Source organism: Nelumbo nucifera, chromosome 3 (genome assembly GCF_055504915.1).
Source record: "Nelumbo nucifera cultivar China Antique chromosome 3, China Antique-T2T, whole genome shotgun sequence".
Lineage (NCBI taxonomy): Eukaryota > Viridiplantae > Streptophyta > Magnoliopsida > Proteales > Nelumbonaceae > Nelumbo > Nelumbo nucifera.
This window is the reverse complement of record NC_142651.1, coordinates 3575816-3687440: the sequence shown is the minus strand read 5'-3', so window position 1 is coordinate 3687440 and position 111625 is coordinate 3575816. Positions and strand designations below refer to the sequence as shown.

Genomic DNA, 111625 nt, shown 5'->3' with positions numbered 1-111625 from the left:
TGTGGTGTCTCGTGGATAGGAGATCCAACATCTCTATCACCAGCCTCTTCTATTCATGTATCAAATTTATGAATCAGATTTCCCCAACTCTTTAATGCACAAGGTATCTGCCCACCCCTACCCACAAAACATTATAGCTGTGCATCAGGATTCAGGAAAATTTCTCTATGAATGACAACATACAAATACGGGAGATGCTTCTCATGCATGGCGGGAAGGTATTGTAGGTAGGAGTGGGTGGCTTCTTGTGGGTACAAGATCTGAGGGCATTATTTATAAGTTAATTAAAGCCCCTTGATGCAGTGGTGCGGTGGTCCGTGTAATCCTTTCGTTTTCTTTTTTTTTTTGGTATTTGGTGCTATACATCATTAGTAACTTCCTCCCGACCCTTTTTTTTTCAAAGTACTGATTACGGAATTTGAGCCTGTGTCAACATTAAACAAACCAGCTAACACATCAATGAGCCAGTCCTTGGTTGGAATGTAAGCTTTCAATTAAAATATTCAAACTCTAGATGACCCTATCACTCGCCTAAACCCTTATTAAACAATCTTAATTATCAACCTTTGATAATGAGTTGCATATAAGTTAATGGTTTCTATTTATTGGTTTGTTGTTTGTTTTTTTTTTTTTTTTTTTATAATTCTTCAAGGGGCTGGGTTGAGTTGGTGAGGAATTATGTCTTTTTGTATGGGTTTGGGGTAAGGCGGGCTACTCCCTCCCCTCTTTTTCTATATCTTCCTTTTGATAATAGTTAATTAAATTTAAGGTGGCCATCCTTTCACCTAGAGTAAACTTAGGGGTTTTAAAAGAAAAGAATAAGCATCAACCTGGCTTTCTTGACCAAATGGACCAACCTATGTAGGACTGAAACCTAGCATGGATGGGCTTGATAAGTCTTTGAAAAAATAAATCTTTAAAAAACTTGAAAAATACATTTACATATGTATATATAAAAATTATCATATCAAATATGTTAAAAAAACTTAATTTTTAACTAAAATATATTAAAAACTCTGGAGAGAGCAAAGTTTTTTCAAGTGTGAAGAAATTATATTTCATACATGGATGTTCCTGTCAAGTCCAATGGATGTTTTTAGCGTCGACCATGGTATAGATATTTTAGAGGTTAAAACTTTTTATTGGTTGGGGGAGGGGGGGGGGGGGGGTTGGTTAGTTTTAGGGGCTTAAGCCCCATCAGATGGTTTTAGGGGCAAAAGCTGGGGTCTAGGAACATGGACCAATGGGCCCTTTTAGGAGGTCTAAAGCTTTGATGCTTTCTTTCACTGAACTTGTTTGGAGACATGAGAAGCTACTGAAGGAAGCTTTTAACCGGAAAGCCATATCTTCAGTTATAAGGGAACGACGTTGGGCTTTCTAGGGTATTTACCAAATATAAACATGCTTATAGGCTGTTTGGGTGGGCCCATTTCATAGAGTCAAGAGCTGCTATATAAAATCCCTCTAAACAGGTATTATATATGGTGTTTTTATTCACCTTAATTCTATTTCTTCCATGTTTTGATGTTAAGAATCTTGAAGTTCATCTAGACAAGTTTCAAAATATTGACAAATGTCAGTGCATCTCATATCATAGGCATCGGTTTTTGATTACACCGATATGCTAAATACAACGAGTTTCAACAGATGACAGGCAACTTTTGAAGGATAATATCCTTTTAGAAATGTCCCCGCTCAATTCTTGGAACTTCCAAAAAAATAATCGTCTGATATACAATTTTTTGCACATCACATATATCCATACTTTGAAGCTTGCATCTAGGCAAAATAAATAAATAAATGAAAATTAAGACATAGAGAAAATAAATGGCTTTCTGAATTTTGGGTATTTAATTGGACAGTGAAAAAATTAAGACAGAGAGAAAATAAATGTTCAAACTAATCAGATGTTTTTTTTTTTTTTTTTGGATAAGTTATGTAACTAGGCTGGTTTTAGAATACCATTATTTTAGCTCGGAATACGGGTCCTTTCAATATATAATATCTGACCCAATATGTTTTAGGGCTGCAAATGGATCAGATCCAATTAGATATAGGCAATGTTTAAATTTGATTTGTTTATATTCTAATTGGAATCAGATCATATCCATCAGATATCTAATTGATTCAAATTAAGTTTGTATTATAGTCGAATCAGATATTAACTAGTATAAATAAATAGATTTAAAATAATCAAAATATTATATATTACTAATAAGATGAGCTAAAAATGATTCTAATATTATATTTTATAAGCAAAATGAATTGGAAATTATTTATATAAAACTTGAACCTATTGACAATTTAGTGAAAATATAACATTAAGACCAACTTCAATTATAAAAATAATATAATTTTTTAAATATATGTGAGTATATATATATATATATATATATTTAAATCTAATTGAATCAGCTAGATTATATCAAATCGGATAGAGATAGATGCATATTTGACCCAATTATAAATGGATCGACTTCGGATCACCATAATATGATTGAATTCGAATTCGGATAATCTGATACTATTTGCAGCCCTGATATTCCCTTGATTGAAATTCTAGCAAATCGAATACAAACTCACAACTTCTTCTCCTCCTCCCTGCCCCTCTCTTCTCCAACTACAAAATCCCCTATCCCCTTTAATCTCTTTCATATGTAGCAAAAGGTCAAAGGAATAAAATCTCTGAAGATTTTTCGGTAAAAAAGAATATCTAGATGTATACAGCTTTTAAATGTTCGCTATTCTATCTCATTTTCTGACATGTGATTGATTGGCATGACAAATGTGATCATCATAAACCAATCTGTCGGATTCCCGTAAGCAAGCGTTGATTTAGTGCCCACACCTCCTGTCGTTTTTGCTGTAGTTGATAATAACAATTCAAATAATACCAAACAAATGAAAGATAAAATAAAATGGTACACACAAATAAAAGATACAATGGCATTGTTCCTCTTGTAATACATCAACCACTACACTTCTAGGACATGACATGCCATCATCTCATATGGGTCCCACATGATATAAAACTTTTAAAAAATAAATTAAATTAAAATAACTATAATACAGGCATACATTATCGGTGTCCAAAGCAAGCAACATGTGGCATAAGTGGATTGGACACGTAGCAAACATTCCACCCATGCCATCATCTCATATTGTATTGTATTTGTATCTCAAATGTATTGGTTCATATGGATCGATACAATTCAACCTATAAATCTATAAATGAAAATGTAGCATTTTTTTTATGAGGGTTAAATCCTCCCGCATTTTGGAAACCTATGTTTTACTTAGGTGCTGTTTGGAATTAATGAAGTGTTTTTTTTTTTTTTTTGAGAAAATAGTGTTGCATTGACGTGCCTTTTTCTCAGAAAATATTTTTTTTAAGTATCATTGTTGTTTCTGCTATATAGGTGTTTTTTAATGCCATGTTTCTCAGACCACGCCTCTCTTCATTTCCAATGTGGTCTGAGAAAATGTTTTTCAGAAAAAGCACAACCAAACAACAGGCATCATCTGAAAAACTAATTAAAGATATGGTGCTGATGTGGCATGTTTTTCAAAGAATCGATATGAATTCCAAACACTGGCTCAAATGCTGCATTTTGAGTTCAGGACTCACAAAGAGATAACAAATTCTATTTTTTTCTTTATTTTATAATTGTGCATATCAAAATCAGTATGATCAAATGGTTTTTTAAACTATATAATTTGAATGTTAGTTTTAGAGCTTATTGTTGGCCAACTTAGCTTGGATGGTAGGACTCATATATTGGTTTTATCAACACAGTCAGGGGGAGTTCACGTAAAGCTTGAGCCCATTTGATTTTTTTGAAGTGTGGACAAGTTGCAAGTATATGTCACTGAAATTTAATTAACTATAGTGAAAATTGTAGATTAGCACCTTGTAATTTGGGCTTAGTCTCACATTGATCCTTGAATTTTAAAACATGCTAATCTAGTATCTAAACTTTCAAAACATACTAATTTAGTACCTGTTGTTAACCATCCGTTAAGTGGCATGTAAAAAGACATAAATACCCTTCGAATGCCATCTATTTTTTTTTATTAATCAATTCTTTGCATTGGTTCTAATATGTAGAAGATGACACCTGAAAAGGAAATATCACTAGAAAATTATCTGGAGAACATCATACTCAATTTATTTGTCAAAAACTGATTTGACAGAGAAAAGTAATTTGTTAAAAACCGATATGATAGATCAATATTGCTTTGGTTTAATATTGATTCTTGAGGAAGAAGATGATGAACAATGCCTTATTTCGAAAGATAATTTTAATATTTTCAAAAGTTTTAAGTCGCACATGTCATCATGTGATGGAGATAACTAATGGACTACTAACAACAATGACTAATTTGGCATGTTTTAAAGTTCAGGGACCCCAAAGTGAGACTAAACCCAAAGTATAAGGTACTAATATGTAATTTTCCCTTAATTATAATAGGAATGACAAAGATCAAACACTAGAATATTAGGTCAAACAACAGACACTGATACCATGTCAAAAAACCATTAAAAAGCTTAACCTGTTAGGTGAGGCCCCTGAATAAATTTTTATTCTTTAACATGTCCTCTGACACAAAAGCCCATTGGATATGAATTAAAAAACAAATCTAGGTTGGTTAATCTCAAACCATTTTACACTTTAATGGTTGATGTTAAGTGGGCTCTACCAGTTCCAATAGATAAGAATTGATATGAATCAAAAACAATGAAGCCTTGTTTGGTTCACAGGAAAAAGGGTTTAAAACCGGAATTAAAATTGGGATATTTTGATTCCAACTATTTGGTTGGGTGGAATCGAAATTTCATTCCCATTTTTTCTGGAATGGCATTCTCTCATTTAAGAGAATAGCCATTCCTTATCCTCCCTTAGAAATAAAATTTCATTTCTACTGATTTTAATTTTTATTCCCATTTCTATCTAAACCAAAGAGGCTATAAGGTAATGAATCATTCCAAATCTGATTCCAACCGCAAATCAAACGGACCCTGAAATTTTCATAATGTAATGTTGATGTAGGTAAAACGTATTATATTCTTTTTCGCCCAAAATATAAACTGCTATTTGCAACATTATTATAAGAAAATCATTTGCATTGATAAAAAAGAAACTACTAAATTACTTGTAAGGAAAGCAAGCAAAGAAGAACCATCGTTGAAAAAAATAAAAATAAAAAATACAATTGTCTGTGGTCGTTGCACACTTGCACTTCAAAAATACAATTGTTTATATAAAATAGTGAAAACATCAATTTTATAAGCCCTATCCCCTACAGTGTAGAGTAGGTGTAGGTTGCTAATGGTTGCAACTTGCAAATGCCTGTCTAAGCTTTTTTTTTTTTTTGTTCCCTTTCCGTTTCCGGTAAACTGTATTGGCATCAATGCCACCCGAGATAATGATTAATGAATATTCGGAATGTTCACTCCATCTGATATGAATTAACTATTTTTTTTTGGAAAATTACATTGTACCACAGAGCAGAATTTTGAATTCTACTGCAATCTTATATAATTCAAAATAATAAATATTTTACCTTAAAATACAAATACCCGCCTATGTGTTGGTATTAATTCTGAGCCGGCACCTATCTCAACTGTACTGTGGGGATAAAAATTCATAGGGTGTGCTGAATAGTCATTCTTCCTTTCTTTTGGTATATAACAGGGTAGATAGTACCTACTTAACTCTAAGCTTTCCCTAATAGCCTTTTTAAGCTCGAACAATTATTTTTAGGAGAATATATGATTGATCACCAATCCAATGGAATTCATCAAAATTTACGAGGTGTTTTGATTGGTCATAACTCTTTCGGTGACATATATTTCTGGTATCATAGATTATAAAAGGGTTCGACTATAATAGTAGAAAAACATGATATCAGTAAAACTTGCAACCAATCAACCAGTGCCTACGAGAGGTGACCAATCTGGTGGTAGGGGTGAACATTATTAAAATATACACTAATATATATACATACATGCATACATACATATATATATATAGTGTCGAAATTCGGTTTTAACTGAAAACCGAATTGAAAATTTCGGTTTTAGTTATTTTGGTTTTGGTTTTTCAATATTTCGGTTTTGGTTTCAGTTTTTCATTTAATGTTTCAGTTTATTCGATTCGGTGTTTAACCGAATAAGCCATTTGCTCACCCCTATCCATTAGTATTTATCAAAATTTACACGGGATGCTTTGATTGGTCAAAGCTCATTTGATACCATGTCTTTCCTTTTTTTTTGTATTGAACCACTCACCTTATGCCCCTATATCCGTAAATCAATTTTTCTTAGCATAGTACAACACTTTTTTCAGCAACTATTTAATAACCCTTCTTCAAATGGTGGTAGAAGCCAATAGCGGGGCTTGAAACCACATCTATTTTGGGCCTAATTTACATACCAACTGAGCCGCTACTTAATTGGTCATGTCTTTTCTTCGGTATAATAGATTTTTACTATTAATGCAACAAGAATTATGTGTGAAAGAAGAATGCAAACTCCTTTTGACCTCCAAACTGGCTTGCTACATTCAAGATTCTTAGATTCTTAAAATTCACTAATTCTTATTCATTAGCAAACCAATTCTTTTTATTGAGGGATTTTGACATTATATTTACAAAAAATTTGATCAAAATCCACCTAAATAAATTTGGGAGAATGACAGTTCAGCACAGGGTCAGAATTTTTAGGCCTAAAGTACAGTTAGGATAGCTATCAACTCAGAATTGATGCCAATTCATGGATGAGCATTGACGTATAGAATAGAGGTATTTGACATTTTGAATGTTTACAGGTCTGCAGTGGAATTCAAAAATCTGCATTAAGTCTGCCTGTACATTTCCCAAAAAATTTTTATTCAATCTAACCACTCACAACAATTCAAAATTTATAACATTTCCACCTAACACATCACATCCCTTCTTTAATTGGTATCAATACAATACCACAATTTCAATATTCTCAACAAGAAAGTAAAAATTTATGAGATAGGGTAGGGTAAATAAAGTTTTCCGTTATTTGATGTGATAGAATTAGGCAAATTAAGTCGTTTGGCTAGTTGTAATGAATACTTGGGATTGAACCCAGGTTGGGAGATGTTTATGGGCATGGCATTTTGTAAAAGGCATGTGCGCTCCAAAAGGACTGTTCTTATTATACTATACTATACTTAAAAATTACAACCACTGTATATATATGACCATTGTATTTGCCATTGTAAAAGGGTCACGGTCTCAAACTATATATGACCATACGATTAGAATCATCTGATCTATTAACGACCATAAATCAGATTACTATTGGGATTCATACTGACATTGAATCTCTGAATACACACCTCTGGCTCTGACAAGGGGGAAATTAACGAGGCGTTCTGTATATACATTGTTATGTTTGTGTTATAGCTGTTTGCAAAACACACCATCACGTACGTCTGAACATTCTTTTATTTATATTTAAGTCATTTTCACCAAAAAACCAGTAATCTATTGGTTTCAAAACTCAAAAATATCATACCTATATTTCTTGTATTTTCAACTGTAAGCTTTATTTAACAATCAATCCGGTAGATTTCACTCAAAAACCAAATACATCTTAAATCCCAACCTTTTGAAGTACAAGTCATCACAGTAGGGCTTTCGAAATACATAATAATGAACGCATATATGGTTTAGCTTATGTTGAGTTCGACTGGGCTCTAACTATCTGATGTCCTTAGCCCAACCAAAGTTGAGGCCAAATGTGCCAAACCCATGTTTTCATAGGGCAGGGCTGGAAATGGATCGTAACTGTATTGAATATACCTACATCTAAATTTGATATATTATATTTAGATTCAAAATATTGTGTACTGTCGACAATAAAATGAACTAAGAACTGACTTTGATAATAGCTTCTGTCAAAAATCAAAATGCATTGGCCAAGGTAATAACTTCTGGACAGACTCTTGTAAAGTCAATCGCACTGGAATCTGGTCAAGCATTTTCAATTGGGTAGTAGGTAACATGGTTGGAGAATTAACACCCTCTCTGACCCTTGGTAGCCTGGGGGTTGAAGTTTCCTCTGTCTTTTTACTCTTTGCGGGCGTTTGTTTTTTGGATTTTGAGAGGGGGAGTGTTGGTCAATAAGATTTTGGTTTTCACTGGCCTATAATCTCTTGTTTCTTTTTCAGATTTATGTGGGGATTAAGGAAAGTTTATTTTCCTGAGTATCCTTAGATGGATAAATATGGGGAAAGTTGCCAATACTTGAATAGAACAAGAATGCCTTTTTTAGTAATGGATTTTTATGACTAAAATGGTCATTGCCTTATAAACATGAGAAATAAAAGAACATGCGTAAATACACTTACCCGAGTAAGTGTTTCCCAGGAAAAACTTACCCAGATAACTATATTTATCCGGGTAAGTAACTTGCTGAAAAACAAATGAGACCTTTAGCTCATTCATCAGTTCAGACTGTCCAAATCTCAAGGTGGCCTACTTTATCAATCCATCCATAAATTCATGGGTTGACTGAATTCTTTGATGCTCAGTCATGCAGTAAAGTCGAATCCACTCCACTTCCTAATCAGTAATCACTCCCCTGAGATAGATGAATTTCTGGTTTGGACTAAGACCCTGCTTCAGCTTAATTACCTCACGCTCACTGCAGTCTGCAGAGTGCAGACAGCCAGACACCCCCTAGCTCTTCTTTGTCAAGCCAATTGGCTTGGCCATTGACTCTGACGTGGAAGAAGTTCATTGTTTCCTTTGGTGTTGTTTGTCTCACGCATTGCTTTTGCTACTGCCGAGGGAGCTAGCTCCACAAGCATTACTCCCATATTCATCCATCTTGCTGTCTCTGTGGTGCTGCTTCAGAGGACAGTGATCAATTTGCCTATTTTAATATCTGATTATGATCCAAATGATAAGATCCATTTTTTTAAAATTTGGATATAAATGATTCAAATTTGGATTTTGCATGATTCGATCCATTTGCAGTCCTAATTTGCAACAACTCTAAACTCTTGTCTTCTTTTTTTGTTTTCCTACCTGTCCCTTACTAAGTTGTAAAATGATCCCCAAAAGGAAATTAGATAAGTAACAGGTATGAGAGAAAAGTGGCGCGTAACAGAAGAGAAAAATATTTCCAAAAATCATTGATGAATCAGTCAGTCAGGTAAGCATGGAGAATTGTCGAAACCTCCTCCTCTGAAGTTTCTGACAGTTGGTGAAACCTTTCCTGCAACTTTCTGACACTGTTGCATCTACACCCCTTACATTAAAAAGGTAATAAAATACACTGATTTTATGTTCTTAACTTTTCTAAATGCCAAATTTGCCTTTATAAATGGTCCCAAGACCCTTGTGCACTAATGAAGTTTCACAGTGCTGGAACACTACTGTTCACACAGGAGTTTTTTTGGCAATTATTAATGGAATTGCAAGTATGAATCTAGAACATCACTGTTCATAGTCTTAACGTGGTTGGTTGGTTTATAGCAATCAAGTGCACCCCAACCCAGGTGGCAAAGGGTAATTTGTGTGTTGATGCAATGGTGACATCGATCAGGGATTCAAGATCCAAACATAAAATTGTAAACATCAAATCTTCTTTCCACTCTTTCCTATCAAAGTGAGCTACATTAAACTTCAAAAACCCCTGCTGCTATACCTAAACTACACCCATCACCCACTTGAAAGGGTCGTCACCCACCAACTATCGTATTGAACACTTCAAAAAGAAGAAGAAAGGACCATGAACCACACTTTCAGCACATCATAAGAGAGAATTTATTCATCATCAGAAGAAGAATATATAAAACCTGTAAATTCAAAGGATTCTATCAACCAAACAGAACTCTTACTAGTAACAGCACACTCACTACCCAAATTGTTCAAAATCTCATGGGAGGAACTACAAGTATAGATAGAGTTTTATTGATCAAAATACTTCACCGCACGTCCTATAATCCATAGTTGCAGCTTCAGACTTCAGGCTTCAAAATCAAATGTCTCTTACTCCATATATAACTAAGAAGATGTGAAGATCTTTAGACTTCAAAGATCAAACAATGCAATACCCCTTCCACTTGAATGGTCAAACCAATGACCCATCACCCATAGGCAAAAATGATTCAACCTTCAAATCGATTTTTTAAAATATTAAAAAAATAAACAAGCCTTGTGTCTAACTTGCGCTGGTGGCACTGGTAGTCTAGCTTTGTCATTGGTTTGAATTGGAACCCACCATTGTCATGGTCTTCATCCTCCATAAGCATGCTGCGTCGTATGGGAGTTTCATGTGGCCCCAAATCCAAACTTTATATGCTGAATCATTAATGCCACCAGCGTTGAGGGGCAAATTTGACATTTAAAAGTGTGAAGAACTTGACATCAGCGTTTCCTTGGCAGTCCCGATCAGGTAGGTACAAAGTTGTAAGCAACTTCAATGATCATTTAGAAAATTTTTTGACACTTGTCCTTTGAAATACCCCCAGGCCCCACTCTGCTTTTGAAAAAATTAAAAACCAATTATGACAGTTGTCAGATTATTTATCAAATTCTCATTAAATGTACTTACTATATTGTGCCTACTAAATTTGATCCCTTTCCTTTTCTAGAAGCGTAGATGCAGCAGTATCATGAACTTGGGGACTGCCATTAACAAATGGAAGGTTTCAGCAATTTACCCTGGTGATAGTATCCTAATATTTGTTCTGGCAATCACCTAATAGATCGTTGGGTTTCGTCTTATAAGGAGGATTGTAAGGTTAGTACTAAATAGGCAATCGCCTTATTGATCAACCTTAAAATATTTCAGATAGAAACAGCAATTGTGCCAAACATAACCCAAGGTATGTCTAAAATGAAATTTCTTTTCAATGACAGCACGCTTTAATTGGGATCTTTGTGGAGGAGAGCTTCACCTTGTGCAGATGCAACATGCAAGGTTTGATTTGCTGCAGGAGGCCTACCTTTGTCTTGTTACAGTTTGAGGAGTATGAAATGCTTTAGGGGATTATGCCTTAGGCAGGAAGTGGGAGTGTTACCAAAACTCAAGTAGCAAAACCCAATCAATCAAAGCATAACAGTACAAACATCAGGTCTTTTTATTGATCAAAGTGTCCCCAATGTACTCTCCCTTTGACGGCTACGAGTTCCAACCTTTGTTCATGGCTCTCCACGCAAACCCTTCCGGTAGCTTCTTGCCTTCTTTAAAGCAGTTGAACCAAGTTAAGCCCTACAAACATGCCACTTAAAAAGACTGTAAAAAGCGAGGAACAAAATCATCAGGGCAAAAAATAAAAAGGGGAGTAGCAACGAGTGAGGTGGGGTTCTGACTTCTGAGATCTTATCAAATCGCCATCTCTTCTTCACATTTTTAAAGTTCAAAACCTACCGCTAGTCGGTAGTTATATTCCATTATTCAAAAATAAATTTTCCAAACTTGTAAAGCTAACAATATTCAATTCTTCATCAATGGCAACAGTCAAGTGGGCCCAGTAACTAACCATCGGGTAAAATTCATTAAAAATGAGTCACAGATGCTCTTTCACCAATAAATGACCACGTTCCCCATTTTCATGGAAGACCACCCACATCGGTGTAAGCGGTGGTAAGCCCAAGCGTAATTGAGCAATTTCATATATAGTGTAGGGTAAAATACAAAAATCTCTCTGATAATCATAAAAGCCTCCCTTATAATCTCATTTTAACAAAAACTTTTCCTTTATTTTTGAAAAAATCAACAAATATCTCCGTTCCGTCAATGACCAACACGAAAAACGTTAAAGAGATGATTTTTTTTTTAAAATACCTATTTTACACTTTTACAGATTAATGTGCATTTATTTTTACTAAAATAGCATTGTCGCAGCTTAAACACTATTCATCTTCTTCCTTATGACACTTAGTGGCAGAATAGCGGTGCACTCCATAATCCGCTTGAGAAATCTATAGGTTCTCACAGAAAAGTAGCAGAAAAGGTCATCCCTTCCTCTTTAAAACCTTTGGAGACCCTTCTTGTCAAACCAGAGTTTCCTCCCTCCCTGTGTTTCTCTTTATCTCTTCTCTCTCTGTTTTGCTTTTCAGAGATGGCGATGATGAAGAGCTTCAGCGGATCTGCAGTCCTTGGTTCCCTGCTTGAACTTTCTCTTGTTCCAGCTCTAACAGTGCTTGGCTTTTATCTCTTCACCTGAACGTTCTCTTGTGCCGAATCCGTCGGCTGATAGAAGCCAAGACCCCACCTACTCGCTGTCAGTAAAGAGTGGGGTGGTAGGATTTTTGAAAGATCCGACAGGTGCCAAGCCTACAACAAAAGTTCTGCTAGAATTATGCCTGACAGAATGCAATGGCAACATGGTCGTGGAGGCAGGAGCGATTGCAGAGGTGGTGGAGACAGTGGCGGAGCTAGAAGGATCAGCGACAGAGATGGTAACGAGATCGGCATCAGAGGCGGGAGCAGTTGCAAAGGTGGTGGAGACAGTGGTGGAGCTAGAAGGATCGGCGGCAGAGGCGGGAGCGGTTGTAGAGCTGGTGGAGACAGTGGCAGAGCTAGAAGGATCGACGACAGAGGCGGGAGCAGTTGCAGAGGTGGTGAAGACAATGGTGGAGATAGAAGGATTGGCGACAGAGATGTAACGAGATCGGCACAGAGGCGAGAGTGGTTGTAGAGATAGTTACAAAGATGGCAGGAAGAGGGAAAGAGCATGGGAAGTGATTTTTAGAGGGGGTGGCTCGGCCGGAGGAGGTTGGTTGAGCAGTGGTGCTAGCACTTCAAGAGAATGGACGACTGGATTTGACGGAGGACGGGCACTGATGAATGTTGATGGACTTTTGCTTCTTTTGGCATAAGCAGACCACAGACGTAGAGTAGAGAGAGAGAGAGAGAGAGAGATAGAGAGAGAGAGGGAGTGGTCCAAGTGGAGAGAAGAAAAAGAAAAGAAAACCCCACATTTTTTTGGGTAAAATACAAAAATAGATGCACATTAATTCATAAAAGGGTAAAATAGGTATTTTGAAAAATGTTTATCTCTTTAACGTTTTCCGTTTTGGTTATTGACGGAAGGGAGGTATTTGTTGAATTTTTCAAAAACAAAGGGGAGGTTTTGGCTAAAATGAAACTATAGGGAAGATTTTTATGATTTTAAGAAACTTTAGGGGAGGTTTTTGTATTTTACCGTAAGTGTAAAGTGAAGGATGAAATTAGCTAATTGAGTAATTTCATATACAGTGTAAATCTTTATGAAATTAATAAATGATGGATACTTGTTTCAACCTGTCTCACTGTCGATTGAATAATTATTAATAAGCATCCAAACATCCGCGTCTCTAATCTGTATACACAAGGGCATAGTACAAACTACAAAATCACCAGTAACACCACTTTACACAGAACGGGGCATAGCACGCCCCACAAGTTTCAGCCTTACAGGGTACTCTTTAAGCTCAAACTTTATAGCAGTTCAATAGGAATACATCGCTGTTTTATTGATATGCGTGACTGCCAATATGCGAACTTGAACTACCCCATGTTGCATACATGCTTTTTTTCGTGCCATGTAGTGGATGCTGCCACACGCAATGGCATCGGCATGCCATTCTCCCAATAATCTCCCCTGAAAACAACAAAGAATACATGCAATTCTAATATTCTTAGTAGCAGAACAGCCAACAAGAGCACTTGGGGCGAGGGCCAACCAAATCTTGTTATTAACATTTTGAAGTTTCTATTAATATTATAACCAAGGCGGTTTAATAAAATCAAGAGCCTTCACTGGTTTTCCAGTCAAACAGGATGGTCAGCCAGTTTTAAATGGTTTTTCATGAATTACAGTTTTGAATGTATGACCAAACTGGTCAAAGGGCCATGTCACAGTTTAACCGGTTCGACCGGCTTGTCCGATCTGGTTTTCTAAACAATGGTTAATCTATTTGGGAGGGGGGAGGGGTGTGGCAAGGTTTGAGATTTGATCAGTTGGTTAGTCTGCAGCAATGAGACCTAAAGTCAATGAGTTTATAGGTTCAAATCCCATTATCCACTAAAAATAGGTGACTAATAATAACAGTCGCAATGCTAGAAATGAAAAATGAGTAAGCATCTGAATTAGGCAGTTCAGGTAGCTGAGTTCAAATACTTACCAGGAGTGGGTTCTAACATACAGTCTCTTGTGACACCCTGAAGTGAGCCTCCTTAACTTGTCTCATTCTTCTGAAAAGGGATAATAACCAAAAACAAAAACAGGGGAAAGAGTTAAATCTGTCTCCTGATCACCTGTAATTAATCATACAAAAACAGGGGAAAAGGGCAGCCCAGTGCACAAGGCTCCCACCAATTTGGGGTCTGGGGAGGGACAGATGTATGCAGTATTATCCTTGCACATACAGAGACTGCTTCTAAGATTTGAACCCTGGTCACCCAGGTCACAATGGAGCAACCCAACCATTGTGCCAAGGCCCACCCTCATTGGATTCTTGCAGCAAAGAATCCAATCCAGTTGGATATTTCATATCATTGAATCACTACGTTTGTTGTTATTGGACCATTTGGTATATTGTTTATGAGAAACCAAAATGATTTTGTACTAAGATGGTTATGATCACCATTCAGATTAATATTTGCCAGTAAAATATAAATAAGACTATTAAGTGGTGAGAACCAATTCTTCTGTATGTGGACCACATCTAGGGAATAAGTACTCTGTACTCTGAACAAGATTTCAAGATGCGTTTTCTAGGAAAATACATCATACCAAATGTCTATTATGCTTTGCATGGACCTATTATTGGGCTCAGCCTTTAAGAATGCACCAACCTTTGATTGCAGGATCTTTTGACTGTCACTGAAGTACTGGTTTGGATGGTTGATCCCAGCATCACAGGAGGAGCCATGGATAGCTTCAAATGTCAAGGTGCAAGCCAACTGCAAATATTTTGTTTTGTAATTAATGCATAAATAAAGATTTTTTTTGCAAGTATTAGAGGCTATAGAAATCTTAGAACCTGATAATGCCTGTTCCGGACTTTGTCCATCACTTCCTCTGCAGTACGACCACTTACTCCCATTTTCCCAAGAGCAGTCCTCAAGTTCTCCTCACTTTTAAATTAAGAAGTCCATAAAATAAACTAACAAGTTAGAAGTGCATAAATGTACCACTATGTTTATTAGACCACCAACTAACAATGGATTTACATCTTAATTGATTATCATCAGAATGCTACTACTCTTGAAAAATAGAATAGTAAGCTAGGTGCCTCAAATAAGTAAATCCCCATTACCACTCAAGACAGGACTCAGCAACCTGATAAATGTGCCGGATATCATTGCTTTCTAAAAGAAGCAAAGCTCCTTGGGTATTATCTATTTATCATTTTGCAGTCATATCACTGTGAATAGGTGTACAAAGAGATTTTTGACCTGAAGTGTCGATAGGGGCAGCCATGGTGATCCCCTACGCCTGGTGTTGATGAGATGATTTTTTGACAAGAATAAGGAGTGTAATCCTGCAACATTGACCAAGTTTAACCTTTTAAATATAATACCGGACGATTCAGTTAAAGGGGCGGGCGGCAGATAATGTCTTACTGTTCTCTTTCCTTCTTTCCCATAGTTGTGGCGTATGCTGTATGCATATTCCTTCTCAAATCTCTCAGCACCAACCTATAGTAGAGAAACGTTCATATCAAAGTTGGCTGCCATCTTGTTCTCATGCAGATGTACATGAGTGATGCATGTGTGCATGTGTGTTGGTCAAATGCACAACACACAGACTGCATGCATATTGATGCAGGTAACAAAAGTGTATGTTGGTCAAATGCACAGCAGTAGTTCCATGATAGAAAAGACCTAAGCCCTTTCCACCTTCCTAGATTTATGTTAGTCTAACCTAAGCCCATTACTACCTTCCTAGACCCACCGTCACAAGAAATAGATATTACAGTTGCTGAATCAATTTTTGTCCTACACAATGTTTTGAAAATCATATTTGTATTCTAAATCATAAGAGGGTTTGAATCAAATTGTATCATGAGTAGTATCATAAATCAAAAGATCATTTTTTCTGATTTTCTAAAAGTTGTTACAACTGTTAAGAAAATACTAGACTCCCAAAAATAGGAAAAATGACTTTACACCAACTTTCATCCTATAGGCATGATACGAGTAGGTAATAATGGCAACTATACCACTTGCATACAATAATTGATATTCAATATAAAGTATGGTCATATTTAACATTAATTATTTTAAGAACCATAATTGCTTAATTATTGAAAGCTAATACAGATTAGAGTCAAAGACAACCAAGACATGTACACAAAAACTGAATAATTCAAAATGCACAAAAGTACAGTACAGCCACAATTTTTTACAATTAAAAAAACTATATTCTAAACTGAGTTATCATGCATACATTTCAATTGTTTTAAATTTTAAGCAATGCAATTCATATAAAATGTGCATATTTTGCATACATTTCATGAAAAAGTTAAGTATAGAAAAACTTGATCAAAATGTACCTTCTGAGAAAACTCTGCTTTCCAGAAAGCAAGGGCATCATCCAATTTTAAGTCAACACCCTGGAAATACAAGGCACTAGAAAGCACTATGAATACATGCCCAACAAATAATACATGTGAATAAAGGATCTGTATGCAAAAGAAAATTGCCTTGAGGAAAAGACCCAATTGCATCCTTCCTCCGTGCTTTAAATGATGATCTTCTCTTAGCTGCATATGAATAGCAAGTTTTTTTAACTTACAAGATACAAAAATAGAAAGCAATATGACTTAAACCACAAATGCACTAGGAAAAGAAAAAGAAATAGAAAAGGAAAAAAGTAAAGGGCATATACAAACTAAACTCGCTATACCTTTGAATCCCAAGCTTCTTACCTTTTCAAACAGATGGCGCATACAAAGAGGAAAGGAACTATTAGCTATTTGATCAATATCCCTTATTGATATCTCTGCACATCCTTTTGGCTGCAAGGTAACATTAGTGATCAACAAACTTGAACTTCTTTGTCAGGGACCCCATAGTAACAAATGAACAGTGAACTAAAGTACCTGAGAATAGTCAGGACCTATGTAGCTTGTGCTTAGTGCTTCCACAATCTACAAGAGACAATATACTTGTCAAGCACTGTACTGAGTAAGTTAAATTCCTTTTTCATTTACAAGCTTCACAATATATGAGCTACAATGGAACTTAAATACATTTAATACTTACAGGAGCCAACCGATCCTTCTCCTGCTCTCTAATTGTAGATGTCCATTTTCTGCAAGAAAAGTTTTTAAATGTTAACCTCCTAAGGGATGTAAACTTCTATTTGTAATAAAATAGTAAGACAATGTCTACAAAGAAGTGATATTATTTGTTAGAATCATAAATGAGAATACTGCTGAGAATTGGACAAGGGGATGTACTAGTTCACGTGAGGTTTTGATTGGTTAAAGTATTTTAGGAACCATGTTAAATTGCCAAAGCTTTAAAAGACAGAACTTGGGAAAATGTTAAAATGGACTATAAGATTCTTTTTACATATTGAAACAAGAATATACTGGAACCAACAACTGGGCATCATGCCATTATGGTGGAAAACAAGGGGAATTTACAATGGCTGTACCAGGGATGATAGAAATTATCAAGATGGGTAGTCACTCACTGTATTTAGGGTAGCAGTCTTGTTGCTCTCTCATTCTTTCAACTTTTTTTGATAGATAACGCTTATTCTTTGAATGCCATCAATAAATACTTTGCATTTCATTAAATAAGATTCTTTAACAAACTAAAAGTTCTTGACTATACATTGTACTTCTATTTGATGGATATTAGTCATATAGGGGTCTAATAGCTTTCCCCATAATGAACATTCCAAGCAAATAACACAAGTTTGACTCCTTTGCCCATATCAATGGACCTATACATAGTTCCATAATACCCTTCAGACAGAAGCAGTTAACCATCTTTTAGATCTTCCAACTAAAAGATGGTGCAGTCACTGACTCTCAACCTTATCATGCATATGTCATTAGTTCACAACATTAATTAAATGTTCAAGCCCCAATAACATGAACTCGGGCCTGAGAATTAATGAAAATCACATGATCAGTGCAAAGCCAATTGAATTAATTATCTAAACAGCCAAGCATAAGCAAATAAACCATGGTAACAAATACAGGAAAACCAAAGCCTAATATTTGAGTTTGACGATAAAGGCCAATGGTGATTTTCAAATCAATTACTAACATAGAGAATAGAAGAGCAATCTGAAATACAATGGGATTTTTCATGATAATTTGAGCACTGTTATGCTTATCATTCAACAAAGGCATAGCATTTGTTACAAAAATGCCATTATGTGATAAAGGCATTTCCAATAAAATGGGGTTTGGTAATAAGAAAATTACATATGAAAGGGCAAAATGATCTTCCTACTACCTATCATATGGCAGCCAGAAATTTGGGGTTCAAAGCATTTGAAACCTGCAGACTGGGAAGCATAACTAGAAAGAATAGGAAGAACAAGGGATATGATAATGATAATAACCTGACTTAATAACTGACACTAGTTGCACTTTTATATTAGATATCATAAAACAAATTTCAAATCTGAAAAAAATGCAGCATCATAAATTTAAAACTTAACTAACAAACCATATGGCATCTTTGAGGAAATATTTTTCCACCAAATTATCAATTCTAATAATAGAAAATGGGAATACCAAGAGATGTAACAATAACCTGTTTGTCAGAACAAGAGCCTTTGATAAAAGACTACGGAATTGCGTGACAACAAGGGAAACCACCTACGAAGAACAAACATGTAAATATTATTGAGTAGATTTAGAGAGAAACTGAAGATACATGAATCTGCTAGTTGTAGGTAAAATCTAAAATGAAAGGACTAAACAAATAACAAAAATGAAGATTCACCTGATTCATAGCAACATATGCATAACCTTTAAGAATAAATACTCTTCGACCAGAAACAAGATCTGGGACCTCTTCAAATGGTACCTTCACATGTAACACTGACCAAAGATCAGTTAAATTGGATCAAGCAGTAACAAGATGGTGCATGCTTTTCCTAAGTACTGGAGGATGGGAGAGCTCACTCTCCCTGCCTCCGCACTATGTCCTCTTCACCAGAGAGATTTCCTACATTCATATCAACCACACCATAACCATCCAACTGAAGTACATTTTTTGGCCCTTTCTCACCCGGAATATTCTCCTTTTTATGGTTATCCAAGAATCCAAAAGAAAATAAAAGAATATGACACGTGATTGAGAAATCAAAAGAGCTTAATATAGAGTTAATTGCCACTTGCTTGGTCCTAAACCTGAAACCAAGGGAAAGACATTTGACTATTCCCCAAATTGTTGGCTTCTTTTCTAATCTTTTTTCCCTTAATTTGTTGTCTTGTTACTTGTGACTTGTAAGACATTTGACTATTCCCCATAGTTACCAGATGTGAAGTTGTGAACAAGCCAGTCTATTAGGTCAACTAATTTGGTTGATCTTTGACAAAGTAGATCTCCAAGGTAAAGACTAATCAAAAAGTGAAGTTAACCACCTTAAAAGCATGACACAATGTGGTGCAGGGAAGGGGATTGTTCTCCCCTAAAATAACCCAGTCATTTACAAAGATATCATTATAATTGCCATACTGCAGAATAGTTAAACAAAAGAAAACTAACCTTAAAGAATGTTGTATCAGCTGCAAAAGAAAAAAAATCATGTCAAATATTAGATATAATGATATATAGCAAAGCTCATAATCTTGCTTATACACAGTTTCATGAGCATGCTCCAACACGTCTCACACAAATAAAAGAGGGAAACTAAACAAAAAGTTCAAGAATTACTAATTCTTTGCCAATGACCTTGTTAAAATGCACCATATTTATAGCTTAACACAGAAGTAAAAAGGCCATCACCCAATGTTGGAACCAATTATCTGGGGTCTTGGTAGGGTTAAACTGGATGCGGTCCTAATCTTTGGCATTTTTTCACACAGAACTGCCTCAGACTCAAACCCGTGTTCTCACACTTGCCAGCCCAAGATTTTATCATTACACCAAGTAATGGCCCCTAACTTCCATAAAGGAGGCATGTGTAAAAATATCCATGAAACTAATAGAAAAAATAATAAATAATCTACGAAACCATAAAATAGGAAAGAAACAACTTCAAAATGAGACCTCTTGTAAGTGCATTGCATGATTACAAAGATGGCATATCATAAGGAGGAGAGAACAAATATGGTTGAGTTAATCATCTATCTAATAAATCTTACTAAATGTGAATGGCATGTAGAAAACTTATTAGACCATGACAGCAGGGAAAGAAGCTATGGAGAACTTCAGTTTTCTTTTGATTCCAACATGAATTCATTTATTCACAATTTTTGGATAAGTGAGGTATTGGTATTATTGAGTTTTCAAATTTACTTTCTACACTGTTGTCTTAGGATAGAATTAAAAGCAATTAGAAGTTGTTTTGGGTCAGTCTCTCCCTCCCTCCCCCTTCCCTCTTGTTTTGTAGGGGTGATCTTAGCCTAGCCCACAAAATTCTAAGATTGGGCCTAGGTTTTTAGGCCCCAAAGCCCGGCCCAAGCCCATGTAGGTCCAGGCCTAGGTTTACATTTGAGGTCTGGGGTGCAGACCAGGGCATGGGCTATGCCTCTTATAATAGGTGCTATGCCTGGCCTGACCCATGATCACCCCTACCTGTAAGGAAAGACTTGCAATCTTATGACTCTAAAAATGGAGATGTAATTGAAAAGAACTATGTTATTAAATATAACTTAGCTTAGTGAGTACTGGATGTAGGTAGGTATTCTCTCTCTCCCTAAATTAATTCTTCTTCTAAGCAATCTCTTTGCATTTTCTTCCAACAGCACAAGTTTTTTTCCTTCTTTTTAATCTCCCCTCATTCTTTGGTGGTTGATGACTTAATCTACTTCCTTCAGCTATACCATTCATCCTTGATCACCAAAGTCAGCTTTCTTCACCCTACAAAACACACCACCAGATATAAGAATTGTAGGACTTCTTACCTGTCCTACATAATGACCTATACAGTTTGATTTTAATAGATTTCTTAAGTCCAAAACTTCAACTTCATAGTTTACTAATTCACCATCTTTCATCAAGTTGATGATGAGGTTTGCCTCATTGTTTGGTGGTTCAGGATGCAAACTGCCCATAAATTTATTCATTGCCCAATTAATTGGAACTCAGCATTTTTTGGTAATATTTGGAACTCTAACTGAAACCAATCAAAGTACAGTTTCAAGTTTGCCAATTCACTTTTGGCACCAATTTTCTATGTCAAAACATGCACAAAGACCTTTATAGTGGTATGCTTGAAAGCTTTTGAAAGACAAGATAACACAGTTCAGATGTTATTTCAAAGAGTTGCAACCACAAAGAAAAGATGTAGAAGAATTCATTCCTAGTATTTCAGGAATAATATGATTCCTAGGAAACTATAAATTGGCTCTACAAGTTTTGTTTTTGTTTTTTTTTTTTTTTTATGTCAACTGTCACAGTTGTAATAGGTGAGAGATTTGGTGCATTTTAATTTTCAAATCCTACCCCTAATACAAGCATGATAGCAAGTGTCTTCATATCTAGAAGAGGAAATTATAGGGAATATGGTTTGCAATAGATGGCTATAAATTTGGAAAGAAGATTTTGGCTTTGGTTTTGATTTCTTGTGTTGCAAAACCCATAGAATAAAGAAGTGTGGTTCTTCTAGTTTCTTGTTAGTGCAAGTCCATGGGGGCTTTCAATCATAAAATTACAACTCCAATTCCTCTCCTCTTCTTCCTTCCTCTGTCTCTTGTTGGCAAGTAATGTTACATAATGGATTTATGGGACTTCTATGACCTACCCCTTTTTGTTATCTTCTAAAGAAGGCCATTACCCAATGCTGGTCTTGGATATCCGAAGTCTCAGGGGGGAAGACAACTTACATCACATACCTACTTCAGCATTTTCTTGCACTAGGTAGCTGCTCTCAGACTTGACTCTTGAGACTGTATTCTCATACTTGTCAATAAGAGATTTTACCATTGCACCAAGCAATTACCCTTCCATACTTTCTTGTTCTCTTATCAATTATCTATATTGCAGTTCTAATTTGTTGAATTCATATTTCAATCTAAATCAACAATCCATGGTAAGGTTCTGATTAAACTCATAAAAGATATCCTGACTTGAAGGTTATTATGCAACAGTGTAAGATTTTTGTGTAAAAGAAATAACCAAATGATGATTAAAGCCAAACATGATCTAATCAAACAGGCTGGATTTTTCCTTTTTCTGACAGGAATAAAATATTATTAAGAAAAACAAGAGAAAAAGGGGAAACTTGGCCCATGTACTTGTGTGTAGAGAGGAGACCAATCAAACAGATGAAATATTTCCAAAAAGATAAACAAGTAAGCTTCTCTCACCAGTGGGTAAAGGCTGACTGATGGAACGTGCAACTTGGCCCAATTTTTCCTTCACATTCTATACAGAATTGGAAAAAAGTTATTTAGAATTTAACACTCATCAACAGGCTTCAGAAAACTTATATATAGTATTCTTGACAGGACGAGTACTGATTTTATTCTAAAAAAAATAAATTAACTGATTTTGGGTGTCTTGGACTGGTCTTTGTGTAGTCTGAATACACGATTGTGTAGGTTTTATACTGCTGAAACTACCATCTATCCCTTCCAGCACCAATTGCTATCTCCAATATTTTCACTATCATACATAAGTTTTCAAGATCAAGCCAAATCGGTTGATAGAATTCTAATACCTCAAGTTCTGCATTGCTGACTGCTTTGTATGGAAGGTCAAATTCTCCCATGAGTGCCCTCTGCATGCTCAGACAGAAACACTTTAACTTTAATCCAAATAATTTGGATAACGATCCACTGTCATGTGGAAAGACAACATCATACCTGAGCATCTAGGCTTTCAAACCGAAATCGATAACGAAAAAGCATTGTCTCCATTGAAAGGAACCATTTTCTCAGCTCCTCCCTGTGTCCCAGATGGAGAAGGTAAGAGGGCGAAGGAAAAATTATAATAAGTTCAAAACAGAGAAAAAAAATCAGAGATCAATAAGCTTACGTTCTACAATACACGAGACGCAGTACAAAATGTGAGATTATATCCTTATTGATAACTTCTGATGCATTTTGGTGTCTCATGTTTGCCTTCCATAGATCTTTCACCTTGAACCACCAACAACGCCAAAATTCAATAACTAGGATACGCACCTAACAGGAAAAAGATTAAAGGGAAACCATATTGAGTCTAAAACAACAACTCACCAATTTCTCCATTTCCTCCGGTTTCTTTCCGCGCGATAAAGCATCGGAAATCCCCCTGAGAACTGTAGAAAACAATAAAAGTACTCAATTACCATAAGAAAACTTCAAGAACTTGAAATTACAAAAGAAATTGGATGTCTGAAGTCTAAACCCTAGGTCTTCATCCAAGAATTAGAATCTACTTAACTATAAAAGTAAGCTCCAAAATACCGCTACTAAATACCCCGAAAAAAGAAGTTAGTAAGGCTGATTTTGAACAGAAAACACGAACAAGATAGTAATGGACAGCGAACCGAGTATATACCTCGGAGACGGTCGATGGCAAAAAGCTCAAAATCTTCGAGCCTTACTTCGAGTGCAGGAGCGGATCGGTATAGAGGAAGAGTCGGAACGGCGTCCGCAGTGATTTTACTCTGCGATCGAACTATTTCCATTCTCTCTCTCTCTCTCTCTCTTCTCTCCCTCTCCTGTCCTACCTTAACATGCGGAGAAATCTATCTAATGAATATTGTGAATAAAAAACCAACACTAATGGCCGACTAAGGTACTTCATTCATAGTCTGCTCTGAAGCGGGAAAAAATGGCGGGAAACGCAGTCCTGCCGTCGGTTGATGGGTAGGACGGTTCGGGTTCGACCAGTGCCGAGTTGGCGATTTGGGAACGGTCTTGCTAAAGAATCGGCTTCAGTCAGTGCAAGGCCCGTTCGAACACCGTTAAACCCACTCCATTGTGGTTGCGGAACTCCTGCGGCTGCAAGAAAAAACTCTGCAGACACCCAATCCCAATCCAAGTATCTAAGCCGCACGCTGAGATCATTTCCCTAAAAATTTAACACGTGTACGGGAGATATTCGCGATGTGCGGTTGAATGCTGTGTACGCAGAGTTTTTGCTTTCAAAGGAGATCCCGTCGCGCAGGCGATCCGGGCTCGCCGAGTTTTGGAAATGAGAAAGCGGACTTGCTCCTAACTGACCGCGCCCGCCTCATACCACAAAGCGCGCCTCACACCAACTTTACAGTACATCACAGCCGTGCATTGGAAACATCCTCTCAAGAATGACAACATCAAGTATAGTAGATATTCTCAATGCACGGTTATAAATACTGTGAGGTTGGTGTGAGGCGCGCTCTGTAAAGAGCAAATTCGGATTCGGGAATGGATGCTATCGGGGAAACCACCTAATAGAAAGCGCTAATCTCAAGCAGATCAGACGGTAGAAAGCACTTGCGTGATTGACTTTCGTTTGTGCTCTTAGCAACATTGATCGAGTAGGGAAAAAAAACCCCGGCACGGAGAACCCTTCCCAGTTCCTCGGGCCAACGAGCTCCATCCGCTTCCTCTTCTCCGTAGTCGCCAGACAGCTCCATCCCCTTCTTTTTTCACTCTGCAAGTGTTTTAGCAATCGTACTTACTTTTAGGGTTTCATATTCCATTCCTGTTTGTGTAAAATATACAGTGAAGACCTGGGTTTTGGATTTTATTTTTCGCCATCCAACGACACAAGCAGGTTGCGTTTGAAAATGGACAGCGAGGAGTTGACCGAGCAGGAAACCGCATTGTACGATCGTCAGATACGTGTATGGGGGGTTGATGCGCAGAGGAGGTAACTAATTTCAAGTGCTTCCCTATGTTCCCAGCTTATTATAGTTTTTCTTTTTGAACATTGGCGACTTTACCCGGATTTCCTCTGCACGTTGTCACATTTAAGTTATGTTACTTGTCTTTCCACCTAAAATCTACTTTCCAAACGCGTTCCTTTCTTCATTCCATTTCAGTAGAATATCGATTCAGGTTGGGTTTGTAAATGTTATGACTGTTACCATTGTTCTTGTATAGGCTGAGCAAATCCCATATATTGGTCAGCGGAACCAAAGGAACAGTTATAGAGGTAATCTTCAGCTCAACCATTACACAATTTCGTCTCGTTGTTGTTGTTGGTAGAAATGCAACTCAAGTGACATATTGGCATGAAATAGTGTGCAGCTCATGGTTGTCAAATCTTATGGTTCAAAGAGTTTAAATCACATGATTTGACATTTTGATTCATGAATCTTACGATTTATACAACTCATGCAATTCACGTTCAGTTAAGATTTGATTCTTTACTTTGTCATTTCTTTCTTTATTTTAGTTCTTTCAAGACTCTTGTTTTAAAGTCCTTACCAGAAAATGGTCTGTTTTGGTTATTTAAGTTAAGACCATTTAGAAACCATAAAGTTTATTTTCCAGCATGTGTAGATTAAAGAGCCATTGTATGTGGATATTCACTTTCAAGTCAAACTTAATTTTTTCATTTTAGGCTTCTAGTATACAAGTTCTAAATTCTATTTTGTATATATATGGTAGAGATGAATTAAAGATAGGGTAAAATCACTTTATAGGTTTAATTTTTGTAGTAAAGATAGGGTAAATTCTATTTTTTAAGTACAACTTTCTTTATGATTTACAATACAATATGGTTCCTAATAAGAAAAGTCAGCTTTGTGGCCAAGTAATGGTCCCTAATAAGAAAGTCAGCCTTGTATCAAAATAAAATTTTCTTTTGATTAGACTTTTTGTTTGGGTCCATATGGTGATTTTGACTAATGAATAGCATTTCATATTTTCAGATTAACGTCTTGTTATGGGCCTTGATATTGAACCATTTCTATTTCAAAAGTTTTACATGGATTACTAGTTCTTTCTGCTAATTTCTCTCAGAACAGCATATATCATATGGTTATTGTGGCCTTTGTTTTTTGATGCAGTTCTGCAAGAACATTGTTCTAGCAGGGATTGGTAGTTTGACCTTGATGGATGATCGTCTGGTCACAGAAGAACTACTTTCTGCAAACTTCTTAATTCCTCCTGATGAAAATGCATTTAGTGGAAACTCTCTTGCTGAACTTTGTTGTGATTCTTTAAGAGATTTCAACCCAATGGTTCGTGTTTCTGTAGAAAAAGGTGAGTCTTTATTATACCTCATGTTATCTTTCAATTCAGTGGTTTACATATTCATGTTTTCTCCCAACTTTGTTTATATAATTTGTATCCCAAGAGTAATCTCCTAGTGGAAATCATTTGGACCTATTTCAGAGTTGTGCCTTTTGTCCTCTAAGTCTTTATTACACACATACCCCAGTGTTATGTTAACTGTTAACTATATAATGAGAGGTTTGCTTTTGTTTGCACTTGTATTTAAACCATCTTTATTATTTTCTTGCTGTCAGAACCTGTCTTTGGTGACTTGATCATATTTGGAGTGAATACATTTAAAAACCATGCTCTCCCACCTTCCCCTTGTATATACACATGTACCCGTCACCCCTGTTGCAAGAACAAGAATAAAAGAAAAGCTCTCTAGAAGAAATGGTACATAGAGCCTCTGAAGCTGGGTAATCTTGATTGCATTGATCTCCATTGCGTGCTCATCTGCAAATAAGCAATGGTCCAAAAAAAATCCTCTGAAGCTGTATGAGAAGTAGAAGAATGTCATGCTTACATATATAACCTGTTCGGGTTGAGATTTTAAAGGAATCACTCTGCAGAAGAAGTCACTTTGAAATGAACTCTGTATCTTGAATCTAAAATCTTTGATCTTGAAGGGGATAACTCTTTGTGATGCTTCACTTCTGATGCCTGTTCTGGGAGGGCAGATCATCTTCTTTTTCAATGGCAGCTCTGAAGGCAATTGTGGTCTTGCCTGGGGTTGGAACTTGGAAGGGAACTTCCAGATTTGGAAGGAAGATTTTTTCTGATACTTTGGTGGGCCTATTGCGGATGATGCCACTAAAGCTGAAGTTTGGGCCCTCTTAGTGGCTCAAGAATTGCTAAAAGAATAAGATGTCCTTCAATCTTAGTTCTTGGAGATTCAGCAAATGCCGTCAGATGGGCACGGAGAGCAGGATCCTGTCCTTGGAGACTTGCTTATTTTTTGAATGATATCAGAGATATCAGATATCTAGAACTCCTTTTTTGTTCTTTGAGATGGATCCTCAGGGAATAGAACACTATGCTGATAATTTATCTAGGAGGGAAGTGGGTAGGATTTGTCCTGTAATTTCTGTCCCTTCATTATTTTTGAGGATGAATATTTTACATTTTTTAATACTTTGTGTACTTCAAATCATGTACACCTTCTGTTATCCTTCAATAGATATGTTATTTTCTTAAAATAACATATATTATTTCAAAAGTTTGGACATTGTAAATTTGGTGCCTCACTGATTGAGTTCCATTCCATGAATTCTACTGTATAGTCTAGTCAATAAGATTGCTTTAGCCAGAAATGGCCATTTGGTAGTGTTGATGAGTACTCCTTGGATCAGTCTCTTTATGCTCAGTAAAACAGACTTGAAGTATATTATGTTTTCATAGCAAAGGCAACAAATAAATCTTAAATTTTCCAAGGAAGGTAATCTCTAATGTTCTGGTTACGTTTTTATGAGAAACTTTATCAGGCTCAACAGATTCAAATGCCTAGCTTAGAACTTAGCCAAAAAGACAAGGTTACTGATGCTGATCTGGTAGCTGTATTTTGCAATTCATTCTTTCTTTTATTTGTTTTTCATGTATGCACTTGATAGTTGATACACTAAAATTAGCTATGCTGCTGTTATATGTGGTTTTAACTCTAAAAATGATATAATTTTTATAAATTCAATTTCTTGCCATAGGTGATTTATCAAGCTTTGGTGGAGATTTTTATGACAAGTTTGATGTTGTAGTTGTCAGTTGTTGCTCTCTTTCAAAGAAGGTAAAACAACACTTTTTATTTGTTAAAAGTAGAAAATTTGTCCTGATATATGATGTCATAGAGGTTATTCCACCCTGTTCTTGTGAGCATCTTTGGAAACACTATTCATTTTCCTTTTATCCATCTGGATCTTCCTCAGAAGCTAATCAATGAAAAATGTCGAAAGAGTCCAAAGCGGATCGCATTTTATGCAGTTGACTGTAGGGATTCATGTGGTGAAATATTTGTTGATTTGCAGAACTACACATATGCACAGGTATCATCCTCTCTTATATCTGATTTGCATTGAACACTTCCTAATTGACTCCCAGAAATTATGTATGATGAAAAGAGCCCTGTACAGTTTTTTCTTTCTGAATCTGCCAACTGGACTTCATTTTTCTAGAAACTTGTCTGGTAGTTCGTTGGATTAGTTTCTGCATTTAGTTTCTCTTTGGATATCTCTACCATGAACTCAGTTATATATTGATTAAATTATAGAAATAATGAAGACTTCCTAGGATTTTGAGGTTCTTATTGCTATCGTGTGGCAATAGCATATGACAGTACATAAAATAATTAATGTCATTTGTTAGTTATTATTTTCTGTTTTATGTTAGAGTCGGCAGGGATGTTTTTTGTCTTTTTTCTTTAGTTGTTCTCTTTATTAATCAAGTAAGGGCATTTTGCAATTTTACAATTTAATATAATGTTAATAAAAGAGGGCAGCAGTAAGTTAGATCCTTAGAGGGCGACAGTTGAGTTCGACCTCCTCTGTTTTCAGCCTTAGTTCATTCTTCTTTTTATATCTTCTCTCCTTCCTCTCTTGATTCTAAATATTTTTTGTAGACTTTTCTGCTGTTTATTTCTACTTTTTTAGGTCTGTTTGCATCTTTTGATCTTCTTGTATATATAAAACAATTAATCTCATCAGATATTCTCTTGACAGAAAAAGCTTGATGATACTATTGAACGCACATTACAGTATCCAAGTTTTGAGGTATGTACTTATATAATTGGATTTCATTTTATAAGGCTTTGTTTTCTTGATCAGGTTATTTTTTCCTTGGCATTGTTTTAGATCTATGTTGGATGCATAATAATGTTGCCTGTTGCCAATCAGAACATAGAAAACTTCCTTGTTTTTGCATTGTTCACCGGGCATTCGCTGGAAAACCGGGGCAGGGGAGATGACTTCAGTCAGAGTTTCAAGTGACTGGTTTTCAAAGACCAAAGGTGTAGTTCAAAAACTAACAATGAGAAAGATATGGTAGGAAAAGCTTGATCAGGTGGAGAGATTGTTTCCAGCACCAAGAATAAATTTTTGGTGCTTGACGAATAAAAAAAAAGTCTTTTCTGCCCAATGGATAGATAAGAATGTTCTAGATTGACACCATTTCACCTTTGATTGATCTCATCTCATTTCTGAGCATCACTTGAAGCTTTATTTAGCACTTGTCATATCTTGATTTGTAGTTGCATCATGTTACATTTTTCTAGAGCATATAGCTTTTCTCTTCTTGAACATTTTATTGTTTCATTGGCTCAATTATTATTATTCCTGTAAACCTTGAATTCACTCCTTGTAGAGATGGGCCACCTTAATTTTTATTGGTTAAAGGAATAGAACAGTTGTGAGGAAGTAGGAGTGTAAAAGCATTGCCCTTAAAAAAAGTCATTAGTTATAGAAGCTAGCTAAATGTTGAATAAAGATTAAACAAAAAAGTAACCCACCAAGTTTGTTGAAGATATTCAAAATACAGTTCCACTATGCTTGACTTTCTCCTGAGGCGGGGCAGCTATCATGTTGAAGATGATTCTGGATTTTTCCAATCTGTTGGCTCTACTCTACTGCCTCTATGCATGGGTTACTCAAGCTCCAAGCCAATTGAACACTTCTTTTGTTTCACAAAGAGGGATCCAAACCATTAGAAAGAAACTCTACCAGAGACCTTTGTTATAAACCTTAATGAATCCTTGGTTCCAAGCCAGTATCCCCATCCATTAAGGTTGGACATCCCCATGATATTAGAATAAGCAGTAGTAAAAGCTAGAGGGAAAGGTCAAGTTGCCTTAAGCCCTTAACTATCAAATCCACTCCAGAAACACAATTTGCAGGATTTCTTTGGGGCTGTCAATTTGAATTTTTATAACACCCAAGCTAGGGCAAAACCATTCTGATATGGTATCCTTGTGACACATGAATTCGTTGAGTTACAAGGAAGAGGGTTTCTTTTTGTGCATGTAAAAACAATCCTCAGTGGTATTATTTCCTTCACATGTTTAAGATGGGGCCATAAGTGTCAATTTGAATTTTGATAACACCCAAGCTAGGGCAAAGCCATTCTGATATGATGTCCTTGCGACACATGAATTTGTTGAGTTACAAGGTAGAGGGTTTCTTTCTGTGCATGTAGAAACAATCCTCAGTGGTATTATTTCCTTCACATGTTTGAGAAATTACTTATGTTGTAGTTCTTTTTGTTTCTTTTCATTTTCCTGTTCACTTCAAAATTTCCTGGTTCTACACTACCAAAGGATGATGAGATCCCCTAGATGGGAATAGCCTATTTTGTGATGTTCCTGGACATGAAGATGCATGCATTTAACTATGCAATTTAAAAAAGGGCTTCAAGCCTTTGGCCATTCTAGGTTTCAACAATCATACTTACCAACCATACAACATTGGTTAGTTCTTTCTTCTGATGTTTCAGAGTCTTGGTTGATTCAAGATTTTTTGTATATCTAACTCTCGTCAGTATTTGTTGTTGCAGGAAGCAGTTGCAGTGCCTTGGAGTCAACTTCCAAGGAGAGTATCAAAACTTTTCTTTGCCTCGAGAGGTCTGCAGATAATTTTTTCTTGATGAAAAGACCAGTCTTTAGAAAATTGGACTGGACCGGCTAGTTGAACACCCAGGACCCTGACCGGTTCGGTCACAGCCCAATAACCGGACTTGCTCAAAACCCAGTGAAAACCGGATGACCAGTCAGTTTAATGAAACTGCCCGGGTCTATACATAAGTGAAATTTTAAAATGTAGTCAACAAGACTTGAACCCAAGAGTTCTTATTTTCACATATTACTTAATTATCACTAGGGGTGTAAACGGGGCGATTTCGAATCAGATCAGGCAATATCCGAATTCGAATCCGATTAGAAAATTCGATATCCGAATTCGATTCTATATTCAATGAATATTGAAAATTAATATTCAAATTCGAATTTGATTAAATATTCGAATATTCGATTTGATTTGAATTCAACTAGTTAATTATTTTAGGTAATTAATAAATATATAAAATAAATATTATTTAAATAAAGTATTATAAATATATATTTTTTATATAATTTAATTATTATATATATAAATCATATAAAACATTTAAATACTTTATATATTATATATAATAATTAAATAATCGGTCGAATCCGGATATTTATCGAATTGAATCAGGTAATATCCAAATTTGACCGATTAAATATTTGAATTATCCAAATTCAATTCGATTATGTCGAATCTTGAATTCAAATTCTGATTTTCGAATACCATTGACACCCCTAATTACCACTAATCCACCTCTTTACTTATGTTAATTAATGACTCTTTATTGTACATATTAAAAGTTGTAAAATATATTACATATAGTATTTATGCCACGTGGTCCACGTCATTGTGGTTCGACCTCCAGTAGCCCTGGTTGAACCTCTGACCCGTGAACCTCTCTCCCTTCTCCGGTTCTATGCCCGGTCCAATTCTCTGAACATTGGAAAAGACAAACAAGGGAAACACAACTTTAACTGGAGAACATTTTCAGTGTTTTTTAAGGGTGTTTTGCACCTACATTCATTGACTTCCTATGTAAATACCTTGATGCTGAGTCAAGTAATTCTGAGTGCCAATTTGAGTCATTGGATGACTCCATTTACACAATATGGTCCTTTTCCGTTTCTTGACCCCTTTGTTCATAAGCTTCTTTCATTCTCAGTATATCATGCTCCCTTGAGTTGACCTTGAATTATCCACCATGTCTGTGTTCTATCTTCAAGCTTGAAGGCCAGTTTGAATCAATCAAAACAATTTTTTGTCCAAAGAAGGCAGCAAAATCTGCTATTACTCCTTGAGTTGAATCTATAAACTCACGTTGTGGATGCACAGGATAGTGGGGTTTCAACAAGGCCCCACACATATGTCCCTCTTCACCCTTTATTTAGCAAGTTCATCCCAAGAACACTTGCTATGTATTCAGAATAAGCCCTGATTGGGGGCCATTGGTAGGCTTGAATAAATGAACTTTGAACCACAATTCTCCAATACAAGGTAGGGTATATGCTGACATGGACTGGAGTAAAAATCTATCCAAAAAAAACAGAGTGAAGGTGTGCCAAAATCCGGAGGGTCTCCCTTGATGTAATCTTCAAGTTGATTTTAATAAAATCCACTTTTGCTGATAAAAAAAAAGAACTCTGGATAGTTTGGATTTGCCACATAATTCATTCATGGCAGAAATAAGTGGAGTTGTCTAGATCAGACCTAATTGACACAAATATGCCACATTTCTCCTTGATATACATACACACACAAACATACAGACACATACACTGTACAAAAACACATGGAAAATAGGTGTCTTGGATATGCCAAAATATCCACTAGACAGGGCTCCTATACAAGTTGGGATATAGGATTTGACATGGCCAATTCAGTGGATGCCCCATCTGATGGGCAGTCTGAATTGATTCCTTTATCTGGCAGGAATAGATATGTTATAATCAACCCAGTGAGATTACCTTTTTCAATGCACATGCATATTTCATGTAAAAAGAACATTCTGTCATGGAAAACCAGAAGTATCACCTGGTTATTGCAAAGGACTGACACATTGCCCTTCTCCATGTAGTGATAGAAAGATTTGAGCAGGCTGAGGGGCGTAATCCTGGTGAAACCTCAATTGCAGATCTCCCAAGTGTTTTGAAGATAAGAAAGGAACTTTGTGAGGCACAGGTGATTGATATAAAAGATGCTTTGATTGCTTGTCTATTCAATGAAAATATTGTCTTTGTAATCTTCTCTATTTGCTTCATAAAACATGGCAGGCACTTAATGAATCTAACATCCCAGATGGTCTTCTAGAAAGATTGCTGGTGGGTACAAAAGAACATCCTCCGGTTTGTGCAATCATTGGGGGGATTCTCGGTCAGGTAAACGACCTGTCATTTTTCCTTGTTTTCATCAACACTCTCTTACATGTACACACATGTCAGTGGCATCAATGCCCCTTCTTTTTCCCTAGAGGTCATAGCAATTTGATGCGGTTCCAATCTTACCAGGAAGTTATTAAAGCGATATCAGGCAAGGGGGATCCTATCAAGAATTTCTTTTTCTTTGATGCCGTGGATGGAAAAGGTATAATAGAGGATATATCAAACCCAAGTACTGGAAGCTGAGGAGCTTTTGTCGGGGAACTTTGTGATATTTTGAGATGATTCTCGATCAGGACATCATTCTAGAGGTTCCGGTTAAATTATATCGGTTTCTGAAGTGAATCATGCATTGGTGAATCTAACAACTTTTTCTTGAGAAGTTTGAATATTATCTGGGTTCTCATACTGAATATGTTGTCAACCATGTAATGTATTACCAACAAGGGCATCTTCTAACTTTTGCCGGATGTTGTTACTAACAAATGGCAAATTTATACGTTAACCTGCATTTTTTTCGTTTGTTTTTTAAACTGGTTTGATGCTGTACAAACTGTTTGGATCTGATATGCTTGCTGTTTAGTCATTGTTTGTTGGGTTTTCTACATCAAATGCCATATCAGACTGAAGCAAGTTAACATTCTTCGTGAAAGCAAGGGTTGGATAGCATCATAGCATGAACAGGTTACCATGAAACCTTCGTGAAAGCAAGGATTGGATAGCAAGTTAACATTCTAATAACCGATTACATTTACAGTTATCAGAAACACTCGTTACATCTCTGAATGCATCCCCATATGAAACCACTCCCCGCAAAGCAAGTGCATTCTAATTTCCTTCCGTGGAAAAGTGGGAACTCCTCCAAGATTATTTTTGTGCATGTCTACCTCAAAAGGACACGTCAATAACCAAATTTTAAGTAGAAAAAACCGAAACGTGGGTTACTCTGACTTCCTCATCTTTCTGATTCGACGTAATGCTTCGGCCTGCGGATCAATCTTTGCCCAAATCACAGACCTGAGTCGTTCCTTTCAAGCATATTAACTGAACAAAATTCGCTACAAGAGATCAGAATCGTATGATTCAAAGATATTAATCGCTGGGATTTTATTTTATTTTCTACTTTTTCCTCAACTATGAATTATGCACCTTATTTTTCCTGAATCTGGTAAATATCACGCTCAAGGTCAGATGAGTACATTTTGTTTTGTCATAACATTCATCGTGTATTAATTTTTCTCCCAGTTACTGGTTAGGCTCTGTATTTGTTTGTGTGTTAGGGATGGAAAAATTTTCAGTCTGAAAATGTCTAGTTATATTTTTGCCTCTTTTACAGCCAAAACTTCGTTTTTCACCATTAAACATTGAAACTATTGTATCAAATATTAATAAAAAAAGGAAGATGCTTTTTTTTTTTTTTTTTATAAATAAAAGAAAGGAAAGGGTGGTTTAGAAATAGAAATACACAATCTAGATAGTAGGTTATACTATAGGAGGGATCGAAGTATGACTTTCGTTGTTTTTTTCTTCAAACTTCAGTGGCAAGTACTAAGTAGGTACGGTTATTAACGAGGACTTGGGGCCACCCACGTCTCTTGTTGAGGGTAACTTCCATCTGGGCTCTGGCTCTCTACCACATATTAAGTATTAACTGGGTGATTGTGATTGTTGAACAAAGGAAAGAAGATCGAGTAGTTAAGAGTCTTAGAGATTGAGCGGCCATGACCAATACCATGAGAAGATCACAAGAAGAAAAAGATGAGCTGCACCGGCAACTCGAGAATATAGAGAAGGAATGGGACTTCTACAAACGATCCAATCCCAGACGCCTATATCGACGTTCAGGTTCAGCCCAGGTCAAGTCTACCGCCGATATTCTTCAATTTTTGGATAATACTTCGCCCGTTTCTTCTTTGCATAGAAGGCTTCCTTCCGAGGGAGGATGGAAGGTGAGAAACAATGTTTTGGCAGTAGAGGAGATACTAAGAGATAGAAGAACAGCAATCGAGAATGGCAAATTGAAGGGGAGGAGCCTCTTCGACGCCCTCGAAGATGCAAGTAAGATGGACGGTAGGGAAGAAGAGGAAATATGCAGTGCTTCCTCTTCTGTCTTGATTGAAACCAGTGAAGTAAGGTCTCTCCGTTCGTCTTCTGATGATGATGGTGAAGAGGAGGAGGAGGATAAAGACGATAATGTCGTTGATGACCATCAATCAATCAGTGGGTATGGTAATCGCTCAACTTGTCCATCTATGGAGCGAGTGGGGAGAGAGAAATTGGCGATTGGCATGGAGCAAGCGGAGATAGAACAGATGGGCGTGGGTGTGGGGGAAAAGAAAGTTATTGGTGGTGATGGAGAGAGATTGATGGTTGTGCTGGGTTGGCTTGCTGTTGTTCTTATGGTATTTGCACTGGCTATTATTTCATTGACGAGCTTTGATGGATACGAGGATGAAGGTGTTCATGTTCCCACTTTGATCCCTACATGAAATCTCTCTCTCTCTCTCCTTTCAGATTGTTAGTTTCACTCTTTGTTTAATGGCGGTCATGACAATGCTTAACTATTTATATTTTTGTTGCTGATATTTGAATTCTTCGTCCAAAAGAGATTTGATTATTTGTGCCGTTTAGTTGATTAATGGGTACACCCCATCATCGTCGGTTAACAGGTTGAGGTAAAGTCTAGAAGGCCACAGGCTGGGGTGGAGCTTGGAATTTTTGGCATGGACGCTATGTTTTCTTCAATCTTCATTCACCACCTGCTCCGGCTCCTGCATCATATTCCGTGTACGGTGTAGTTTGTTTCCTGATTCCTGAAGAATTTCTAAGCGTATTAAATTTCTTTTATTCTTTGTATGTGTCTCTGTTCTTGGAGTTGGGAGGACAGCTTGAAACATCAACTTCTATGGAAACACTTCATTCTCGTTAATTTTCTTTGAGCTATTTCCAAATATTACATAACATTAATTTAGTTGTTTCTATTTCGTTTGGAATTGGTGGGACTTCGGATTTAGCAAAAAAAAAAAAATTGTAAAGACGTAAATAAATGGAAATATATGTTAATTTAAATCTCCAGGCTAATATTCAATGAAATATTAAGTTTATGAGATATTGTCCAAAATAAAGGACTATGTCCTTTTATAAAAAATAATAAATATAATTTCCAAGTATTACCAGAATTAACCTTATTTACATAGATGCCGATGGTCAAAAGCTTAATAATTAATAAACTAATAAACAGTAGTTCCATGAAGTAGTGGGTCCATGCCAATCGAGGGCGGGTCTGGTTATCAGAAATCACGATGGCTCTCTCTTCTTTGCTAGAGCAGTAAACTAACTTCCCTTTGTGCTCCTATATTGACTGTGAAGCTTTAGTTCTCCGGGGGGCCCGCTTTGCCCTTTCTTAAAGCTGTACCACCTTATTGGGTTTTTTTTTTTATTTATTTTTATTGATTATTCGCCTTCACCCCCATAGGGGCCGTAATTCGATTTTCATGGCATAGTACCACAATTTAGAGCCATTAGTAGCAGGAGCTCGAAATCGCATCGCATCTGGGAATTGGGGATTACCCAGTTACTTGCCAACCAAGCCACCACTCGGTTGGTCGTACCATCTTATTGTTGAGGGAGACGTTTAAGTGTCATTGAATAGCCTTAAGAAAGCTGTTTGGCTGTTGGCATAAAAAATAATAGGGGAAATATGTGCTGCCAGAAACTTTGACCAATCAAAATCCACCGAGATATGTATAAGTTCAAGAACATATCTTTTGTTTTAATTTTGAAATAAGATGGTTTTGATTTATTTTTGGAACCAGCAACAAGAAAGACAAATTGATTTGTTTTTGAAACCAGCAACAATAAAGACAAATTATGTTTCAGGCCACCCTGTAAATCATCCAGTTCCTTTATCATGAGCATGATTCTAATGGTTTTTGTTGCTTAAACCATTAAATTGTTGGTTATCAATACTCTTCAAAGGGCAGAAATCCATATTAACTGTTGTTTATTCGTGCTTTATAGGAAAAGTGGTGGATTTCTAGAGGGGCTCAATTTTTCAAAGGTCACAACTCACAAGGGATTATGCTTTTCTAAGAAATTGAAAGATGACCTTGAGTTTGAAATCTTATTTGTTGGGTTTTTCTTTATGTGCAATGCACGGAGTTGTATATTTTTAAGAGGTTGATCATCCCCTATCAAATATGACTCTTTTCAAAAAGCAAGCTATGCATCTCATTGGTCCTTTCTAGTATAATAACATAAAATGGATTATAGGATGGGCCTCAAGAAACAGTTTTGGTTCCTATAGCCCTTGAGTCCTTCCTTCACCCTAAGTTTTGGTTTCTCCAATCTATCAGCAATTAAGCATCTTAGTTGGGCTTGGGGGTGCAATTTGGGATGGGCTAAGCCCTTATTTTGAAAACCCACTTATAACGTACAGCCCAATTATCGGTGATTGCAGAAGCTTCGTAAAAAACCTTCAATTTGTATCGGTTTCATCAGTCCAAAGAAAAGCCAATAAGGCAGCTCATCGTTTGGCAAGATATGCGTTGCATTGTAATATAACTCGCACTCCGTCTGACTCTCCGGGTGAAATTTGTGCTTTACACCTCATCGGGTTATGCTACCTAAACCTACCCAATCCGGCCCCAATTGAACCCCTATTAAGCTCAAGAGGCTGAGGATCATCGTTCTCAACCCCACTTATCATGCAAAAATGTTGTGAAAAAAAAATAAATAAATAAAAATCCACCTATTATGCATCACATCTAAGATCAGTTCAAGGAACCGATGAGTTTTTAATGTTAAAACTTTTAACAAGCCACTAAAAAGATTTAATTTAGCAGCTACCCAACATTTAAAATGGGAACACAGTTTTGAATTCGTCCATTATAATCAAACAATGCCAGCAAATTGAACAGCGAACAGGAAACGTAATCCCATGTCTTCTAATCTATGTTGTGTCCCATTACGATTTACGACCAACTGTAAAATCCTATTTCTTTTTTGTTTCCCGTTGCTTTTGTCCCGTCGTCACCATCCTCCGGTTAGTTTATACAAAGTCCAATCACAGCTTTCTAAGCAGAAATTGTCGATTTTAACTGTAGATCTACAAAATTCTGTGCTCAGTCCTATTTTCACATATATAGGTGAGCACACCCTATACTTTTTTTTTTCTGGTGAAACATACCCCCTGACCCCTGTAATGAAGCTACTTCGATAATTCGATTATAGCAAAAATGCTCAAAATGCATTCCTTCGATGGCCGGGGAGGAAATCATATGCAAGATAAATGACATCAATCTGAAGAGCGATTTTACCCGCGTAGCGTGTGCTACTTGAAAGAGTAAGTCACGCTGCGTGTTCTAGCAAGGAAGGATGCATTTAAGCTAGGGAATTTCCATCCGGACTGACGGGAACTTGAAGAGCCATTGCTGTTTGTATCTTCTGAAACATGGGTCCCATTAGGAACTTCAGGGCCAGTTGATGCGTTGGCTGTATCAGAAATTCCTTGCAGTTCCTGCACAGATATTGACTTTGAGTTCAACACATGGTGGAATGATAGGTAAAAGGGCACGCTAGAACATGAAGTTACAACCAAAAAAGACATAAATATAATGGAGTTAAACTAACCTTCAGGCCTGATGCTGAGCCAACACTTTGTGGTGGTCGCGACAGCTGCAAAAGGAAATTTTATCTTACAGTATCAATTTCCATACTTTAAAAGACAAAGGAAAAGGCAAAAGATGCATTATTTCTTTCTCTACTTGGATGTTGCTTTTGTTAATAGGTCCACAAACCTTGGGAGATTCAATAGATGCTGACGGAGATGGCAATTCCAGGGGTAGAATTTTGGCTGGTGATGCAGACTCATTAAATCCAGACAGAGATGCAGACTTGGTCTGTTGCCACACAATGAGGAACACGTTAGGAAATGGAGAAAGAAAAAAAATGATACATATCAAAACTATAATTGATTAAAATAAGAAGTTCTGCATCCCTCAAAAAAAGTGTACCTAGTTTTCATTGTTGTATTTTTATTTTATCTTATATTTTAGCAGTAATTTAAGATGGAATGAACATTTTTTTCGTGCTATTTAAGACTGGGGACTGCCCTCAAGATGGGAATGATATACTTGTTGGCAATGTGCCGTGTGGAGCACTTTCCATCTGGATATATAGCCTAATATCTTTACTATAAAATGCAGATACTTGCCTTGGCTTCACATCCAGGCCATGAAAGTTAAATCAGAATATTTTTCATCTTTTTATTTTTGTGTATACACATGCATGGCTCATGCCCTTCCACTACTACATATAAGTATGCATATGTAAATGCAATTATATGTAAATATGTATCTACACATGGCAAAGGGATCTCAAGGTTGAGCGCTGAGGCATTTTCCTTAAACCTTGCATCAAAGTGAGCCTCAAGGAAGCTTTAAGTCTCATATGCTTCTTTAAAACAACGGTACTTACTCTTGAAATGGGTGTAATCTTTGGAAGTTCAAGAACTGGCCTGGAGGAACTGGCAGGTGAGGCCTACAAAGTTTGAAAAGAAGAATAAGAGAAACAGGGTGAGGGCTGCTCTAAGTAGAGAGTAATGTGAACAGTTCAGCATCATCAGTTTAAGAATCTGAGTTTTTGCAATCAAACCACGGATAGAAGGTTTTGACTTAAAATCATAAAAAACTTAAATTTAAACTAGGATGCTTTTAAATTTAGGTAAGCCAGAAAATCTGATATGAGAGATCAATTACATCATTAATGGTCAAGAATTCCTTTCATACCTGAATGCGGTCTAGAGGTCTGCTGTTTTCCAAGCTCCAGACAAAATTACACAATTTTTTAACACCTTCATTTGTAAGATCCTGAAGAACATTTTCATAACCATGCCCATTACTGCGAGGAAACATAAATAACTTCATCCATATTCCTTCTTGAATTTAAAAGAAAAGATAATGTACCTGTTTCCCTTCTATTCTACCAATTTTTGTCTCCTGAGACAGGGAAAAGCTTGGAATAAGTTGTTACACCACCCAAGGACCAACATAGCATTTCTTAACCAATTGAAAATATGTATGTTCAATCTAGAGTAGGGAAGTTCAATTACCAGAGTTTGAACTGCACGGTGAACAGATTCAACATCCACACTGAACATTTTCAGATCTCCTTGTAGCTGGGAAACCTATAAAGTGCAACTATATATAGTTAACTCTGCACATAATTCAAAACCCATCCACAAGAAAGGACATTTTAAAAAGAGGCAAGCTGATAGTCCAACCTCCTCTCTGGTAGCAGCAGTAAGTTCCACACACTCATCTAGATTACTATCTACCCGATCAATTCTTGAAGATAGATGTTTCTTGGTAGCCTGCAAAGTAGGAAGGCAAGTAAATTTGGTATAAGATTAGAGCATAAAATTGATTTCTTTTTTTTATTTTGGTAAACACGTCACTTTTCTGTTCCATGCAAGATAGACCATGTCTTTAGCTAGGGGATAAATGTACCACTTTTCTGTTCTCTTTTTCTAATTTTCTTAAAGACAAATGATACTTAAACAATGGGAAACTCCCATACAACAAAAAGAACAAAGGTTGAGATTCCTAAAGTGTTGGTATTCATTCTATTATTCTGTTGACTGTTTATGTCATTTCAGGCCAACAACAGCCTCATAATTTCTATACATTTCAAAATCTTTTAGATGCCCCAATAGATGCAAAAGAATCTTCCAATCAGTCTCTTAAGGTCTTACAAAAAAAATAAAAAAAAAGCTTCCAATAAATAAATAAATTGATATTTATTTAAGAGAACCTTTGCATTCAGTTTGAGTGTCAAGTATGGATCATATAACTAAGACTTGGAGACAAGGATACAAGTACTATTTGATTTTTTTTAACCATCACTTGAATGAGAAGTGAGGTACTGCATACCTTTAGCACCAAATAAGCTTTAAAACATATGATATAATTCAATCCATGATTATTTTAGATGATTGTTAAGGTAAAATGTAGTGCGGTTAAATTTATTTGGCGTTTTGTTATGTATATTAATGTTCCCTTGTAATTGTATATGTAAATTTTGATATATTATTACTGCACTTCACTATTTATATTTTACTTCCACAATCATTCATCTTCAATATTCTAGTGGTTCAACACTTCCACTCACCAGATCAGTCAAAAATCAAGAGTATATTACCAGAGCGAGTGCATTTGGGTTGATTGGAACTAAGATCCAGCCAGGCCAGAGAGAAACTTTTGAGGACTAACAACTTCTGACGTTTAGATTTTTCCTGTGCCCAGATGGTGAAGGATGACAAAGAACTAAGCAAACTGTATTGAATTTGGTTGGAAATAGACGCACCCAGAGAAAGAACCAACCTACCACTTTACTACTCATTTCCTTTCTTTCCTTTTTCTGGATCAGTAACTGATGATTGTTCCATTGATAATAAGAGCAAGGATGCATATTGTATTACAGTATCGCAAATATACTTTCTATATCACTTCTTTATGGTAGAGCAAGCCCATTGTTGCCCTCCTCACTGCTCCTATTAGAGTTAAGTCTTAAGGTATCTGAACCCAGGAGGTCTTTAGTTAGAGGGCACCTGCCCCAGGTGAATGACTGTTCAGATCTGCAAGGGAATTTGGAAGCCAGGGTATCTAAGAAATTCTTCTACCTGTGGAAATTTCAAAATCCCAATGGACTTGTTGGTTTTAAGTCCTTGCAATAGCTTATAATTTTGCTCTTATGAGTTGAGCAGACCTATCAGCCCTGACCATGCAATATGATTAATGTCTCTTAGAAGATGAAGCCACCACAAACCATTTTGTAAGGATGCCATCCATAGTGATCCAGTGAATGATGATTTTTATCAGCCCAATCAGTGTCTCTTAGGGTTGGGTTTTGTTTGGAAATTCTAGAATTTCCTTTTTTTCAAATTGTCCATAAGATGTTCTCTCTCATATATCTCCACATGATCTTGAGGAGGTTGGCTGAAATAGTGTCTATATTCAGTGGAGAATTACACTGCCCCAAATGAGTGTAGCAGAAATGTATATGCTGAGATGGGTTAGTGAAAAAACTAGAAAGGATAGGAAGTGATTTGTTGCAAGTCAAAGGGGCTAGAAGGGCTAGAGGCAGACCAAACAAGACAATGGTCAAAGTAGTTATAAATGATTTAAGTGCCCTTGATTCAACAATGGCTATGGCATTAAAAAGAATGGAATGGCAAAACAGGATTCATGTATCCAACCCCATATAGTTGGGATAAGGATAGGATAATGATGATGATGATTGCAAAATCTAATTGAAGTTACTCTCCTATGCAAGGCATCAAGCATAGAGTGAATAGTTTTCCATGGAGAGAGAGCAAAGTTTCCCTGGTGCTAGCTTTGCATCTCATCTATTTAGCTGTATTCCAGGGATACTTTTTATTATAAAGTGCGACGATTTATTTGAATCAATATGTTTGGTGTTGAAGTTTTGGATGTCTGACAAATGCTTGTATGCATGCAGGGGAGGGTTGTACTTTATTGGTTCAGTGGGCTGAAGATGGTTAGGTAGTAGAGTAAAATGTGGAGGCAAGTGATATTTAGAGGGTTAATTGGGAGGTAAGCATTTCAGATGTTCTGGTCACAAGAGTGAGGTTTATTTGATCAGCAAGGTGGAGTTTCATTGGGAGGGGGGAAGGTTTGGATCAGTTATTTTGTGTGGTGGGGGTGACATCTTGTCACCACACAGTTGTATTTCTCATTTCTCTTTTAATAAAATCTCATTCTTTAATCAAAATAGAAATTCCTTTTTTTTCTTTCCTTCCTTTTTTGGAGAGGAGGTTGGAGAGAAAATCAACACTTGAGTTTTTCCAAGAAATAGTGATGATACATCAACACCATTGAAAAGGGTCACCAAAGACTAGGGCTTCCATTTGGCGGGCACATCATTTGAAAACCAGTACCTACAATGTGCTTCAAGGAAGAAGACCTTATTGGCGCTTATCCCCACAAATTTTCTTTCTTTGTAATAGCAAGTGGAGAGACTATATGTCTATATCATTTGCTAATCTCCTGTCTTTTTGTCACTAATACTTGGGATCAGGTTTTCACTCTCCTTCGTTGCAGGTGGAGTCCCTCATTGGATGCACCAAACCTGTTCAATGTTGCATGGCTCAACACACCACAGAAGAGAGGGGAGATAATGTAGAGGTGCATCAGTGCTGCAGTTTTGTGGTCTATCTGAAAAGAGAGAAATGGAATAACTTTCAAAGAGAATGAACAAACAAAGAAGGCGAAGTTTGAGCCCATAAGAATGAAGGTGGTGCATTGGATTAAGACAATTAAGATATTTAAGCACTTCTCGGTGGATGACATGAGTAGAGGATGGAAGCAGGCCGCCTCCTTATCTACAGCCAAGACAAGAAGGATTGTGTCATGGCACCCACCTGTAAGAAACCAAATAAAGTTGAATTTTGATGGATGTAGCTAGGCCAATCAAGCTCAATGAGGAATTGGGGGGGATTTTAGGGATGAGTATGGATCCATTCAAGTTATGTTTTCTGGTCCTATAGGCTTTGGAATGTCTGTCAAGGCTGAACTAAATGCAATACTACATGGTCTAAGACTGGCAACAACACTAAAATACGGTAACATGCTAGTGGAAGGTGATTCTAGAGTGGTAGTAAGTTGGCTAAGAGGACAAGAACAATGGCAGTACCAGCAGAGTCTAAAGGAAATCAAGAGCCTACCAAGGAGGTAGATGATACTTTAGCTAAACGAGTACAAAGGGAACAGTGTTTTTTATTGGGTGCAAGCGTGGGATCTGCCCAACATTGTAGCAGGATGCTGGGCACATTGTATATACTGATTCTTTTTAACTCTAATAAAAGTTGAAGTTATCCATCAAAAAAATGGAAATGTATTTATAGAAAAGACATCTCATTATAACATTCAACATGATTACCAAATATTAAGAAGAATTGTTCAAAAGAAAAACTTGCCGTAATAGATGAAAAAGCATCCTCAAGTTGTTTAGCTACAGTAGCACAAGCATCAGACCAACTGCGACTTGTCACAAACATCATGTCAGATATCTTCCAGCCCTGAGAAATGTAAAGAGAACCAATGGGTTGCAGCATTGAATAACTGCAAAAGAAACAACAAACAGAAGACAAACATTTATGGCAGAGCATCTAATGAAAAATCTAATGAGTATGATCATAATAGCCTCAGATTTTGTCAGCTGAGAAAGAAGATTTGATTTTACCCTTGCTTCATGGATCCTTTAAACAGCGATGTATTTGTCTAGGATTAGTTCCTAGTTGTTTAGTTGATCTTTTGTTTAAGAAGTTTATTGTTGTCAGGAGCCACTAATATTATCCAATTCAAATGTCATGTTAGGACAGACTCCTATTTATAATCTTATGCATGCTTGAATTTCAGCCACTGATTGGCATCATTCAAACTTCTTTATCTGCTGACTCTCTAGGTTCTCTCCCCTTGTCTAATGTCTCACATTTAGTGTTGCTGCAAAGGAATATGCTGAATCCCCAAGTCTACCTTCTCTTCTCCCATCCTACCTTCTGTTTCAATTGTTGCCTCTCTTTGGTGGGCACTTCTGCCACTCCAGAAATCCTAGAACTGTCCATCAACAACTCTGCCTCTTATTCTCCTATCCTAGAAATGTCCAACCACCAACTGCGTGTGTGTGTGTGTGTTACCATCAACTCTTCTCAGAGATCCTTTCAAGGCTCTTGACCCTATCATCACCAAGGGAATCACCAAAAATATATAAAAAGGAAGAGGATGTCTCAAAACGCTTCATCACTGCACTTTGTCATTTATGGTTCCCAGACCAAACATTTCCAAGGTCCTAACCCACTGGAGGAGCCCCCTCTCTATTTCCTTTCATGTATTTGAATCTATAGATATGATGACTACCCTTCATTGCCCTTGCCTGCTATACCACCTTCCCCTTGGAAGGACCCCTCATCACTTCTGGTTTCCTCTGGGTTGAAAGAGATGTTCCTTTTCTTCCTCCTAATAATAGCACTTATTACATCATTGTAGTATTCCTAAGACGCCAGTAGTTAAGAGCTCAAAAAACCTTTTATACTCCTCTTTTGAAGTGAATTTTGAGTGCACCAAACTCTATACTAATTCCAACTAGTAGTACCAAACTCGCCTTTATTGGGCTCATGGGTCCAACTACAAGGCATAACTATCTACATGCTCCCCATTTGCCCAATTGCCCTTTTTTGTTTAGGGGATTGAGGGCTGTATGGGGCTGTTTTGTATATCCTCTGTTCATTTCTCTTTGTACAGGGATTTCTATAGTTGATTTTTAATGAAATCACTTTACTTTACAGTTTTCAAAAAAATAAAAAACTGCCTTCTACAATAACTACTACTATTTTCATTCACAATTGGTAACTTTGCACAAACAAATCAGACGATGGATCCAATTGCACTACCAATATGACTCAATTATAATATGAAGTCACATATATCACCACATGATACCCAGAAACCTGTAAATAGGTACCACATTGTGTTGAATATTTTGAAGTACCCAATACTTGACTCCTCTGGAAAACATGGGCACCACTTGACTCCACCTGAAAACCACAGCTAGATGATGGCATTTGAGATCTAGCCAAAATCATGTAATGCACTGGTTGACCCCCCTTCCCCTATGCATTGCAAGTCTTGCTATGAGGTGTCAACTTTCAACCTTCTACCAGATTTGTGGCCACTTTAAGTCCAGAATTCTTCATTCCCACAACCATCCTGTGGGCTGGATATGTAATTTAAAATTAAATTTCATCAGTGCCCTCTACTGCATCGTGCACAGATAACTAATCATTTGGAGCCACCTTGATGTGGGAGAGGAAAAGATTAAAATTGTAAAATTTAAATCTCTTATATTATTATATTTTTAGATAGTAGGGATATTATGGTCATTTTACATATTTTCCATGCCAATCTGGCCTAGTAGTTTGGTTTTCTAGTCATAGACTCATAGTTAGCTTGTGTCTGGAATCTCATAGTCACTGGTTAAGTAGCTTAGGAAACATTAGTTTTCTTTCTGTAGTTGAGTTTTTTGAGTTCTTACAGCTCATGCTAAGTCTGGTGAGTGATTCCCATGCCCTAGAGTGATTCTAGGCACACCATTGAATGATTCCAGGATATACATATATTTCTTCTTTTGAGAGAAGAAGATCCTCTCCTCCCACCATGATTTCCAGCACATGGGCAGTTGGTTTGAAATCCAATACCAGAAGCTTTGGGAAGCTTTTGAAATCTCTCCCTACCAAGGAAGAGAGGTAAGATTATGTGGCGGTGTACAAAGGCAGCTTAATGGTGTCTATGGTCAAAAGAAGCCATTATTCAAACTAAAATTGTAAAGATGATGCATTGGATCAAAACTTTGAAGGTTTTTGAATCACTCTATGGCTGATATCCTTAAAATTTGGCAATGGGTGGTCTAATCTTCTTAAGACAAAGAGGTTGTTCAAAGAACTGGAAGAGAAATTTCCAATGCCTCTGAGAGAGTCTGATACAGGATCCAAAGAAAATATTTCAAAGGATGAAGACAGACATGATCAGTTGTTTGAAAAGAACACAGTGCTAGAATTGGAAAGGATCAATAAGGAGTCTAAGGATTGATGGAATTCAGGAAGACTACTCATGCAGTAAGAGAATTTAGAAATCAGAAAAAGCATTGAAATATTCCAGTGTCAAAAATCTTTGCTAGATTAAAAGGTGGGGTGTTTGGGATCGAACAAGCAAGAAAGTGATGAAACCCGACAAAGTTTTAAAGTAGGGAACTTCTGATCATGTTTGGATCCTCTTGGGTGTTGGTCTGTTGGCATGTATTGGGATTTTTCCCGATCAGGATTTCTTTTGTTTTGAGATTATAGTTTGGAAGATAGTTTGTCCAGTTTAGGTCTGGTGGTTTGTTGGCTTTTCTCAGTATTGGAATTCTCTGTTTTTTTGTTGTTTTTCTCATTGGGTTGTTTTTAGTTTTGGAGATGTGGGGGCTTTGGCGTATTTTTTTTTTTCTTTTTCTCTTTCGGGTGACTTCTGGTCATCTTTCTTGTAATTTTCTTTTTACTTTTAATAAATTTTTACTATAAAAAAATGCCTTTGGTTTCCTTAGAATGGAAATCGCCTTATTCTAATCTTTTCAAATTAAATTTTGATGGCTCAACTGGCGAATTTTCATAACATTATACCTTTGGTGGTAGAAGGAGATCCTAGAGTGTTGTGGTGGGTTGGTTGGAGGAAATACTCAAGGTTCTTGTAGTATTGAGACTCAATGAAGGAGATAAGAACTGTGGAAAGGTAAATAGATATAATCTACTTTTGGACTTGCAGAAAATAAATTTGCAGATGCACATGCACTTTCTAAATAGGGGGTTAATAGAATTCAATTGTTTAGGGGTATGGGCATGAAATGTAACGAGAAAAAAGGATGGGTTAGGTGGTAGATGCTAGCCTAATAAAAGGGGAGGGGGTACTTGTCATCTTTTTTTTTTTTTTTTTGTGCAATATCTAATAAAGTTCACATTGATAAAAAAAAAACATCTAAGAAAGTTCACAATACCAATAAAAGACTCTAGGAGTTAAAAATCATACTTTCAAATATTTAGCAGATCTATTCATCAAAAAATATTTAGCAGATCTTGATTCTTGAAGCACAATTTTGTCAATTTAACCATGTTACTGAGCCCAAGCTTGCCATATATGGATGGAAAAGGCAAGGAAATGGATCAACAAGGTACTAGATATGGATTTCACACCAAAAGTTGAAGTATCTAACATGGTATAACAGCATTGTAGAAGTATCTCAGTATCATAGGATAAAGTTCAGCTTGTTTAGAGCCCAACTCAGCCACCACAAATGGGTATCATATTTTGACCTAATTAACTAGAATGGTAAGATTATATTTTAAGGAAAACCACTCATTCTATGAGTCATGGCATAATAAAAATCTTAAATGAAAAGAAGATCAATCACCTTCAACCGTATATACCCATATCCTACAACTAAAACTACCACAACTGGCACACTGTAGGCCCTGGCACCTGCACATGATGGAAACTGGTCAAAAAATGTCCTAGAATCATAACAAAGTAACATAGACTAGTATTAACAAAGCTTACAAAGTAAGATGAGTAAGAATATGTGCATTTCTTTTGGAGATAAACAAAAACCTTTTATTTAAGAGGAAAGGAAAAAACTGAAAAGGTACTCACTATGCATACAAACAAGAAAGACGACTGGAGACCCCCAAGCAACAGGTGAACTGAAAAATAGAAAAGAAGTTTCCCCTTTAGGAGCCAAACGTCACGGGCGATATGGAGCAGCTGTCTTCCAAGGTCCACGAACTCGAACACCAACTTGCAGAAACCAACATGGAGGTTCGTGAAGTCAGGGAAGACGTCCGGGAGATGCGACGCCTGCTGGAAGCATTCCTCTCCAACAAAGAAATGAGTTCGGAGGGAATCGCCAACACCAACAGACGCCGTCCGGACTGGGCAGAGGCATGCAGCGAACAACAGATCGCTGCCCCTACAGCGGCAGTTATTTCCAAGGATCAGCACACGGAGGATGAAACTGTAAAGTCTCCTCCTTTGGCCGGGGACGATGTCACGAACATTATAGTAGAACCTACAGAATGCGCTCCTTTGACGGAGACAGGTGGGCTTGGCGATGTTGCTGGGGCTTTACCAAAGGCCTTGGCTCGGTGTGGACATAAAGCTATGGTTGTGGCACCACGGTATGGTAACTATACAAAAATCCAAGAAACAGAAGTGTGCAAGAGATGTAAGGTGGAGGGGCAGGATATAGAGGTAATTTTCTTCCAAGCTTATATTGATGGCATAGATTTTGTATTCATGGACAGCCCTATGTTTCGTAATATTGAGGAAAATATATATGGGGAAGGCCGAGAGGATATTTTAAAACGCATGGTCCTCTTCGGTAAGGCCGCTCTTGAGGTCCTCAATTGTAAGCATACCCGGTGCATTCTTATGATCCACAACATAGCACACCGGGGTTGTGGTCCAGTACGTGATTTCTGTTATGTGGATCTTCCACAAAACTACTTCAAACTATATGACCCAGGAGGTAGGGAACACTTCAATGTCCTTGCGGCTGGCCTGAGTGCAGCAGAGTGTGTAGTCACTGTAAGCCATGGTTACGCCTGGGAGCTGGAAACTAAAGAAGGTGGCTGGAGTCTGCATCAAATAGTCCAGCGTTATGCACTGAGAGACGGGGCAATCCCTGTTGTTCATACTGTTGGTGGACTAAGAAATAGTGTGCATCCGTTTGATCCATTCGCAGAGTCCCAAGCCATGTATCTTGAACACGAGCTTGAGGACAAGCTCGTAGTCCGGGAAGGGTGTAATGTTATGGTCACGCCATCCAGTAGCGCACTGCGGAGCAGTCATAGGTAGCAGCACGCACGGCAGACCGCACAGCAGCAGGCACCGCCTAGCAGCGCCGCACAGCAGCACGCACCGCACGCACTGCACGGCAGCACGCACCGCGCACACGCCTACACCGTGCGGCAGCGGCACCATGAGTCGCGCGCGCGCACCCGGCAGCAGCAGCAGAGCGGGGCCCACACAACAGCTCATAGGGGTGGGCCCACTCTTATCTGGACACGTCAAGCCAACTCGCCACCAGCTTACCTTATCCTTATCTTATCCCTATCCCTTATCTTATCCTATCCCTTATCCTTGTCTTATTTTATCTTCTTAAGTAGGAGTTGTGTTGCCGTTAGGAGTAGGTAATTAGGAGTTTTAGTTTAAGTTGGATTACCCTAGCCTAGCCGAATCCAACAAGGAATTCTCTTCTGTAATCTCCTATTTAAAGAGCTACGAATTGAAATAAAGCATTCAGTTTTTCGCAGTCAAGAAAGAGAGTAAGGAGAGTTCGGGTGATCTCTTGGACAAATCACCCATGCGATTGCCGCAATAGGGTCTGCACGCAAGGGAAGGCGCAAGGGAAGGGAGGGCTTTCGCACCGTGGACCGACCCGTGACGGGATCCTACGCGCGGGACCATAACAAAGACAAAGGCACAAAGCACACACATACACAGACTATCCTAACAAAACAGCCATCACATCTACTAGGAACAAAAACCTAGCACCCTAGAATAGATAGCTACCAAAAGCTCCAATAGATGCAACAACATCCATGAGGCATGAGCCCCAGAAGACAAGTTCCTCTGCCAACCACCTTTCCTATTTTAAAGCATCTGGTACACTGGCCAGATTGAACAATTCTAACAGCCATTGAGAAGAGTTTAGGAACCTCCTTGAAAGAAACTTCATGATCACCCCCACCCAAAGCATTTTTCTTGAGTTTATCCCCCTTGAAATCCAGCTATTACCCAAACAGCACATCAATCTCGCTGTCTCTCTCTTCCAATTCCTTGCCACTACCATCACCATCATTCTTTCAAAACCCACAGCCACTGTTTCAATACTACTTTGAAGTGACACAAGTTCTTCTCTATCTTCCAATTGACAGAAAAATTTTGAAGAAAAATCCATCACCAACAAAGCCTGCTTTGCACTAAATCAATCTATTTAGAAATCTACATCATTCATCCCTCGGGATGTTTCCAATGTCAAAGTTCTTGTCTTGTTGGAGCTATCATCACCTATATCTCAACACCCAAATCATTTTAACAATCTATATCTGTCAACCCATTGAAGAACATCCAGGGTGCACATTATTACATTTAATCCAACTAGAATGAAATATGCATTGTTCATTAGAGAGAATGTTCTTGGACAAAATGTGATAAGCATGTCTGTATATCATTTATTATATAAGGCATGTATATCAAAATGTGATAAGCATGTACTTGTAGATTCCTGTGTACAGCTCCTTGTTGTACGTGTTTTTTGCTCTATTTCAATGATATTATACTTTACCTGTTTCAAAAAAATTATTATACAAGGCATAACTTATAAAACTTCCCACAACATATAGATGAAGAAAAATAGATTTGCAAATACCTATTTTGACAGGAAACTCATGATGTTAGCTAAAAATACCAATTAACACCAAAAGCATGAAGCCTGACATAACTACAATACCCAGATGCCAATATAAAAATAGACACTAGTATAGAAATTGAAATATCACTCTTCAATTCATGAATTCAAATAATAATTATGTACCCAATGTACTAACAATTAATTACTTAGATGGGATTATCAACCCTATTTGCTGATAATAATGATTGAACTTCTAATCTTTTAACAGTACGTTAAAAGGTACTTAACACTTAAACCCTGATTAGAAACTTAAGGGAAGCAATTTGAGGTTCCTGCACCAACATGTTAACAATGTGCATATACATCACATCTTCTGCCGTACATCACTGTCATGCATCTGATTCAGTAATTAAAACAAGGGAAAGTTAAAGATATCCTTCCCCCTCTTTACTTTTCAGCAATTTAGTTAGTTTAGACAAACACATTAGTTAGCCTGTTTCACATATCTGGGCTTTTTGAGATCCTTTAGAAATTTGATGGTCCGATTCAGAAGGCAAATTGAAGAGGCTTGCAGGAATTATATGTTTAGGATAATTGTGATTACCATAAGATACAGGTGGGGGACCCAAATGGTACATTTTCAGTTAAGTCCTCCAACAAATTAATCAGGGGAGTCACAGTATCAACTTCTGGAGTGCCTAAAGATTTGAAAACTTGGGCCTCATAGGATGGTAGCTTCTAGCTTCTATGCAAACTATAGTACTCAGGAAAATTCTTACATTGGATCAATTCAAGAAAATATACTTTTGTTTCGCAAGCAGGTGAGGAGAAATCCAAAGAAGATGGTAAATACTAGTCTCTTCAATCTTGTATAGAAGAAGAAATCTGGTGATTATCATTTTATTTTCCAAGCTGACTAGAGGATTCCACAGTAGACATATGAGTTGGTGCAGTCTTGGTCTTTCATTCCTTTAGAAATGAAGGATTTTTTTTTATCAAAATGAAGGATTAAATTACCACTTTCTCTATTTTTTAGGGTATCTCTGAAAAGAGGCTGTGTCTTATGCATCTAGAGGTCGAAGCTCCTTGCCTTGCACCTTCACCATTTAATGCATGTCTTTCAGTGTTTTTATTAACTTTTTAAACTCAAATCAACTTACTAAGCCTTGTCCTAACTCCCGACTATATGGGGTTGGCTACACAAATCCTGTATCTGCCATTCCACTCTGTGCAATGCCACATCCATTGTTTAAGTATGGACTCTGAAGTCATTTCTCACCATTTCAACCCATGCCCTTTTTGGCCTGGCCCTGGCTCTTCTAGACCCTTCAACTTGCAAAAGATCACTTCTACTGGTGCTGTAGATGGTCTTCCCTGTACATAACCAAACCATTAAGTCTCTTTTCCCTCATTTTACCACTAATTGGAGCAACTCCTAGGTTCCTATGAATATATTCGTTTTTATCTTACTCTTTCTACCCATCCATCTCAACATTCACATTTCTTTTTTTTTTTTTTTTGAGAAGAAGATAACTTATATTCAAAAAAGGGGGAGGGATGTACATAAGAGATGTACAAACAGGCCAAAAGCACAAAAGAATAGCATGTATCAAACTAAAGATGGAAAAGAGTTAGCACTTTACAAAAAGTCCCTTCCCAACCCTTGGTTTGCTAAGGCATCTGCAGTTTTATTGATCTCCCTGGGAATCCATCCAAAGGAGCAGTCTGTTCAGCAAAGAAGATAACTCGTGAATTTCTACCAGGAGATGAGCTAGCTTCCAAGGACCCTCTTCCGAATCTTTTGCCCACTTGAGTCTCCTACTGCTAATGGACTGAAATGATTGTTCTTAGCAATTCTTAAACCTTCTAGAAGATACCGGACTTCAGCTTCTGAGGCGTTCGCATCTTGGATTGGGCCACTAAAGGCCCACAAAATATCTCCTGCAGAGTTTCTCACAGTACCCCCTATTCCTGCAGCTGATGGAGGCAAGTAATAACAGTCCCTTCTTGGGGGGGGGGGGGGAGGAATTGGAACAGATGGAGAGGACAGGGAAGTATACAGGATTTGCAGCCAACTTCTTTGTAGCTCCTCTCTGTTTACCCCTTCAAAGAGCTGGTGGACCAGCATCCAAGAGAAAATTTTTGAAAATCTTCTCACGAACACTATCCAAGGGGGAGAAATGTCTTCAAAGATTCTTTTGTTCCTTTCTTCCCAGATTCCCCACATCACCACATGAATTACTGCTTTCCAAAAGAGCTTTCCTCTTTTCCCCATCTTTGGATTGGTCCACTGGATAACAAAATCAGTGACTGAGTTTGGAGGAGTCCAGCTGTAGTTCCCAGATTCACATTTCTACTAAACTCATCTTTTGAATGTGCTTTTTCTTGGTTGCCCAACTGCTTCATACAACATCGCCAGCCTTATAACCGTTGTATAATATTTTTTTCCCTTTAGCCTAATTAGTATTCTCCCGTCACATAGAACTCTGGAGGCACCCCTCTGTTTTTTCCCAACCTGCTCTAATTATATTGGTAATTCTATTGGTAACATCCTCCTCATTCTTCCACTTGTTATGGATCATAGAACCAAGGTAACAAAAGAGCTTTTGTTGAGATCATATGGTCAAAACATTTAGAAAATTCCTTAATAGCAAGATTGATCATAAACTTGTGATATACCATTTTTACATTGCATAAATAAAGCAATCAAGTAAACTGCAGGGAAAACCCCAAAACTACAGCAGAAAACTCATTTGCCTCTACAGCAATATATTAGCATCTTTTCAACATAGGTATCTTCTGCAGCTCTGCTATAATAGAATCACACCAATATTATTTACCAATAATCCATAAATAAATAATAGAATTTTCAAATAACAAATGATTCAGTCCCCGGTACTACAAGAGAAAGATTGTCATGGCCCAACCTGATGAACTCCCATTTACAATTGTAACTGATCTATTTGATGCCAAAAGTTGAAGTTCTTGTCGTAGGCTATTGACCTGCAAAAGTGTGCAATATATCATTATCTCTACTCTAGTATGTCATTTCCAACTATTTTCAGTTGGAGAGGAAGGTGAGGAAGGTGATCAAGCTTCAAGCCAGGTGATATTCATACTTTCAAAGCAAGGGTACAATACATAACTATCAGTTTGATACACCAAGTATGTTTTAGCAAAATATGTAAATGATTTTAAAGATAATATTCATTATCCTATACCCCAAACCACTCATGTTCCTTTGAGAGGTTTGATTCTTATTATCAAGGGGGACAAATATTTCAAGTTAGAAGGTAGACAATAGACCTCATTTGGCTTGTTTGAGAGAGAAGGCACTTTGTCGATTTCAACATTTTTCAAAACCTAATTCAATTCATCATATTCTTCTAATAAATACCCAATATTCATACAATCTTAATGGGTAGAATGATTTAGGAAACTTTTTCAAGAATCATCCAAGTCTATGACATAAACGACCTGAATTTTCCAGCATGTCCCCAGACAGATACCCAAACCAGATTAAAATCATTCACAACTATAATAAAATACTTCAAATAATTCAAGTACGAGGTAGATAGGCCTGACCATGGTTCTATAGTTAAAAGAAAAGTGCATATTTAAGCTACATTGAACAAAATATAGAAGCAGAATGTCAACCTGTGCCAGAAGTGAATCATTTTGCGGCTTTGCCTTTAATGAAGGAGATTCATCTCGCTGAAGTTGCTTCCAAACAATCTGGTTAAAAATGCCAATCACAGAACTACAGCATTTAGAATGATTTACCACTGAGCAGTTTAAAAATAAAAAGAGAAAGTATTTGGAGAGCAAAGTTCTAGTACATTATTAGTTTCATATAATAGAAATTTGTGATCATAAATCATGTGAAATGAAGAGTCTTGAGAGAACAGAAGAGATTGTGCATGACAATATCCATTATAAATTGAGCAGTTATGAATTCCCTTTTTATTTTGATAGTCAAGCAATGAACTGCCTTTGACATGCAGGGCAGAGTACTATTCTTTACCTTTCTTCTCTTAATGAAATCATTAATTAACAGAAGATAGGAAGGGGTACAATTCCTTCTCAGCCACTCACATTTAATTCCTTGAATGTGAATTCAACCAAACCTATTTGAAGTGAAGCCTAATCAGGAAACAGATTGATTGTTTACATGTAGATTCCTACTTCCTAAAAAAACGCAGAAGCTACCCCCTCTCCCAATAAATAAAGGATGAAATATGAATTTTGAGGCTGAATGGCACCACATCAACTGTGATATCAAGCTTTTGAATTCAAAATGGATTTTGCTTTGAGGCTCAATGGTACCATATCTGCACCAGATGCCAGATTATATGGCATATGATGGTGCTGAAATGCAATCTTTACAAGCAAGCTTTCTAAGGGGAAAAGGTAAATAATGATGGCACCGAAAAGCATGTAAATTTAGATGATGCGTGCATTGATGTAAATGTATATAACCTCATACTTTATCATATTGGTAGAAAATAGTACTCTTCTCATACTTCTTACATTAGTAACATCACCTAAAAGTCAATCTCTTGAATGAGCAAAAAGAATACTTCAAAGGAAGGGGCAGAAGACACAAGGCACCATATAAGACACTTTTTTTTTTATGAATACACCATATAAGACACTTCATTGAAAAAGTTAAAACACAAGCCTAATATCAGACAAACTACTTAAGCTCCTTTGTTGTGAGGAAGAAAAACAGATACCTTCAAAGCACCCGAAAAAAAATCAGAGACATCCGATACACGTCCTTCCTTTGCAAGCACAGATCCAAGTATACCTGAAAGACAAATACAAATCATTATCACTTTATCAGTAATTAGAATTTCAGGTTATTGGGCATGAAATGACTTGTGCGATTAAAAAATTGAGGAACATCCAAAAAGGAGGGGAAAATTCAAAGAAGGGTAAAATTTTAACAGAAATCAATTTCTAGGATAATTCATTTCCAATTATCATTCAAAGAGAATATGAGGTCACCAGAAAATGGTATAATAATAATTGTTGTTAATATCCTAAAATAACAGAGTGATACTTCTTTTCCTTTTTGGGGGGAGGAGGAGGGTTTGGTAACACCGTCTAAGGACTGTTATGCCCCATTTAGTATTTCTAATTCCATGATTCCTTGGTATATAAGTTTTAAACTTGCTTTATACATTAAACATGAAAACAAGACAATCAAAACTGATTGTCATAGGACTATGGAGTTCAACTACTTGATGAAACAAAAGGAAAAGCGAGTAGACACATGACGTCACATATTAGTATACTAATACATGTCTCCGAAGTTCAAATGGAACAAGTTTCTGTCAATCTATCTAACATTAATCAACCTGGGGAAGAAGTCTCTCCAACACATAGAATAGTCTGCACGGGTTTTACTCGTTCTACGATACATACTGGTAAAAAGGATCATAAAGCAATATCAATTATAAAGATGAATCATGTTATGAGAATAATTTCTCTTTAAAGTTGCGACAATCGCTCTGCTTGAATATGTTTGATCATCAATTCATCATAAACCTAGGTTTAATAAAAACTAATTTCATGCTTATCAGAAGATTGAATGAAAAGTATTATTGGGAATGAATTGAATAAGCCCATATTCCGTTAAATCCTGAGTGCGCGAATACGGAAAAGAACTTAAGGAAGCAGATAAAAAAGGCTAAGAGATATTATACAGAATATTGAGAGAAGGTGGGTGGGTATGTAACCTGCACCGACGAGGATGGTGAGCTTCCCGAGAGGAAGCGACATGGCTGGCGAAACCCTAGCAAGATGGTAGGAAACAATGGAGCATTTCTTTTCTGCTGGTATGGCCTGTTATCGCAGTTGGAATCAACGAAGGGCAGCGTTACTCGGTTGCTGTATCTGTATGACAACACTGACTTACAAGTTTGTATCATGATGTTACATATAAATCCTTAATTCCGTTCTAAAATGACGGAGATGTCCGTTAAAAGAAAGAATCTTCTCTCTCTCTCTCTGTATATATATGGGAAATGGAATCTATTCGTGCGACTAGATTTCCATTCTCACGTGTAAATAATTGGTTCGTGTATCCATTGCATCATACACACTTGTCCCGACTTTTTTTCTTATTTCTTCTTTTCGAGAGGCTTCTTCCAAGCGAGTCTTCCTCTTAGAGAGAGTTCCGTTGCGAAGGGAGAACGAAGGAGGTCCCGAAGGCTTCACAAAGGCCTTCCCCAAGTCTCCCTCTTGAGCTCTTGAGTTCTGGAAGCAACAGCAGCGGCGGTGTGGTGGTGCGGTGGTGCAGCGGTTTGGCCTTCTCAACTTGTTCATCTTAGCGGTGGTGCCTTCCTTCACCGATCTCTCTCTTCCTTTCTTCTTCTTCTTCTTCTTCTTGCCCCCTCCCGCTGTTTTCGTTTCTTCTCAACCACCGCCGCTGCAACTCTCGACAGCGGCGGTTTCGCCTTCCCGTCTTCCACTTCTCCGATTCCCTATCTCTGTCTTCTTCTCCCAACTCTCATTTTATTCCTCTCCCTTCTCAACGAAGCAGAGCCAGCTGACTCCCCCTGTTGCAGTGTTGACAGAGTTCGGAGCCAAAATCTCAACCGAGTGAGTATTTTGATTGCTTATTTTATTTTATTTTATTTTATTTTTCTTTTGTGCTCATTTTCTGGATTTGTTTTCTCCTTTGCATTTGATTAATCAAGATTTTGGGGAGGAGCCGAGGAGGAAGTTTGGGGCTTATTTTTGGGTTGAACAGTCAACCGTGCAAGAACCTTACTATCCTGTGTCCCTAGACTTTCCAAGATGTACAAGTACTCCTATTTAGGTTGCAATATTCACTATTTGGTTTTATAGCATTAGTTCTATTATCCTGATCATTGAATATCTAACAGGTCGAAGTTGATGAGGAGCCGGCTGAAGCCAAAAATGATGGAGGAGATGGCAAAGCTGAGGTAACTTGTGATCTTTCACTATACCGACCACTCGTTTATTATGGGTTCCTTGGTTTCTGAGCAATCTTTCTTGTGCTTATGTCATGACAAAACTAAGATCGTAGTTGAGAGGTACTAGGACTGGGAGCTGACATGGGTAAGGCCTAAAACTCCTATTCCTCTTTGATTATGGGAAATTCAGTGAACTGTCAGGTGTTCATATTGTTTATGTATATGAACAGCTACGCAACCCTAAGGAAGTCACTACAGAGGAATACAACAAGTTCTACATGAAGACCTTCAATGAGTACTTGGACCCTCTAGCATCCTCACACTTCACTACAGAGGTAACAACAACAATAATAATGACAATACATGTGACAGTTATTGCAGAATGAAAATCGTAGAGATTATTTAGATATACGATATCTTTAACAAATGGTGGAACTTATTTTTTATCACCTGAATTATCTGATACTCCCCCTCCTCCAATAGGGGTGCATCTTGGGTGGGCTCAGGTTGTGCATTTGTTAAAGTTTGAATGGTCCCAGCTCAGATGCAGTGTAATTTGTTCAAATTGAACACCTAACGCGCACACCTACTTTCTACATGCACAAATATTTCATCATGCGTGCTATTATTGAGTGTGTTTTATTAAGCCTATAAACTTCATCTATTGCAGGGTGAAGTAGAGTTTATGTCTATACTCTATGTGCCAGTTATTGCTCCTACAGGAAGAGATGATATAATTAATCCCAAAACAAGGAATATATAGGACATGGTCTTTCATGATGGTCCACAATTCAAGGGAATATCACACTATACTCCCCTTCTCTGTAATCGGTTTGCTTACATCTGTCTGTTGTTTCTAATTGATCAGCTTCCAAGGTATTTGAGTTTCATGAAAGGTGTTGTGGACTCAAATGACCTTCCACTCAATGTGTCTCGTGAGATTCTTCAGGAAAGTCGAATAGTAAGTTAATCTGCCACATGACCCCAAACCTTTTAGAGACATCTCTTATTCTTGTTTTGTTGTTTATTTGAGTATTCATGGCCTAGTATAATTAGCTTTATATCTTGGTTATAGGTAAGGATTATGAGGAAGTGATTGGTTTGGAAGGCCTTTGACATGATCTTGGGCATATCTATGAGCGAGAATAGAGAGGTATGCCACTGTTTTTCTTCTATTTCTTTTAGTCTTTTTGGATTTTGTTGCGATGAGCAAGGGTTCAACTGAAAGCATTTGTTAGAGATATTCCAACTCATGGAGGAATCAATCATTTTTTTACCATGTTACAAAAGGATTATGAAAGGTTCTGGGAGACTTTGCAGAAAACCATTTTATTTGCATGAGGGCTATGTACATCCTTATCCTTATTTTTGAAATATCCCAACTCCTGGAACTGGGAAAAGAATAAAGTTGTTGATCGTTTGCTCAGTTATTTGTTTATTGTGTCACACTAGGACTATGAGAAGTTCTGGGAGAACTTTGGCAAGAACTTAAAGTTGTGTTGCATTGAGGATCATGAAAACCACAAGCGGATTGCTCCATTGCTTTGATTCTTTTCTTCTCAGAGTGATGAAGAGATGATCAGCTTAGATGAGTATGTTGACAACATGAAACCGGAGCAGAAGGATATATACTACATTGCATCAGACAGTCTGACAAGTGCAAGGAATACACCATTCCTTGAGAGGCTTGTTGAGAAGGATTTCGAGGTATATCTTTGCCTGAATGATATATTATTTAGCTGATTTTGTCAGAATCTTTTTCTTTGACTGTTCCATTAACATTGTCACACACTGTTGGTGTAGGTTCTCTTCTTGGTTGATCCCATTGATGAAGTTGCCATCCAGAACTTGAAATCTTACAAATAGAAATTTTGTTGACATCAGCAAGGAAGATTTGGATTTAGGTTAGTCTCCACTACACATGCATGTGCATAGGCACACACAAAAAAGGGTCAAGATGGGGGGACAAGAGCAAGCCTCTCTCTCTCTCTCTGTGTCTTCCATCATGTTGATTTTTGAAAGCTACTGTGAGGATAAATGATTCAGCCCAGCTAGCTGATCTACCCATTTTTTTAATGGCCAAGAATAAATGGTTCAACTCAGTGTTCATGTAAATTAATGATTAAAGTCTCTCTATCTGAAACCATGTGTCAGGTGATAAGAATGAGGAGAAAGAGAAGGAGGCCGAGGAGTTTGGCCAAACTTGTGATTGGATCAAGAAGCACTTGGGCAACAAAGTTACCAGTGTCCAGATTTCTAATCACTTGAGCACATCACCATGTGTTCTTGTGTCTGGGAAGTTTGGTTGGTCTGCGAACATGGAAAGGCAAGCACCATCTTGTTTTAAGATGAAAATTTTAGTTGTAGAAGTTTATGCATTATGTACTTTATCTTCATCAAAATTCATATTTGCTCATTATTTATAATTTAAAAACTTTGCTGGTTAATGAAGGCACAAACAGTTGGGGACACATCTAGCTTGGAGTTTATGAAAAGCCGGAGGGTCTTTGAGATTAATCCGGATCACCAAATCATCAAGACTCGAATGTAGGATGACCTATGACAAAGCTAATTTTTTTGTCTCCCATGCAGGCTGCATACAAGACTAAACCAGACGACGGAGATGCATTGAGGGCTATTGATCTTTTGTATGACACCGCTCTGATTTCTAGTGTCTCCACTGTGGAGTTCTCTTCTCATCTTTAAACTTTTCAAATGGCTGAAGTAGTGCCCTTCTAAATAAACTAGTGGGCTTGTTAATTGCATTGTTTATGGGGTTTAATGTTCATGTTCTTTATCTTGGTGCAGCCTGAAAATCCAGCACAATTGGGTGGAAAGATATATGAGATGATGAGACGGCCCTGGCAAATGGACTTCGCCAATTCTTGATAGCCAGCGTAGGGAGATGGGCAGCTCCGAAACCGTAGAGGCTGAGGTGGTTGAGCCTGTTGAGGTTGGTGGTCAGAAATAAGAGGGGGGGTTAATGATGAGTCTTTTTCTTTTTTTTGTTTTTTCTTTGATATGGAAGTTTCGCAGGAAGAAATGTTAATTAATGGTTAATATTATCTCAAACAAATTAATGGTTAAGATGTAGGGATCGGTCAGTCATACATCGGAAAATCTTATGTGGGGTTGACTACTGTCATGGGTAATAATTCTTATTTTGAATCACTATTTATACTGCATATTTGGTTGACAATTTGACTAAACAAAATCAAGTAATTTGATTATGTACCCTTGGAAATATATATAGACAGACCTCTATTGATTTTATTGAAACTATTATTTTTTCCCACCCTTATTTACACATGTTTTTTAAGAAACATTTTATCTTCCACTTGCCCCTGCAATTCATCTCCGCCCCACACCACATCCCTGCGGTGTATTGGAAACATCTCCCGATAATAGTACTAGTGTTGATGATATCATCGTCGAGAAATGTTCCCAATACACAGCCGGGATATGTGCTGTGGGGCGTAGAGGGGCGGAGGTGTGATCTCAACTAATAAATATGCATTAATGCACTTTGATCTCTCTTATCTCTCGGAACGGGCCGCGGTCCCGTACGGCCCAATACAATTTTGAGCACGATGAACTGCGGGCCGTGTCAGGTAGGACACGATCGTATGGGCCATGTTGAGGTTGTGGTTTTAAGTTTATGGACTAGCATGGTACGGTACGAACAAGTGGGCTGTTTTGCCTGTGGCCTATATATATAAATTGTATAAAATATTAATATATATATAAATTTTATTATAGTATTTTATTTTATTATTACATATATATAAATAATTGTATGCATCAAAATGCATATAAAATAATATTTTATGATTTTTTTAATTTTTAATTTTTTAAATGTGCTAATTTTTTCATGATTTTTTCAAAAGTTTTAAGAAACATGATTGGCCTGATCTGGCCCAAGGCTCGGCCTGTGGACCAGCTCAGCCTAGGGCATAGCACAGACCCGCATGGGCTCGGGCCATGGGCCGTGTTGGACCAATTCCAAAGTATCCCAGGGGAGGGAAGCATGGTCTGGTTCAGCCCAAGGTCTGATATGACATGGCTTGCACTTTATACGGGCCACACGCAAGTCATGCCATGTCGATCCAGTACAACCTAATTGACAAAGATGATGTGAGGCTCCAATCAGACCAACACGCTTTCATGTTTTAGTTGATATTAGTTTGTTTGGGTTAGGGTTAACCTCAACATAGGTCCTGAAACCTATCGGCAATTGCACAGGAACATTTGATCTATTTGGAATGGGGATTATAATGACTGAATATTTGCGGATTACTATCCAAGTGTGTAGTAAGTATTGCTAAAGCATTATGCGTGTTACTTGTGTGGCCATTGAGACTGCTATTAGAGTATATTCATTTGCATGTATTTAACAATGGCCCTTTCTTTCTTTGTTTAAAAGATGATTTATTACTAGAATGAAGAGATAACAATAAAATAAACATCAAGCAATACTAGAACTAAAAAGAGAAAAAATGAGATTACTACTACCACTGAACTAAAAAGAGAAAAAAACTAAAAACAAAGTGTGTCAAATTCCAACAGTAAATATTCAACATTCACCACCTCTGCTGCTTTGAAAAAGAGCAAAAGATGAAATATGAGAAAAAGATGGAAACCAGACGAGCCAAGGAGGTTGGGCAATCTTGTCCATGCCCATCAGGCTACCCGATCATCTAAATAGTTGGTATTTATATATGTTGCATTTTAATCTTATTAGAGATTAAATCTAATAGGGTTTGATTGATCAATTACATGAAAAACAGACTACATGCACGCATGTTTTAGAAAATAGTTTTTTTTTTCTTATTAAAACTAGTTTTAGACTTGTCCCACATTAGAAAATTATAAAACTTGTTTTAAGTATTTAAATAAGACCTTATTTACACTCATTAGAAATAAAGAAGAGAGTGTGGGAGGGCTTTAACCTAATAGTTTAAACTTAAGAATAGTCTTTATTTAAAAGGGTTTTAAAATGTGGTCCCACTTTAAGCGCAAAAAAGAAGTCAATAAAAAATGGCTTCTGCTTGTACGATAAAAATTAAAATTGGCTTAAAAGTATCATAAAGAGGAGCTAAACCTGACTTGCCAAACAGTATCAATTAGGCTTTTGGCTTCTTAAACGCAAAAAGCCGCAGTTGAGAAAGCTCTCCCCCAAAATGCGTCCTAAGTCCTTTAAAATAGGTAAATACACTTGTGGCTTAGCTTAGGTCCTTAACAGAAAGAAAAAAAGATAATGGTGATCGTAGCCATGCCCCTCATGGCTCTCCCAGGAAACTGGCTGATGCATGCACGATCATCCATGCATTATGAGAAATTTAATAATTAAACAAAGCAATATTATACAAGGAAACGTCCACACGAAAAATGAAAGATATGGCTTGAAGATTCAGAACTGATCAAGTGTAGTAGTAGAAGTAGAAGTAGACAGAACAAAGATGAAGGCCCCGCCGCAACTCGCAAGATAGAGGAAAGGAAAGACATCCGACGATAAACAATAAAGACCGACTCATGAAATAGGTTAATGGAGAGTTTGTAATCTTCTGTAAATCCGGATATGACCCAGCTGTGAATCAACGGATGCAATTTTCTGAAGGAGAGAGAGAGAGGGAGAGAGGGAGAGCGTTAGTTATAAGACACTTGCACATCTGTTACAGATGGTTCAATAACCACCACGAGGAGTATTAATTCTTATATATAGGACCTACAGTTTAGTTATAGATTTTGTTTTGTACATTGGGCCCATAGAGTATTCCTGACGATCGGAAGGTGATTAGGCGGCCATCCACAATAAACATGATTGAACCTATTCATTATATCGCATCCATTCCTTTGTTGGATATGAAAGAACATGCATTAATTGCATGAATATAGACTGATCAGCTTGACCTTAATTAGCTAACTAGCTCGTAAGTTCTTATGTGTGGTGTGGCACCGTGTGGGGAACTAATTAACAAACACAAAAATCAAGTTATAGGTGAGATGAAATCAACCCCCACAAGATTGCCCTGCACAACACACTATCTCCGTGAATTGAGAATATCTTTCATATGGGTAGATGGGGCAGAATTTAGAATTTGTGTGAACAGGAGATTTAGACTCCCCACAACATCTCACAACAAACATCTTCCCATGATAAATATCAGAAATGATGATATCATCATTTGGAGATGTTCCTAATGCACGGAAAGGATGTGCTGTGGGACATTGTAGAGGCAATCTTGTGAGGGGCTGATTTGTACTATTGCTGTTACTATCACAGAGAACTACAAAATATAAGGTTTTGCACTCTACATATTTCATATTTGTATTTATACTCCTTCCAAACTAAGCCTTAATTATGGTCTTAATGTCTCTCTCAATCAAATAATTTAATTGTCTATACATTACACAGGTTTGCATATATCCATGCCATTTTTTTTGGCATCTACACAACACAAATCAAGTAGTATGACCTACACAACACATTATCTATATTGATAAGGGTTGAAGGCTCATTTACATGCTAGCTAGCTAGGGACTAACAAGTAATGGAGATAAATCATCAAAATAAAAATACTAAAAGAAAAGAAATGCGGAGGATCTTAATTGTGGTTTTTCATCAAATAAACCATACCTCTGAAATTGCCATGTCATCTGCCCATTCCCATTTGGCAAAAACGATTTGTCAGTGCAGGTTTTGAATTAATCAATTAAGCACGGTACGTTGCTAGATACAATAACTCTCCCTGGGCTCACTAAATGACCTAACAATAAGGGACCACGTTATATATTTAGACCATAACCTCAACAAGGAAAAATTTTCAAGGATGAACTTCGTACATAAAACTATAAAAGATACAATTTCAATTTCTTTCTCGTGGACAAATGAAAAATATAAAACATCTGCAAACATAATTAAAAGATTATAATGCCTAATACTGAGTAATTATATATTGGTCCAAGAAATGCATCAAATACCCTTAATATTTAACACATACCACCCCTACCATTACTGTAATTTATGGTTTTATTTATTTCCACCCCAATTGCCCATTTTTATTTCATATTCGGGTGGTCAAGTTTTAAGTTACATAATTTACAAAAAAAAAAAAAGGAACAAATCCTCTCTATATTAATTATATGTAATTTGAAAAGACCAATATTCTAAAAGGAAGCATAGATTTGCATCTGACTCAGAATGTGTTCGAAGTTGTCCGTAGATTTCTCAATTGGATGAGTATGCATCCCTTCGTAGGTTGTCACGACGATTCCTTCATCTTTGCATAGGCGTTGAACTTGCTTCTTGACATTGCATCCTTGATGCGTACATCGATAATAGCTCCTGCAAATAATTAATATACAAAATATCAGTTTATTTAATTAATCTATGCTTAGCAATATATTAATTATATTAGAATATAATTTCAAAAATAAATTTAGTTTCCGCACTAAAGCTAAATTTAGTTGAAGCATCTTGTGTCAATTAAGTATTTAGGGTTTTCTTGCTGGTCCATCCAATTAAGGTTTAGTGAGCATGAGTATGCGGCAAATATGTAATCCATGGAGCAAATTAGGAACCACATGATATCAATGGAAATTAAGGTGAAAGCCATTCAGAGATGTAATCAACGGCCGGCCGGGTTAAACCAAGGGAGGCACGCCACATTTCTATATCAGATAGAGCAAATCATCTATGGTTAGATTTATCTGTTACTTGAGTTAGTGGCATCGGAGGGAACAAGGAAGGACTTGAAGATTAGGGTGGTTGACAAGAAGGAAATCAGAAGAGATTCTTTTGTTAGCTGCTCAAATTTCTATTATACCTCACTTCACATATGAAAAACTAGAAATATATAATCAAGTAATTGCATGCACTTCTATTTTCACTATCAATTATACTTCACAAATATGAAATTATTCCTAACAATGCAATTGTCTTTTCAACTTTGAATCACTACTCCATGGATGCATTTATACCAATATCAGAAAATATGGTATTTTATTCTCCTAGTTTTCTCTAATTTTCTGTACATGTAGAATCCTAATGTTTCTTCTTTCTTCTTGCGTGCTTGTTCCCTATTGCATACCCTTGAAAGCACCTTCAACTTGTTTCCCTTTGTATATTGAGGAAATATTGAACTAGTAGATTGATGTTCATTGATATGTGTTGTCAAACAATACATCACATGTGAGAGTTATATATTTCAGCTAGAATGATTAAAACTTCACCCCCTGAGTTTAATAGCTTCAAATAACAATTGTATGCCAATTTACATTCATTAACTCAAAATGGTTCAGGTAAAAACAACAATGATATCAAACAATAGTCATGCATGCATCTTCACTTGATTAATCTTTGAACAAATTATATATATATATATATATATATATATATCTATATATCCATGAGATGCTTCTAAATCTCTTGTGTTTTTAGTAGTCCATATGCCTCCATACTCGTTTATCCTTGCAAAATTCTTAATTTATTCTTGCCGTGAAATCATGATATTACTCTTTTCTCACATTAAATAAGAAGTTGATTTTTATCACCTCGAGTCTCCTGATCGGTGTGCATGGGAGAGAATGTATAGTTGAATATATTTCTACATAGATCAAATAGCTTGGCTCCAACTATCATGTGGCTTAAACTCTCATTCAATTGATCGATTGAGGTGAATAAGAATAATAATAATAATAATAATAATGCACCCGTGGATATTCATTGCTGAGTATTTTATAAAAGAAATGCAAAATATAAAATAGCCTTGGAAAGAATTTAAGGTCATCCCGTTTGGTTCGTGGGAATAGTGGTTTGGAATCGGGACCGGAATCAGAGCCCCGTTTGGTTTGTGACCATTTCGATTTTAACTGTCTGATCGAGTGGAATCAGAACCCCATTCCCATTCCTGATCGAATGGCATTCCCCCATGCCATTCCTTCCCCTCCGTTCCGGCCATTCCAGCTTATTTCAATTCCCATTTTCATTTTTATCTAAATCGAATAGATCATTCCTATTTTGATTTCAAATGATTCAGACTGCCAAATGCACCCTAAAATGTCTTTATGGATACAGACGATCCATTAGCGCGCAAACAAGAGGAACTGATAATCATCTTGGTAATTTCGCACATTCACCACGAAAGAAACAGCATAAATAAATACTTGCAGAGAGCCATAATAAAAATAGCATTAGTACGTAGTAGTCCTTCAGCAGAGCTCATGGGACAAATAATGGAAAATGAGTCCTCATAAAACTTAATTTCCACCTTAAGAGTGAATGAGTTTAATTTTTTCTGCGCATCATTCATACGGCCTGTTCTTTTCCTCTTAAAAACCTATTATCTTTCTAGTCTTAACTATCCGAAGACGGGTGGATCGGTGAGAAGAGAAACAATAGGAAGACTTTTGGCTTTCAATTGCGAGATTAAAAGTAATCTAGATAGTGGGCTACCTATCTTTCGCAAGTTGAACGACTTGAGTTGGTGGAATTTCACTTTTTTAAGGCTACGTTTGGTTTGAAGGAAAAAATAGAGAAAGGAAGGGAACCTTTACAAATTTTGTATAGGTTTTGATATCTTCATTTACTTCAAACCAAATATAGCCAAGGGAAGTAGTGCAAGGAAATGAAAAGGATAATGACGTCTCTAGTGCCAAGAGATTTGAAATGAAAGGAAAATCAAATCTTCATAAATATTCACGAACATGTAAATAATATATAATAAATAAATAAATAAAAATAAGACGAAGAATAACTAACCGAGGAAATTTGTTGTTCTTCACAGCCTTTTGCCCATATTTCCTCCATCGATATCCATCATCAAGTATATCGACCTGGCTTCTTGTTTGAAAAGCATATCTGGGTTTTCTGATTTTCTTCTGATCACCCTTCTTATTGATACCGAGCTTCGTTTCACTTTTAGGCCGGCCAAAGCTTTCATTCTGAAGAAGGGTTTTAACATCTGAACGTGGTGCATGTGCATCCGTCTCCGTCTTCAATCCTAAGAACCCAGCTGGACTGGTGTCATTAAGATCAGCAAAAATACGAGAATTTGCCATGTTTGAGGAGAATGGAACAGCTACTGCTGCCGACGATGATGATGAACACGGGAAGAGTATTGAATAGTTCTCCATGAAGAAGTTTTGTTTTAAGATAAGGAGGAAGAGAAGGTGATGATTTGTGTGGAAAACAGAGGTCGGGTCTGAGAAAAAGAAAAAGGAGGCGGCGGCTTAATGGCCGAAAGGTCATTGAAGACAGGAGTCAGGAGGGATGCAGATGAACGAGGAAGAGACCATACGATGATTAGATATATAGCTTTTATGGAGAGAGAGAGAGAGAGAGAGAGAGAGAGAGAGGTGTCGTAAACGACACGTAAAATGATAATAATGCTTACGCTCAAGAAATTAATCCTATTGCTAATAAAGGTGGAATATGTGGTGGCTTCATGATTAAGGTTAAGAAAGTTCTAAGCTCTATACAGCACAAAGTATATATATACTCAGATACTCCTTATTTAAATTTCTGAGAATTTAGTAAAGGGACTGAGAAGGGTGTCCGCGAGAGAGAGACTGTAGTTTGGCTTTGGCAGGTTTAATTTAGCACATCCGATGAATTCACATCTCCGCTGGGGTCCCCTCACAGCATATCTCCGCCGTGTATTTAGAATATTTTTTATTGATATCATCGATTCTGATATTATTATTGGGAGATGTTTTCTTTACAAGATTTGAAGGAATTTTTTCTTACGGGGCCATTATCGCGTGGGCATAACATTGACAGGGTTTTAGCTTTTAACAAGTAGTTGAATGTTTGAATAGAATTAATGAGATAGTCAAATCAAATCACGCATACACTTTTTGTGTAACCAGTGGAGAGAGCGAGGAATTTTTTCTTAGGGGGGTAAGAGAATGAGAGATGAAAAATATTAGAGAATGGAGATTAAGTGGAAATTTCTAAAATACACCTGTGAGAAGTATTTTATAATTAAAATCCAATCAGAAAATTCTGTTTAAAGTTTCTATTAAGATTAAAGTTAAAAAATATGAATCCTATTAAATTTTGGGCTAAGTTAAGATTGAGATATTGTTTAATTCAACTCCATAATATATAAGTAAATAAGTCATTCTAATTAAAGTCCAACCTAAAAAATCTAATTTAAACAAAATAATGGATTTTGTTAAAGTTATAATTATAATTTCAAGAAATTAAATTGGGTCATGATTGAGATAAATCAGTATTAATGTGATTCTTACTAGGGGTGGCAATTGGGTAATCCGTCAATCCATTAATGACTCAGTTATATAAAATTAAATGGGTTGGGTTCAACCCAAATTCGCTTTAACCCAATTCAACCCGCCCAAATCCATTAATCTTATATTTATGGATTTAAAAAATAAACTCTCTCTTTCTCTCTCTTAACAAATAAGTTGGTTGTAGCTTGGTGGTTATTGTCGTTATTATTTATATAAGTGGTGAAGTTTCAAATCACATTACATGCATGTTATTTTTACACAAGCGGCGAAACCATTTGACTATGTTCGGATTCTAGGTTTGATCGAACCACTTAGGTTCAAACCGGCCATACCAACTTAAACCACTTAGGTTCAAGGGTGGTTGACTTGAATCGGATCATATCAGGTTTGTGCACGGGTTTGGGACCGGACTAGCTGACCTGAACCGAAGCAATGTAGCTAAAGCGGGTTTGTTCAGATTCGGGCTGGGTCATGTGGATATTGGTTGAACGGACGGTTTAGATTGGGCAAAGCACGCGGAGATCGAATCATCCCTTACAAACCATTTCGGATTCGAGTTAACCGAATTGACTTGTACCAGGTCGGGTCGGAGTGAATATCATAGGACAGAGCAAGCAGCACCGAACCATCCTGCTCGTTGTCTATTTCGGATTCGAGTCAACCCGGATCAGAATATGCTAAATCGGGTCAAACCGCGTTGAACTGGTTCGGAATCGGGTCAAATTGATTTGGATTTATGTTGGGTGAAGTGTATTAATTCAAGACAAAACTAAATTTAGTCAATTATTAATAGTAAATTAATACATTAATTATAAATTATTTAATTCAAATGAAGAAAATTAAAAAAAAACTAAAAAATTAATAATTATATCTATAATGATTAACCCAATAGTTATCCACAACCCAACCCAACCCAATCCATTTAAATGGGTGAATTAGATAATAAATTGATCACACAACATGGGTGGATTGGGCAGGTTCAGCGGATTGGGATAAAAAGTGCCACCCCTAATTCTAACTACCTAATAACATTTTCTCTAAAATACTGGGTGGGTTGGGCGGGTTCAGCGGATTGGGATAAAAAGTGCCACCCCTAATTCTAACTACCTAATAACATTTTCTCTAAAATAATTGGGGGCCAAAAATTAGCCTAACCTGATTATTGTACCTGGGATGGGGGCTACCCCTAGCCAAAGATATAAAGTGGGAAAACTTGGGGAGTGGGGGGCATATCCATGTGTGTAAAAGGTGGGGAAAAGTTTGGAATTGCATGCATGTTCCCTAATATACATCAGATGATCGCAGGATGCATGGTCTCCGCTCTCCAGTTCATTCAATCAGTGAGAACCTCCCTAGAACAACCATCATGCATGGTGAATTGGTGATTCAATTCTGAAATCTGAATCGTCTTCAAAGATATATGGCTGTACATGTCTGATCGATGCCGAGAACAGTGTACGTTACTCTCTGTTACAGGAAAAGAAAATGTTGTCATCCCAACACCAAAGGCGTAAGGTTAAGATTCAAGAACCACTACATACATACATACCTCCGAGTCGAGTTCGGGTATTTTTTCACGTCTTTTAATCTCCTCGAAATCCCATTTTTAATTTATTAAGGGATTTAGTTTTAGGTGGTAGCGGGAATTCGGGAATCGGGATTACTGACTGTGAGGTAGCCGCATGCAGCTAGCTAGACGAGAATGACCGATGACGAAAGCGTAATGGCGTAATCAATTGCTACTTATTTGTAGAATAGTGCAAAGGAGGGAGCAAATAATTAAAGTGGGTTTGAATGAAAAAGTCACCCGCCTCCCGCCTCTGGGATCAAAGGTTGGAAGCATGATGTGGATTTGAAGTTTCTACTGGTCTTGGGGGACGCAATTGGTGGGATATGTGGTTTCCTCTGTGGCTTCGTCTGGCGGTCCGCGCAGCCCCATAAACGCAGTTGCGCCAGAAAATCTAAAAAAATAGGATAAATTATTATATCCCCATAGTACGGACCGGGTTGCATAATGTATCAAAAAGTATAAAATAGTCTTTGTCTGACGTGACAATTTCTTGTCAAGATTGAAGATTCTTCATCGGTCGGGTATAACACGGGAACACAGGTCGCAGATGGGATGACCAGGTACACTGAACAACTTTATAGAGGACGGCTATAAAAAATTGGCAAAAGTTAAAGCTTGTTTCTGGAACCCCGAGACAGCTAACTACTACCTACGCCTTATTACTTTGCCACTTATTTTCCGATCCATACGATTATTGTTGGATGGCCATCGTGTGTGAATTGTGATGGAAGCTGAGCCAGGGCAATAATTTTAAAAAAAATGAAACAATAAACAAACAAAACTAAGGGTCCGATTGGTTTGTAGTTGGAATCGAAATCAGAATGGTCTATTGGCATAGTCTATTTGATTCAGATAGAAATGGAAATGGGAATTAAAATCAGCAGGAATAGGATTTCATTCATGAGGGAGGGACAGGGAATGGCCATCCCCTTGTCATTCCAGCAGGATTGGAAATGGAATTCTGATTCCGCCCAACCAAATAGTTGGAATCGGAATAGCCCATTCTGATTCCGATTCCAGATCTCTATTCCTGCAAACCAAATGGATCCTAAACACCGGAGAGTTCAGCCACTCTAGGGAGACCCCTACCAGGCAACACCCATCCATGATTTCCAATAAACCATCAGCAACCACAAAAATTCTTTAGCCCATGTTTGCTTTTCAATAAGTTATTTTACCCGAGTAAGTGTTTTTCAGGAAAGACTTACCCAGGTGAGCACATTTGCCCATGTTCTTTAAATTCCCATATAAATAAGGCAATGACCATTTTAGCCATAAAATTCCATTGTTAAAAGGGACATTTTTGTCTCATTCAAGTGTTGACAATTTTCTCTCCAGGTGGGAAAGTTATTTACCCATACCCAAAAAATAAACTTCCCCTAAAAAAAGAACACAGGGTTCTTGGTCAATGGGAATCAAAATCCCATTGACCAACTTTCTCCCCTCTCAAAATCCAGAAAAAAGAACGCCCCCTTATTGTTATTATAGATATATAAATAATGAGTTATATAAAGCATTATCTTTGGGTGTTCATTATACAAGTCAAGCTGCAAAACCGAATCGAATCAAATTTATGGTTTGATTTATACCTATAAACGGGTTAGTCCAGTTTGAGAATTTTCTAAATTGCAGTTTGTAGTTTTGGTTTGGTTTATTAAATTTTATAAACTGAACCAAACCGTAAACCGTAAATCAAAATTATATATATATATATATATATATATATATATATATATATGAATATATGATATATAAACATTATATATAATATATCTAAATAGAATGCATAAATTTATAATAAATTAATAAATAAAAGTTTTAAGTTTTAATTTTAGGAGAGCTATTTGAGTTTTCTAATTGGGTTTAGAAAACTGTAATAAAACGGTTAGGTTTAGTTTGGTTTCCATACCAAAATGGTTTGATTCGATTTAGAAAATTTTCAAACCGTACTTTACTGATTTGGTCTGAGATCTTTTCCAAACCACACCAAAACCAGATCGTGAGCACCCCTATTATGTAGGTACCAACATCATGTTTCCATCATATTCCACTTAAAGTCTGCCCATATTATATTTATTATTCCCCATCATTCCATTAAAGATTATGAAACACCACCAGTTGCCATGTATTCTGATATTTGAAAAAAATATATCAGCTAGGGCAATAATACCAGCTCTTGAAATGATAGCAGCTGTGAAGAACATGGAACAAGATTCCATGACAAAGCTCAAAATATACAATATAAGAGAAAAAACTTTTGATACAACTGAAAAGTGCCTTAGGCTTAGCTTGGAAGGAGTGCAAATACAATAAGTAGAGTGCAATTAAAATCTTGTATATTGTATTATTCAATATATGTTTGTATTGTACATATTTGTATTTATACTCTTTAGGCTGTGCTTGGTTGTAGCACAATTTTATTTGCACTATTATAAATGCTTGAGAGTGCAAATGAAAATAATGCAAATTCTGGTTTAATTTTGTTTGATCATGTCTTATTTTATTTCATTTGTACTATTACTAAATAAAATAAGGTAAATCTTAAAATAAAAATAAATCATTATTTGTGTTGAAATTATTGGCACTTCAATAACTTTGCATCAGTCCAAATAAATTTGCATTGCAACCAAATACAACCTTAGGCTCAATTTGGAAAGAGTACAAATGCAAATATGTAGAATATAGAACCTTGAATTCTTCTTCTTCTTTTTCTTCTTCTTCTTCTTCTTTATTTTAAAAATTTTTGAATAAGAAAAGTAATAAGAACCAAAGTTCTTGCTCTCTTAGCATAAATCACAAATTGGATAAGTTATTAAATATAAAATTGAACATTTGTGATATGTTAAATCTTGATTTCAATTAATATTACATGGTGAAATTGTTGGGTTTTCTCTCATGATGAAGAGGAAGAGTTAATTGTTCACAATTGGGATGGCAGCCTTGCAGCCTCACGGGGTCCACGACCACATAGCCTCTCGAATGTCGGCCTTGCTAGTTTTGCTTTATTGTTGCTTGGACGGTTGGACCTTGATAGTTGTTCAACCCCGCATACATCCGGATAGATCCGTAGATGTGTAAATTGGACTGGATTTGGTCCAACCCAATTCAGTCCAATGTGAATCCACTTATAAATGGATTAGACCCAATGCAGTCTAAATCCAATACAAAACAAATCCAATCCAATCCATTAAAATGTGAATGGACTTGATTGGATCCAATCCAAACTGAATGAAATATAAAAAACAGATCATATAAAAAATTACAAAAGTATATTAAAATGAAAAAAATCTGAAAATTACAAAAATATACCATTTTGCCTTTTGGCATTGAAAAAGTACTTTATAAAGATACTTTTGTAGAAGTGTTTTTATAAAAGTACTTTTATAAAAATACTTTTATGAAAGTACTTTCGTAAAAGTGCTTATGTAGAAGTGCTTTTATAAAAGTACTTCCATAAAAGTGGTTTCATAGAGTGTTTATAAAAGTTCTTTTGTAAGTGATTTCATAAAAGTGCTTTTGTGTAAAAGTACTTTTACATAAGTACTTTCATAAAAGTACTTTTGTAGAAGTGCTTTTGTAAAAGTGTTTTTATTAAAGCGCTTTTATAAAACTGCTTTTGCAAAAGTTTTTTTATAAAAGTACTTTTGTAAAAGTGCTTTCATGAAAGTATTTTTGTAAATGTGCTTTTGTAAAAGTATTTTTCATAAAATCACTTTTATAAAAGTGCTTTTGTAAAAATATTTTCATAAATGAAAATAATTTTATGTCGGTTTTAATTTTGACCAATTTTAAATTGAACAAGAATTTGGCCTCATGATCGAATTATTAAAAATTCAGCTTAAGTCCAATTTAAACAAATAAGAATATGGATCAATTTATTTTGGATTAACCCAATCCAATAATTATAATGAACCATTCAAACCCGATTTGATCAAGTTTAGATTGGATTGGATCCAATCCAAAAGCGATCGATTGACACCCTACATCCAGGCTCGCATCTTTCCTTTGATCTCGTAAGCCAGCACCACCCTCCTGATCTCATACTTTCTCGCCTTTGGGCCTCACTCATGGTAATCTATGATCTCGCATCTCTTAGTATTCTACCGGGTTGTGACCATCGATTTTCAAGGACCTCGTGGCTTTGTATTGGGGTGATTTATTGTTTTCTACCAAGTTGGGTATCTTTTAGGATTGATGCCTTGAAAGATGAATCTCCACTCTCATCTGTTTATACATGTCAAGGTTTTTAATGCCGATCCAAACAACGAACAGGTCAGGGTCCGGTTCCTGGATCGAATGGTTCGATCGTTCAAACTGAATGGATGATTCATTTAGAAAAAATAAAAATTAAAAAAATAAAAACTGATTAAACTGATAAATAGTTTGAATAAATTAAACGGTTCAATCACCTAAGTCAGCAATTTGCTGATCAAATCAACGGTTTTGAGAGAAAAAAGGATTCTAGGATAAAACAGAACCAATCACCTAACCAGTTCCTGATTTTTCTGGTCTGACCATTCAGTCTGGTCCAATTTTAAAAACCATGATAGATGTATTGTTATTCTTTTAGAAAAACATAGTATGTGAGTGAGCTTGTATTAACTACTTGCAATTAGTGCAACAAATGAACGCCAAGGTCACAAGGTCACCCTTTGTAAGTTGTAACAAAGAAGAAAAATTCATCTTCTTGATGCATTATATTTTGATAGCGACCAGAGAAATTGTAATCCTGCATCGACAAACAATGGAAATGTCCTCTGATTTTTTTCCTTTAAGTTTTACAAGGATTTCTTACATTAAAAATGAAGTTTTACAAGGATTTCTTACATTAAGTTTCCTTTAAGTTTTACGTGGACTAGTGTCCTTTGTATATATATAATATTAAAAATGCTAAATTTTTTTTTTCATTTGTATATCCAAATAGAAAGGTCGAAGTTATTGGATTGATTATCATAATTATGATATTTTATTATTTAATTATTTTATCTACTAAACACCAAAATCATGACTTTTTCTTCATGCATTTGATTTGTGCCTTGGTGGGTCATATATTGGAGACTCACAAAAAAGAAGAGAACATTCAATACTTGTTTATTGGTAGTGTTGACGTATCAAGGCATGAACTCACAACTAAGATCCTTAAACAAGGAATTGCAATTATTGGCTCAAATTAATATGGAAAAAATTTAGCTGTCTAAATTCCACAGTATGGGCTGTCAACAGGGCTCCACGCACATGACACGTTAGTTCACATTGTCTCCTTGTAATTAGTGGTGGATGCATGTGAATTGAAGTAACGTGTCAGACCGAGAGAGCCCAGGGTGTTGAATTTCGACGGCCAAAAGTTTTCTTTTCTCACCTGGCAATCTGGCATCGACCAGCTATATAATATATTTCCCTTTTATTGGGGTTGATTGTTTATTCTACACAATTTAAATTGGAGTCGAACATTTATCAATCCGAGTTACTTTTTTGACGCTGCTCGATTGATCCCACAGAATGCTTCTAAATTGTTCCTCATGGGTGAAGAAAACACGGGCAAATCTTAATCAACCCAAAACGTCAAACATTTTGAATAATATAGTCAGATTTTGGCCAAAGTCCTTATGTTCGATTATTAGGATTTCATCTTATTTATTGCCATCTTTATAAAGCTAAAACTATGGGTGGCCGAACAACAATCTATGCGTTTTCATACTAGGATATAGAGTAGTTCATATTAAGTGTGCAACCAATTACCCTATCTACCAAGAAAGAAGATGATCCAGCGTATTGAATTCGAAACAAAAGCAAGTAGGGAATGTTCCATATTTTATTATTATCATAAGATATAGTGCGATCTGGTCATTTCTAACTGGCAGGGGTCTCATTCCCAGCTGACAATGGACAACACCTGAGAAGGAGAAGAAGATGAAGGATTCCCCGGGAGCTTGCTCGATGGGAATACTTTGATGCTTAAGTTAGAACTCGGCAGAAAATTGAAGAGTTATGAAGAAATAAATGCTAAGAGTGAAGATGCGCAATTTTCGATTACCTTTGCTTCTTGGAAATCGGGGCCTTTATATACTCATGCTCTGTCAAATCAGGTGTAACCGCTTCTGATTCTCTATTACAACCGTTATTCGCTAGGCTGATTCGATTGGTGCAGGTATCCATCGCAGAGTACGGTCCTGTCAGTTGAGAGACGTTATGCAGAGTTGGTGTGCACGACGCCGCCTGACGTGAGACGTGGGCGCAGTCCTCTGAATTGGCAGGTGTTGCGCCGCCAGACAAGAGACGTGGGAGCAGTCTGACAGGCACAGTCTTGTCAAATAAGAAGTTTCCCGAAGACTCCGGGTTACTCAATAGCGAGTTCCTTTGTAGCGAGCTCCCTTGTAGCGAACTCTTTCGTAGCGAGTTGCCTTGCAGCAAGCCGTTCTGTAGCAAGCTGTAGCGATCTATTTTGTGGCGAACTATTTTGCTGGGATTTCAGTGAGCTCATTACGCCAAGTTGTGGCCAATTTATCGTGTTGAACTGTTATTTACGTCGAATCATATCCACGTGTCCCTTAATTAAGAGATCAAGTTAAATCACCCTCTATCAGATAGCAAGACCAAGAATTTATATATATATGTAATTAACAAGATGGCCAATGTATATGGGTCATGTATGTCATATCATTAGATAATTGTTGTTTAGAGTTAATCATACTAGGCTACGATGGTTCCGTATAATTCTTGCTATAGTTTTTACTGTCGTGGCAGTTGTTTTTTATTTAATTTTTATAAAATAAAATTATTCACATGCATTGATAAATGCCCCCTTAAATTTAAATTGCAGTTCAAAAGAAATTCAATAAAAACTTGAAATTTTGAATATATCACTGGAGTGATTGGAGCAGATAATTGCATTTGCATACTTCAACCTAAGAGGGCTCGGAAGTTAAGTTTTGAACTTGTCCGTCATAATAAAGAAGGGTTTTATAATAATGAGCCAAAAGGGCATGATACCACAAAAGCTTATAACCAATCAACCGACATCATTCTAAAATAAAATAACAGGCATCATAAAATCTATAACCCATCATCAGGCATTATATTATAGACTTTTCTAATAGAGAATGGTTTTTTCCAACTTCCAACTTCCAAGTGCAAACAAATTGACAAGTCTGAAGGTTTCCATCAAATTTTGTCCAGATACAACCGGTCCCATCATTATCAACCATAAGAGCAAAATCTGTTGGAATAACTCCTGAAAAACTAAAGACAAAAAAAATAAAATAAAATAAAATTCTCTCACATTTCTATTTCAAAAATTAAAGAAAAATGGTTAGGCCAAACGGTCAAAATTCTCTCCTTCCCATCTTTAAAAGGTTAGACAAAAAAAAAAAAGCCTTTATTTTATTCCAATCTTTTTATTTTAAATTTTATTTCCAATTTTGACCTGATACATTCACAAGCTACCACACAATTAGCGACATTTGTTCACTTCTAATTGCCTCCACAGCAAGATGTGAGCGGCAAATTTGGGCTCCTTCGTTTCAACTTTCAAAATTGACATCAACTATCTCTAATCTCTGAGTTCACATCTCCGCCCCATAGCACATCTCCACCGTGTATTAAAATCGCAAGATGTTTTCAATATACGGCGAAGATGTGCTGTGGGGCGGAGATGTGATCTCCTAATCTCTCTCCCTCCTCATATTCTACATTTCTACGCCGTATCCACTCAACAACCTTCTTAACTTCTTTTTTCTTAACAAACGATAACGATCAAGTGGACTGGTGGACAACGCCCCTCCCCTATTATTCGCCTGCCTCCTCGCATCGAGTTGGGATCTGTTTCCAACAAAAGCTATCGCAACCCACTTCCAACATGGCCTGTATCTTGTTGGAACGGTTTTTCATTGGGAGCAAATTCCATCTATCTGAGATTGATGAATAATAATCAAATATGAATTAGGATAAGTGTGAAATCGGATTTGATGCTTATAAATTTGAACTCACACCGTTTTTACAGCCTTTTTCAGCTATATATTAAGAATATCTTCCCATAAATTAAAAAGATATAGAGATATTCTCAGCGCACGGCTGAAAGAGTTGTAACAATGGTGTGAAAGCAATTTTGTGAAAACTGAATCCACCCTCAATAAGTGATTGTTTTTTTGGAGGAGTGAGCTTTGCATAGCGACTTTTAGTGTTATATGAGTTAAAAACCTAAAACCCCATAAAAGTCATATTTGGGTAAAAGCTCAAAAAGCCATGAACCTTAAAATCAACTTTATAGTGAACTACTTCTCCATATATAGCTCAATCAACTCAGAAACAGAGGGTCCCGAAACAATGTATTGTATGTAATACAGTGGCCAAATATAAACCATCATTTAATAAGGAGGCACCACGTGGCCTGAACAAGGGGCAATATGGGGATTTTACTAACATAGCCGGTGAGAAACAATGGGTCATCAGCCACCGTCGCACATTTATAGTGGAAATTACGAGGACGAGGGAAATGGGCTGATTAATTAGAGAGAACGTACACCACTGTTTTCAAAACCGGACTGGACCGGAAAAACCGGGAACTGGTCACCTGTTCCGTTTTTCTTTAAAACCGTTTTTTCCCCTAAAATCGTTGATTTTGATCAGAAAACAGTTGAATTGGCTGATTAACCATTTTCCAATTTTTTATTTTTTATTTTTTTGTCAGAATGGACCAACTGTTCAAATTAAACCATCAACCGTTCGAATCAATAATCAAACATCTGATCGATTTAATCACCGATTCGTTTTTAAAAACCATGACTTACACTACTGCTCCGGATCCTTTAGCCAGGCCGCCTCGTCTATAGACACTAGAAACTAGAAAGGGTGTTTATCCCAATTCCCAAGGTACAGCATATACATAATATATACTACATCATTCACGTCCTATATGCTCTTGCCAGATGCCACTACTATAAATTCAGAGACATAGCTCTTACTGTTTATGATGTCCTCGTGGTGTATGAGACTCCACTCCACTCCACTCCAGAGAAAAATTTCGGGGACTCCAACACTAATACTATGGTCGTACGTAGTAGATAATTGGAATCTATTTGTCTACTTCCAATCTCTTTATTGCACATCTGAGCAGCAAGACATTATGAATTTATGATATTACTAAACACGTACCGGATCCACATTAATTATTATTTTATTAATGTATTACTAAAGCACATTATTATTTTATTATAAATAAGCAATAACAATTTTATAAATTAGTCTTCAAGTGGCGGCTAATGTTTCCATTTTTCAAGCTTTCAATCAACCAATCATAACGAGCTTTCATTTTCTTTCTTCTTGTCCAATTGTAAGTGTAATAATCGACATCCATTTATATTCTAAAATTTGTAGAAATTAAGGCATGTTGAAAGGCATCTATAAAATAGTTTTTCCTAGATCATTGAATATTCAACTTGGGAAAACTATTCTGCTTAATTACTTCCTTCAAAGAAAAATGGTAGAGAATTGAACCCTGATATTAAAAGAAACTCAGACAACAGTACTGAATACTGATAGTATAAATCAATGGATTTAAGACGGGAATTTATCCAGGAAACCCAATTGCATCTTTTTCAAAGAAAAGAAAATAATTACCAATTCTGCACGTTTTCGGATGCTGGATTGTGTGGACTACAATTAATATTGTTCCAAGTCTACGAAATGGTGGAAATTTGACAATTTAGTCGATGGACCTACAAGATGAGATGAGTGATGGAGAAAAAGGAAAAAGGGTTAAGGGTTGTACCCTGAGCAGACCTAATTAGGATCTTTAGTGTAGTGCTTACATTGGAAATTTGTCTTCATCACCAGCTCATTTCCAATTCGTCGAGTTCAGTGTGTGTGGCTGTCGAAGCAGTACAAGGACCCGGCCATAAAGTCTAGACTCTTGAAGAGGGCTCATTTTTAATAATTTAAAATTTGACAATGGCCGATGATGAATCACCTAAACCCTGCGAAAAAGTCCAAGACTCTCGATCCAAGGGCACGGACTACTAGTTATTGATCTTTTGCAACTTTTTGTCAATGCATGCCTTTTTCTTTTTGTCCTTTTGCTTTCAAGGGGTTGGTAAGGTGATGTCTGGTGGGCAATTAAGAAACAGCAGGGGATTAAACTAAGCCCACGTGTCTCAAACTCTCAAGTTCTCAGCCACTTAATTAGGAGGTGTTTGGTATTTTTTAGGTTGATCAATATAAGTTTGTAAATGAAAGTTGTTTTTTTAAATGTTTTGAGCTGGATGTTTTACAGACATGCATTTTTTGAGTTGAACGGGCACTCATATATGTTTTACAGACATGCATTTTTAGCAACAATGCCACTATACCAAAACATCGATCCCATACCATACCATGGGCTTATTCTGTCTATATCACCATTGATAATGTTTTAGAATCACAAACGTATCTGAAAACCTTTTCAATTGGTCAAGGTTGGAATATTGGAAGCTAGTCGTCGATGCTTCTGGTCATTTACAAACCTTCTCGATCGCTCGATTCGTCACCCCCCACGTCATAAGAATGCATCTGTCGCTGTGAATGGTTGAATACCAATCCGATGAGTTTCACAGCCTATATTCGAATTTCTAAGATTAGTGTGTAGATAGGTATCTATCTATTTATCAATATGTCAACTGTCATTTTCTATCCATCTACGTACACACATATAAAAGGCAACAAGTTTTCTAGGCAAGTTGCGAATTGATGATTCACTCTCTGTGACTCTGACTCTGACTACCTCCTGCGTGTTCATTGCTCGTCGGAAGAAAAATAAAATACAAAAGTTCTGTTGCCTGGACATTTGAGACTATGAACCATGGCAAGGCAGGACAGTTCAGCAACGTGAAGGATCCGGATGATGTGGTACGTTGTAAGACTGTTGGTTATAAAAGTCTACAAACCGGGTCGGTCCAGCATGGATCTCCGCGCCGAATCAGATCGAATGGGGGAAGTGGGGAACCAAACCAGACTATTTGGGTTATAAATAAGGACCCATTTATGGGGAAAGCTTACATCCCTCTCCCACCGCCATTTTCCTCGGGCCTTTGGAGGTTCGACCAACCCAGAATGGAATCGATGGGTTTACAGTGGGTTGTTAAGACCATATCCACCACTATACAAAGGACGGGAACAGAACAGTATAGCTAGATGGCAAAGATTAATTAATTAATTAATGGAGCAACCAACCCCCTCCCCCTGCTGCATGCATGTCGTCTCAGCCCATTTTTTTTTTTTTTTATATATATTCCTAATCATGACTGATGCAGTCAGACTTGGAAGTTTCTTTTAAAAGAGATAGGACATACTAGTTAGTAAGTTTATAGTCAGATATATTAATAAAGATATGTTTACAAATCTTACGGGTCACATATGGACCGAAGCATCCTTTTTCCGAGTCAATGTTTCTAGACGGCTGCGTTACTTTTTGACAGTTATATATATATATATATATATTATATAATTATAAAAAAGACTTGAGAATATATAGTAGAAGAAATGTGCACATGGGCTGCCTAATATTCGGTTTGTAAGGATTACAAATATAAATATAAATACGTAGAGTATAAAATCTTATATTTTATATTATTTTGTACATATTTATCGCTTTATCCTTTTTGTATTTATCGTCTACTACTCCTCCCATCCATCCTTAAGATCATTTTCTCTTTCAACCCCGAAAACAAGTAATTGAGTAGGATGGCAATAATGAGGCAGATTCTGGGAGAGTTTTATAACAAAAGGGAATTTGATCCCCTGTTTCTAGTTTCTGCTACAAGTTAGAGATCATCGATTCTACACACCACCATCAGTATTCAGTAAAGTGAATTTCTTTCTGGAGTAGCATTGCGTGGTGAAATGGCAATGATGGATAAAACTATCCGGCTGATAAGTACGACAACGCAAGTACTAATAGTCTGGTTAACCAATATTATTTTACTATCTACTAACCATTAAATTTTATATATTATTAGACGATGTTACATTATATATGTATACAATGTGAAAATGCACTTATACAAATATAACATTATCGGCTCTTAACACAGAATAGATGAATAACAAAAGTCATAAGTTTGTGAAGTGATCTTTTTTTCTTTTGAAGAAATACCATTTAATGGTTTTCTTTCTTTAAAAGACTATTTTTAGTCTTTAAGATGACATTTCGTGTTATTGATTTATTTCAAATAGTTGCCTTTCGTTATCTGGAAACTGGAACAGAAGAAACGGTCAAAAAGACACATAAATTTCTTGAAAATCGACATTATAAAATAATAGTATATATCTCTCGCTTCCATTCTCCATTCTAAGAACTACACGTCTGAACTCTTGGGGAGAAGAGTGACTGAGAAGAGCAGCCGGTGTTGGTGTTCCTTCCTACATGGTGTGTTATTGATTGAACTAGCAGGAACCGTGCGATATCAAGTGAAGGCCAAACAATAGAAACACATACTATTAATTATTTATATTTTGGGTTCGATTACAATATGGGAAAGATATGATATTTGAAAATTTTTTGACCAATCAATTGGTATCGTAAATACGGTAGCCAATTAGGTGTTATTTATCAAATTTTATGGGTGGATTTTGATTGATCAACACTCTTTCAATATCATATATTTCCTGCATTTACATTTTTTCTTATATTTTATATACTACTTTTAATAATTCTTTTACAATACAAAAATAATAACAATTAATTTCAGCTAGGGTTGTCCATCAAATTGATGAAACCGACCAACTTGAACCGACTTAGTTGGTTTTCTAATATTTCCGATCAGCTTTGGTTCAACAATTTTCCAACTGACCAGGTTGGATCAGTTTCGCTTTAGCTACTGAAAAATTTCTCATATTTTTTATTCTAAAATATTTTATATCATAAATTTAATTTTTAAATTTATTATTTAATAATACCATTGTAATTTTTTAAATTTAAATTTATTTTTTTAATTTAAATATTTTGAATCAACCAACCAAACAAAAAAAATGACCCAAAATGATACAATCCAAATTGTCCAGTTTTCACTAATGATTAGTTAGATTCGAGTGACCAACTCCCCAACCTGAGCAGGTTGATTTGGTTGGCCAAACCACCTACAAACAAACAGAACCAACCCATGAACACCTCCTAATTTCAACTAAATTAATAGTTTAATATGTCTAATAAATACTAATAGTTTAATATCCAAAAATTATTGAAAATTTATAGAAAAATACATAATTATTGAAAGATATATTGATAATGAAATTATAATAAATACTAAAAAATATATTAAATTAGTCAATAAATAGTGTAATCTCAAATAATAGTTTAATCTCTAATAAATATTAATCAATAAATTATAACAAAAATACAATAAGTACAATAAATTAAACAATAGTAGTTTAATTTGCAATAATTATTGAAAATTTTCTATTAAATAAAAAACAAAAATAGGTTTATACATAATTATTGAAAATATATTTATCACCAAAAACAATAAATAAATAATTAAAATGCAATAACTATTAATTTTAGTACATATTAATATATAATAAATATAGATTATGATTTTAAAATCATTATTAACAAATATTAATTTTTTGAACGTTATTTTCTAAAATTGTTAATTAAAATAAGTGGAATTAGTTATTTACAATATTATTTAGTTATTTAAATGATATCATTATTTAAATTTGAAAATATTAATTATTTATTGAATTTCATAATCCATAAAATTATAATTTATACTATTACTACATAATGTCATTATTAATATTATTAATTTGAATATTGTGTTATAATGATTTTTCCAGTTTTAAGAAATTTTTTAAATTTATTACATAATTTCATTATTTTAACTATTTAAAATTTAGTTATGTTATATTTCTTTATTAAAAATATTTAGTTATTTAAATATTTAAATAATATATAAAATATTTAACATTTTTCGTTATTTGAACTTTATTTCTATTAAAGTTATTACATAATATTAAATATTTTGTTATATAATCTAGCTATTTTTAATATTTTTTATTTAAGATATTTAGTTCTTGAAATATTTAAATAATATTTAATTTTTTACTATTAAATTTTTAATATTTGAATACCATTTAAATTGAATAATCTAGAAAACCCTAATTTATATTGTTAGTACATAATTTTGTGATGCATTTTGTAAACAAAAAATATTAATGATATGAAAATGATTAAATCAATTATAATTATTTAATAAATATTTTAAAATTATTATATATATATTTTTAGAATTTTTAAATAACTTTTAATTGAAACTTTCTTTACATAGATATACATAAAAAGTGGGGAGAGAATAAATAAGAATTAGAGATAATTTAGGAGAAAGTGGAGGATAATGGGAGAAGTAATTTAGGAGATGATATTATTTAGGTTATTGGGAACGTGTGTGGGAGAGAGATTTTAGGTAATTTTTTTGTGGGGAAGGAGAACATCTCATTGGTTGTTTAAAAATGACATGAAATAAAAAATAAATAAATAATTCAAAAAAAGGAAAAAATTTCTAGACTGTTGTGTTTTAGTATATATACTTGCGGAAGGGTTAGCATGGGCCAAAAGACTATCAATGAGTAGTTATTTATGTATAACTAATCAAAGTGATTTTTTTATAAAAAAGTGTGGATTTATAGTTAAATTTTCAAAGAAAATTTTTAATTTTTGAATTCATCCATTTGTAACAACTGGTTGGACTTGTGTTCTTTTAATCTTTTTCTCCTGAAGTAGCCACAAATTGATACATAATGATAAAATTGTTACAAATTGATATAGAGGTACGTAAAGATCAAGTTTTGATGGTAGTATACTTCCACCTCAAACCTTCAAACATAAAAAAAGAAAGTGAATGAAAAGTTGGATATCTAGATAGAAATACATCAACATCAATTTCTGATAATGGTTCACTCAGATTTCCTTAATTTCTTTCTACATCACCATAGTAATCTTCTTGGCAAGCACAAAAGCCACCTGATCTTTCACCAACCAAATCATATTTGCTCTCATCTATTCTCGTCCTTTTTACTTACCAAGCTGCATGTATGATTTCGTAACAAAATGCAATATAGCAGACATAACAATGGTACCACATTGCAAGAAGGGAAAAAATACAGCTTGGTGGTTGTCTTAGTCTCCAACTTAGAGGTCTTGATTAATCTATCTAGAAGTGTACAATAACATACTAAACGAAATTGTAGTTCATATCATTCCATGAGAAATGGACAAATGAGCTACAAAAGTAGGATAGCTAACCATGAAATGACGTTCTTACAAATTTTGCTTAAAAACAGAAGTGTTGCTTTACATGTATGGTTCTCCAAAATCCAAATGCATGGTACTTACAATCTTTGATTAATCATGAAATTTTCTTTCACGGAGAAGATAATAAAAAGACGTAACCTATTATCTATTAGACCGAGTGGCCTATGGCCCTCGATATAATCCTCGATGTGTAGGACTATCTGTAGGCCAACGGGAATAACCACACGATCGATGGAGTATTTATTTTCCTATAAATAAAATCTGTTTTGATTTATCTCTTTTTTAGACTTCGTCCACTAGAGTAGTTGTTAGTTGAGAAAATGTCTCAACAACCAGGGGCAAGTGTCTCATCCTAGTGGAGGCTAATCCCAACTGTAGAGATTTGTGGGTACTTCTCATTCATTGGAACAAACCCAACAGTCATAAAAGGGTATATAAATAGAACACAAAATACTTAGGAGTGTACTTGAACTACTCAGAACATTCTCCCTCTCAGTATCACACTCTTTCTTAATTATTAGCAATTCTAGTTGTGATAGAAAATTGCCTCCACTTTAGGTTATTGAAGAAGCTTGGGCCCCATGTCCAAACTTGGCAAGAGTTCCTGGATTATCACATTGTATCATCACCGACTTTCATTATCAAATCAAAAATTTATTGTAAACTAGTGATTTTCCTCAAGAAAGTAACATTTTCATTTAAAAATTGGCAAGGTAGAAAAGAGAATTCAAAACAAAGCCATAATATAGGTATGGAAGTCTAGTAGATCAGTGAAGAAGTGTTACCCTTGGAACTACTACCTGAAAAATAAAATCCATATAGGCAATAGAAGACATATTTGTAAAATGGAAAAGAGAACTATGGAAATTTAGATAAAACGTAGAGAAAAATAAGACCAAATGAAATTGCCACTAATATTGCAAAAAGAATAAACTCAACCAACAATAACTGGTCCTTTCTGTAACAAATGAATACTATGAAAAAAAAAACAAAGTTGTGCCACACCAAGCATATAGATATCCAAACCAATAAACAAAGGGTCTCCAACCAATACTCTGAATAATGAAAAAAGATATTTCAACAAAGGAAAACTTACAAGTCCCGGGTACAGATATGCACATGGAAACAAATACAGGAAAAGGGATTTGGACTCTCCATTTCCTAAAATCTTGGTCACATATGGGTATGTCTATCTCATGTACTATGCTTATCTCTACATTTAAAGCTGAAGCTCATTTTTCAAAACTTTCGTCAAATTTAATTGAATTTCTAACATGTAGAGGTCTTTTTAATAGTATAATTTATTAAAATACACCATTTTACACATTTTAAAAGTATAAAGGCTATAAAGTATGTCTTGAAGCATCCATCCAGTATCCAGTATCATATCCAACACCAGTACGCTAGGCTTTTATGGGTATCTCTGCGTATCATTGTTGAAAACCTGTTAAAAGAGCACAAACTTCCACATTGTCAAGTCTGTAAATCCAATGGAATCATTAAATATACAAAACATCACTTTTAGATGAGATACAACTGAGAAATGGGCCCAAATTATGTGAGCCCCATTTGTAGGTCCCAATTGCTGAGCCCAAATGTTGGCTTGCCCTTTTCTAAAGTGGAACCTTTCTCTGAAAACAAGTAAAATTTTCTCCCACACGAATCAGTTTTAGTAAAATAGTGGTTCCAAGAGTAACATGTTACCTCCTAATCTAAGTAAAATGGTGTCCAATTAATAACTGGAAAACCAAACTAAATGTAAAATTTTACCTGACTTCCATTTTACTCAAAAACAAAGTGAGTTGAGCCAAAAGAAAAATATGGCATTTTGATACTCAAAATCCATATATGATTCATTGAAAGGATAACAATTGGTGAGCCGTGGACATAATTTCTAAGCGATGCATCAAACATAAAACATCCAGAAGTGGAGTTCAACTAAAAGGAAAAGAAAATATAGAACTTATAACCACGTCTATTTTCTTTATTGGTAGGTTGTGCAGGGAATCAATATGAGAAATGATTCTTACAAAAAATGGCACAAAATAATGTAGATAATTACCTAATAATGATGGAAGTGCCAAATCTACACCAAGAAGGTCTTGAAGAAAATCACCAACAGAAGAACTAGGTGCAAGGGTATCATCTAAACTTAGGTCAAGTAAATCAACAAGAGGCGCTACAGCAGGTTTGGCAACTCCATTAGAAGATTAAGTGAAGCTACCTTGGAGGTTGAAGCAGTTATTGGCAATGAACCAACTCTCATTCCACTATAAGTTGCTTCATCCAGAACCGGCATTCGTTCAACCAAAGCAAAGCTGCACATATTCATACAGCAGCTTCTCTAAGCAATGAATTATAACATTGCTCATCTCAAGAAAAGCAGAAACCCCAAGGGAACAATAATCCAGGTAGGGAGAATTGCATGGATTCTTTTATGTTTAGAGATATATTAGCAAAAAGCTTACCTGTAGTCACACACTATAAATGCCCTTCACTTAAAGCAGTTTGCATTTGTTTAACCTACAAAACAGATAAGATGGTACATTTTAGTGAAGAAAAGATATGATATGGAAAGAGTTTTGACCGATCAAAACTCACCCATGAATTTTGATAAATAACACCTGATTCTCTACCACATTTATGATTCCAGTTTATTGCTCAGTTGTTTTTCGGATATCATATCTTTTCCATATCATAGTCGAACCCATAGCAAAAATACTACAACAAACATTAAACAAAAAGATCAAGATATAAAACAACTAACCTAAAAAAAAAAAGAAAAAAAAAACAAACACAACAACGATACCCTCAGCAAAATTCTCTTAAAGGGAATGTTAGAAAAGAGACAAGTTTGAACATATGCCCTACTGCAATTCTACCATAATACCATTTTTTATCAATATTCTACCACAATACCATTCCATCAAAAGCATTCAAGTCTCTGCAAACAACTAACAAGTTTTGCTCATTTTCCCTCTATTAGTAAGCTACCAAGCAATTTTAACTTCTTATTTGATGGATGCCACTAAAAACTTTCAATTGCTAATATGCCACATGAAGGGAACATCAAACCTGCCGTAGGCCACCTATGTTTCCAAGAGTACCATATCACCGGGAACCTATCCAAGAAAACCACTGCTGTAGACCATAGATCGAGAAAGAATATGTTCCTGCAAATACAAACCATGACAAGCGGTTAACCAGTTAACTGGTCTTTGGTTTTCATTTTTATTAAAAAAATGTTTCTTATCTAAAATGACAAAAATAGCAAAAGAAAAAACCTGAAAAAAGAAACAATGTTTATTAAATTTCAAAGTAAAAACATGTTTTATTCAAAGTAAAACAAGGCCCAAAAAATATGTTCAAGAACTTGTTTTCTTCAAAGTAAAAACACAAAGCTTGTTCTATTTATTTTGAGAAAACATATGTTCAAGAACTTGTTTTCTTACTAATGTGGAAATTTCAAAAACAAAAATATACAAAGCAACTGTTAAACTATTTAGCTAAAAAAATTTAGTAAGACTATAGGGAAAATTCTCCATAGGTTAGGCCCAGTACTAATTTAATATCCAAACTTTAAAACAGAACAATCTATTATCTGAACTTTCCAAATGCAACAATCTAGTACCTATAGAATAGCACGTGAAAAGATAAAACTATCCTTCAAATATCATCTAATTTTGTTTATCAACCTATACGTAAAATCAAAACCAACCCTACGAACATCATATTCACACATGATCACTCCCGGGACGAACCATGTCCATGTCTCCCTTGAGAAACTTCTGAATTTTTCACCACCGTCTTGGGAACCATGTAGTGCGGCAACCGACCACGGCAATATTCTATGATCTCCTTCTCCGACGGCCTCGGCATCTGCCGTTTCAAGCTTATAAAAGCGCATGGAGTCTCACCCCAGAACTCGTCCGGCTGAGCTCTACCACCGCCACTTCCTTGATAGCTGGATTCGAGTACAGCATTGATTCCACCTTCACGCTGCTCAGGTTCTTACCGCCGCTTATGATCACGTCCTTAGACCGGTCTTTGATCTCCAAGTACCCATCTGGATGTATCACGCCCACGTCGCCCGTGTATAACCAGCCCTTGTCACTCATGCAGTTTGACGTCTCAGCCGGATCTTTCAGGTAACCCAGCATGACACTCTGCCACCTCGCAAGACGATCTCGCCGAGTGATGACCCGTCTCGTTTCACACTCGCACTCGACTCGGGATCTAGTTAATAGTGTGTACATGGATGGGAGGGACAGAGGGAGAAGAAGTTGGGCTAGGGGCGTCTTCTAGTTCTAGCTAGTAGTCCTAGTACTCCCATAAGAATGGCTCCTCCATCTGGAATAATTCGAAGTCGGCTTCTCTTGGCGAAAGCAAAGGCGAACAGAAGCCAAACCTGTTGATTTGATTTCTGATGAGGTCCAGTAATAGGTCGGGCAGGTCGAAGCCAAACCTTTGCTGACAACAGATAAAACAGACATAAAAACCGCACCAGAAATGGCCACCAGAAGTAGCATTCCAACCCTCCTTCTGCCAGCAAATTTGCAGATCTGATGAAGAAACTTTTCCTTCTCTCTTGACCCAGACAGGAGCATCTTTGGGGGCTTGCGAACAAGGATGGGTGTAGTCTAAACCGGCAGCACATCACTGTTCTGAAGTTGTTGCAATGATCCATAACTCCCTGTACGTAGACCCAATGACCCTCCAGTCATTGTCCCTCCAAAGCCACAGGTTTATCTTTCATTTCCCTTCTCTTCCAGAATCCTCTCTCATTCAAAGTTTTCAATCCTTTTCTACATAGAACAGAATCAATTCCCGAATCACCACCAAATAAAGATCCAACTTAACAAACTTCCACCAAAGTCCCGATGCGGACCAATTTATTGATTCCAATAAATCTCAGAATCTATCCATACTTCAAAATACAATTACAAATTAAAGCACTCCTATAAATCCAAATCATCCTTGAAATCTCTTCTACCATTGTACATGCACCCACCTCCGCTAGAATTCCAAAGCTTCCTCGGACAAAATTCAAATATAGTATGAATTTTACTAAAAAAATAAAAAGTTCCTCATTTTCTTCTCCAAGCCTACCAAAACCAACTTTCCCGTAACAGCATTATCAAAAAATAAACCGATACAAGCATACCAAGAACAAAACTAATCCTCCACTCGAGAAAACTAATCCGAATTCCTATTAAATCGATCTATAACAACCAATTAACACTCCATCTCACTAGAAGCAGGATGTTTCATCAAAATTAAATTTGCAAAGCACCACTACAAATTCAAATCTGCCCAGAACTCCCAAGCCGAACCAAAAGAATTAACTCAACTCTTATGGATCGATCCCAGCCAGCAAAACAATCTTCAGTCTCACTCTAAAAAACAAAGGAGTAAAAAATTAAAGATTATCTATCTCCTCCACCGATATGCAGCAACAGCAGAAATCGAGATGAACCATTGTTACCTTTTGGTCTTCCGTTACAATCCCTGATCAAATTGTAGGGCCTCCGCTGAATCAAGGGTGTTCGATTAGTTCTGCCCTGCTTTCAGCTCTGTGTGGTGTCTCGCCAAATCTGAGATCATGGAGAATTCTTTGCTCGCAGTGTGAGAAGAAGAAGAGAAAGAAGAGGTGGTGCAGGAGGTAGAAGAAGAAGAGGAGCTTTGACCCTTAGATCCCATGATGGGCGGTTCTTGCATGTGATCAGAGTGGAATATATCATCTACATACGGTGTAGCAGATCCGGACTCTGATAGAAGTTTGGGTTTTTCACTTCCTTTATTATTTTGGGCTCTTGGAGGATAGCAAGAGGCGAACAAACTCTTGGTTTTCATCCCTTTGGAATCTATTTTATTTTCGTGAGAAAGAAGATAATGAATAGTATTTTATTCTAAGGATAATTTTGACATTTTCAAAAATTTTAAGTTGCAGGTCACGTGATATACATAACTGACGGTTCATTACTAAATTGGCTATCGACCTAAATTACAGGGTACTACCTATCGAGAATTTTCCCAGGTATCATTCGTATTTTAAACAAATTTCATAACAAGTATCATTCATATGAACTATTTTAACTAAAAAAATTATTTACTTGCAACTATTGGACTGTACAAGGGAGAAGAAAACCAAAGATTCAGATTTGGATTTCGGAGGAGAAGAATGGGGGAGAAAGAGAATCGGCTGACAGCAATGGCAATAGCAACGGGGAGAAAGAGAACTGACCAATGGACGACGGTGATGGGAGAGGAGAAATCAATCGACGGTTGGTTGCACGAGCTAGGGTTTCTGTCTGTTCTTGTTTTCTTTCAAAAACAAGATAGAGGGTTCTGGCATTTGGCTTGGGTTCAAGTGTTTGATCATTCAATCAATATTCTTTCATTTTCTTTGGGCTTGGGCTGCTTGGCCACTTGGACATGTCACACGTAGAAGTGTGGCCGATTGAGAGAGGGGTGCTGGGGTAGAAAAACGAAATAAAAATATAATAAAAAATAGGGAAAATTCCTGATTAGTATCCTGTACTTTGGGCCTAGTGTCACTTTGGTCTCCGAATTTTAAAATACAATAATTTAGTATCCAAACTTTTAAAACGTGACAATCCAATACCTGTCGTTAATTAGCTATTAACCAGTCGTTAAGTGACATTTAAAAAAGATACAAATGCCCTTCAAGTGTTATTTAATTTTCTTTATCAACCATCTAAACGTTGACAAAAAATTAACAGTCCCAAATATTTGCCTTTTCCATTCAAGAAAGTTGGGGTGATGTTTGAGTGGACATTCTGGTGACTCCAACTTTCTTGAATAGAAGAGGCAAGGATTTGAGTTTGTTAATTTTTTGTCAATGTTTGGATGGTTGATAAAAAAAATTAGATGACACTCAAAGGGCATTTGTGTTTTTTTTTAAATGCCACTTAACGACTAGTTAAGAATTAGTTAACAACAGGTATCAGATTGTCATGTTTTGAAAGCTTGGGTATTGAATTGTTGCATTTTAAAGTTCAGGGACCAAAGTGGCACTAGGCCCAAAGTATAAGGTATTAATTGAAAATTTTCCGTAGAAAATACAACATATATATATCTTTAACCATCAATTTTTTATAGGTTAATCGAAAACCGAACCAAACCTTCGATTTTTTTAAAAAACAAACTGAAACTGAACCTACCGGTTCGATTAACTGGATTTTTCGAAACGATTTCTTTGGTTCAACTCGATTTTTTAGTTTGTTATGGACACCCCTAGATACCACAAAACAACAATAAAAAATTAATGATACCTGTTCAAAACTTATGCAACAAGAACGTTGAGAGCTTTTCTTGGTAATAGGTTAACTCTCTCCCAAACCCCTAAGCCCCAATCTTGTGTGTAAGGTTGAACGTTGGGATGTGTCCATCCTCGGTGAAGAGGTGGGTCAGCTCCAGACCTTTGAGATATGTGAAGAGAGAGGGAAAGTCAATGTGAATATGGAAGGGAAAGTGAAAATCTTGGGAAGACGGAAATAGAGGAAAGAAAGTGAGAAGAAGAAGAGAGGGAAGAGAGAGAGAGAGTCAGGGGAGCTAAGCTTATCTTCGGTGAAGTTTAGAGAGACAAAACCGAAAGAGAGTACAGAAACTGAGAGAACGAAGAAAGGGAAGAGAAAGTCAGGGGAGGCAAGCTTTTCCTAGGATAAAGTCTAGAGAGAGACCGAAGAGGTCTGTCAAGAGGGTTCGTGATGGGTTGGTGGAGAAAGAGAGAGGACGAGGGGAGAAGAGAGAAAGCCGATGAGGGGAGCCGAGAGAGATAGGAGAGCTGATGAAGGGAAGGATGAGCCGAGAGAGATATGGAGAAAGACACGTGTTGGTAGTTAAAAGCAACACATGCCAATTAGAAAAATCATTTCCACGCATCCCAATCAAGACTGGATCTATTCCTCACACCGATCTCACAGATACATCTCATCATACATTGGGAGCATCTCTACGTTATTCACGGGAGATATTTTCAAGGCAGGGTGAGATATGCATGCGAGGTCGGTGTGAGTAACAGATACCAATTCATCCCAGCCGTTATAAGAATATATTAGGCTAGATTAGATTAAGATATAGATGAGTACGTACACTCTTGTCTGTCTGAAACGGGATTTGCTACTCAGTCCTCGCACATGGGCGCCTCGCAAGTACTTCCATCCACCGTGCATTGAGAATATTTTTCATGAATTATATTAAGTACGGAAGATATTCTCAATGCATGGTAGGATGTGCGTGTGAGGTCGGTGTGAGCGCCCTGAGTGAAGAGCAGATCCGGTCTCTGTCTGTTGTCGTTCCAAACTTCGACGGTGGACCCCGTAGTAGAACCAACTAAATTTCATATTTAGCATCGTGTTTTGGAATAACTTTTCGTTTTACCCCTTTAAAGTAGAGTTTTGGTTTGGATTAGATAACGATCATTAAAAGAGAGAGAGAGAGAGATGGTGGTGGTGGTGGCCGGTCCTCTCTTCGTCTCGTCATCGCCATTGATTTCGAGACGACTGGAACTTGCCTTTCCGACCTCGGTTACATCGTTCAGGCAAGTATCCTACTGCATGTAGTATAATTTTCTTTATCTTAAATTTATAAATAAGAGCATCACTATTTATTTTCCTCATTATGTTACTTGTGTTGATTTTCTTCCTCTGTTTTATCTCAGGAATTCCCGCGGGTTGAGAGTTTCATGCGATTACTCCTGCATCGAAGTAAGTTTCTCATCTTTTTATTTTTTCTTAATTACCATGGTTGCCTTTTGCCTCTTGAGAGAATGCGAGTTCATTGAGATAGGAGGTTTCTGACGAATTATCGGGAAATCCTATTTGATGAAATTCCCAAAAGAAGGTTAGGCTGGACTTTATTGTAGTTAATTAATTGGGTATATAGTTGGAACTACAGATAAGTTGGCACGGTGGAAATAAGAAATGGTTGTACTTTAGTTTTTGTTTTAATTGGTCTGCAGAATTCGTCTCGAAGAAAAAGGAGTAAGCTTTCAACCATGTTTTTTTTTTGCCTTGGACAATAAAAAATTGGTTTGGGAGGCCTGCATACCATCCCAGTTCCTTCTGCCTTTTTGATTTCAACGCAAGGCCTATGGACATGTTCTAAAGCTCAATCTTGAGATTCGTGTCTAGTGGTACAAGGCACATGCGGACATGCCTCACACCATGAGACGCCCTATATCAAGAACATATTTTCACAGATTAACTGGAATAGGCATATCCATAAAAAATTGGAATAGATATCTTTTACAAAACCCAAGTTGAAGTATAATTCCAAAATGTCCATCCATGCATGTCTGGTTTCTTTAAATATGTAGGTCATTAAGAGTTTGTAACAGTTTTGAAGGATTTGCAAGAATGCAGATAGTTTCTTTTAAAGCTTTGATTACCTTATAGTCCTTGTTTATATCATGATTAGTTCCATACTAAATTATAGAACTTCTCTGTGTTTTTGTTCTCATTTTAGTTCATGCTTTCTTTTTTTTTGTCCCTCCTATACAAGAATGGGATATCATTAGTCTTAAGCCTCATGCCTTGAGGCTTATGCATCTCTTGTTGGAAGATCCTAGAACCTTGCTCCACTGCTTCCACCTTTTAAAACATTGCTTAGAGGTTGGACAATTGATGCTCCCTAGTAAGGATAAAGGCGGAGGTGAGGTGGTTGGGTGCTAGAGAGGTGAGGCGGTTGGGTGCTAGAGAGGTGAGGCATAGGCCTCAAATAAGCCTCAAGCTAATAAAGTTAAAAATTATGGGCATAGTTCATAAATAATAAAAAACATAAAAAGAAACAAATAATTGAAATTTTATGTAATTATATGTGACTTATTTTTAATGTGTAATGTTCCAATAACTGTTAATTATGTGTTCAAATCTTTTCAAGATTACTCTATGAAATCTAATTATGAAAATTTACATCCAACTATGTAAATTTAACCAGAATTTGTTCCTATTAGTATAAGTAAGTTCTCCAATTCCCAAATGAATAAAAAAATTACCAATATTTAAGTTAAAATTCCAGTTTCAACTTTCAAGGCTTCAAGCCTAATCAAAGATCAAAACCTGGTTTGAAATCAAAATTTAGAATCCACTTTTCTAAATTCTAAGTTTCTAATGATCATCCGAATTTCATTGGTTTATTCTAGAACAAGTCCCTTGTCACTAAAACCATGGTTAAAAAAAATCCAACTCCATTCATTCTCTTCTTCATGTGACAGTCAAAACAATGCACTAAGAATAACCATAACCATGGTTTTAAATTTTTAATAGAGATTAGTGAACACTAATAACCAATTAACCAAATAACCAATAACAGATTAAGATTTAAGAAATAAGAATAAGAACTTACCTTGGTTGTTGGTCAGTTGATTGTTACATACTTCAGTTTTACTCTGTTTTGTGTTCTGACATGAAAAGAAGATTAGAAATTTAGAAAAATAAAAAACTAGAACGAAGGTTGAAGAAGGAATGGTGGGAAACTCCAAACTCTGTTTTCGGTTTCTAATTTCAAATAGAAACTCAAAAGCGTTACGGTTAAAACCTTATAGTTGGAGTTACCCTATGTGCCAGACCAAGGTAGAAAAACTCACCTTAGTTGCCATTTCAATGGAGGTTGAGCCATTGAGGAGCACTGGAGTGGTTTGTTCTCACTTCTCACTTCTGAACAGTGAAGAAGAGAAGGGGGAAACCCTCAATCTGTTCGATTACTCTAAAGTCCCTAACATTTTTAAACTTTTTACCATATTTATCCCCATTTAAAAATACAATTTACAGCCCCAAACCCAATCTGTTTGAGGCTATACCTTAACTGTTTTATGCCTTGGGGCGAGAGGTGTACGCCTCACCAAAACTGAGGCTACTGCTCTGCAGAATCTTGAAGAGGCTACCAAGGCCAGGCAAATTTTTTCTGCCTCGCCTTAGATGCCTTTTAAAACCATGGTCCAGACTGACTTGGACCATCTGAATTTGGAAAAGAATTATTTGGTGCAACATGTTAATCCATATTTTTAGTGTGAAGCCTTCCAAATTTTGATGTGTGGTATCAAACATGCCAGGTTTGAATTTCAAATAATGTCAAAATAAAATCTAAAATTTGAGTTTATGAACCATTTATGTGTCTATTGATAGTGGGATGGAGGAGACCTTATATTTTCTAAATTAGTCATGATATTGAGATTACACATGGTTAGTTTTTTGTTGATTAATCTTTCAAATAGTAGCAATAATTGTGTAGGTAAAAATAAAATAGGCATGTAAGCATGTGTACTAGTTTGATTTCTGTTTCTTATTTACAGATGACTTTTAATATTCCAGTCAGTTGTTATTTCTATATATGCATTTTCATTTGTATCTTTGTAGTATAAAACTGCAATTAATGAAGCAGTTGATATTTAAGGTTAAAGGCGTTAGTTATCGACCCTCTGGGACCCAGCACAACCTTTTGAATGAAGTTAACTTTTCCCTTCCTGAGAAAAGGTACATGAGAATTTCCGATTTAATAACTAGTTATTTTATCTTTCTGAAGACATGTTTGAGTCCCTGTCAGGTGGACTGCAAGTGATGGTTTACCAGAAGCATTGCTGTAAAATTGGTGCAAACTTGGGACCTAATGTGCTCATCTTTTGTTTTCTTTATTTTGTGACAAGTAATGCGGTATTCTTGAGGATGTCCTTAGTTGCTCAAGTTACCTTGTCAGGTACTCAATAGGGGCATCGGTGATCTGCAATGGTTCTTGGCTGTACAATTTGTGTAGGTTTGGGGCCATTCTATATAATAAGTTCCAGCAGTATACTGAATGACTGTGTCATCGTCATCATTGTTATTGTTGTTAATATTGCTATTATTGGCTAGTTGGCAGTGAAGACCTCTACCACAAAAGGATTGGTACTCCTTGAGCCTCTTATAGATAACTGGAGGAAGAATCAGACCTGAAGACAGGACACTACCCTGATATTGATTAACAATTCCCAGGGGTTTTACCAGCTACATAATTTGGCATCTTAAGTGTGTATACACTGTATAGTTATGTCATCTACAGATTGTCCATACAGTCCAGCTGATGGGTATCTTAGAATTCTTATAATTTAATGTAAATGTCTTGTCGGAAACCTAGTTATTTATGGTGAATTATTTAATTTCCAATTTCTGTAGCTTTGGTTTGATCTTCGGGCGGAGTGGAAGTGGAAAAACTACTCTCTTGCAGGCATGCATCTTCACCTAAATTTCATGTTACAAGTATATCTTGACATTCCTTTTGATTTTCTGGTTGAGTTTATATCTTGTAGCTTCTTGCTGGATTGAACAAACCAACGTCAGGGTCTATTTATATTCAAAGATATGGAAATGATGGCCAACCAACTCAATCCCCTGAATTATTATCTCCAGAAAGAGTTGGTATTGTTTTCCAGTTCCCTGAGAGGTACAAGATATAAAATTCTTGAGAATAATGTTTTCATCTTATTCTTTTTGTCTTCCTTTTCATGTTAAGTCTGCTTATTTTAATTGCATGACATGTTTTATTGTTTGCAATACCTTAGGTAATGTGTATTTGTCCCAGAGATGGGAAACCAAAATACCTGAAAAAAACTTGTCAAGTTTTTCTTAGGAAATGCCTAGACTATCATGCATATCTTTTCTCCCTAAAACTCTCTCTGTCTCTGTCTCCCCCCCAACCTCCTCCCCCAAACAAAGAAAAAAAAAATCAAATCAGGTGTTCAGAGATAGTTGTAGATTTTAGGCTCCATATCCAGTCCACCCCTCGTATCCCTGAGAGCCAGGACCAACATTGGGTAGTGGCCCTTTCACATGTTATTTCTGAAATTTTAGATGATCTCAAAATCCTTACCTTTTTGTTCGTCTGTTTTTTTTTGCATGCACATGTTCGCATATATCAGATATTTAAAAAAGCTGCAAGCAGTCATCATTCTAGTGGAAATTTGGAAATTTGCCGTGTTCTTGCAAATTTTCCTTTTCTACTTGCAGATACACTTTCTCAGCCATTAAGACATTCTGAATCTCATTTTATTTCAATGACAAGCAAAAGTTAACACATTTCAGCACTTGGTACTCCTGGACACAGTTGGTACAAGACACTATGAATAGTGTTTTGAAAACTGGATTAGGCCACACAAATGAACTGGAAAACTGGGAAGGTCAAGATCCTAATTCCCGGTTCTAGGGCAATTTGATGGTCCAGATGGTTGAACTGCCCAAACTGTGAAAACTATGAACTTGATAGCTTTCTGGTTCAACACCTACTCCAGTTTTCAAAATATCGACTGTATAGTTAGCTACTAAATTTTACTAGTATCTTTGTTTTGCAAGATAACGAGGTCAACAAGAAAATATGAGGGACGGGAGTGTAAAAGTAATTTCTAGTCCATTTTGGTGAACTCAATAAAAAGCCAATCCATTGTTTTTAGTAAATTAGGTTTTTCATTTAGCACTTGTGATTTTCTTTGCTCATTATATGTATTTGATATCATAAAATGATCTTGTTTATATTGTGTTCTATTAACATTTTATTCTTGGTTAGAAATATACTTGTTTTTATGATTCCATAACAAGGGGTGGGATTTCCAGATCCATGGTTTTTCAAACCGACCCAGTGACCGAACCAGTTAGGGGTCCGGTTACCGGGTCGACAAAAAAAATAAAAAACGGTCAAAACCGTTTGAACGGTTAACCGCCCGGTTCAGCGGTTTTCTGACCAAAATCAATGGTTTTGGGGGGGAATCCGGTTTTTGGGGAAAACGGAACCGGTCAGCTGACTGGTTCCCGGATTTTCCGGTTCGGTCCGGTTTTGAAAACCATGGCCAGATCTGATTTGTATTGGCAGCCAAACCCCCCAAGGTCAATGTGTATGCTTGTATATTAACATCTTAGGTTGCCTTGTGGAGCAGGGAAGGGTGGTATATGGGGCCTAGCTCTTTTTTCCCCTTTATTGTATTTATGATCTCCTTGTCGCCTTGTATTTATCTCTCTTTTGCTCCATTAATGTGGATATTTGCTTTTGTTCACAGATCCTTGTTTCCTTCTTATCTCAGTTCCTTCTCTCTTCTTTTCATTTTGGAAAAGAAAGAAATTTATTCACGAGAAAAGAATTTACTTCCTTAGATATGAGCACCCTCTAGCATCATCCTGAGTACACCTAAAAAATCCCACTATTATTTGACAATATGTGCTCTTCTTTGCTGTTGAAAAAAGAAATAAATCAAGCTGTGGAATAAGTGCTTTAATCCAGCCACCATCAATAAGCTAAATCCTTTTTTTCACTAAGTTCCAGATAGCAGTTTTTCTACGGATGAGCTGTTTCCAAAATGATCATCTATTCTTAGTTTCTAGCTTAAGCTCAACACAAACTTTTTGTGAAATTATCTTTGTGGTTCTAGCTCTGTTTTAGGAGCATTTCAGATTTCCATGCATATCCATAGAATGTTCTCTAGGTATTCAATCTATTACAATTTTTATGATTAACTAAATAATTGTATGAACTAGGTATTTCTTGGCAGACACTGTACTTGAAGAGGTTACATTTGGATGGCCAAGGCAGAGAGGAGGCCTTCCATTGAAAGAAAAACTTGCCCTGCGACTCCAAACAGCTATCAATTCGGTATTTGGTTCTCATTGATTGTGCCCATTATTTATTGATTCTCATCCCACTATGTCTTCTGTTTCTGCTTAATTTTATTGTTTTAATTGCTGTTTAAATCTTTGACTCCAAATCTACCCCCTTTTTTTCTGAGTAAAATCTTCTGTTTTGCCATTTCCAACATTTATAGGTTGGACTGAACGACATATCCTTAGATGAAGATCCTCTCAATCTAAGTGGTGGTTACAAGCGTCGGCTTGCTCTTGCAATTCAATTAGTAGGAATCTCGTATTAATTCTTATCATTAGCATATATTCTAATAAGCCTATACATCAGAAAAGGGAAAAACCAATCATATGTATGGTATCTTATTGATGTTTATGTAATCTTAGTCATTTATAAAATTGATCCAAAAATGTTTTCCAGGTACAAATCCCAGACCTATTGATATTAGATGAGCCTCTTGCTGGTCTTGGTATGAATTTTCTCTCTCTATTGGTTGGGCCTACAACTTTTATTCACCATGTGAGATGAATATGCGGTTTAGAAACATGAATGAACTTGGGATTTACATTGATGATTCAGCCCTATGGATATGTTGAGTTATCTTGCATTCACTTCCTGAATTAGAGACAAAATCAGTGTGCTCTCACTTCATTAAATGACTTAATGTTTTGTTACCTGTAAAGGCTTCTTTTGTACATGAAGGAAACTTGGCAAACTTTGATCTGTTTTTCATTACAAAATAGAAAAATTCTTTGACAAGCCTGAGTTCAATCATCTTCAGAGCAGTTTAACCACAATCTCTTTTTATAGGCTTTGAATTGTATTTTACTTACTTTAATCCAATAGCTTTTTAACTACGCAACATTTTCCTCTTCCTTCTAGGTAATGGACCATTACCCAAAGATGATCCTGGGTATATATGACCTTGGGAGGGGTAGACTGAATAATACAGACCTACCTTGTCAGCCTAAGGTTTTACGAGTGCACCAAACAATGGAGTCTTTTCTTGTTCCTTTTGGGTGAATGGAACACTTAATCTATTTTTGGAACTTCATTTCAAATCTCAATTATGCACAAAGTTCAAAATATCAGTATCATATATCGTATCAATAGGCTTGGATATGGACACATATCGAAAGATATGGATGCAGTTGGTTTCCTCTTATATACTAAAAATACTAAGGGCCTGTTTGTTTCCTCTTAACTCTTATCTCTTAAGAGGAATCTTTTAACTTTAAGAGAAAAATTGGTGTTCGTTTCCTCTTATCTCTTATTTCATAAAGTGCAATCATACAACTTTTTATTTTTCAATGATACCCCCAAAAAGACAAACAAAAACTCTCATATATGGGGTCAAAATGGATATTCGATAATTTTTCAGAATTCAGAATTCAGAACAACATTCTCTGCATTTAGAGTTCAGAGGAAAGTAAGTTCACCAATACCAATATACCTCTTAATGTAATTATTGCACTTTCAGATGTCAAATTTCAGAGCAAACGAACAAGCCCTAAATCTAAGGCTGAAATAATCATGAATAAGGTATAAATACATAAGAAATTCACACTTTAATGGTTTATATGAAGAGATGCATTACATTCAACAATACTAGGAGTCTATAACGTATAGATATCATACAACAACTTTACTAATAATACATCAAACAGTATTTGAGCTTCTAATCTACTAAAAATTCATTACAAGGCACATTAAATTGTTGTTAGGTCAATGAGTTTAATAGATTATTGATAGATCCATCTTATAGTTCTTCCTTACCATGAAAATCAGTTAAAATATATAAAATAATTATTTTTATAATTTTGAATTTTCCTTAAAAATTAAGAAAAAAATTTATTTTTGACACAAGTTTATTGTTGGATATACGATTTTAATAGATCATTGACATAAACTGTTGTTAGATCATGACCGCCGTCATAACTTTTAGTAGTGGTTATAACCGTTGCCATAGGTCCATTAATACCCAAATAGCATGGAGACCATTCCACCATATGCCACATGCCCATGCCTTCGGATACCAATACAATACACCTTGTATCCGGCATATCGTGTCAATATTTTGAACCTTGGTTATGCCTTACTTGTTAAACCTATTGCCTTAGTACTTGCATCTTAGCTCCTCCTTTATGGCTGCTTTCTCCAAATTGGTGAATTTAATTTCTATGGTAATAATTTCCTTTTTTTATACATTTCATTTAACTTTGATTGTCAGATTGGAAAGCTCGTGCAGATGTTGTGAAGTTATTAAAGCATTTAAAAAAGGAGCTAACTCTGCTCGTTGTCAGTCATGACCTCAAGTAAGTTCAAAAGAACCTTTTTTTTTTCTTTTTTTTGGGTAAAATGATCTTTCAGAACTCTAATTGTACTGTTATTGGTACTTATATGAACTAAGAAACAAATTTAGTTCTGACTATGTACTTGCATTATGTGCAAGTAACCATTTCTTTGTTAACCTTACATGGAACGGGTAAAGGCCATTATCCAATGTTGGTCCCTATTGGAAGGGGTGGACTAGATAAAGACCTTATGTTTGGCAATTTTTACACAGAAGTGTCTGCCCTCAGACGCCAACCTATTTTCTCACACTTCTCATCCATAGATTCAGAACATACCAACATGGTTGAGGTTGAAAGTGCCCCACCTGTTCCTTTCAGTTTCCACCTCAAAACTAATCTGGATGTCCATTTATATGCCTTTTTTTGTTTGATTTCTTTTTTGAGTCATTAAAAATGTAAGATGTGGTAGTATAACGTTGCAGTGCACTTGGGGAATCAATAGAAAATTAGAAATCCTCCTCACCATTGGTTTTACATGGGAATGTTTTAGTAATAATACTATTGGTATTCATGTGTGAGTGTGTGGAGTGAAGAGTCCACATTGGAAAAAGAAAAGAGATGTAATGGACTTATATTACAAGGATTGACCCACAACAATGGTATTAGAGCCGAGTGTTCAGTTGGGTGCAAGTATTGACAGATGCATGTGGTGACTTCCATGGCTTTATCAATTTTCCTATTGTTGAGTAGTTGGCAAGAGCAGTTGATCTCCCATGATGATTCAACCCATGGAATGTGCTCCCATAGTTGATTGGTTGGTGATTCCCATGACTTGGGCCACCCATGGATGATTCTTTGATTGGCACTTAAGAGGCTGAGTGATGGCTCTTTATGGTTATGAGCAAAGGGCTTTTAGTTGGTGCATGTCAAACGTGGTAATATGATAACACTTTTGTTTGAGGGTGAGTATGGGGTATTTAATGTGGAAGAGACTCACACATGAGGGGGAGACTGTTGGGATTCACATGTGAATGTATGGAGTGAAGAGTCTCATTAGAAAAAGAAAAGATATACAATGGACTTGTATATAAGGATTGGCTCACAACCTTGGTCTGACCATGAAATAATGTTAAAATCACTGCAAAGGTGGCAACCAGCTGGTTGGTAAGGTCTCCTGTTGGTTGTAGCGGAGATTTGGGATCAAATCTCGCCTGCACCTGGGTTGGGCCGTTGGAGGGGTTATGGCCTATGGGTTGGGGATGGGCTATCCCCCGTTGTGTAGCCCACTAGCCCTTCAAAAGAAATAAAAAAAAGTGGTGTCCAACTCTTATGTGCAAGTTCTACGCATATGCACAAACTCTTCAGTTTTGGTGACTCCACTCATTACACAATAAACACAACCTCACATCACATGGCACATCTATTAATAGCGTTTAGATTGCATCTGTCATTCTACTTGCACATAATAGGATTAGCATTCGTAGAGATGGAAAAAACAGTGCTAAACATCTGATGGTAATTCTTGCTTCATTTGGCTGTGGACATTTCAGAGAGTTGTCACATTTAGTGGATCGGTCGTGGAAGATGGAAATGGGTGGATTTTTAAAAGAAGAACCGCTACCAGTTTCGTTGCTGTAGTCTGGTATTGCATGCATGTTCAACGTTATGATATCATTAATGGGCTTTGCTGAAAAAAAAAAAAGATTTCTATTTGTGGTGCTGTGTCCTAACTATTTCATAGATTCAAGTTTGACATCACAAAGTGCTAATAGAAAGGAATAGCAATTGTACAGCTATAACCAATCCAAATTCTCCATAACCATTTGTCAACAGCCTTCTTATGGTTCTATTATAGTATTGTCAATTGTGTGGATATAACTGATCAGATCAGGAGACATGACTTTGAGGCTAGTCGGTTTGAACCACTCTAGTTAAATATCCACTTTAATTGGAACTCGTTGAAATAGGACTTGGATTAATACGATTGAAGAATGACTCAAAAATATTTCAGTTGTACACTTTTGGTCACTGAAATTATATTTACAAGTTGGAGCACAAAAGAAACTTCATATTTACTACTAATTTATCATTACAGTGATACACTTAACAGTAGAGGCATTCCTTTTTTCTCTGTGTTTTGTATTGGGATATCAATCAAAAAGCAAGCAGAAAAGAAACGGAGCCCAAGAGAGGGAGGAATCCCAGAGCCACCCTGGCACCTGGTCACACCAGGGCCCAGGGGACAGCCTTACCAACTAATTTGGCTTTGGCCGCTACAATATGGGCATATCATTACAGGATCTAGGAGCCGAAAGAAAAAAGAAAGGAAACAGCAGCAGAAAAACTAGCCGTATGCCAGACATCTTCATCGCTACTCTTGCCTCCGCGGGGCACAGACCAGCCCGCCGCGACAAATGCCTCTATTCCGTTGTTGCTCTCTCAATCTTATATATAACAGAACCATTCACATAAGGTTAACTATAACCACCAACTAGAATCTCGACAAACATAACAGTACTTACTAGGAAAGGATACATATATATTTTTATTTTTTTTAGTTAGGAATTGGAAATGGATAATAACCATCGATTGTTTGATGCATGCGACCGCTCCTCTGCCCTTTACAGCTCCAAGACCAGGTCTAGAATGCCACAAGAAGGGAAATATTATGATAATGCAAATAGAAATTATTCGTAGTCAGACTACCATATTCTCTATGTGTTCTATAAACTTACGGTGGGATGATTAAAATTTCCCGACTCTTTTTTTTTTTTTTGTCTAGGTATGTATTCCACAGGCTAAAGTGTGTCAAAGGGACCTGATTATTCAGATCATGCCTAGTCATCTGTAAGAAAATTGGGTTCAGTGGGCATCAAAATATTGATACCATATGCTCTGTATTGGTCGACCTAGATTCTCATAGATACACCAAGGGATACATGTTTTAAAGCTTTTAAAACTTTGGGATGATAGAAGACATCTCTCTACTGCCTATAAAATAAAAAAAGAAAATAAAAAATATAAGGTATCAGTCATATTGATAGGCACCGATACCGACTTTTGGTATTGGATGTATTGATATTTTGATCCTTGGACAAGATTATTAAAGTTACAAGTTGGATTTTCAGATTTGAACAATTTCAACTGGATTGGGATTGGATTAAGAAACCCATTTAAAATTTAACAATTTCCCAACTCAATCCGACTCAAGTTGCACCCCTGGACAAGACCCTGGGATCCTTATGTGGGTACTAAGAAAAGGGGTAGTTTATCATTACTAAGTTAATTAAGGGCCGCACCCGTTTTATAATAAAAAGGGTGGTATCAAAGGTTATCAGCTTTAATCTAAGCTGTTACATGCTTTGCAATATATGTATTTTATTTTCAAGTTTCATGTTTCATATTGACCAATGTTAGAGAAGGTTTATTTGTACTTACAGTCTGCATCTGTTTTGATCCAATACTCCCTGTTCCCATTGGAATCACTGCCGCTAAGTGCGAATTGTGGTGGGTTTGATTGGCTTTTGTAGCGTCGGATACGCTCCTTGGAGATGGTTCTCTGGGGAAAGATCATGATGTATTCATCTGGAAGCGTATGGTCTCCATTGTTGCATCCTCCATCATTAAGTCCATTACTTTTTATCTCCGTTTTATGTGACTTGCTGGGCTTTTTGGCTGGTAAAGTGCTTTCAGGATGAACTTTCCTGTGGAACATCTGTAGGATCTGTCAAACAAATGAAAAGCAGACAACAGATCAGACCAAATTCAACTTCAACTGAGAAACAATGTGCGACCGACGGTGTCTGTGTTCCCAATGTCGTCTTTTTTTTTTTTTTTTTTTTGATCCAATCCAATCAATGGTGGGTCTCCATTTCACAACACCTGGATTGGACCTGGTGGCAAGATCCCAAATCCCATTATGCTATGTGCAGTTAGGATCCTCGGGTCATGCGAGTTCTTAGTCTGTAGCTATCTTATAATTTGGGTTGGTCCCGTTCTTCTATTCACACTTGAAGAAAGTGCTGGTTGCACTTCTTAGTCGTATTTAGAGGGCTTTCAACCGACTCGAAAGTCCAATGCCCGATTCCGAATCCGATTATCCAGATTTGGATGCTCCAGTCAATAATTGGATCTGAATTTTTACATATATATATATATATATATATATATATGCATGTATGATTAATTTTTTAATTGTTATTGTTATTTTGAATATAATAAGATGGATGCAAATTTAAATCCAAATCCAATTTGAGTCCGATGTATTCATTTTTTGATCTATGTGGATCCACATATTTGATAATTGGACGTTGATATAGTTGAATCAGATCCCATTAGAGCCTACTTATTTATGGTTTGTTCTCTTTAGACATTTTTATTAGTTTTATGAGTGTATTGTCTCAAATCCCACCCGTGCTACAGTAGCATCTGAGTTGTGATTCTTCACCTACTGTACAAATTCATAAAAATCCTTAAGGTAGAGGAATCAATAAAGACCTTTAATTTTTTTCCTGATGAAAGTCAGAAAAAAATGTACAGCAAATCTGAACTCTTATTTGCTCATTTCTTAGAGTGCTCATACTAATCTCACAACACATTTCAATATCTCCTCTAATTGTATGTTATTTTCATGTGGAGATGTTTTCAATACATGGTGTGATGCGCTGTGAGATCAGTATGAGGTGCACTCTGTGAGGAGGACAGAGCGAGACAGGTTATATTTGAATCTAGATGATGAGATCTTCTCCTTATAGAGTGAGTCTCATACCAACCTCACAGCCACCTCCCGCTCTGTATTTGGGAACACCTCCCCATGAATAATAAATACAAATAAGGAAGATGTTCCCGATGTAAGGCCAGAACATGCTGTGAATTGTGAGGCGCGCGTGAGGAGCAGGTCCAGACTCGTTATCCTATACAAAAGGTTATCCTTTACAAAGAAAACACAGCCTAAGAGAGATGAATGATTGGGTCATTTTGGCCGTCGATTGTTTTTAAAGCCTACTTCGGTGAGACCTGACAGGATGACGCGTGTGTACGTAATTGCCTTCCATTTATAGGCGAAGGTCCCATTAGGATCTTCTTATGTCCGCCGTGCAGGGACAAAGAAAGACAGAAGGTCCAGTGAGAGAGAGAGAGAGGGAGAGGAGTACTGAGTACTGACCTTATGGGTTTTCTTCTCCGCTGAAACAGGATCCGCAGGAGCAGCAGCGGCAGAACTCCTAGAAGTAGTACTATTGGGTACCCGTCGCTTAAGCATTTTCTTCATGAGATGAACTCCGGATTTCTCTGCATCCTTTTCAGCTCGCTTCTCATCCTTGTCACATTTCCCAGCTGAGTTGTCGTCCGCCATTTTACTCTTCAGGAACAGCTCCCCAAGAGACATCCTGTGTTCTTTCTTTGCCACCATTGTTGTTTCTGGAAGCTCGATAGGAGAGCCGAAGAGATATTCCTGGAGTGGGCAGATTGCCGTTCCACTGCCAGTATGATCAGTTGCTTCGAGTTGCTTGCCGCTAAGTGTAATGGTACTGACATGACTGCTCCTTCCTGATGAGAGATTGCATCCGTCTTCCTTCGCTTCAGCCACAAGCACCTTCTCTAACTCTTCGTTAATGAGCTTAAGATCGTTCTCGGTTACTTCGGTTTCTTTTTCAGTTATGTTCTCAACCGAGAAGTTAAAGCTGGGCGTTGCTGCTGGGTCAGAGCCAAAGGTTCCAATGGTAAGGAGTCCATCAAAGAGCTCGGACGACGCTGCCGCTGAAGATTCATCTTCGAATTCTCCTTCCACTGATGTTGCTTCGAGTCCAGCAAAAGAGTTCCGTCGAACCCGCTCTTTCTGGTGCTGCCTCAACGTTCGCGAGCTGAAACTTGGCCTAGCAAGGTATTGTTGTTCGTCCTGCAGGGATGATTGGCCTGACAGACAGTTACAGGGGTGACCTGAAAGCAGCAACCCAAAAGGAATATTGTGATGCTGTAGTAAGAGAAAGGGTCCTAGGCGTGTACCAATCACTCTGATCAGTTTTGTTTGTAGGAAGAACACCTGACCTGACCTGATCAGTCAGGTCGACACGATCGAGCAACGTGAACACGTGACCTGATAATTAAGCAACTAACATGCACACATAGTAGCTAGCTAGCTGCTATTAGTCGTCGGGCAGGCATTTCTATTGCGTTAACTATATATGATTTTAATATTGTCTGAGTCTCTCAGAAGGTGAATTGGGTCAGAGTCTCTCTATCTACACATATATGTTGAAGGATATGATTCACATATGTATATTAATTAACACAGTCAGAAGTACTGATCATCGAGCTGATGGATCGATGATTTTAGCTTGAATTGAACTTGCGGGTATGGCGTCGGAATAAACTAAATGATGGAGCATGCATAGGTGTTCATGTAATGATCCAATAACTTCAATAGTTAGCACAAAAATGTAGATGATGAGCAGAGAGGAGACAGGAGAGAAGAGATTACCAATTGTGAAGTCCTTGAGTGGTTCGCCACTATTGTGCCGGAACTTACGGTGCATCCAATCTAGTAACTGTGTGACAAAACAAACAAGGAATCAATAAGGAATTAGAGAAACGAGCACGGTCGTCGTCCTTATTTTTTTTTATTTTATAAAAGGATGGAAGTTTTTTTTTTTTTTTTTGGGGGGGGGGGGGAGGGACGGGGTAAGGAATTAAGTAAGAAGAAATTGAGCCCACCTTCATCTTGATCTTGCTTGAGGGTTGAGAGGCTTTGTTTGATTTGTGATAGCTTTGGTAGTCAAAGAAGATAGTGGATAGAGGTGGTAGAAAGATATAAATTTAGAGGTGTAAAGGGAGATGGATTTGAAGAGAAAAAAATACAAGGTAGAGAGGCTTAAAATAGTGATCAGATGGAGGTGGAATAGAATGGCTGTGAAAGGAAAGAATAGAAGGAGTACTGGGTGTTTGTGGGTATGACAGTTCAACGGAAAATCCAATATATGCAGTGGTCGATAGAAGGTTAGCTGTGTTAACGAATAAAAAGGGTTTAATTTGGAGATCTTGGTTGGGGGTCGGTGGAGGGGGGTAGAGAGCAACATACAGAAACATACAAGTTTTGGGTTGGCGGTTTCTTTGTCAAGATCAAATCATTTGAGCAAATTACACACTTTGGTTGCTACTGAATCTATGTATGCTAGCTTCTATGAACCTTCATGTGCTGTGATTGCACTGCACGACCGCATTCATGCACTACCTCTGACTTTAATTCGGTCATAGCTACGCCTATATATTTTATTTATTTATTTATTTATATATTCATGCATATGCATATACATATGCATAGGCATTTTATTTGATATGATGTATGTAGACATGTTATACATAAATTGATGCTTCTTCGTACTCATATATAAGACATAGATATGATTATATGAAGCTCTGGCTCATTGTCAGGCCTCAGCACATGCGCTTTATGAATGTGCATGGTATTTTGCATTTTGACTAAGGAAATATACTAGCTAGACGTAAATATTGGAAGAATGCTTTATTTATTAATTTATATTCTTACTTTTATATAAAGTTATGATTATGTTTTTTGTAAATATGCTCATTTTAATAATTAAGTGTGTAAAATACGCCAACATTTTGGAACCATGGTTTTTATATGATAATTAATGTATTTTGCATTTATCTATAACTAATCTGCTTGGTGGTTTCTTGAAGGTAATAATCCACTTGGCTTGCAATACGTTAAATTTTAATTGTTTTATTTTAATAACAAACCAAAGTTTGAGATAAAATTACCAAAATCTTGAAGCTTGAGCCAAAATGATATATATTTGATATCGATGGCATGTTATTGGTGGGCTTGACTCAAACACAGATTTTGTAAAAATTCACCGATATGTACAACCATGAGATAAAACCAGCAGGAAAAAAAATAATACATAATATAGATTAATATCTTTTGATACTTATCAATCCATAAAAGTGACTCTAATAAATATCTGTTTGTTTAATAGCTAGTTGCCCACTGCCAAGCCAAACCATCCATGACATGTTTTTCCTGTCAGGGTCCTGAAAAGATGAGATACCAAGTTGCATGCATTTCGATCGTTTTAGAATATATATTGACTAGGCCAGGCCATCCTTCCTTGGAGCTACCTCAAGTATTCACCATTTCTATTTATTTATTTAATGGACCGTGAATGCTCAATGGGCCATGGTTTACCGGTTTAACCGTGGAAGCTCTATTTGATGTTGACAGTATTCGTCAGGGTCACAGTTTCATTGGTTCAGCCACCTGGTTCTACTTTTTTTTTTTTTTTATCATATATTAGGTTACAAGTAAGTACATACGTTGAACTGAGATCATTATAGTTATATCCGGTTGCT

At 36.5% G+C, this 111625-nt stretch overlaps 6 protein-coding genes, 1 long non-coding RNA gene and 1 pseudogene across 21 annotated transcripts; 3 read left to right on the top strand and 5 right to left on the bottom strand.

Annotated features, from left to right (window-relative positions):
- Window positions 1–13269: 13269 nt before the first annotated feature.
- EMB2813 (DNA primase, large subunit family) lies at window positions 13270–24153 on the bottom strand. The gene is made up of 20 exons (XM_010252357.3): window positions 23666–24153; window positions 23362–23423; window positions 23159–23262; window positions 22987–23068; window positions 22842–22901; window positions 22489–22546; window positions 19724–19743; window positions 18956–19039; window positions 18764–18828; window positions 17249–17297; window positions 17086–17133; window positions 16912–17001; window positions 16687–16746; window positions 16537–16596; window positions 15605–15679; window positions 15437–15522; window positions 15022–15115; window positions 14834–14941; window positions 14161–14230; window positions 13270–13637 (listed from the first exon to the last, which is right to left on the bottom strand). The coding sequence occupies exons 1-19, from the start codon at window positions 23793–23795 to the stop codon at window positions 14213–14215; spliced, it is 1353 nt and encodes a 450-aa protein (XP_010250659.1). The 5' UTR covers window positions 23796–24153; the 3' UTR covers window positions 13270–13637; window positions 14161–14212.
- A 423-nt stretch (window positions 24154–24576) lies between these two features.
- LOC104592847 (SUMO-activating enzyme subunit 1B-1-like) lies at window positions 24577–33860 on the top strand. The gene is made up of 10 exons (XM_010252356.3): window positions 24577–24964; window positions 25198–25249; window positions 26109–26304; window positions 28017–28096; window positions 28236–28352; window positions 29025–29075; window positions 30850–30916; window positions 32974–33077; window positions 33170–33274; window positions 33404–33860. Exons 1-10 carry the CDS (start codon window positions 24882–24884, stop codon window positions 33518–33520), a joined length of 972 nt encoding a protein of 323 aa, XP_010250658.1. The 5' UTR covers window positions 24577–24881; the 3' UTR covers window positions 33521–33860.
- A 4223-nt stretch (window positions 33861–38083) lies between these two features.
- Window positions 38084–57224, bottom strand: LOC104592846 (uncharacterized). Of its 3 annotated transcripts, XM_088900745.1 has the most exons (15): window positions 57037–57213; window positions 56029–56102; window positions 54950–55027; window positions 54220–54295; window positions 51157–51226; window positions 48293–48360; window positions 44271–44372; window positions 40557–40646; window positions 40386–40460; window positions 40240–40272; window positions 40063–40143; window positions 39752–39814; window positions 39073–39174; window positions 38906–38950; window positions 38084–38792 (listed from the first exon to the last, which is right to left on the bottom strand). In XM_088900745.1, exons 4-15 carry the CDS (start codon window positions 54232–54234, stop codon window positions 38607–38609), a joined length of 930 nt encoding a protein of 309 aa, XP_088756871.1. In that variant the 5' UTR covers window positions 54235–54295; window positions 54950–55027; window positions 56029–56102; window positions 57037–57213; the 3' UTR covers window positions 38084–38606. The 3 variants fall into 3 exon arrangements, with proteins under 3 accessions (XP_088756871.1, XP_010250656.1, XP_088756870.1); XM_010252354.3 differs by lacking the exon at window positions 51157–51226 and having other exon boundaries at window positions 57037–57222; XM_088900744.1 differs by lacking the exons at window positions 39752–39814; window positions 51157–51226 and having other exon boundaries at window positions 57037–57224.
- A 537-nt stretch (window positions 57225–57761) lies between these two features.
- Window positions 57762–61521, top strand: LOC104592845 (heat shock protein 90-6, mitochondrial-like; annotated as a pseudogene). The gene is made up of 12 exons (XR_016083919.1): window positions 57762–57901; window positions 58000–58121; window positions 58189–58248; window positions 58346–58384; window positions 58470–58574; window positions 58910–59200; window positions 59315–59392; window positions 59692–59946; window positions 60043–60143; window positions 60394–60565; window positions 60832–60887; window positions 61048–61521. The product of XR_016083919.1 is annotated as a heat shock protein 90-6, mitochondrial-like (transcript).
- A 3539-nt stretch (window positions 61522–65060) lies between these two features.
- Window positions 65061–68534, bottom strand: LOC104592844 (putative WRKY transcription factor 75). The gene is made up of 2 exons (XM_010252352.2): window positions 68000–68534; window positions 65061–65584 (listed from the first exon to the last, which is right to left on the bottom strand). Exons 1-2 carry the CDS (start codon window positions 68371–68373, stop codon window positions 65407–65409), a joined length of 552 nt encoding a protein of 183 aa, XP_010250654.1. The 5' UTR covers window positions 68374–68534; the 3' UTR covers window positions 65061–65406.
- An 18867-nt stretch (window positions 68535–87401) lies between these two features.
- On the bottom strand, window positions 87402–94605 carry LOC104592843 (uncharacterized). Of its 9 annotated transcripts, none has more exons than XR_016083935.1 (6): window positions 90073–94605; window positions 89421–89518; window positions 88947–89066; window positions 88814–88868; window positions 88570–88663; window positions 87402–87789 (listed from the first exon to the last, which is right to left on the bottom strand). It is a non-coding gene; the product is annotated as an uncharacterized LOC104592843 (long non-coding RNA). The 9 variants fall into 9 exon arrangements; XR_016083930.1 differs by having other exon boundaries at window positions 90107–94605; XR_016083934.1 differs by lacking the exon at window positions 88947–89066 and having other exon boundaries at window positions 90107–91741; window positions 91831–94605.
- Window positions 94606–94746: 141 nt separating this feature from the next.
- ABCI11 (non-intrinsic ABC protein 14) lies at window positions 94747–107488 on the top strand. Of its 3 annotated transcripts, XM_088900786.1 has the most exons (11): window positions 94747–94908; window positions 95029–95074; window positions 97761–97840; window positions 98516–98567; window positions 98650–98783; window positions 100862–100976; window positions 101146–101232; window positions 101382–101430; window positions 103192–103276; window positions 106786–106848; window positions 106940–107488. In XM_088900786.1, the coding sequence occupies exons 1-10, from the start codon at window positions 94811–94813 to the stop codon at window positions 106829–106831; spliced, it is 792 nt and encodes a 263-aa protein (XP_088756912.1). In that variant the 5' UTR covers window positions 94747–94810; the 3' UTR covers window positions 106832–106848; window positions 106940–107488. The 3 variants fall into 3 exon arrangements, with proteins under 3 accessions (XP_088756912.1, XP_019052503.1, XP_010250653.1); XM_019196958.2 differs by having other exon boundaries at window positions 106786–107488; XM_010252351.3 differs by lacking the exons at window positions 106786–106848; window positions 106940–107488 and adding an exon at window positions 104806–105319 and having other exon boundaries at window positions 94750–94908.
- LOC104592840 (regulator of nonsense transcript protein) lies at window positions 105292–110304 on the bottom strand. Of its 2 annotated transcripts, none has more exons than XM_088900785.1 (5): window positions 109967–110304; window positions 109734–109800; window positions 108420–109168; window positions 106694–106979; window positions 105292–105896 (listed from the first exon to the last, which is right to left on the bottom strand). In XM_088900785.1, exons 1-5 carry the CDS (start codon window positions 109970–109972, stop codon window positions 105877–105879), a joined length of 1128 nt encoding a protein of 375 aa, XP_088756911.1. In that variant the 5' UTR covers window positions 109973–110304; the 3' UTR covers window positions 105292–105876. The 2 variants fall into 2 exon arrangements, with proteins under 2 accessions (XP_088756911.1, XP_010250652.1); XM_010252350.3 differs by having other exon boundaries at window positions 108420–109192; window positions 109967–110295.
- Window positions 110305–111625: the final 1321 nt, after the last annotated feature.

Bases quoted from the DNA above. Each gene is read 5' to 3' on its own strand.
- EMB2813 (XM_010252357.3), bottom strand. From the start codon at position 23,795: ATGGAAATAGTTCGATCGCAGAGTAAAATCACTGCGGACGCCGTTCCG. The intron at 17,002-17,085 runs GTACTTTAGTTC...GTTACCTTGCAG, and splicing joins TAGGTCCTGACTATTCTCAG to CCAAAAGGATGTGCAGAGAT. The intron at 16,597-16,686 runs GCAATTTTCTTT...TTGTATTTCCAG, and splicing joins AATTGGGTCTTTTCCTCAAG to GGTGTTGACTTAAAATTGGA.
- LOC104592847 (XM_010252356.3), top strand. From the start codon at position 24,882: ATGGACAGCGAGGAGTTGACCGAGCAGGAAACCGCATTGTACGATCGT. The intron at 26,305-28,016 runs GTGAGTCTTTAT...TTCTTGCCATAG, and splicing joins TCGTGTTTCTGTAGAAAAAG to GTGATTTATCAAGCTTTGGT. The intron at 28,353-29,024 runs GTATCATCCTCT...TTCTCTTGACAG, and splicing joins AGAACTACACATATGCACAG to AAAAAGCTTGATGATACTAT.
- LOC104592846 (XM_010252354.3), bottom strand. From the start codon at position 57,079: ATGTCGCTTCCTCTCGGGAAGCTCACCATCCTCGTCGGTGCAG. The intron at 40,461-40,556 runs GTTGGACTATCA...TGCACTTTATAG, and splicing joins CTGCTGCTACCAGAGAGGAG to GTTTCCCAGCTACAAGGAGA. The intron at 39,815-40,062 runs GTATGAAAGGAA...CAAACTTTGTAG, and splicing joins GACCTCTAGACCGCATTCAG to GCCTCACCTGCCAGTTCCTC.
- LOC104592844 (XM_010252352.2), bottom strand. From the start codon at position 68,373: ATGGAGAACTATTCAATACTCTTCCCGTGTTCATCATCATCGTCGGCA. The intron at 65,585-67,999 runs GTTAGTTATTCT...AATTATTTGCAG, and splicing joins AAGAACAACAAATTTCCTCG to GAGCTATTATCGATGTACGC.
- ABCI11 (XM_010252351.3), top strand. From the start codon at position 94,811: ATGGTGGTGGTGGTGGCCGGTCCTCTCTTCGTCTCGTCATCGCCATTG. The intron at 100,977-101,145 runs GTATTTGGTTCT...CAACATTTATAG, and splicing joins TCCAAACAGCTATCAATTCG to GTTGGACTGAACGACATATC. The intron at 103,277-104,805 runs GTAAGTTCAAAA...TGGACATTTCAG, and splicing joins GTTGTCAGTCATGACCTCAA to AGAGTTGTCACATTTAGTGG.
- LOC104592840 (XM_010252350.3), bottom strand. The intron at 109,193-109,733 runs GTAATCTCTTCT...TGCTGCTTTCAG, and splicing joins ACTCAAGGACTTCACAATTG to GTCACCCCTGTAACTGTCTG. The intron at 106,980-108,419 runs GTCAGTACTCAG...TTTGTTTGACAG, and splicing joins CGGAGAAGAAAACCCATAAG to ATCCTACAGATGTTCCACAG.